Source organism: Eumetopias jubatus, unplaced genomic scaffold (assembly GCF_037043125.1).
Source record: "Eumetopias jubatus isolate StellerSeaLion01/CBP00866 unplaced genomic scaffold, mEumJub1_p1.0 scaffold_5, whole genome shotgun sequence".
Classification (NCBI taxonomy): Eukaryota; Metazoa; Chordata; class Mammalia; order Carnivora; family Otariidae; genus Eumetopias; species Eumetopias jubatus.
Window position 1 is genome coordinate 129,435,148 of NW_028274811.1, and position 144,179 is coordinate 129,579,326.

General features: G+C 38.8%; 1 protein-coding gene across 2 annotated transcripts; it reads right to left on the reverse strand.

Moving 5' to 3' along the window:
* Nucleotides 1–20,423: 20,423 nt before the first annotated feature.
* On the reverse strand, nt 20,424–69,384 carry LOC114204810 (cadherin-6). 2 transcript variants are annotated; one of them, XM_028098013.1, is made up of 11 exons: nt 69,157–69,384; nt 46,020–46,314; nt 42,867–42,986; nt 40,689–40,856; nt 37,979–38,166; nt 35,686–35,939; nt 30,527–30,663; nt 27,654–27,775; nt 26,257–26,374; nt 25,870–26,121; nt 20,424–20,914 (listed from the first exon to the last, which is right to left on the reverse strand). In XM_028098013.1, exons 1-11 carry the CDS (start codon nt 69,382–69,384, stop codon nt 20,424–20,426), a joined length of 2,373 nt encoding a protein of 790 aa, XP_027953814.1. The 2 variants fall into 2 exon arrangements, with proteins under 2 accessions (XP_027953814.1, XP_027953815.1); XM_028098014.1 differs by lacking the exon at nt 42,867–42,986 and having other exon boundaries at nt 69,157–69,225.
* Between the last annotated feature and the right edge of the window lie 74,795 nt (nt 69,385–144,179).

Below are 144,179 nucleotides of genomic sequence, written 5' to 3' on the forward strand. Positions count from 1 at the left end.
TCCTGGAGGCATATAATGGGAATGATAATACCACAGATAACAATATCAATGATAACAATGGCCGGTATTTATTGAGTGCTTACTACATGCTGGGCACTGCTTTAAATGGTTTTCATATACCAACTCAGGTAATCCTCAGGAACCTTATGAAGGTACTTCTACTATCTCAATTTTACTCTTCAGTTATAGAGCCTGTACTTTTAACCTCCATGCCCTGCTGCATTTCTGCGGTGTGTATGGAATCAGCTCCCATCAGTGGCTCAACATCAGTTGAGAATAAAAAGAAATGTCAAGTCCCCAGACAGGAACTGGATTCTGCCAGTAACCTGAATGAACTTGGAAGCACATTCTTCCCCAGAGCTTCCATATAAGAGCCCAGCCCGGCTGACACCTGATTTCAGCCTTGTGAGACCCTGAGCTGAGAACCTAGACATGCCATGCTAGACTTACATATATATATATATAAATATATATATATATAAATATATATATATTTAAGATTTGATTTATTTGAGAGAGAGCAAGAGAGAGAGAGAGCACAAGTTGGGGGGAGAGGTAGAGGGAGAAGCAGACTCCCCACTGAGCAGGGAGCCCAACGACGCTGCCCTATCCCAGGACCCAGGGAACATGACCTGAGCTGAAGGAAGATAGCTAACTGACTGAGCCACCCAGGTGCCCTCGCCATGCCAGACTTCTGACCTTACAAAACTCTGAGGTACAGTTGGTTAAGCGACTGCCTTCGGCTCAGGTCATGATCCTGGAGTCCTGGGATCGAGTCCCGCATCGGGGGGGGGGGGTCCCTGCTCAGCGGGGAGTCTGCTTCTCCCTCTAACCCTCCCCCCTCTCATGCTCTCTCTCTCTCTCTCTCATTCTCTCTCTCAAATAAATAAATAAATAAATAAAATCTTTTAAAAGAATATTTATAAAAAAAACAAAACTCAGAGCTAATAAGCAGGTGTTTCAAGTCACCAAGCCTGTAATAATTTTTACGTAACAATGGAAAAGTAATACATAAATATCATTCACTAGCTTGATATGTTTCAGAGAAAAATACGATGATAAATTCTGGATGGGAAGAGGTAGGGAATACTGCAGTGCTTTTGCAAAGAGTGACTAAGCCAAGATATAACTCTTTTCCTCCCTGCCTGGCCATTGTCCTCATGTCACCAGACCAGGAAAAGCTGGTAGTCATCTGAGCCCGGACTTCTTCCTGTTCCTCACTCTTAGGCAACACGTTCTCTTACATGTACATCCAAAATATTACCTAGTTTTCATTCTCACTGAGTGGTCTAATTTAGAAAACTTCTTTACTTTTTAAATTTTATTTTTTTATTGAGATATAATTGACATATTATGTTATAGTAGTTTCAGGCATGCAACATAGTGATTTGGTATTATGTATATTGGGAAATGATCACAAGTCTGATTAACATCCATCCCCATACACAGTTACACTTCTTTTTTTCTTGTAATGAGAACTTTTATGATCTATTCTCTTAGCCTTCATTACGGCTTGATTAAATTAGTATAGTAACCTCCTAACTCAGGGCTATACTCAATTCTCTACTTGCTCTTGTTTTGAAGTTTCCGAATGCCTAATTTGACTACGTAACTTTTCTACTTCAGCTCCTTTAAGGACCTCTTATACTTTCAGATGAAAATTCAAACTCCTTGGCATAGTATTGCCTGCTTGAATTTCTCCCACACTTATCATTGGCTGTAGTCATACTAAATTACTCGCCTTTGCTACAGGGAAGCATATTTTTGCACCACTCTATGCTTGGAAGACTACTGCCAAGTCTTTCGGGAAAATTGGTATTCATCCCTAAAACTCAATTTGAACATCATCCCTTCTAGAAAGTGTTTTATGAGTTAGATATGGACACTTTTTTCACAGAGTCTTCTTCATTAGATAGTTGGGTGCCTTCATGGGGGCTTTCTTCCCTTCCTCACTCACAGATTCTGACAACCACTTTCACAACAGTCAGAGAGACCCTGGATTCAGACCAGGGTCAAGCAGATGTGCATCCAACAGGGTCTAGTCCTGGTCCGAGGGTATAACTCGATGTTTCTTGTCGTCTTAGGGGATGACCAGCTTTGGAGCAGAGATGGCGGAATTTGTGTAGGCAATACAGAGGTGTTGGGAAAGATGGTCTAATCACTCCTCTGCCCCTTCTCACTGAAATTTGATTTTGTAGAGACATTGGGGTTTACAGGCTTTACCTGATGCACGTCTAATGATAGGGAAGAACAAGGCCTTTCGCATAGTGTTAGTTTGAGTCTAGAGAGAGTTGTGAAAGGTTAACACAGAGGGATGGTGGTTCTGGTCTATTAGGTGCTGCTGAAATGGCCTTGAATGGGTTCGGGTGGGTTATGAGGGAATGGAGAGGACTGGTCATCAGGCCCAGCAAGGCATGGCCCTCTGTGGCAGACAAAACGAGTCACCTTCCCTTGAAGAATGTCCTCACAAGCACCATGGAGCAGGGTACTTAGCATAAGACAGGATGGTCAGCTGTGGATGGCAGCCTTACACCTGTGTGAGTGGCTGAAGGACAGAACGAAAAGGGTGTGATGTCAAGGTCTTGGCTGGTTTCCTTCATGAGGGAACACTGGGAAGTAGGCAGGTTATTGCTTTGGTGGTTGGTAGCTTGGAGTCTTTGTTCCACCTGTGGTGCTTTGGACATGATATGCCCTAGCCAGCTTCTACTCCTCAGCCATGTTGCAGGAAGACAGGATGGACTTCCATCTGCTGTCAATAGATTGGTGTTTGAGCAAAGTGCTCTGCGATCTGACCATTGCCTACTGTTTGCTCCCCAAACTACCACTTTTATCGGTTTTCTTAGTAACATTTTGTTTGGTTAACAGAAACAAAAGTAACCCTTTTACTTTCCTCACTCTATGCAAAATAATACAAACAAAACTATGTAAGTAAGTCTGTAAGTAACAGAAACAAAGCTGGAGCTAGCAAAAGCAAATGTCTAACCAGCTATGGCCAGGAGACCCCAGTCGTGCTGGGGTGGGATTGTCAGTCCTCAGCCAGTCAAGGCTGGGCACACATCTCAACAGTCTACAAGAACACTGCCCTCTCTTCATTGGTTTGCCTGTTTGTTTATCCAGCCAGCTTATTAGCATTTTAAAGTCATTTTTTTTTTTCCTATTTCTAGTGAGTATCTAATTCACGATTGACAATTCAAAAAAAATGTCAGGCCAATTTTAAAAGTGCAGGGTTTTATATCATGTATTTTTGTTCATATGTTTTGTTATACCTGGTTTTACAGATATAACATGCATTCTCAAAGGATGATGAACTCTGATAATTAAGTATGCTCCTTAATTACAAGTTATTTTGATACTTGAGAAAAATATTTGATGCAGATTTGTTGGTAACATAATTTTGTTTAATCAAATGAACACTATGAAAGTTATAATAAAAACACTGCTCTATTAACACATTTAAGGTGTACTATTTTCCTCCCAAATTTGAAAATTATCTAAAAAAAAATTACAAAGCTTTCCTCCACAGAAGATACAGAAACAGGTAGCAACAAAAAATATATATCAAATGATTCTACTCCCCAATGACATGTAGTTACATCAAATGCTATTTTACACCAATAAGAAATGCTTAAATATTTATTTTTTGTTATAATTTTTCCTCTAATTCTATGAAAGGAATTAGTAATTCAAATGATAAAGGAGGGATACTAGTAGTTTGGATTATTAGTCTCTTAAAAATTTTACTACAGATGGGAAAAGTGTCAACCTTTTTTTGTTTCCTCACTCTAAGCAAAACAATGCAAAGTAAAAGACTTTGAAATACTTAGAAGCATGATTCAATGTATCCAATTCTACAAATGGAAAGATAGCCTATTAATTTCTCCTTGGGGGTTTATTAACTCAAGCCACCTAACAGACTAGTTAGAAAAGCATCCATCATAGGTAAAATAGGTAGAGGTATCAAGTGATTTTTTCTTCTAACTGGTGAGAGTATGTACAACCATTTTTAATGAACGATGCTGAGCCATTCCCAGCCTGAAAATATTTAACAACTTTTTCAGGATAAACAAGAATCCTCCTCTCTTTTGTATTTCTGACATGGCTTTCTAAAGAACTTTGCATGGAGCAGGTGCATGACAAATGCTTTATAGAAACAATTGAATAAATGGATGTAGAAACAAAAAGAAGTTAGTACAAGAGTTTGCTGAAAGCAAATCCCCCATTAAATTTCTTGGATGTTTGGGATGTTGAGAGTAAACTTAGAACAAAATATTTTTGCATGTAAAAAGTTATCCATTTCATTAACGCTCTTTTGGAAAACCATTATTTTTATCTAAACCAGTGATTTAAAACATCTTTTTTCCTGGCCTGAACTTTCTGGTGTTGTGCCTCAATTGTTTATCCTTGTCACACTCTCCAACAAGAGACCAATAGACAGAAGTAGCAAAATTCAGAAAACAATGTTTTCTTTTCACAAAGGGCCTCAAATTCAGAAACAATATTCATCCCAAATCTTTTTAAAAAAATAACCTATTTTTGAAATTTTAAAGAAGTATTTTCAAAGCTGTTAGATGAGACGTTTTTTCCGCCAGCATTGATTGTGCAGCATTTTTCCAGGATCCACACTAATATCCTGAACATTCTGCTTGCTCAGCACCGTTCTCCTCTCCATTATCATGTATTCAGAAGAGATGAGCGTTGCCTTTCAGTGTATGTATAATACTTGTCCCCCAGGTATTCAACCTCTTTTCTCTTTATTAAGTGAACCAGCTGCAATATTCAACATTTTAAAAAATCTAATGTCTTTCCCTGAGTCACCAACCAACATTGTACCCAGGGATTTCAAGGTCAATGTGTGTGCTAGCCCAACACTGAGAATCTTGATGATGTGGGATCATTGCAAACATGAAAAAGATGCTTTATGCACTTGCTATCTGAAAGTGAATGTGAAAGCATGTAAAATTTAAGGTACAAAAAAGTAGCTTAGGAAAATATTACAGTTGTCATACTTGATTACTTTTAGCACAGCTTGATATTCCTGAAGAATAGATATTAAAGAGTAACTCTTCTTGAAAGATATAAAAATTCACTCATTCAGGTATTCAATAAATATTCATTGGGAGCCTACTGTGTACATAACGCGGCAGGTACATTGATGGGTAACAAAGACATATAACATAGCGTATTGACCGTGCATATCATTTCCTAGAGGGCTTTACCAATGAGGCAGAAGCAAAGAGGACTGATGACGTATTGTAAATGGTGTTGAAAATTATTCTTTACGTACGGTAATAACATGACCAGACATACCTTTAATAACCTTGTTCCCCCCAAAGATACATTACATATTACTCACCAATAACAAAGGAGAATCTTAAAAAGACTCTTTTATGATGGAAGTAGACCTAAACCAAATTTGATTGAGGATAGATAATCTGAGCACCAATGCTTTAAAAAAATTTCCAAGTGAAATGAGATAAGCCTGACTTGATTATAGAGGTCATCTGTTTTCTGAAATAATCATACAGATTTAAAACAAAAACTGTCAGCGTGGTCAAGATTAGAAGGGGGGATTTTGCCATTTATAGGAAGCTGCTCATTCTTTAAGGACCTAATAAATAGCCTTTGAAACTAAGGGAGCAAGAATAATCAAATAGGTTGTTTAAGAGAATGATTTAAAAGGCTTTTTCTCTGAAGAAACATGATCTTCCAAACTGAAGTAGATTGTCAAGAGACTGAAATTTTAACACTGTTGAATATGTCACTGAATTGTTCTGTAAAATACAGTATTACTATTTCCCTAAATTTTCTGTGTGGCTTAGAAGTTTGATGGAAAAGTGAATGGCTTTATATCACATTACATCTTTTAGGCTTTTGGAAAAAAGGAAATGGTTCAAATTTTAATCACATCAAGCTAGAGACTGGAGCGACTACAAATTCATGGTCTTGAACAACTTGGACCTTAATGCTACCTGGAAAGCTTTCTCTTTTTATTCATCTCTTTCCCCTATTCTCTGCAGAAACTCTAGAAGCTTCTGACCCCAAATCTGTCATCTTATCGGTCCCCCACATCCCCGCCATTATACGCTCTCACTACTTCTTAATTTCTGGAGCGAGTCAGCAAAGTTCAGGACTTTGCATCCTTACCCAACAACCTGGCTAATGGTTGTATCCAAGGTCATTTACTCCCTCTTTTTCTCTATGTCCATCGGAAACTTGTCAGTTCTTACCGAGTTAACCCCTGGGTAACATTTTACACTGTTGACCTGTCTTTATTATAACCCTTTCCCTAAGTTGGAAACACCGACACCTCTGATTCCATCCTACTTCTTGAGAAAATATTTCTCAGCCTACATAGCGGGTTCTTTTGTTTTTGTTTATCCCTTAATTGCTGGTGTTCTGATAGGTTTTGTCTTGTCTGTCTTCCCTTCATAGTCTGCAGACTTTCCCTGCACAATCTCATCCATTCATACCTTGAAATTGTTACCTCTCTACAGCTGGCTCTCAAAGCAAACATCTGTATCCCAAATTGCCTTTCTTAAACTTCAGATCTATATATTCAACTGCTGCTCGACTTCTCCTCTTGAATGTCACACGAATACCTTAAACTTAGCATGCTTGCATTGAGCAGATTGTCTTCCTTCGAATCCTTTCTTTTATGGGACCTTGTCTCTGATGGTGTCACAAGCCACACACCTGCACGGTCCGGAAACAGGTAGGGATGGCCCACAAGCCAGTCGGACAGCAAAACCCTTCTAAGTCTCTCAGGAGTCCATGGATGTAAACATAAAAGCACTCTTAGCCCCGTGCCAGCACCCACTGTTTCCACCCCCTGTCTGAAGAACCACGCTAGCCTTCTATTGTGTCTGCTTGCTTGTAGTTCCATCGGCCTTTCAAGGCTTTCTCCACACTAGAGCCAGAGGTAGCTTTCCAAAGAAAAGTTTATCGCTCCCCTTTTCTAAGTCTTATCATGGCTTCCTTTATAGAATAAATCCAAACTCTTTACAATGTCTTGTTCTGCTCCTTATGACCTGGCCTCCACTCTCCTTGACTTTCCTGTCTCCGTGTGCTTCTCCCTCACACAGTCCTCCAATCATACCAACCTTTAAAAGTTACCTAAATGTACCGTGACCTCTGTCCATTTTGAGTTCTCTCACGGGCTGTTCATTTCATGTGGCTCTTCTTTGTCTCATCTCATAACTGACTCTTGTTCCCTATTTAGCATCCTCATTATTCCTCTCAGAAGCCACGGTTTATGGTATTCATACCCCCATACTTGTATCATAGCATTTTATTACAACTGCTTATTTATCCCTTTTCTGCTATACTTATAAACCCCAAATTGTTCATGTTCAAAGTGGTAGTTGCAAATATTTATCACAATAAATATGTATTCATATTCACTGATGGAATTAGTAGAGGAAAAACACATTAAAAAATTTAAAAAGATGAAAGGAAGATAAATGGGTGGCAACTTACCTAGCAGAATGGAGAAATGGAAGCCTAATTTCTAGCACGTGGTGGGAATCCAGTAAGAAGCAAGCTGATTCATAATGATCTCAGGCAAGGTCAAGAATTAGAGGTGCTGGGGACCCATGATTGCCGGGGTGTGGGGCGTGGCTGAAAACAGACTGATTGTAAATCTGGACCAGGAGCAGGTGGATCCCAGACCCTCTTCCTACCCTGCATGTCCAAGTGACTTTTCTTCACTTTTGTTTCCCCATCCCAGAGGAAGGCAGGAAATTTACTCTCTAGAACAGATGAGTCAAAGAGACCCTGCACTCAGGAACAGCAGGTACAGTTGAGAGCTGGGGGAAGAGCTGTCCTTCAGGATAGATCAAGTGAAAAATCTGGATTAGAAACATTGGTATCCTCCCAATTCCTTCCCCATGCAAAACTCTCTGAATATTGGCAGCCAGGGTTGGGTCCAGGGAAGAGGTCGAGTATTGTCTCAGTGGAAACTGATCCAAGACTAAAGATTTACAAATGCTGACATCTAGGAGCTCCAGTGAAACCACAGTGTCCTTCAGTGACCCTATGGTGAGGCCCACCAGCTGACACACAGAGCTTCTAATTCGCTTTTCAGAACCTCACTATTAAGTATGAACAGACAGCTAATAATCACTAGACATTTGAGGAAGACTTTTAGTGTGGATGAAAAAGACCAAAGCAAACATTGAAATGAAATTCAGAAAAAATAGAGGTGAGCAGCCGAAAGTAGAAGAAAATGTTTTAAGAAATTATTCATGACATCAGATAGATGGAGAATTTCTGGAGTGCTATTGCAAGCAACAGAAAGCTACTGGAGATTACCTTACATGGTTGAGATGAATTTTAGAATCACGTCGGGAAGTTTGTGACGGAGTTATGACAAGACTGTAGAACATTAAGCAAGTTTAAAAAAAAAGAGGGAATTACGAATTTCAGGAAAAAATTAAGTTGAATGAGAAAGTTCAGTTACAGTATATGATAGGCTCATCTGTAAGCAATATATACATAGGGTAAATGTGAACTCTTAAGTACTAATTGTACTATAACTGTATTGGAAGGATGGGGGAGAAGTGAGCATATGTGTGTGAGTGCACGTGTATACACTGAGGGTGTTGTTGTAAATCTAAATTTTTATTCTCCATAGCAGGAAGTCAGTAGATGATGTTCAAAACTGTAAACCCAACAAATAGTAGCATCAGTTTTAACCATCTGAGGTTTTTATTAACCACTTTTTACCCACAGAAATAACCGTTGCTTATGATTTAAACTAATGTGAGCATTATTTAGCAATGAGGAAGTAAATACTAGAAGAACTATCTGGGAAGGTGGAAAGGGATTACCTCTGGGTAAGGGAATGGGATCGAGTGGTAAGTTTTTGCTCTAAGCTTTCTAGAATTATTTGGCATTTTAGACAGCATACCTATATTAATTTAGTAATAATTAAAATTAATAAAAGAGTGAACAGGTGGTTTACTTCCAAATTACTTAAGTGAAAAGACCCAACTCTACTTCCAGGAATGATTAGCAGTGGTAATTGATCTGATTATGCTCACCTTTTCTCCTTTAAGGATTTTTACCTTTTAAAAAATGACTATTAGGAGAGCTTGCTCTGAAAAGACAAAAATAGCTGTTCTAATAGCTCCTTTAGAACTTTAATTGGAAATTTGGTTGTGTCTTCTTCCAATTAAGCTAATTGAAGTGGAACTCTGATTGAGCCCTGGGAGAGGAGGCGCTCCCCAGCTGAGGCTCATAGAATAACAGCTGACTTTAAGAAGAGAGAAATAGAAGCAAATGCTTGGGAAGACTGGTGAATCAACTCTACAGGGATTTCAGTTATTTACTTATTGACTGACACATGCAGGGAAAGTAGCCAGAAAAGTTCTGGAAAAAAGGTGGGGGGAGTGGAGAGCTTCACCTGAGGTTTTAAATAGATGAACTACTCCTGGTATTTTAACTGGAAACTTGCAAACTTTTCTAGGGAGGGCACCTGTGTTAATCCCTTTATCATTTGTTTAGATAAGTACACACTTTGAATCCAGTAGGTAAAGGAAAATTGGAAGGCATGTGCAAGAATATTAGAACTTACATCTCTCTTCATCCTTTCCAGAGCCTTCTGTGCTAAGTCAGACTGATATACCTCCAGTTCCTCGAGCATGCCTTTGCCTTTGTTACTAAAGTAGCTTCACGTCTGTCTCGAATTCTGGTCTGTATAAAAATTGCTGGGGAACTTGCTGTAAATGCAGATTCCCAAATCCCATCTTCACTTTAGGATGTCTTTGATACATTAGGCACAATACCCACAGTACCTGTTTGCTCTCAGACGAGCTATAGCCCCCCAAAGTCCACATTTTAAAAAGGGAGACTTCAAAATACAGAAGAAAATTGCAAAAAAAAAAAAACCCATAAAACAAAAAACAAAAAAAACAAACAATAAAAGTCTAATGGTGTATATAACAATATTTTGTAAACTAGTAAACTGCAACTTGATTCATTTTACCCCATAAAGTGTGGGTACATTTTAATATGTTTCATTTAAAGATGGAGCCTCCAGAGTTTGGAATGGCCTGAGGCCAATGCAGTACATAAAATAGCCCTCCTTGTTTCTGGAGTGGGACCGGGGAATTTGCATTTTAGAGAAGCATCCCTGTGACTTTGCTGTATGTTCCAGTGCTCGTTTGAAGCCCCAGCTTAAGTCTTAATGCCAAAATCAATCAGCCTCTCAGCCTTTCTCACCCGAGAGCTATCATTTGAATTTTGGTGTCGTTTTGTCAAATTCTTTTAAGGTAGATATATTTCTTTGGATCCAAAGGGAACCAAACAGTTTGGATTTAACATGTTTATTGTTTTCAATATAAATTATTTGTTAAATATATATTCAATGGTGGTTTAATTTTTGTAACTTTGCGAGATTTTTCATGTAAATGTATTCACAAATCAAAGAACGCTTTGTCATGATCTTCTTGATTTATGATAAAGAAAAAAACGTATTTTATGTATCAAGTAGGTAGGCAAGTTCTCATCATGTGGATGTTCAGAAATCACTGAAGACTGGCTCAGGCTTAACATATTATTTAATATATTTTAATAGTATCAATGAATACTTTCTGTAATGCTTGAGACAGTAAAGCAAAAGAAAACAGCGTTATAAATTTGCATTAAATTTGAAATAGTGACATTCTGAGGCAACTTTCAGCTCTTTCTGAATCTCTGCTGCAGCCGTAAGTCAGGAGAGAATCAGGTGTCTTTCTTAAGCTTTTGATTCTGACCTGAGAATGAAAAATAATGACAATAACAAAGAAATGTTTCTGATCAATAAACTTCAGCCTCCCCATTTTGTGATGGGTAGGGGGACCAATGGGGAGGGCTAAGAGAATTCCCCTGTTTTTTTCTGCATTCCATCCACTCTTCCCAGCTCCCTGAGCAGGTTGGCTTTAAGCTCTGACTGCCCCCTCTTCCTGTTACCCCAACTCTTTATGTCCCCTCAGCCTCTTAGAATTCGCTGTAATCTCAGGAGGGTTTGTGGAAAGAAACCCCAAATGACTAAAGTTGACTTTCTGTTGCTCACAGGAATCAAGGTTCAAAACAGAAATTAAGCTCAGTTATAGAAAAATATGGAACATACATTACTTGTAGTTTACAAGCAAAGATTTGTAGCTACTGAGTGCTCCGCCACACAGACACCACTTCACTGGGCAGTTGGATTTTTCTGGGGATATCACAGAGGACACCATGTTACTGAGGAGGGTACCAGGATTTAATGGGTGCTCGCGGCCCGAGCAGGTCCCCCTCCTTCCTCCTCAGCTCCTGCCTCAGTTATGGAATCTGAATTGCTTAAGGAGCGACAGAAAGTCCTCATTCCTTGCCTTCTCCCTGTCCTGTTATAGGGCATTGCTACCCTACAGAGGGTTTACCACAATTTGATGTCCGAAATACTGATATTGTCAAGATTATTATCACATAGACAACTTACAGCCCTTGCTGTCTTGAGTGGAATTTTCTATTTCTTGGGAATACTTTTCTTTGGGAACACTGTTCTAATTTTACAATTGAAATCAGTTGGATAAATTAGGGTCGATAGGCGCAGTTTTTGCTCTCTCAGGCTTTTTTTTTTTTCTTCACAGAGCATTTGGACTGATCTTATAGATAGGAAGGCCTTGGAGGCTATAGCCATCAGCAGAATCCAACCTCATCTGAATTTGTATAAAGGAAGAAAGAATCCTTTTTCCCTCCCAATAAATATTTCTCTCAAACGGATGAGATTGGACTATGTATGCAAAGAGGAAAATGTAGGGTTCAGTGGCAGGCTTGCAGCGCCCAGGTTAAAAAAGTGATTCTAATTCCTGTGATGGGACTTCAGGACAAATGACCCCACTTTGTTTGTTTGTGTAATGGGAATGATATAGCCTATTGTGCAGGCCTTTTGTGAGAGTTATATTAAGTCACATATATAACAGTTATTTCTGAAGGGCTATATAAAAGTAAGGCATTATTATCAGGCAGCTAAGCAAAGTTAAAAGCTTTAATAAAACCTATCCTTTACTGACTATAAGGAGACATTTTCTTACCAATGTGCAAACAAGGCATATTTGCCATTAAAAGTTTAGTTTTTGAGACTAAATGGCTCAGGAAGCAATACAGATGATCTAATATGTCAAGAGAGACATTTAAAAAAAGGAATAAGTATATTATAGACAGAAGTAGGAGACAGTCTACTTCTTTTAAAGAGCCATATCTATTCATAGCATATTTAGAAAAGTATTGAATTCAAGAATATGAATCCTAGGAAAGCGATCTAAAGAATCAGGGTGTCATTCAGTACAAAATGTTTAGTCAGGCAAACTAAGATTAATAATGGGAGATTAAATCATGGCAGTCCTTGAGGGAAGGGTATGTATGGAGCAGAGAGTGTAACTGTCTTTTTACCCCTATATCCCTATCACCTTGATTCGTGCCTGGCCCATCATAGGTTCTCAAATGATTTTTGCAGAATAAATGCAGAAGTTCAGGGGTATCACTGAGGGAAGATGCATCCCTCAAGCTGAAACTAATATCCGAACTGTTCAAAGAAAGAGACACATGCTTGTTGATTCAGATTTATGAAATAAAGATGTGGGCTAATTATAATGGCAGCTGAGCCTTTTAGCTTCCTTAATTATTCCAAATTTTTTTACAATCTCAGGATTGGAATGCTCTTGACAAATGTCAGTGGTGGGTAGTCAACAAAACTTAGAATGAAAGAAAACTAGTCTTTCACTGGAAAACTTAATCTCTTAGGTTTGGGATAGCAAATGGCTCAATATTATTCTATTATTGATGGCTGGTGGGGCATCCCTGTTAGGAGTTCTAAGGTTATATCTGGGAGATCTGTGAGTCAGTTGATTAGAAATATCTACCATGGGCATTGAGATCAGGGATGGTAGACAAACTGCTTTTAAAGGGGTTTTCAGGTTGAAGGTTGAATTTGTGGATGATTTCCTACTTGCTCTTTTGATAACAACCTCATGATGATTATGAGATGTGGCTTATTATGAAGACTAAAACTCTAAGGATTTGGGAACGATTTTGCCAGATTGACAGAGACTGAACCTATAAGTGGCAGATACATATTACGTCTATCTTACATGTAAGTGACACTCACCAGAGTGTATCACCAGATACACATGTATTTGTCTGTCTACATCTCCCAGCCTCTGTCCAGTTAGTGTGGGGCCATACGACTGAGTTCTGGCCAATGAGATGTGAGCAGAAGTGGTATAGCAATGAGTGGGCCCTGCCCCCTTAGAAACATCTCCTATGATCACCTAGCAAACTTTCCTCCCTTGTGACATTAAACCTTGGAGGCAGTGTGCTCCAAATGGCATGGCGACAAGGAGAAAGGCTCGCAACCACCCTGAGCACCATAAGAGTGAGGCAAACTTTATGGAGATTTTGGGTTTTGTCTGTTGCATCAGCTAGAGTGAATTACCCTAATACCCACTAATAACTGTTACAGAAGTGGTGTGTTTTGGTGATGGGAAATGGCTTAGCCTGTCTAAACGTTTGCAGGAAACTGCTTCCTGAGCTGGGTCCTTGAGACAGCACATTGCTCTTCCTGCCTATTCTACCATTAGGTCAGGGAAGTCTCCTAGATCCTGCTGACTCTGCTTGCCTTGGGGTCACGAAGAGCTGGGGACACAGGAGAGGGGTTTAGCTCTAGCACACCGTGCATACTACCGTGCAATGGACATATCTTTCAAAAACATGTTTCTAATACCATCATTCCTTCCCATGGGTTTCTGGTTTCCACTAAGTTAACTTTAAACCCAATGGCAGAAACCCCACAAAAAACAACAAAAATCAGCTGCTATGGTATTAGTGACCCTCTGTGTTCTGGTACTGTGTGTCTTTTCCAAGCATAGTCCTCTTCAGGGAACCTCTGCTGAGATGAGGGGCATTGCTTAAACATCCCTCTCTCTTCTTTCTTTCCCCTGCTATTCTTTTTGATTTCTTATCTCCCTTTATCTCAATCCTACCAATTCCTAAACCTCCCACACCCTCCTCCACCTGGCAGAAACCGTTTCCCCTTCCTATGAACACTTGAATCTCTATCTCTTTGAAGGCATCTTCCCCCCCCCCCCCCCCCCCCCCCGCCAACCTTCTGGTGGACACTATAGCTAGGAGTTTATGGCAGCCCTTCCTCCTGGACCATGAGCTTCTGGAGAGAAGGGAAGATGTGTCTATTTGGCTTACTCTCGGATATTTCATGGCACACATTGGATTGCCCACTACTTGAACAAATGAGTGAATAAATGAAAAATCTCCTTTGCAAAGCTATGAATTCTCTCAGTTAAAAAATTATGATATAGCCTCTGTAGAAATAGGCAGCTTAAAAGAGAACAAGCATATGAAATATTATAGCTCTGAATATGCTAAAAACATTTTATTTACTCATAGTATCAGAATGCTGGAAGGATTTTATCCTTATTTCCCTCTGGTCTGGCTCTTTTTCTTTTTCTTTTTTGAATCAGAGATCCATAGACACTTTTTTTCTATGGGAGTGAAATAAAGGATGGAGATTTGGGATGGACAAAAATATAGAACTGTCTTTTTTTATCTAAAGCAATTACCATGAGGAAAAACAGCTTTCTTCTTAATACAGCAATTCCATAAATAACAGTAAAATTCTTGATGCCCCAGCAGTAAGAAGTCTTCAGGGCAGCACCAATGATGTATAATGCTGGCTGGGAGAAACTATTGTTTACAAGCTAATTATTGTATAACAAGTTGGCTTTAGTTAGCTGTTTGAGAGGTTCAAACAGCAGATTTGGAAAGATAAAGTGTATATCAGCATGTACTTTTTTTTAAAATCTCTGATTAAAAACAATAGTTTGAGAGAATTGAAAAAACGAGTTAGAAAAAAACAGTTTATTAAGTAATATCATATAAATAACTTGTTACAAAAATTGATTTGCAAAAGGCATATTTAACTCTTTGTGAGAAATCACTTTTTAAATTGCATTCTTTTCAAATGTATACGTCTAAGAAAACAAAGGAAAATAAAAGAAGCCGTTTCAAGGAGCGTGGCTTTGCCATTTGACTACCACAAAAGGCCCGGCCACACTGAGCTGTAAGGTAATCCTTACCTCTCCTTCGAATACAGGAAACTGTCTCATGTAAACTGTGAAGTTATGAAAATCTACCCAACTAGAAATATTGATGAAAGCTGAGCAGTGGTTGTTTCTATCAGGTGTTCTCATTGCCAGAGATAACAGGCGATAACTGAGAAAAACCATATGACTGAGCATTACAGCCAGCAAATCTTCAAGGGTGGCGTCAGCTTCAATTTATACTTGGGAGTATTTTTAATTAAAAACAATCGATACCAAAAAGCTTTTATTTTCTGGGTTTAAAATCACAAATCACAGTAGGAGAATGCCAAATTGTCTTAGCTTGGTACTACTGAAGACGCACGTAGCATTTATTATAAGGCCTATTCTTAGGCAGTTTACTTTCAAAGCAATGAAAAGAATCACAAACAAAACAATACGGTGGTTTTGAAGCGTTCCTACGTTTCTTCTGAGCAGATCGGTTGGTTTGCTACACAGCATTCTCCCTGAATGCCTTAGCAATTCTATACATTTGATTCCTTAATAAACACTAAACTAATAGATCATAGAAAACTAAAAACTTATAGAAGGTGCCTCTAGACATATTTACATAAATAACATAGTCTCGCAAGAAAGACCAAGATCTCATTATAGCGGAATGCTTTTTCCACAACACTAGATCCATGCCTCATTTGTCAAATTAACCCCATTTGAAGAGAAATTTGAATTTGTGGTCCATGGGTTTAAAAAAAAAACTGGAATTAAGCAACTTGTAAAAGCTCTTTTGAAATTAATCTAATAACCCAGTGGCTCTCAGGCTAAGTGCCTTGGTCCTGTCTGATATACAGTGGGTAATAGGCTTTGTTTCCATTTGACCTCCTTTTGGCACTTTCATCTGCTGGCTCTGTTGGGCTAACATTCCCCCCAAATTAAAAAATGAAAATGCATCATAAATAAGGTATTACAAAATGGGGAGTAGATTAAAGATTGTCTCAGCATTGCTGAGATTAAATTGATGATGCAGAGACCATAAACTTCTGGCTTTAAAAATGAGCTATCTCTTTATTAACTTATAACAAGTGTGTGAGTCAATGTATTTCCTTTCTAAGAGGGTATTCCTCTGCACACTGAACATGATCAGGGTCTGATGTTTTTTAGTAGAAAATTGCCCCTTTAGAAAACTATTCCATAAAGATGCCAAAGGGAGATTAAAAATGCTGCAAACATAATAGCCACTGAACTTTTAAGGAGGCCATACTGTAATTCTGTATTCTCTGGAAAAGAAAGTTGCTTGTCAGACTTTGGACAATAGTTCGTCTTCCTGAAGATCCATACACTAAGTCTTAATCTTTCCACTCTTACAATCTGATAGAGGGGGCTGGGTTTTAGTGTTAAACATAAATGCTTGACTATTTAATTCCCTGTCACAATTCAAAAAAGATTTCATCTAGACGAAATCATAAAAATGAAATTACACTAAAAACGATCCTTTTTAGAGGACACCTTTCAAAATAGTATGGGGATCATGACTTTCTAGAGTGTTCTTCCCAAGTAATTACGTTGCTTTAAAACTAGTGACTAGGGTAAGATAATTGATTTGGTGGTTTGGTTCCTGGGGAAAATGAATTTATGTGTGTCTGATTTAAGTACTTAGTTTGGGCCAAGAACCAACTCTGTTCTTCCTTTTCAGCTGCATACTTTTATGGTCCTCAAGTATGTAGCATTGAGGAATTCTTAATTCATAGTTTATACATTTATCTCCAATGAAATACCCATTGCAAGGCAAAGCATTTGATGGAAGGTATTGCTCAGCAAATTAGGGTATCTAATATTTATGCACTTAGAAATGAAAGTAATGGAAACTTTCTAAAGTTAATTTGGATTTGTAAATTTTGGATGCTTCTAAAATAGAGATTCAACTTTTAAGAAATTTTTGTACAACTTTTTTGGAGCTCAAAATGAACACTAAGCCAGAATTTTTTTTTTAATGAGTTAAAATTGAATTGCCAGGTTTTGTTTTATTTGAAAATGGAGTCAATTTGTATCTGAAACTCCCTTCACACAACTAAACTGTAAAGCTAAGAAAGCTCTGTAAAAAGCATTTATTTACTGTGCCCAGAGCCCCTGTCTTATGGTTCCATGGAACCATCTATTCTTCTCTCCCATTTGATTTCATTTTTTATTTGGGGACAAATGTTTATTCGTTTTAGCAGAAAGTGGCTATGAAGTGAAGGGGTTGTAAACTTATGTACAATAGTTTAACATTTTAAAAATCCCAGCTTACTTAGGGAGCATCTTGGTGGTTTGAAGAAACTCTCCCCTTTGAATGGAGGGGGAAAAAATTTCAGAAGGGCCTCAAAGTCCTTGAAGCAATTCACAAAAGTGATCTGGTTATAATTAAGGAATTTTAGTTTCATAGTGACTAAAGCAAATATTAAATTTTACCTCTTCCCATTTTCCTTCCATCCTTCTTGTCACTAACATCTAATATCATGACAGAGACTTGGTGAAAACTGAGCTGAAAACTAGTTTTTTTCTCCAGTAATCATTCATGTTGACTGGGGTCCTTGACGCGATATCTTGGTGGGAAGGAAATGAGACCCACATGGAATCATGGAAGTATGGCTCTCATTATTTCCATGACATCAGGGAGTATTAATTATAGTAAAATACTTACAGGACCCTAGTACTAAATATTCAGCTCTAGTCTTAAATTATCCAATTTCTTAGAGATTCACTTTATCATCAGGTTTTGTGGTAAGAGATTAAGCAGTAATTTCAATATTTAGTCATATTAACTTGTTCTTGGCTCACTGTACCACCTTCAAGGTGGGATTAATATACCCTGCCAATTATATCTCAAATGTTCCACTACAGAACTACTTACTTTCACTTATGAGGAGAGAATAAACCTTACCCTTAAACATAGGAAGTTGCTAGTGTCGACCCTCAGACATTCCAATTAACCCAAAAGTTCAAAAGGAAGACTTCTCATGATATCTTTCTTTTTACAGGACTATCTTTCTTGATACAATTTATTACATGATGTGAAACATAAGGACAGAGAGCTCTTTGATTTTACAGTAAGTCATGTGATTAAGGTGGTGTTCTATTGCTATAAATAACTAGTTCTTTCTAATTAACTTTACTAAGCTATCTTTTTTTCAACATTTAACTGTGACTATGATATTCATTTTAAGTGAAACTCTCCTGTAGTATTTTGTTTGCATTCCTGTGTGTGTGTGTGTATGTGTGTGTATGTATGAAGAACTAACAAAAGAAAACCCTGAAAACATGAAACACTTGTTAGTACACAGGGAAGTCCATTACAAAATAGGAAACCATTCGGAAACACAAGGAAGAATATGGATATAAAACTTTTTCACTCTAATTGGGTAACCCAAAAGACTACATTTCTCTTATTTTAAACGTGCCATCTTTACTTCCTGGGTAATACACCTATTTAAAACTTAACAACTGTATGTTTCCAAATAGAAAGTATGTACTAATATGACAGTAGCCCCAAATGGAAATAACATTATCTGTAGAAAATTAACATTAATTGAAAATAAATCCCTAAGACTAATAATTGAAGTCAGAATATTCTTAAGTACATAATATATATTTATATATATATGTATATGTATATACACAGAGCCTGGGTTTGCTTTTTTTTTTTAAGTTTTCAAAACAACGATGTTTTCATTACAGTACTTTGGAAATTTCTGATGACTGCACAATGTAAGATTCTAATGATACAAATCATTAGAACAGCCATATGAAATAAATGATTTGAACCTACCAAAAGGATTAGTTCTGTTCAGTTGGGTCCTCTGGAAAATAACTATGATGCTAATTGCATAATTAGAGAAATAATAGATTGGATGGCTTGTACATTACTTTTCCGTTGTAGTTTGAGACCATCACTTTATCATTAGTTCAAAGACAAAGATGGCAAGGTTGCCATAGCAACAGAGTTAAAAACAATGAAAAACTATTAATGCTTTTGAAAGTCAACTATCATTTTAATACAATCTTAAACACTCTTATTGAAGGGAATCACATTTCTCCCTTCGTAAGCGTCTTCCAAACATGTACTATGTAGTTTTTCACTATGATCTCAACAATATATCTATATCTATCATGTCATATAAATATATAGATGTTTCCAGATGTGAAGGACAGGGTTTCAAGTTCAAGTGTGGCTGGCTGTCATTTCCCTATTAAACTCTGAGGGCGGGATTTGAGTTTTATTTAATCTATCTTTACTAATGCAACTTAATTGTGTACGAAGTCTCTGAAGAGTATGAGTTATTGTACTTCACGCTGCTACTTTCAAGTATATTAGAATAATACTGACAACAACTACAGACAAGGAGTTAAAATTTGTCTCAGAAAAGTTCCTTCAAGAATTTTAAACAATTAGACTTTTTTATAATTAGCTTACTGATGGTTGAAATAATTTTAAGTGATCTGTGGTACATTTGGTGGCCCGAACTTTAAAATAGGCTAAATATTTCCTTTTTCAACATCATTAGCTATTTTCCCTTTCTCTTTATATGGTACAAGGGCAAACTTTCACAGGTTTAATATATAACAAATTATGAGTTAGTGGCAAGGAATGAGGTATTACATTTTGTTTGTTGTTTTCCAACGTTACCATTTAATTTGCTTCTAGTCCAAAAGAGGAACAAGAATCTTAAAACGTTGGTGGATTTGATGATTTGAATAGTCATTGGTGCCGGATAAAGTTCTTGAAGAACAAAAAGGATGGGCAAATGCCATTTTAAATTCTTTGCGACACACCCCTAATACACACCCATCTATATAGTTCATTATCTCCTTGTGAGCTGATATACCAGGACCAACTTCACAGGTGTTCCTCCCTCACTTCTCTTACTAAAACTATATATATTTTTTTATCATTAAAGCACAGTCCCTCCCTCATCCCATTAGCATGTGAAATGTACAGCCAGAGCGACCAGCTGACCTGAGTCAATGGAGTGTAGCAGGGAGACCAGGCCAGGGAAACTGAGCCCATTCAGAACTTGCCCTAAGAGAACGAGGGAAAATACCACTCCTGGCGCTCTCCTCCAGCACGGGGCCTGTTGGGCTGGCTGACATGGTTAACTGGATGCGCTAAAAAATAAACATTTGCCTCTTGGAAGCTCATAAAAGTGTACTAGAAAAAAGTCTCTAACATTGGATCCACACCGGCTGCAGCCACTGACGTTTGGAACGGGTAGAACAGAGAACCCTTCACGGAGCGGCGGATAAAGTAGAAAGAAAGAGCCACTTCACCTATTTTCGGTGTCGTACTGGAAAAGGCAAAAGGCAAAAGGCAAGGCATTAGGAGTCTTTGTCACTGTCCACGCCTCCGTACATGTCTGCGAGCTTTTTGAACCGGGGGCCCCAGTCACTAAGGTAGTCGTAGTCTTGGTCTCCATCCGTGGTCACCGACTCCAGCGAGCTCAGCGAATCGGCCACCGAGCCGGTGCCCTCGTAGGCGTAGGTGGCCAAGGAGTCGTAGGGCGGGGCGGTGGGGTCCGTGTCATTCTCCTTTAACCTTTGGTTAATGAAATCCCGGACGTCGGTGTTGTCGCGAGTTGCGGGAGTCCGTCGGGGTAGAAAAAGGGCCTCGGGCACGATGTCCCTGCGTAATTTGCTGTCCTCTATGGCTTCGGGGTTCCTCAGGGTGCCGATATCGAAGGCCTGGGTGTCCTCCTCGCCACCACCTTCGTCGTTATAACTGACAATGTTGTCTCTGATGTCCTCTTTGGAGATGATCAAAGGTTCTTTTTTCCGCTGCCGCCTCAAAGCTGCAAACAACACCACTGTCACTGGAAGCAGAAACAAAGCAGAATGGGGAAGGGAAAGTTAATTCGCTGCCCAATTAATGTCAGCAAGACACACTGTGCTCCAATGTGAAGTTTTAAAACTTTTCTAGGAAACTGCAGACTCAACTTTTATTGCTTTGAGGTTGCGCTTGCCTCCCTGCATGATCAAACCAGGACCCCCCCCCCACCAAAAAAAACCGGAGTAAATATTTGAAAGAGAGTTACGATTTAAGTAGAGGATAAAACACCTTCATATTTTGTCAGTAGTTCCCTTTTGCTTTGAAACGGCAAACTTGTTTTCAAGGTAAGGAAAAAATAAAATAATAATAAAAAAAGCTCAAACAGCGAGAGTGCAGCAATAAGAGTGCAAATTATGCTGAACACCTAAAATGCTCTGAAACTGCTTATAAGCACAAGGCTGGCACCTTCGGGATGTGTTGAAGGTTTGCATAACTCCACAGCTAAAATAACTTTTGCACTATGCCTTCTTCTTTTCTTTTTTCTTCCCTGGGAGAAGTGTAAAATTCGTTTGAAACCCAAAGTAGAGATGTGAATGTCTGCATACCTTTCTACATAGAAGAAATACGATTACAGATAATACCTGGAGAGGCCCAGATACAATTCAGAAAGCCATTCTGGACTTAAAGATCAGCCCATTTAAAAGGGGGCAGGCTATAAGACACGCACCGGCTTATTTCTGTTTGAGCTAAACAAAATAAACGCATTTAAGAGGGAACTTGAAAAAATTATTTCAAAGGTTCATATTCTGTAAGTTTGTTGCCTGGAATGTTCGTTCTTTGGATTTTTCCTCCTTAACTCAAATTAGAGGCAAAGCAAGAATTGTGTTTAACGAGCTCCTGATGCTTCTTCACAGCTGACTGGGTCGAACACAGCTGGCTACTTCTAGAGAGACACATCTCTGAATGGACATATGGGTGGGAAAATAAAAACACAGTGACAGATTAGAGAGGAAACGCTATCCGGGGCAGAAAATGCATTGTTGAACCGGGTTGGTCCAGGGGTGTTTACTACAGGAAGTACTAGTAACGTGTTTTTATTTTCTCATCTGTAACATGGTCCAGACTTTATGAGCCATAAAGATTGAAATATTGTGGTAAGGATTACAGAATAACGGCTTTTGGTGACTCTGTATATCTACCTATATAATGATGGATATATGCATACCCAGATATCTATATATTGAATTTTCAGGTGTTAACAGTGTTATTAATAATTGGTTATCTATTGAAAGAGTTCTATATGCCAAGCACTGTGGCAAGTGCTTTACATACTGAATTTCATTTAATTATCACAGCAGCCCTACAAAGTAGGGACCTTCATTTTATGATGTATATATATTATATGTATTATATAATATAGTAACCATTTTTCATAGAGGAAATTGAGGTTTAGAGATGTCACATATGCAAACAATTGAAATCCAGGTCAGACTGAAAAGCCAACACTTTTAATCACCAAGCATGTTTGGGTTATAGACTACTTCTAAAGGCTGTCCACTGTTGCCATTTCAAGTGTGTGGTTGTGTAATTGTACACATTCTCTCTTGCTGCCAAAGAGCATCCTCATACCTCATTAGTCTCAGCCATTCGGGGCGTTGATGTATTTATTCATTTACGAAATATTTATGTAGTGCCTACTCTGTCTGTGCCAGGTCCTGTTCTAGGCACTATCGGTGCAAAACATTAATCAGGAGGTGGGCAGGAGTGGTGGTGGTGGTGGATGGAGCCTGAAAATAAACAGTGTGTAGCATAAATAAGGAAATTATTAGAAGGTGATATGTACAGTGTGAACAAAGAGTAGAGCAGAGGGAGGAGGGTGACGAGCACTTCCATGTGTGATTGAGAGGCTGTGTATGCTTTGTAGGAGGAGAGTGCCTCATTGAGGAAGTGACAGTTGAGCAAAGGTGTGGGGAGTCAGCCAAGGAGCTGTCGGGGGAAGAGGACAGAGCTAGAAGAAAGGCCCTGGGATGGGAGGGTGCCTAGAGTGTGTGACAAACAGCCAGGAGATCCTACGGCTGGACCTGAGGGAGCCCCGCCAGGACGGGAAGGGAGTAGGGAAAGGCCATGTCATGTGGGGCCTGGAGGCTTCTTTATGTCCTCACTTTACCCTGAGGTGCTGGTGGGTGGAAAATTGCAGGGCTCTGGGCAGAGGGATGTTCATAATCTACCGTTTATGCTGGATTCCAGTGTGACCAATGGCAAGGATTTGCGAAACAGAGGATTGTAACTAAGGATGGCCTCTGGGGATAATGAATAGAATCAAGACGAATGTCTCCCAAATCATTCAACCTTTATGTACCACGGTTCGTGCCATCATTTAAGGCAAGAGAGCAGGCATTTATCACTACCTAATTCTGCCCCAGTTTAAGTGATCTGTATCTTTTGTTTTGGTCCTTTGCACACCCGAAAGTGCAATACCTAGAAGAGAGGGCACATTGGGTAATTCAAAGGCATTTCTTCACTGCCTCATTCTCCTACAGCTACAACTGCCTGTATCTTTTCTTTTTAGCTCAATGTACATCTGAACAGAAATTCTAGAAGGGAAATCTTTCTCAAAGCTAACTTTTATCGACTGAAGATGTGAGTTCTGAGCACGTGGAACAAAAAAACACATTCTGAGAAAGTAATAGCTTTCTTCCCAGTAACTGACCTCTTCCCTTTTCTCTACCCCCTGAGGCCAAAGGACAGCAGAGAGATTTTGGTGGGGGGGGCGGGGGGAAGGGGGATGCTTGGACCAATTTGCTCTCAAATCCCATCATAAAGCTAGACGGTAGCAAAACATTTGAAATCAGCCTGCCCAGGCTCACTTAAAGGATTTGACCCTTTTAAGTCTGTTTCTTTCCGTGAAAGAGAAGCAATAACACAGTGCCCAGTGTTGTCATCAGGAATGAGTTCATAAATGTGGAAGATTCGTAGACTCTAAAGCACCATAGAGACACGAGATGTCGTGGTTGTTTTCACTGTGGTTTTATTTTTGTAAATAAAACAAAGATGCCACAGGATCCACTTTATTGACTGCAGATTTCCTCCCACATTGGTGTGGCTTTTCTCTTATAAATCTCAGGTTTGCTTCCACCTTCTTCGATGGTCTCATTTGCAGTTCAAGCTCTCTTTCAGCCTGGACATTGCCCTGCCTTCTATGAGCTCACAAAGAAGGTAGAGTGCAGTGTGGAAGCACCAAGGCTCAGGGGGTGGAAGACCTGGGTTTGGAACTTTGTTCTACCACCTGTTAGCTGTGCGACGTGTCTACAGGACTGCACTTCTTGGAGCCTTGGTTTTCTTATTTGAGATGCAGACAAATATATACCAGATGGTTCTGAGGGTTAAAGGAGAAGAACAGTTGTGAGGCATCCTGGCCAGTGTGTAGCCTACGGTGTTAGCCTAGTAAAGGATCAGTCCCATTGAGCTCCTTTTTTAATTAGGTACAGAATTCCAAAGACACTAGACCAGATGTAAGGAGCAAGGAGACAAGTTAAGAGTCCCGAGGAAACAGCAAATTTATTGGAGGAAGGAAATGATGAAGAGAGGATAAAGGGAGTTGGTGAGTAGGAAAAAAGCTGTGGTGGGGGGAGGGAGAGAAAATGGGTAGATAATGAAGGAAAGGAAGAATCACCTCTTTGAGATGAGAGCTCTCCTTCTATAGACCATGGAAGAGTCCGTGGAATTCTCCCTGACTACAGCCTTGCCAATTCAGCCCTTCTAAAAATAACCTTTTTCCCCCTAATCAAAAAGAATATTTGTATCCTTCTCTTCCAAAACAATTTTTACAGACTCACACCATTAGAAACACTGATTTGTCTTTGCATACTGTCGGCTTTTATTTATCTTCATATCTTAAAATACTTTCCCCAAATCTTCGTTGACAAAGAGAATCACAGTTCTGTAGTTAAAAGACTTCTGTTATAATTAGCAAAATTGATATGGAATGTGAAACTCTTAAGCAGGGATCCCTAGGCATTCTCTTCTTGGAAAAATGTAGGTGTTTTACTCTATATTCTTCTCAATGCTATATTGTAATTTTTAAAAAGATTCCCCTCCCCGCCCCCCCGGGCAATCCAGGTTGACGCTTAACTTCTTCATTTTCTTCCCCCTTGTGTAGCAAGCTTACTTTGACTTTTGGAAGAACTGAATTAACTAACATTTGATTTCTTAGTTCACAACAGTCAACGGTCTGTTGAGCATTTTGAGCTTAACCTGTGTGCTTAATTCATGGGTTGGGGACAAAAATTTCATTTGAATCATTGCTAGACCTCAATTTTCACCTTGATTGCATTCATTTCTTTTCGGTTCCAGATTTATTTCCTCAGTCACAGAAGTTGATAATTATTGAGAGTCTGAGAAATAATAGACATTGTGTACGTGGCAGTTGGGGCGCAAGGCTAAGAAGTTAGTGATTCAAAGGGGTAGCCCAAAGCAAGTTGGCTGGGTGGAAGAAAATTTCATCACTTTTCATTTCCCCGTATGAGAGGGAAAAAGTCATCACATTTCTCTTTCCACTTTCCCATTGATCTTTAAACTTTACCTTCATAGAAAGGGCCCTCAGCACACCCTCCGTGCCGGATGACTTTCTCTCTTTAAAATTTAACAATGTTTGCCAGGTTAAACGGGAAACAACAAATGAAATGGAAAGGGCACACTGAGAGTGCCCTCCAGTCCCCCTGGGATTCATTCCCTGTCTGATAGATGAGAGATGCTTTGGGTGGACTGATTCCCGGAGTAGATGAAGACATGGGCCAGTTTCACATCCGTTCATTCTCCAAAGCTGTTTTCAAGCCAAAACTAGTTCATGGTTGAACAACACAGATCCTCAGCATATAACTCTGCTCACCTAGATCGGGCTGTATGCCTTACCGGGAGAGGCGGATAAATCTAGGGTGTCACAGTAACAGTGTGTGCCCCTCAGCATGGGGAGATAGGAGGCAGGGAGAAGCAGTTTACCTAGTAGGGTCACGATGCACAGAAGGATGGCGATCAGGGCCCCTGTGCTCAGGCCCGTGGGGTGCACGAGGGCCTCCGCGTGGCAGGACTGCATGTTGCCGTGGTGGTCACATGCACAGACCCGGACAGTCACTGTCCCTGTGCTGCTCTGGACTGGGTAGTCGTTGTCTGAAATCACCACGGGCAGGAGGTAGGTGCTCATCTCGTGTCTGTTGTAGCCATTTTTCCGAGTTAAGATTCCTGCCGTGTTATCTGCAACCGGAAAACAAAGTGGTGAATGTCATGTGCATACCACACCGTGGATTGGAAAAACTGTGATGCTAACAGAGAGAGAGCGAGAGAGAAAGCTATCAATATATAGACAGAAGATAACTTGGGCTCATTTACCTTTGTTGTCTTGAATGGTAAAGTTTGAACCACTGGCTGCTTCCGGGGCCAAAGAGAAGGAGAATTGGTGCCCGCTGTAAGGGTCATCTTTGTCAATGGCTCGTAGGGTCTGAATCAACTAAAATCAAAACCGTAAAGCTGCTATGAAGTTCAGCTAACTCAAAAGTGTTCCTTACAGTTTTGTAGTAAATTGCTTGACTACATGATTTCTAATTTTCTTTATTTTTTTATGTTTATTTTTTAACGCATCTTTTTTTTTTTAAATTTTATTTATTTATTTATTTGACAGAGAGAGATGGAACACAAGCAGGGGGAGTGGGAGAAGCAGGCCTCCTGCTGAGCAGGGAGCCCGATGTGGGGCTCAATCCCAGGACCCTGGGATTATGACCTGAGCTGAAGGCAGACGCTTAATGACTGAGCCACCCAGGTGCCCCTGATTTCTAATTTTAATTTAAAAACAATAGCCTCTAGAAAATTTACGGTGAATCTACTTTATGCAATGAACTAATGGGTTGGAAATAGAGCCAAGAATGATACTTTGTTATAGGGCTAACCCCACTGGGCACTGTAGGATATTTAGCAGCAAGCCTGGCCTCCTCCCCCCTATACACCCATAGCACACTACTCTTTGTGACAATCAAAAATGTCCCCAAACATTGCCAAATGTCCCCTGGGGGCAAAATCACATGGGTTGGGAAACACTGCCCTAGATACAAAGCTATAAAATACCACAATGATCTACGAAAACATTTCAACTAAAAAAATCAGGCACTCTTTGGACACAGCCTGTTTAGAAACGCAGTCTTGACATGTACATAAGCCATCGACTTGCCTAAAAGCTAACAAGAAAGTTTGTACATAAAATACAACTTCAGCTTCCTGCTTTAACATGTATTTTAACAGTGCACTTCTATTTTGACAAACTGTAACATAATTTTTATATCACTGGCAGAAAAGACCTATTTCAGGTAGGGACAAATGTGTAAAACAGGAAAACATTCACGAATTTGTATTACTTGTACAGATGGGCAATATAAATAAGTGAAACTATGAATTATAGACAGTTGTAAAATATGTTCTGGTTATTGCTTTCCAGTATATACGGTAATTAAAAGTAAGCTCACCAATTAAGATTTTTTCCAATAAAGCTGTGACTAATCTATTTTAATGAAAACTTAAGACTGATTTGAATCAGCATCAGTCTCTGAGAATGATGAACTTCCAGTTCTTAAAAACTGTTTGTTCTCTTATGCAAGTTAAACATTCATTCTGGTTCTTATTTATAGTATTAATTTTGTTAGCATATACTTCATAGATAATTCAAAAACTCGCCCTCAGCTCTCTGTATTAGAAGATCTAAATTAATCTGAATTAATTTGCTTTCTTACGAAACTCACCTGATCTGCTTTTGCTTTTTCGCAGACAAAGGTTTCATAGAATTCAGCAAATTCTGGGGCATTGTCATTGACATCTAGAACTTTAATATATAGAGGGACTCGGCTGCTTTGCTTTGGATTATCTGCAACATGCCAAAAAGAAAGAAATAGGCATTTATGTATTGATCGCCAATCCCCTTTAGACAATTGTCACTCACTCCTTTCTCATTCATACACAGATTCCCCAAGTCTGCTCTAAGTACCACAGGGCATTATGTACAACTTAGTCACCAAAAAGAATTAGATTGGTACTTCTGGAGTTGGATACATCTGTTGGAGATACCTATGAGACAAAGCTACTTGTGTGGGTAGAGTACAACTGGATAGCGAACCCCAGAGTCACACAAAATAAAGAAAAGCTATCCAAGAAAGGCAGTCTAGAGGCAGGTTTTAAGAGAAGCCAAAGAAGCAAGGAGATAGGGAAAATTGTACAAAAGAAAGATCGAAGGAAATGTGAAGGAAATCAATGGTTGTTTTGGTCTTAGCTCTTTAGTTTTTGTGCTGAATACAAGCCAGATGTAGTGCTCAGCACTTTGCTATATTATCTTATTTAATCCTTACAAACTTTTGAGGTAAATACAGCTATCGCCCCTACTATAGAGATGAGGAAACCGAGGCACAGATAAGTTAGGTAATTTGTCCACCTTCACAGAGATGATAAGTAAGAAGTAGAGCCTAGATTTCAACTTGGGTCTGTCTGATTCCAAAGCCCAGGCTGTTCATCCAGGATAATGACAGAGCAGCATCCGTGTTGGAAGACTGGAGGTGAATGAGTATTTTGGGAAGTGTGGAAGACAGATTCTCGGTCTAAGAATCAGGAATTGGAATCTCTGAGCTCTGCGCTCCTCATTCACTTCACTTATATATCTGTTCACATCATAAATATTTAGTGAGCATCTCATTTCTAATACGTGCTAGCCACTCTTTGGGGTGCTGGGACACATGGGGGATATAACACAGATCCGGCATCCTGGAGCTTTATTCTACTGGGGGCAGATAAACTGTAAACACATAAATAGATAATGCATCAGATGGTAAATGCTCTGGAGAAGTTAAAGAGGGAAAGGGATGGGAGAGAGGTGGAGGTGCTACTTTGAGTGGGATGACCGCTCATTCTCATCTGATGAGATGCCATTTGGACAGAGACATGAATAAAGAGAAGAATTAAGCCATGTGAATATTTCCGGCTCTCCAGATAAAGGGAACAGCAAGTGCCAAGGCCCCGGAATGGGAGTGGGCTGGTTTTATGTAAGCTCTGGGCTTCTGTTGCATCAAAGATAGTTAAGAAGTTTAGACAATAAGATTCTTAAGCTCCTTTGCATCTAAAATGTTGCTCACATTATTCCAAAGTTGGAGTTGCTGAAGATGAAGTTTTTTTTAAATTTTTTAATTAACATATAATGTATTATTTGTTTCAGAGGTACAGGTCAGTAATTCATCAGTCTACACAATTCACAGCGCTCACCATAGCACATACCCTCCCCAATGTCCATCACCCAGCCACCCTGTCCCCCCCTCCACTCCAGCAACCCTCAGTTTGTTTCTTGAGATTAAGAGTCTCTTATGGTTTGTCTCCCTCTCTAGTTTCATCTTGTTTCGAAGATGAAGTTTTAAAAGGTCTTTATCACTAGTACTTTCAAATATATCACAGAAACATTAAGTCTTAAAAAAAATTTTTAGGCACAAAGCTTAAAAAACACATGAAATGACTACTTCAGTAAAACATAAAATTTCATGATGTTATAAAAAATGGTCCTTTTCAGTGGGAAAAATAATTTTGTAATTTTAAAGCTTTAAGTATGCTCTGTCATTGGTATCTGCATTAGTCCCTGCGCATAAATTCTGGAGAGCAAATTCCTACCTAACAGATTTGTAATTAGGAGTTCCTAATGCTCGCACAAAGCAATGCTTCATTTTGCCCATATTGGTTATTTATTATTCTACTCAATATTCTTCAGCCATTTCAAATCTCATGAGTTAGGTTGACAAAGAATACTACTGTAATATACCATTAGATATGGAATATTTCACATTAGATACCCAACAGAGCTAAAAATATCTGAACTTTTAAAATCAAAAACAAAAACTAAAAAATGAGCTATAATTTGGAGGCCTATTTTTAAGCATTTAAATGTTATTTTAAAAATACTTTTTCTTTCATGTACTTAGGCCTGCACATTGTGTTTACATTACACAATTTTCACTGTGTATAATCATTTTATTTGAAGCATTCATTTGGCACTATTTTTCTTTGCCTTCAATTTCATGGGGACTTCCATAAAATCTGCTCTAAACATCTTATTGATTACTTGGTGGTTTGGATTGCTCACTTTGGTGTACAGTGGAAAAGCTAAAATTTATGTCTCTTACTTCTGTAATGATTTTGAACTAGAAATTCTATAGAAAGCTGGAGGATAGATATCTGAAAGATTTCTAAGTAATGCCTACATTTTTTAATATACTTGATTCCCCTCCCCTCCCAATTCCAACCATGAGCCCATGTTTTTCAGCTGCTTCTGTTATGTTCTGATTGCTAAAGCTTTTTGGAATCAAATCCAATATGTACCAATTCAACCTCATTTGAGAGATGCATTCTCATTTTATTATTTCTGAACTACAGATCATCCACAGGTGCCTCTGCATTTGTGAATGCATTAACACATGCCCAGAAGAAACATTACTGCAAATCATTACAGGGCTCTTTCCCTCAATATGTATCGAGTAGGATATCAGTACATGGTGATGAATTTCAGCCTCGCTTCACCAGCCCTTGCCGGGGCACTCACTCCATACTCCGTCAACTGGGGACAGCTGTGGTGTGAGGTTAGACTTACTGATCTCTGTTGCGATCACTGTAATGTTGTGCCACAGCAGTGTTTCTCGGTCAAGAAGTTTCGACGTAAAAATTGAACCATTTCCAGAATCAATGTTGAATATTCTGTCCATATCTGTGTGTCGATCAACAGAATACCTAAAAATGCAGAGTAGAATTTAGAATGGTTTTCTTTTCTTTTTAAAATGAAATATAGTTGACACACAGTTACCTTAGTTTCAGGCGTCCAGCATAATGATTTGACAAGTCTACATGTATGCTATGCTCACAAGTGTAGCTACCATCTGTCCCCATACAATGCTAGAAAGGTTTTCCTTGTATTTGTTATTCTCACATCCTAAAACTAGTCCCAGAATTTCTGTTACATGAATTTTTTCTACTTGTAACACATATTTGCATATCTATAACTCAGTATTAAGCAAAATATTCTGGGAAATTAATTCTTTACAATTGAGGTCCTAACGGTAAACCCATTAGACAAGTTGCATGAGTTTGAGAATCACCAATAAAGTTTCTCTTATATGTAATTTGTATCAAGTTTGTATAGTAATTGTCACATTTTAACTCAAATTTTTAGAACCTTAGAACTTTAATGTGTACGCAGGTGTTCCTGTGCATGAGTAGGGTTTTTGTCTAGTTTTCTGTTATCTACTTTGTTTTAAAAATCAATACCCAGAATCAAAAACTGGGTAGTGTGGCTGCAGTTAGGTGGGAAAAGAGAGAGAGAAAATGAGGTTGGGGAGAGATTCAGAGTCTGGACTGTGGAAGGATGGGCTGACCATGGCGAGGATTTGGGATTTGTTCTAAGAGCAGTGAGAATCTACCACTGGATTTTAAGCAGGGAAATGTTCCAACCTAAATCATGTTTAACAAAGATCACTGGTTGAATTGAGGAGAATGGTTAGCTGGTGCAGTCACAAACTGGTAGAAGAAGAGAAGAACAGGATTTGGGGAAGATCCCAAGTTCCTGATATATTAAAGCTGAGGGTGATCAAGGAAAGCCTGGGAAGGGAAAGATCTGGATTGACAACTTAGATTTCCGGTTCAATTGTCTAGGAAGAGAAGGTCCAGGGAAGGGAGAAAAACATTAAGGAGAGAATCACTTAAATGGAGAAAATGGGGACCCACAGTACCTAGAGCTGTGCCCAGAGCAGAGTAGGAACTGGAGAACTATTTAAGGAGTTCAGAGAATTCAAAGAAAACCGAGAGTTGTCTTAGAAACCAAAGGAGGACAGAGTTTTCAACACTGAAATTGATGGAAGACTAGCAGATTTTGAGAAATAGTATCTTCTTTATCAATTTATTACCAGTTTTTGGAATAGCTATATATGGGGAAAATATGTATGCACTGTTTTATGTAGGGGATATTAAAGAGAAAACTCAGGAGACAGTTGATATGTTAAGGTCATTAGGGGGAAAAATTGTCCATTTCAGCTAGAGTCTCAAAATTTATGTCATGATGGGAAATTTAAAAATATTGGCTTGGTAGAAATACAACTAAGTAGATAACCAACTAGTCATACACATGTAGACTTATTATGAATGCTCTAAGAAAAATAACCTCTTGTTACTAACTTGTAATAGTGTACCATGTTCAAGATTCTATTTCAGTTGATTATTTTGCTTTAAAATGTAACTGGTGAATTATGATAAGTATATTTTGTTTAAATAAAATATATTTTTGTCATCTATCAAGGGTCTAAATAAAATAGAAATTTGATTATTGGAGTCTATTTAAACCTGATATTAAAGAGAATTAAGAAGTTCAAAAAGAATATCTATATATCTCAAGTCAGGTTAGAATTTTAATTTTAGTTTATATAAACCTTTTATTTTATTATTAAGGGTTCATCTCTTACAGATGAAATAGCCATTATTTTTGCCATTTATGTCATGAATCAATGTTTATTAAGAATTTAGGCAACAGCATTGAACTTGATCACCTGCCTTCACTTTTAATTTGAGAATGATAAATATTTATAGCACATAACTACCCAAAAAGGAAATCTCAATATTCATAGACTTCGTAAGAAATTTAATGACAGCCTACAAATATTTTTTCCCCCTCATGAAAAATTTCAAGCTTAAGATATGCTGCTTATTTAAGCCTTTATAAGCTGTTATAATTATATACAGCAGTAATCTTTTCTTGTTTTGTTTTCTTCCTGCTATAGTTTTAAGTTTTACAAGTAATCATATTTTCCTGTCAAGCCTTTGAAATAAAGAATATGGGATGAGGAATTTTGAGTTGAAGGTGGCTATTGATTTTAAAGAGAAACTACTTAGGAAATACCGAAATTGTACGTGAGTTTTTCCCTTAATTGGGAGATTTAAAAATTAATAGGAAATTTCAGATGTCTGCATTGTTTAGGAAAGATGTTTGCACATGAAGCCTTATCTGTTTGTTGTTTTTCTTTCCAAAGTAATTTCAATTCATATCTAGTATATTTACTGCCCAGTCACATTAATTGTAGTCACAACAGATAAGGAACAAGGTAATCAATCTTAACATGATTATAGCAGATTATTTTGCTAGGTAGTTCTTCCCCCCCCCCCAGAAATTTATTATATCCTGTGATTCAATAATTTGTCTTCTAATACATCCTCTCAAGTCAGGGAGATTTGTGGGTCAGGAAAGGAAGTATGTTTGCATGTAAATTTTTCATAATATCTCTTCAGAGTGACATTTTATAAGGCTCGTCCATGGAATTGTCAAAGGGCATTTACGATAAAGTTACTGGAAGAAAATTATTTTATGTAATTAAAGAATTAAAGATTTGTGCCTGCATAATGATAGATCAATGTTTGGGGGGAGAATTCTCTAATATTAATTGTGTACCTAACATATTGTCTAGCACCTTAGTTGTTCAATACTTAAATCTTGGATAACCAAAAACTATGTGTGGATGTACTTTCCCAATATGAGAATCACTTTTGTCCTATAAAAGGACTCCCTGGAATATACATTTATATAACAATATATCCTTATTTGTATTTTTACCCTTCAGTCTATATCTATATATGAAATCCATATGTACCAAGAAAAGGCTGGTATAAAAAAATTCAAAATTAGCTGACAGCCAACCCAGTCTGACAAGCTAACTACTTCCTTTAATAAAACATAAAATAATGCAGTGGGTTAAAATGGTATTCATTATAAAAAGTAAAATAGACATAAAAATGCAGCCTAAATTCCCAGGATACATTATCTCTTTCAATTAAACGCATGTTGACTGATCAAAGAGGTAACAAAGCTCATATTTATATGAACTTACAGCATTAACCCTTTTAAATTGGTCTTAACATTGACTTGCTAAGATTTCCTTACACACTTAGGACAAACTCCGAGTGAGAGAATCGGTTGTGAAAGTACTTAAAATTATTTGTGTTGTACAAACAAAGGCTGTCGTTCATTTTCCTTATTAATAATATTAAATGTATATGGAAGGACAGTTGATCTGTGGAGCTTACATGTGTCTGCTTTGGGTTGACCATAGTCCAGTTCACAGAGTCTGCAGATATTCTTGTAGAATGATAAAACAACAAGAGTCTATTTTCTGGTTGATTTAAAACTATTCCCTGAGAGTAAGCCAGGCATTTTTGTGTTTTAGATGTGGGACTTGCCATAAGGTTTCATTTGAACAAGAGCTCATGGCTGAAAAGTTAGAAAATGATTGCCTTAGAACCTCAAACTCTTTCATCTGCAATAATATTCTTCATGGGGCCACCAGTGTGATCCTCTTAAACAGTAGTTTTAGATTAGGTTAATACTCCTATTCAAAACTTTGCAGTGGCTTCCTACCTCAATCAGAATAGAATCCAGTTTTTACCAAGGCCTGCAAATGCCCTGTAGGACCTGCCACACTCATCACTTACCATACCTCCCTGTTGCCTCCTGCTTTACAAACTACTCTCCGCCTTGCTCGCTCTCTTCTAGCTCATAAACCTCCTTGCTACTCCTTCTTCATGCCAAGCAAGCTCTGGTATCAGTCCTTACCCTCATTTTTCCCTCTCCTTGGAATGTTCTTCTCCCAGATATCAACATAGTACATCCCTTCATTTCAATCAAATCTTTACTCAAATGATTTCTTACCAAGGGCAGACCTGACTACCCTATGTAAAATGGTACCCTAGATACCCTCTGTTTCCATACTCTGTCTTATTTTACTGCTTACACTATATTTTACCTGAAATACTGCATATTTGTTGTTTGCCTATTTCTGTCTGCCCCAATTAGAATGTAAGCTTCATGAGATCAGGACTTGATATTATTCTCTATTGTATCTCTAAAGCCTAGAACATACCTGGCATATGGCAGGTGCCCTGATCAGAATTTATCTGTGGGCTCACTGGCAAGAGGTCCTCTAGCTTGTCAGTCTGCTTACTTTTTTTTTTTTATGGGGGCTAATTGATAGAATGATATTCTGATTTAGCAGTTTTCTCATCTAGTCAACTAAGCTACTGACTCAAGGCTGGAAGTTGTTGACTCCAGTGCTCTCATGATAAAATTCTAGAATACTAAAGCATCTGTGGTTTCAAAGAGCAATGAGACTTTCTTACAGCGTGATTTACAGCTAAGGTATATGGAATGTATAGGGAAAATAGAGCTTGCTTACATAGTATAAATTAGAATTCAGCTCTATTAATTTCCCCAGGATTTCTCAGACATATATCATGAAATGACTCTTATTTTTATCCATGTCTGAAAAAGAAAAACATTATGCATCCAAATGGAGCATAATTCTGCTTCTAAGTGTTATATGATAGGTTCTTACACACTTGAGAAACAGACTCAGCCCAGTGTCTTGTTTATTAAAAGTCACAGAGTTCTCTCCATGCCACTCTTTGACAAATCTAAGACCTTAAAGAAAAATTCCAGGCCATTCTGTAGTTATTTCCTTATACTATTTTCATGTAAGTAGTCAACTCCTATAGATCATTTTGTGTGTCCCCCCCCAATTTTGTGTTTTTTAGATTTACACTGTTGCTAAAATAATGTTTATGTTGAGCAAGGAGAGTAAAGATGCTGTGTAGAGTATTTTTTCAGGAAGACACAATTGTCTCATTGGAAAAAAGGATTAATTTTCTAACTTGTAGGTGATACTTGAATAGCAATTGGCTAAAGCTTCTGAAAGAGACAGGTCACAGGAGTGTGCTTACTTGACAGGATTCCTGGCAGCATCTGGATCTTGGGCTGTGACTGAGCCTATTGTCGTGTTTATCTGAGCATCTTCTCTTATCTGTAGGATGTAGGCCAGTTTGCTGAAGACAGGGGGCTCATCCACATCTTCCACCATAATTCTGACTGTAGCTGCATCTTTGAATGGACCCAGGTAGAGAAAGCGGGGTTCAACATGAGGATTGGAGGCTTCCACCTTGAGGGTATACACTTTCTTCTTTTCAAAGTCCAAGAGCTTGGGGAGGGCAGGGGGAAGGGACATATTGGAAGCAACCAAGACACACAGAAAGACATGAGCTATTTTTAGTGCAAATCTAGGGTAAATGAATATGACCGTATTGCTTAGGAACATCACCACACAGTGTGAAATTGGGCAAAGGCATAGGAGTTCAGATGCTACACTGTCCTGATGAAAAGTGTGGGCTGAAACCACAGGGCAGTACAGAGAAGTGTGGAAAAATTTAAAACCGATAAACCGTGTGCTTCAAAGCTAATAATTAATTTTGGTTATTTTTTTTAATGATTGCATTTTCATCATGTACGGTGTAATATTTTCTCTCTCCTTTAGCACACTGTTATATGTGTATATCTGTAATGCTGTTGCCTTGCAAGTGGGTGCAAGGGTGCGAGGTATAATGGACAGGGAAGGGAACCTGGAAGCAGGAGTCTTGTAAGACCTGCTTTAAAAAAAAATTCTTGTATTTGACTAGAGGGAGCCCTGTCAGGGGCAAGTTGGCAAATACGCAGTAGATTATTCTGTGTCAGATGTTGTCACATCTGGCTGTACTTGAACACTTAATGAGTGTTTTAAAATTTGCCAGTATCTGGACCCCACCCTGGATCATTAAACCAAAATATCTGTGGTGGGGGTGGGAATCTATATGTTTAAATGCCTCCCCCAGTGATGCTGATGTGCAACCAGAATTGAGAACCACATGTTTGCATCATGACTCCCTTTTCCTCATTCAGATAAAATAGATTTAATATGGTTTTGTGGGGTTTTTTGTGTTTTTTTGTGTGCACGTGCATGAGTTGATAAAATATTCCAAGTGATATCCTGATAAGGGCATTGGGCTAATTATTTGCCAACGAAAGTAATGATCATTGCTATCAGAGGTCTTTAGGAAAAGTATCTCTACTTCTTGAGACATAGTGAACCCAAATGCTTATTGCTGACTTTTAGTTTTAGATGATGATATGACAAGGCTCACTAGAAACACAATTAATCAAGATATTAGTGAATGTGATTTAGTTGGCTAGGCAAAATTTCAGTTTGAATCTGATAATGCACTAAGAAAATTAAAAAGGTTAATGCACACTAATGGGCTTCCTAATTGGTCTCAGTGTCGCTTAAACATGTTTTATTGTGTTTCCAGGTATGAAGACATGTAATCGAAAGCTTAAGAGGAAAGAATTTTCTCGTTATTTACATCCACCTATACTTATATTTACCAGCGAATATAACAGTGTGCTAAAGGAGAGAGAAAATATTACACTGTATGTGATGAAAGTGCAATCATTAAAAAAGGTAATCAAAATTAATGTGTTGTTAGCTTTGAAGCACATGGTTCATTGGTTTTAAATTTTTCCACACTTCTGTGTACTGCCCTGTGGTCCTAGACAATTTTGGGGGGTAAATAGTGAGTATATAGGGCAAAAGTTGGAATTCAGAAATATAAAAAAATTATTATCGTGTTCCAAAGAGTAGCTAAAGAGCTCATAGGAAATTTGTGTTAATTTATTTCTGTGGTCTTTTTATACCCTCTTTCTCTCTCTCTCTAATTCAGGCCATCTTTATCACTGCTTGTGTTACTCTCTTCCTTCAAAGCGTGTATCAGAATTTATAACTATACACTTGTTTGTTTGCTTATTGGCTTCCTTGTCTCTTCTGCCTTAGATTGGCAGTTCTGTGGAAGCAGAGACCATTCTGTTGAATGTACTATTGCACCTCCTGCATCTAGAATAGTGTCTGGCACTGTTTGTTTAGTATTCATTGACAATATTTATTTTATGTACTTTAATGTATATTATTTATTTTTGTCATTTATTTACTTATTAGGAGGTTCTTAATAAGAATTTATTAAAAGTATGAAGTTAATGAATGCATCAGATTATCGAGGACTTCTAAAAGCCAACCATTAGATTTGGTGTTTAAAAAAAAAATTAGTAAAATAACCCAGAGGAACGTTCATGTGAGACATAATTACCCTGGTTACTCGGGGACTGGAGAAAAGTGAATGTCTCATTTGCATGGTAGTTAACAAATGGCATTACCTTTTTGACAGTAATGACCCCTTCCTGGGTTTCCTGGTCGGTGACAACATCAAACATGTCCAGCCCCTCTCCCTCTGTAATGCTGTACTCAATTTCAGCATTTTCTCCCGTGTCAGCGTCGCTGGCTTTGATCCTGCCAATTGGTGTACCAGGCGGAGAAGATTCGGGGGTCTTAAACTGGTATGTACCTATTAATCACCAGACAGATATAAGTCAAGCACAGATGAAGGATGCTCTATCATAATAAAGACAAAACCTATTTTCTAACAGTTCTTTCAGACATTACTACGGATGCAGGCAGATTGTACTTTCCTCACGATAATTAATGGTGCTCAATCCTCCTTACATCCTTACTTTCATGGTTGTTAAGAATATTTCTTCTGTCATGACCTGTCTCTTTGCAGATGGAGAACACTTTTCTTGTCCTGTAAATAGGCCTCCAGGTTCATGGGTATGATGGCAAGAAAGACAAAGCTGCTCAGGGTGGGGGTGGTGCACAAGGTTTCGAAGCCCCCGTTGAATAATCTTAGCAGAAAGAATGGGAAAGAATTTAACCTGACCTGTGACTTCAAGCCAATTATGAGGTAGTTCTTAAAAGGGTTCTTTGTGTCATTGCTTATAACAACTGAAGGTGAAAATAAATGACAGCGATCTGGAGGATGTACCCAAGCAGACACTCACTCACCCAGGGAGCTGGTCTGGCTGCAGTTAGGGATACACATTAGATGCATTGAGAGAGAAAGCACCTAACTGTTTCTTCGACTAATCTTTTCTTTTAAATTTCATGACAGTATTTTTTCTATGCATAGGTTTCTCCTATTCTTATATCTGTATGGCTGAATTAAAACCTGTATTTCAGGGCGTCTGGGTGGCTCAGATGGTTAAGCGTCTGCCTTCGGCTCAGGTCATGATCCCAGGGCCCTGGGATCGAGTCCCGCATCGGGCTCCCTGCTAGGCGGGGAGCCTGCTTCTCCCTCTGCCTCTGTCTCTGTCTCTCTCTCTCTCTCTGACTCTCATGAATAAATAAATAAAACATTAAAAAATATAAATAAAACCTGTATTTCATAGATGTACACTTTTTTTATGTCCTCATGTTGCAAAATTAGTTTAAGCAGACTGCATATGAGTTTCAAACTTAGATCCACCGACCAGCATGTACTTCGGACAAAAAAAAAAAAAGAATAAGAACAGAATTTATTTTACTCTCACCCATTACATTTTGCCAACCATCCATGCAAATTATTTTGGAAAAGACATAGACTATGACACCACTAGAATATAGTCATGTAATAATATTCATCCATTCAGTAAATGTTGGGCTCATCCTTGGCAAAATGATAACACAAGCCAAGGTTTTCCTCTAGAGTTTTTCTCCCCTCCTGTGCTGTAGTACATTATTCAGTAATGATCACAGGTCAGAGAGCAAAGTGAGGTAACGTCCCTGTGGTATTCCAGGTGCTGGTGAATCCTTTTGTTATCCTTCCCCGGGGCATTCCCCTATTGAAAAGGAGGTTTTGGGGCACAGTATTGCTGATTCTGATATTGTCATTTCAGGCCTCTGTGGGGGAAAGTTTTAGGGCCTATAAAACTTTTCTTCTACCCATTAAATCAGAAATTAGTTTGATGCTCTGTTTTTTTGCATTTAGCTGTGATTAAATACTTGAAAAAACTAAAAAATAGTTTAATGATTTCCTGTTGATCCATGTGTATCTCCATTATAAAAGAAGCCCCTATTAGCTGACCAACTTTAAAGAAATGCCATGATTGGGTAAGTGGGCTTTCTTTTTAATAGTGGGCAGCTATTTTCTCCTGGAAGACAGGATTCAGGTAGTTTACTTAGATCATGGTCAGAAATGAATTTTGTTCCTGGAAGAAAAATTACATTAAAACCAGTACCCACTTGAGGTGCTCTACGTGAAGGGCTCTAGTGTACTGCTTGATACAAAGTGGGCATTTATTTTTTTATTTTTTTATTATTTTTTAAAGATTTTTATTTATTTATTGAGAGAGAGAGAGAATGGTAGAGAGAGAGCATGAGAGGGAAGAAGGTCAGAGGGAGAGGCAGACTCCCTGCTGAGCAGGGAGCCCGATGCGGGACTCGATCCGGGGACTCCAGGATCATGACCTGAGCTGAAGGCAGTCGCTTAACCAACTGAGCTACCCAGGTGCCCACAAAGTGGGCATTTAAAAATGTTGTTTTTCCTTCTTTTTTTCCTATCTAGTCATGAGAGTTAATGATTATAGAGAAGACTCTCCGTATCTCAATTAGCCATAATATAGAAAACTATTTATGATTATAAATGGATTAAGTACATGGTTATTTCCCCAATTGTATTTTTAGAGACAGTAAAATGATAAATCCTCCCCTTATAAAGCTTTGTGAGGATTTAAAAGAGATTACATGACTGGTTAAATTCACAAAACATAAAGTCAGTTTTGTTTTTTTTTAACAAATAGCAGCATGCTTGTGTACATATGTTCTGCACAAGCAAATTTAGGCCTGTGGTAGTCTTTTTAATAAAGAAAAGTAAAACAATGGTGTTAGCTTTACAACAATAACCGTATCAGAAATTGCTCAGCTAATAAAAGTATGGTTCTTACTGAGGTTACTAATATTGATGATTAATAATAATGGAAAATAAACATCATTCTTAAAGTTAGAGTTTTACAGAAGTGCACAGAAGAAATTCATTCAATCAAATGTTCCTACTCTGGGGAAACCGGGGAGGATTGTCGTTGACATCAGTCAGCGTAATGTTCACTGTGGTGGTCCCAGATAATCCCCCCATCTGGCCACCCATATCCTTGGCTTGAATCACCACTTGGTACTGCTCTCTGTTTTCTCGATCCATGTTGAGCAAAGCTGTCTTGATGATACCTATGGATGTGAAATTCAGAAGTGAAAAGGGATGTATTAAAAATACTTTATCAAATCATTTATTTATACAAACATGGATTGTTATCCACAATATGCAAAACACTATACAGATGTCATGGGTGACTTAAAGATGATTGTAGGTAGCCCTTATGCTGAAGGAAATTAAAACCACAAAGGGGAGATAGATCCATTAAAACAAACAAACAAACACCTACCATACAAGGAGAGTAAGAACAAGCCAATACTGCAATAGTATAGATTGTAGGTAGTGTAAATATCATGTGTTATAAGATTACATAGCAAAATATAACTTGACATGTGGTACAGTGTTATCCTACTTTAGCTGCTTGATAAAAGACATTTAAGTGTACTATGAGTAAATTGTTAAGCCATTTTCTTGAACTGACTCTTGAGTTTCACTTTACTGAATCGGCTAATTGCTCATCAAATATACCTATCATAATGAATGTTCGGAGCATTTTCTAAACCACAAAACTATGGTCTTAAGAAAACACAGCATCAGTTCTCCCATAATTATCATCTGTATGATCCTAGAAAATTGAGGTTTTCCTAAAGCTGATGTGAGCATGAGTTCAACCGGCCCCAGCAGTGACCAATATTCTTATGTTAGGTTAAATTTATCTCTATTGTCAGGTAGTTATAAAATAAGTAGTTGAAAGAACTAAAAGTTTGCCTAATCTCTATGTAGGCTTTATGCTTAAATTAACAACATTCTTTCAAAAATCTTTATAGGCTTTGAAGGCTTTGAAAGCTTTAAAGACTTTATAACCTTCTTTGGTAGCACATTCCAATGCTTAACAACTAACGAAGCTGAAAATATCTTTTTTTTTTTTAATTTTTAACACGAATACCTCAGACAACAGGTCAGTTTTATTCCTAGAGTCCTGGCTTCAGTGAAATTGCAGCTGCATCCTGTTCTCCAATCACAGTACTTCTCCATTTAAATACAGGAGATCCCCTTAGCCTTTTGTTCTTTACGTTAGATATTTCTAATTTTTCATCCTTATTGTTTTTCAACTCAGCATTTTCTTTCTCCTTGGGATTCTTGCCAAGTTCGTTGCACCTCTTAACACATCAATTTCCAACTGGATCTAGTAATCTAGAAAAGTTTTGATTTCTACTAACAATAATGGATGCTTGAAAAATGTACGAAAGAAACTCAACTCCTATCATGATAGCAAAAATATGTGTAGAATTTAATGTACAGCACAGACGATGTTTCCTAAGAAATAATTCGTCATAAGATAATATGCTACTCTATGGAGAAAATGCAGAAAAATGAGATGTTAAAACAAGGATTCCATTAAGGAATCCACTTTGTTGATTAGGATGGTCTCAGTTAGGATGGGCTAGACAATGTCATAACAAACAAGGCAAAATCTTACTTGCTTAACACAGCTAACATTAATTTTTTTTCATGCTCTGAGTAGGCCAGCAAGAAGCTCTGCTCAGGATAACAGACATGCAGGCTGGAGACCATTGTCAACATTGGTTTCCATCTGTGATCTCTGTGGCGGGAGGAGAGGAATGTGGATTGTGCACCAAGTCTAAAAGTTCTGCGTGGAAGTGACCTGGATCACAGCCACATTTATTGGCCCAGACAAATCTCCTGGCTACCTCTATCTTCAGAGCAGTGCAAAGAGATACCAAATAACTAGAAAAAGAAGAATTGGAATATTTGTAAATAGCCCTAATGGCTTTCAGAAGGGACTGGTCTTTAACTTTACTCCAAACTGGAAGAAAAAATAACATTGTAGAAGTTTTTCTGAATCTACCCTATATAAACACAATGGATGAAACATCCATTGTCAGCTTTCTTGATTGAAATGGTGTGGATTTCATGTTTACAAGTATATTGCTGGTACTTGGCAGATGAATCTAAGAAAATTCAATTACACTGATTGTTTTTATGAAAAAATATGCCAGCTCAGCTGAACATGTCAATTAAAATTACAGATTGTAAAAAGAAGATCAAAAAGGAATTCTAACCTGTTTCTGATTCAACTGAAAAATAGGGTTGCCCCTGTAGGATACTATACACAACTTTAGCACTGTTCCCATAAGTTGGATCATCAGCATCAGTTGCAGTAACTTGGACAACAAATGTGCCTGTAATGACAGAAACATGAATTGAAAATAAATTAAGGGTCCATATGGATCCTTGATCCACACACAGAAAGAGAAAGCATGATCTTACTTTTGTACAGAACTATCATGGCAAGGGAGTGGAGAACTTCAGGATAGTACTAGGTTAAATAGCCTTGGATTTCTCACTCTGAAGGAGTGTGATCAACATTCTAAATGTTGTTAAGGGTTAGGTTAAAGAGAAGCATGGGGATGGTCATGACCTTGGGTGGAACCAATTCCAATCAATCTCCAAAGGTTGAGATTTGATTGGATTCTTGGTATGGTCGTCCTTGGAAGTTATCCAGACCTGTCAGTCAGCATCTTGCATTACTTTGTTTATGGGGATTAGTTTCGGGGTTCTCCAATCAGGAAGCTGCTTGTGATTTTGTTGGGAATTCTGTGTCATAGGTGCTCTCTCTCCTGGACTGTAACGTGCTTATCGAGGGCCTGTCAATGCAGCAGCTGCTTTGTGACCTCAGAGATGTCAGCCTGAGGACAAAGCTGAATAGGACAGAAAATTTCAGAGAAATAATTGAACCCAAATCAAACCATGTCCAAAGCCCACTTAACTTTTGACTTAAGTCTAACTTAAGTCAATAAATGCTTTTATCTGTTTAAACTAGTTTGAGTTAGGTTTTCTGTTACTTGCAAATAAAAGCACCCTAAATAATAAATCTACCTAATAATTCTAAGAGGTTGAAAGCCTTGACCCTTGAAAGAGGTAGTGTTGGGTTAAATAATTAATTAAAACACCAGAGTATTCACATCTGGAGCCTGTAATTCCAAAAAAATTATTATAATTAAATGCACAAAGAAGGCTGTGATATTTTAGATCAGCATTCTTGTTTTAAGGACCGCAGTCGCCTAATAACCTTCAAAGTATTCCTAACCCCCATGAAATTCCACACAGATTTTTGTATTTATGCTTACATGTCTATTTCATTGAAGAGACTATCCATAGATTTTTATCTGATTCTCAAAGGGATCTGTGATTTCCAAAAAGGGTAAGACCCTCTGATGAAGATCATCTCACGGCTGACTTTTGATATTCATATCAGATAAATGGTAAGCATACTGTTAGAGGTCTCCAGTCCATGGAAAGGACAGGGAAGTTACATTCAGGGAATATTAGAAGTTTTATATTGCTTTTGTAATATCTGACCAATCCCGTTTTTTGAACAAATATATTGAACTGTGTTAGGGTTCGGTGCTCTGGATGTAGTATGTTGACACATGAGATAGAGCTCCCATCCTTGTAATGTGGGAAGGAAGGTGGGGGGAATGAGAACATTATATAATTTTAGACCGAGAGCTAATAGTAGAAGTCAACAAACACCCACATTCTTATTTGACATCAATATAAAATTTGAATGCTTTTAGAATATGATTATCTGGATGTTTGGGCACCTGTTACTTGCCAGATATTATCCCGGGGGCTCTGCACTTGTTTTCTCATTTCATCCTTACGATAATCCTTAGGAGTTGACTTTATTATTTTTGTAGATATGGAACTGAAGGATCAGAGACGTCAAGTTACTGCTTATTAGTAGCATTTCAAACTCAGGTCTGTCTGACACCAAAGCCCATTTATACTACCCTGCTGCTGTCCCACAATCATGATGTAATTTCTTTAAGATGCTTTTTTATATCATCATAATGATATGCTAATTTATGATAATGGTTAATATGAACATAACTGTGCCTGTGTGCAAATGAGAAAGCCTTCCCTTCCTCAAGACATGTTACTTCTAGCTACCCCCCAAATATTTGTAATACATATTAATTCTATAATGGCTTCGAAGGTGAATGGCACCCCCTATACTTGTGCAGTGACACCTTGCACATCAAGTTTTGTTTTCTGGAAACTGTTTTACTGTGTGGTGCTGACGATGAGAGGTGCTTTGTTAATTCTTCCTGCCTTTTACCCCATCGAGGAAAAATACTTTTTTCCTAACAAATCTTCCTTTTAAAAGAATTCTAATCCCTCTCTTTTGCTTTGCTGATGGTTTGTGGTTTCTCTAACAAAACAGAGTGGCTTTAAGTAATGAGATGAGCAACTTCTTGATGAGAAAGATTTAGAGAGTTTACAATCATTTCCATGGATTAGGTTTTTCCAAGTCCTGATACTGTGACCTAAAATGCCTCTGATATCTGACTCACAGGATTATGGAAAGTTATTATTATGTATCTTAGCCCTTCTGAAGTTGACACTGAATGAAAATGAAAATAACCCTTTATACAAGTAGCTTAAAATTTGTCACTGTCTCCCATGAAGTATTTTAATGTGGCTAAGAGTGATGTCAGTAGCATTTTTTTAAAATTTGAATTCTGTTAACCTTCTCCCAACTTAAATAAATTAAAGCCATACTTATTAACTTTAGAATTAATTGGTAGTAGAGTTGTGCACAAAATATTAATTTACCATATTAATGTCATGAGAATCTTTTAATTTCCATCACTTAGTAAAGCATATATCCCCTAGACATTATCATCTGCACAGTTTATGGATTTTTTTTTTTAAGTTTTCTTTGAGTCTCTTTCCCAAAAACATAGTTAATTAAAGCAAATGTCATTACTCTTCAGCCTGGATTGCAGATTCAGGCTTTTGTTTTACACTGGGGAAATCCTCACCTCAGGCCCAGTACCAATATGTGCTGAGAGAGGTGGAGAGGGCCACTATCTCTCAGCCTGAGGAACAGAGTGGGCACCTGGGGGGCAGAAAGTAGATGAGGTGATGTCTCTTTCTTCCTCCTGTTCTTGCCTGCCATTTTTCATCCCTTCATCATTAGAGGAAATGCTGTTTTCTTAAAGATAATGATAAAATGAGACTAGAGTAATATTAGGAAACGCAGGTGCACTTACAAAATAGGCCATAAAGGGAGTGTTTGAAATAGCATAGTTTTGGGATTTAGCATCTACATTCACTCAACTCAGTAAATTTCACTCATAGGATCCTTTATTCAGTTGATGTACTAGAGGAGAAACATTGTATGGTTGAAATCGCATCTCACTCACCAACATCAGACATTTCAGGAACAGTGGCTGTGTAAACATCCTTGGTAAATATTGGTTCGTTGTCATTGATGTCATGGATCTTGATGATGAATTCGGATTCGGGCTCCACAGGCCTCCCTGTCCTTCTATTTACAGCTTGAGCTCGAAGGATGTAAACAGGTTTTTCTTCCCTGTCCAGCCTCTTGGTGGCTTGGATATCCCCTGTGTTTTCATTGATAATGAAGAGATCTCCTGCTCCATCTCCTGAAAGGATATATTTAAGTGATCCATCTCCTCTATCCTGGTCTGAATGTAACTAGTGTAGAAAAACAAAAAAATTAAAGAAAGTAAAAGTCAAGCATGTGATTCTAAACTGTTTGTCTTTATGATGCTTGCTATGTCAACTTTCATTCAGTCCTTTCTGAGGGATGCAGGTTTGGGTTTTGTTTTGTTTTTCTCACTGTTTACTTAAATCCTCAATAGTAATACCATTTATTAATGAATATGTTTCCTTACAATCATAGAAATTTCCAATATTGGAACAGAGCTTATAGAAAATGTAATAATCCTTCTTTTGGAGAAGGGAATTCTAAAGGCCAGAGTAATAGCAAGATGCCCAAAGACATATTAGCCTGGTTAGAATGAAACTATTTTCACTATTTTCCTGACAGCATTCAGATTTTACAAATACACTCTCCTCCTCACTTTTATGTATCTGGACATGCAAGAGAAGCGATATGCTATTGAGAAAAGGAGTTTGGTTTTTGAAACAGAGACCTGAGTACATTCTACCTCTATATATTCCTATTTTGGTGAATTTAGGGAACCACCCAGTCTCCTTGAGTCTTATATGATGGAGTTTATAATCACTTTTCTGGGAAGATGCGATATTTATTTAATTACTTACGAAATTCAGCTCAAAGCATCTGAGAAACATCATAAGTGTTGTCATGAACAGTGCCTTGAAAATCCCTTGACTAGGCAATTTACAAGGTCACTTAGAACAAGAATATTTACTACTCAGAATTTCATTTAATATAGGTGAGGATCTTCTAAAAAGTGGAGCCAGACTAAAATGGAATAGTCTGCATTATGGAGTAGTGGGTGCCCTGCTCCTGAAGGTAATCCAGCAGAGGCTCTGATAAGACTGTCAGTGAAAGGCGTCTGGGTTAAGGGTTGAAGTGAATGCTAATATACCATTAAAATGGAAGATAATGATTCTAACTTGGTGACTTGCCCACGTTGCCTGTCTCAGCAATGATTTCTAGAGTGTTGAGTTCCTGTTGTGTCTTTGGTTCCCTTTTCCCATTAGAAAAAGTTTAGAAGGAATTTTCTTAGGTCTTCAGATAAGCTAACCCTCTTTACAAATTTGTAGAAGTGAAAATTGAGAACTATTTTAAAATCCTAGTTATTGGGTGCCTGGGTGGCTCAGTTGGTTAAGCGACTGCCTTTGGCTCAGGTCATGATCCTGGAGTCCCTGGATCGAGTCCCACATCGGGCTCCCTGCTCGGCAGGGAGTCTGCTTCTCCCTCTGACCCTCTTCCCTCTCGTGCTCTCTATCTCTCATTCTCTCTCTCTCAAATAAATAAATAAAATCTTAAAAAAAAAAAAAGGAAAAGGGGTTCTGTGCTGCCATAAGTTTGGGAAATACTTCAACTTCTTTTCTTGGGCGTCACCCAGTTCACCCAGTGTACATTAACATATTAAAGGCTGTGAATGCCCACAGTTCAAAACTGTACTTGATTTTATTTAATCTAGCTTTCCTGAACATTCCTGGGTGAAGAATCCTTTTTGGATGTTGGCAGTCCCGAGGACAGTTTTCCAAGAAACACACTTTGGGGACCATGAGCTAACTGAATCCATTATCGTAGAGTCAAGAAAACAAAGGCTCCAGTTTATGTAGGGTTTTCAAAATCATACACCTTTTGTGAAAGTCAGAAGACTAGAACTTGAGCACAAGAAGAGGCCCTATAGATTCTTTGGTGCAACCTCCCTGTTTTTATAGAGATTGGGAAACTGTGTCCAAAGCCACACAGCTAGTGCTAGTTAATAGCAGAGTTTGAAGAAGAGAATGTTATTCATACAATTAGTAGCCTTGAAAGCAATTTGGCAGAAATAATGGAAGATAAATGGGAATGGGGAGGGAATTGCTTAGAAGTGAGACAAACGCCATAAGAAATGTAAAACAAAAGAGGACTCCATGATTTGTGTAATGTGATATGCTAAGGAAATGTTGAAACCGTGATTACACAGAAAGAGCCACTGGGGAAAGTTTAACTCTCCATCGTCAAATTCTAATGACTGAAGAGAGCTCTTAAAAAGCTATTTCATTAACTCATGACTAATGAAACCAACATCACTGCCCATTGGCTCTGGCTTCCGGGCAGCCCTGGTCAGCAAACCTGGCAGTGTGGGGGGCACCGCACCAGAGTCCCAAATAGGAGCTGTGTTCATTCTCTCTCACTCACCACGTGTAAGATCATAGCAGAGTCAGTTAACCTCCCTGAGCCAAGATCCTTATCAATGAAATGAGGATACTGAACCACAGGACAAGGCTTTCAGGAAGATCTAATTAGAGACTGTACATATTCTATATTAACTCCTCTGTAAACATGCCGTAAAAGCACATTTTAAGATACCATTCCTGTTAGCTCCTCTCTCCTAATAAGCATGTTTTGACTCTTATTTTGACTTTGAGAACTTTGTTGTAAGGACTTTGAAAACCCAATTTTACAAACACATGGCATCTCCAAGGCAAAATCTGTCATCGAAAGCTAGTATTCTTCTACTGGGTGGCAGTTGCTGTCTTTCCATGTGATGTATGATACTCTGCCTTCCACTAGATTGTAGACTTCCCTTGCTGGTTCTTTCATCACCCTCAATATGTAATTGTTGCACACTTAGTAGGTGAATACCACATCTGGTCACAAGATTTATTCAGGTAAAAGTAATCAGAAACTTATTTTTAGCTGTCAAGAGAGACCATTTTGGTGACTTATAGAACAAACACCCGAGACGCTATGAAAGGGCAGTGGAGACACCGACTAAGAGTGTGAACAGGATTGCTCTCCAGATCCCAACTCTGATTTATCAATATTTGAAAACTAGTGGGAAAATGCATCTCTTTACACAGGCGTTGTCTGATAATAAAACAATTTAACCTCATCCCCCTCAAAGTGCAGTGCCTGTTTCTGAGAGAGTGCAGAGAGCAGAAACCTCCAGAAGCCTTGGTGTGTTCTTTCTCCTTCGGCTGAACTCCCCTGGGGCCAATTCTTTTCTCTCTTCTTGGGGAAAAGAGGAAACATAAGACATCAGTGCTAGAGAAAGTGGCGGTGGCAACCAGACATTAGGGGTTTATTGAGCACTTAGATTTTAATTGGATTTTTTCTTTTGTGATGTCATTCATCATGGCCACTGTAAAAGGCAGAAGTAAAACAACAACAAATAAAAGGTTGTAGGCTGCCCGAGGCATGTTTTGACTAATTTCAGTTTAATGTGGCTGTTCCATTAAGTTTAATCATCTGGCTCACTTTTAACGACTCACCATCAAGTAAAAATTATCCGCTTTCCTCAGAAAGTCACATCTCATCGGGGGCTGGCAGGACTTTTTGCTACTGTATTTGCAGCATTTTGTTCCAGAAGGGGCTTGTGGTCTTTGTTTTTCTGTTGATTTATTGTTATTTTCAAGTGCAACACATTGACAAATAAAGACGGGGATTTGGGGTTGTAGACACGGCCTCACGGAGGGTCACGCCAGAGCAGTGCCGGGCTGTTTTTACTGGCTCTGTGTCCCAGCTCTCAACTGGACTTGGACTCCAGTTCAAGGGTATAACACTAATTGTGCTGATTTTTAGTGGTTTATGAAACGAGCTAATGCCGCCCTCTGCCTCCCATGACCTGTGTGTCACTGAGTCACTATCTGAGTCAGTAATCAAACTGAGTCTTCTAAGCATATGCATCCCTGTGACAGAAAACAGAGTCTAAACCTGAAAGCGGTTATAGGATTTTTTGCTGAGGTAAAAAAAAAATTAGATTATGGTGAATATGCTTGTAGAGTATAGTGCAAATGTTATGTGGCCATTTGTGAAAGGTAAAGGTTGGCAATCGGATATGTCACAGGGAAGTCAGAGAACAGTTGTGAAAAGGTGTCTGAATAGTACTGATGTGGAAAAACTGGAGTGATAGCAGAGAGAGAACACCTTTTGCTAACTAGACTATTATTTTAAATTAAGAAGATAAGTCTACAGTCAAGTTAGGACAAACTGAGGCTTCACTGAATTCAATATATATATAAGGATATATGTATATATACATACATCTCTCTACATAATGCATGATACATAGTGCTAGTGTGAAGGCTTGTTGGGTAGAGTTTATACCAGGAAGACATTCAACCTTGCTTGAAGTACGTGGAAGGAATTAGAAATAGATTCTGTTTTAGAGATTATAGGGCCAGTAAATAAAAGTATCTTTCAATAAAATTTTGTTACATGTTTTAATATGCTGTATTTGAATGCTAATGATTTAGTATAAGTTAACTAATTTATATCTGATGATTGCTTTACAAATGAAAACGCTGATGGTAGCACGTTATTGTGGCAGGTTGTTGGAACTGGTTAGAAATGGGGCAGATTCTCAGGCCCCACCCACCTCCAAAATCAAAACCTCAAGGGGTGTCGTCCAGCAATCTGTGTGTGTGTGTGTGTGTGTGTGTGTATTTAAAGATTTTATTTATTTATTTGAAAGAGAGAGAGAGAGAGAATGAGCAGGGAGAGTGGGAGAGGGAGAAGCCAACTCCCCACTGAGCAGGGAGCCCAGTGTGGGCTCAATTCCAGGACATTGGGATCAGGACCTGAGCCGAAGGCAGACACTTAACCAACTGAGCCACCCAGGAGCCCCTAGCAATGTGTGTTTTGAGAAGGTAATTCTAATGAGTGTTCAAGTTTGGGAACCACTGCCTTAACTAGTACAATCATAATAGTTAAAAGCATAGCCTTGGGTAGAGGAAAGAAATGGGCACAGGGGTGCCTGGCTGGCTCAAGTCAGTGGAGCATGCAACTCTTGATCTCGGAGTTGTAAGTTCTAGCCTCCTATTGGGTGTGGAGATCACTTAAAAAATGAAAGATCTTAAAAAAAGAGAGAGAGACAGAGAGAAATGGGTGGAAATGCATGCTAGGTACTAGCTGTGTAACTTTGGGGAACTTAGTTAATCTCTCCACGTCTCAGTTTTCTCATCTCTATGAGAGCAATAATAACGATACTGAGTTTATAAGTACGTTGCTCTGAAAATTAATAAAATAACATGTGTAAAACGCCTCACAGGAGGCCTAACTCAGAGAAATGCTTCCATAAATCATTCTCGCATCATAAACATGAAGTATTCAGAAGGTGGAAAGATTTGGGTCTGAATTCTGACTTTCCTGCTAATTAACTAAATTAGTTAGATTAACTTAGTTTCATTCTGTCATCTCTAAGATAGAACGCAGAATAATGAATTTTTCCGGCAATTCCTCCTCTACTTGTCCCTTAAAAGTTGGTCACCCTTAGGCCCATGTCTTAGGTCCTTGTCTTTCCTCATTTCACATATACTCCCCTGATGAGAGCGTCTCTCTATTTTCCTGTATTCAAATATTATCTGTGTGCCCTTGATGCTCAAATCTATAGATGACCCCAGGGCAGACCATTTTCTCAAGATCCAGAGTCAAAGATGCATTTGATTTCCAGGCGAGTCTCTTGGACAACTTACACTCAGGACTTCTCAGTTGACTTCATCACCTTCTCTCCAAACCTGCTCCTCCTCTGTATGTCCTGTCTCTGTGAAGGCCACCAGAGTCATCCTAGACCCTCCCCTCTACCTCCATCATCCACTTCATTAAGCCACCAAACTCCTGTCAATTCTGCCTCTTATATCTATCTCGACTCACCTACTTGTCTTCCTTTCCACCACCCTGGTCCAAGTCACCACCATTTCTCCCTGCTTTGTTGCAGTGAGGACCTCCTAACACACACTCTGTCTTGCTTCCTCTCAGTCTATTTTCCTTTCTGTAACTAGCCCGACTTAAACAGTAACAACACCAACTCTAAGGATGCCATTCTCTTCTAATTAAATCCTCCAGGGTTTTCTCTTTACTCTCAGGATAAAAGTGCCCATCCTCACTCCTTAACACAGCCTCCAAAGTCCTCCATGGTCTCTGCCCCTTCGCTAGCCTCCTCAGCCACCATTCTCTCCCTGACACTCCTTATTTCAGCATACTCTGCTTATTGTAGTATCGAAAGAATGTGTTAGTCTCTTTCATATCTAGGTCTCCCTGCATATGGTCCCCTTGGCATAAAGTCCTTTTGAACAATTTTACCTGGGTGATCCCACGCATATATCAGGTCTGCGTAATCTCTATCTCCTCAGGAAAGCCTTCCCTAAGCTACTAGTCTAAGTTAGATTCCTCTGTTATACATTCTCAATTTATTCCCCACTTAGCCATTAGCGGATTCTGTCTTTTTGATGACTTGTTTTCATGTTACAATCAGCAAATAGCTAGATTGGAAGTTTCATGAAGGAAGGCCCCCAAACTGTCTGGTTCATTTCTATATTCTCAGCACCTGACATACTAGCCCATTATAGGTCCTCAATAATGAATGATTTCAAAGAATGAGTGAATGAATGTTGTAAAGATAAAATTGGACAAAATATCAATAATTAGTGAAGGTTTCTGACACATAAAAAGCCATCAATAAATCTTAGTGTCCTCCATCTCCTGTCTTGCTTGATTTTAGTAATAACTCTATGTACCAAGGTTCTACATTCCTGAAGTTGCCAGATCATTTAACAATCACTACCAAACACTAGGCACATGATCTAATATGAGCAATCTGAGGGAGAAATCCAAGTTATTGCCTCAGATCTAAAAATACTTCTTTAATAACCAATGAAATCTTAATACAATAATAAAGCCAACTTGTATTGGCTTTGTTGAAGAGAGTAGACAAGTTATAAGTATAGCAAGTACACTAACCATTATAAGTCCACTGAGTCTTGGGGCAGAAGTCACCTGTTAAGGGTGAAGAAGCTTCAAGATTTATTGTGCTATATTTCAAATATCCTCCTATTGCAGAAACGAATGGATAACAAATGGAAAATGCTCCATTTCGCAGAAACATTGTTCTATAATAAAACTAATTTAACTTTACGAACCAAGACCATTTAAAAAACATGTATGGGCCTGCAGAGCTGCATGAGACAGTGAATAAAAAAGCATCACACTTGCCTTCTGCAAACTTGCAGTTTAGGCTTGGAAGTACTGACTCAGAATAAAAGCAGAAATTAGACACTTGAGCACTTTTATTAAGTATTAGGAATAATAAGGTAAGTAAAAAGCTGGAGAATGGCAAACAAGGAACTTGTAAATTGGACAAGGGGGAGTCAGGGAACATGTCAGCCCTTGGAGGGTTTATGAAGACTTCTTGGAGAAGGTAACATTACTGATAGGAGAAAAATGACTGAGCATCCAGCATGAGCATGTGGCAAGGTTTCCAGGCTCAGTGTGGGAGAAAATCAGAGGAGGCTTTGAGAATGTGCCTGGGGTAATAAAAGCAATAAAGTCAGCTAAAATAGAAACATGCCTTCCCTTGAGTTGCTGGCCACATATTTGCGCACACTGCACTCAGATGTGCAAGGAAAGATGCAGCTTCCTTATTTTTTTAATAGTTTATCCCTTAAGCTCTAACCCATTGAGTATTTGGAACTCAATATTAGGCTGCACATCGAGTCAATAATTTAGTGCAATCCAATAATGTCTACCTGATTCAATAATAGAGTCTCTTTAGATAACTCTTTTAGATAAATCTTAGTCTTTCTGGCTTCTGCTTTTTCCCTTTGCCCTGATCCAGTCCAAGATACCATCTGGGTGTATAAAGAAAAGAGACTCACATGGCCTGTGTCAGAGAGAAATTTGGGGGCTTTTGGAGCCAAGGGCAGTCCTCATATTGCCCTCTGGCCCACTGGTTTCTAGACCATATCTCTCATCCATTACTTTCCTCAGTGGTATCTGTGCTTTTTGGCAGGTGGAAACATGACTCGATTCTCCAAGATCAAAGCTAGGTAGCTCCATCCTGCCTGCCTTATTGTCATCAGAAAAACCCTCTGATGTCTGACTCTGACTCTTCCATTGCCCTTGGCTCCTGTGGTCCTGGCTACAGGGTTGCTTTGTCTTTGATGGGTATCATCTATGATATCATCCATCCTTTTCTTGCCCTGGAGAAGCCCGGGAAAGTCTCCTGGGAGCTAAAAGGGGCTTCCCCTTCACCACATGATTGCCTCAAAAGGAAATGGACAAAAACCAGTGTGCTTTCACCTTTAACCCACAAACTTGCCACTGTCCCCCCGGGACTTCAGATGCATAACCTCAAGGCTGTAGAAAGGACTTCAGATACACATAGAACTGTGTGTTTCTGTGTTTAATAGCCAGGACTGCGAAATCCCTCCCTTGGTTTCAGGAATACCCCACCAAATAGGTTTCGGTGGGAGGAAGAGCCAATTCCTACTATAAAATCAAGAAGACAATGGGAGTGGAAGCATGACCTGCAGCCCTGAGCCTGGCACCAATAATTTTTGGTGACTGTATTTATAAATGGAATTCGTAAGTTTTGTTCTAGTTGGTTAGGCCCATCTCTTAATAACATTAAGTGGGCTTGAAAAGAATCTAGAAAATCTCTTTTTCTCTAACAAAACTTAGGATCAAGCAGCCTCAATATCCCATGTTCTTTCAAGTATACTATGTTGCCCTGTATAACGACCTAAAAAATTATATTCTTCTATACAATATAAATAATTTGACTGATTTTTATAACAGTGGAAATACTTTATCTTTAAACCATTCTCTTGTATGATTCATCAGTTTGACAACCGGTCTGGCTGGGATTTGGGAAAAAAATAATAGCAGACATCTATTAAGCCTGTTCTGTGGGCCAGGAAATGTGCTGAACTCATTACATAGATTATATAAATTGTTACTCATCATGACACTCTTCATATTTCCTTTTAACTGGTGAGGAAACTGAGGCAAATTAAGAGTTAAGTAATTTCTTAGCATTATACAACCAACAGAAGCAGAATTTGAATCCAGATGATCTGATACCACAGTGTATTCGGTTAACCATAACACAAATATTATCTCTGAATGTTTACATTCAGGTATATGAACATTCATTTAAGGATTACTTTGTACCAAACAATATTTTAATTAATTATTTTGGGGGGAGGGGCAGAGCGAGAGGGAGAGAGCGAGAGAAGCAAACTCCCCAGTGAGTGTGGAGCCCAACTCAAGGCTTGATCTTATGACCCTGAGATCATGACCTGAGCTGAAATCAACAGTCAGATGCTTAACAGACTGAGCCACCCAGGCACCTCCCAAACAATTTTTTAAGTGCTGAATTACAAAGATCTATCTAATTCAGGATTTTCAGCCTCTGCACTATTGTCATTTTGGGCTAACTCTTTGTAGTGGGACCTTTCTTATGCATTATAAGATGTTTCGCAGCATTCCTGGCCCCCACTCATTAGACACCTATAGGACTTTTCAAGTTATGAGAATCAAAAATGTCTCCAGATGTTGTCACATGTCCACTGGGGGACAAATTTCCTCCATTGAGAACCAGTCTGTCTGTCTTTCCATCTATCTGTCGTCTATCATCTTTCTATCCTTCCATTTTTTTTCTCATTTGTGTACCTTGTAACTTTTAAAATACATTCAAATAATACCATACAGATTCTGCATTTGCAGAGATTCCCCATGACCCAACTCAATTCAATCTTTTCTCTTTTGTTAGATTTAATAACCATTGAAACAGACCTTGGGTTATATGGAGGAGAATTTCTGACAAAGTGCTAAAAGCTAAAGAATTTTAAATCTAAACTCAGGAGAAATTTATTAATCCCCATGACATTTATCTTTTACGCTCAATACCTTGAATTTAATGTCAAAAGTACCAGAGTAACTATAAAATGAACAAAACTTCACTGCTATAATAGTTGTGGTAGGCAGAATAATAGCTCTCCCAAAGATATCTATGTCCTAATTTCTGGAACTAGTGAGTAAGTTACCTTCCCTGGCAAAAAGGATTTTACAGATGTGATGAAGATAAAGGTTTTTAGACAGGGAGATGACCCTAGATTAACCAGATGAGCCTAATGTAATCACCAGGGTCCTTATAAGGGAAAGAGGTAGGGGAGAGTTGGAGTCAGATGGAAATGTGATGATGGAGTAGAGGTCAGTGTGTGTGTGTGTGTGTGTGTGTGTGTGTGTGTGTGTGTGTGTGTGTGTGTGAGAGAGAGAGAGAGAGAGAGACAGAGACAGAGACAGAGACAGAGACAGAGACAAAGATTTGAAAATGGTAGGCTGCTGACTCTGAAGATGGAGGAGGAGCCTATGAACCAAGGTACATAGGCAGCCTCTAGAAGCCCAAAAAGTCAAGGAAACAGATCCTTTCCTAGAGCCCGCAGAAGGGCATCTTGCAGACACCTTGATTTTAGCCCAATGAAACCCATTTCAGACTTCTGAACTCCAGAATTGTAAGGTAAGGTTGTACTGTTTCAAGCCATTAAGTGCACGGTAATTTGTTTCAACAGCCGTAGGAAACTAAGGTGGTAGTTCCTTATCTTTGGAATTCAGGGTGGACTGAGACTGAATGTGGTCCTTCAAAAATCCCAGGAAAGAGTGGAGAACACTCACGTTTGATGAGCACTTACTATGTGTCATGTACTACAAGAAAGTGTTGTGTGTTACATCAGTTAATTCTTATGACTCCAAGAGCTAACCTTTATTTTCCCCATTTTTTTTTTTTTTCTGGAGAAACTGAGGTCAGGGAGGTTAGGTAATTTACCCAAAATTCAGGGCAAGGCCAGGAAGGATACCAAGATCTGCCTGACTCCAAAGTCTATGCTCATTCACACCAGAGCATATTGCCAAACAGCACTCCCCAGGATGATTACAAACATTTCTGGATTTGTTGTATTTATTATATTAGACCCCAGGCTAAATTATTTGTAAATTCTTTTGGCACAAATGATACAAACTGTAATAGATGTTATTGTTCACTTGGGATTTATCAATTAAACGATTGCCTTTTGGTTTATTCACTGCATGAAGTTATTTCCCCAAAAAGGCATTGTTTACTGCCTTTAGCTTGACTCTGGAAGTCCAAGGTCTTTGGCAGACTACGACATTAGTCTCAGCTTCTGCTTAGTCTAACATTTTCATTTTCAAAAAGCCAGTGGTAAATCAAGCTGAGAACCAGATACCCAGTTAAAAGTTGATTTAGTAAGGCACTGTAACTCACTGGTAACAATCCTACCTTTTTGCCTTATGGTGTCATCTCTTTAGTAATTGCTAAATCTAAGGACACGTGCCCACACACACCTACACACATGCTCCTTGTGCCCCCCCCCTTATTTCCCCTCTCACTCTGACACATACACTTTGGAAGAAAATATTAACAGATAAATGCAGACATTTGAGACATGATGACTCAAATGGCAGAAATTTTTTAAAAAAATGTTTCTCACTAGCTAATGGACTTTTCCCAAAATGGGTTTTTCTTCAGAAGTAAAAAATATATTGGATATAATATTCTTATATTGACTCTTAGGATCTAAAAAGTTAAAGTTATATCTTTATAAAACAAGTAGTTTGCTTGAGAGAGGGACTGTTTCTTGTTCAAATTCTTAAATCTCAAGCATCGTGTATGTACTCAATAAATGATGACTAAAGGGAATTCTGTAACCTACTCAAAAAGTTCTTGTGAATGATCCTAGGAGAGAAAATTATGAGCTCATTCATTTATTAGTTTTTCTTGCTTGGGAACCAGTTCATAAGTTTATGATTTGAACAGTTCCTTTTTCCTTCCTTCCTTCCTTCCTTCCTTCCTTCCTCCCTCCCTCCCTCCCTCCCTTCCTTCCTTCCTTCCTTCCTTCCTTCCTTCCTTCCTTCAAGAGACCAGTGAAACAATCTCAGTGAAGAGAAATGTGTACGATCTGGATGGCCAGGCTGGGGAAAGTGTTCTCATAGTGAGTTAGTGCCATGAATTTGAGGATTCTTCTCATAGAGCTCCAACTCCTACACATTTATGCTATTGTTTAATCTGCCCACCCTGTCTAAAATACTTTCTGCTACTCTAATAGCTTAATAATGTGGTGTAAGGCAGGAGTATTAAACTCAAACACATCAAAAAACCTGGAGCACTCTGCTGGTAGTGACACTGGTCTTTTACCCCCTCTGGGACCGTTTTCTCACACCCAAAAGGATTTAATCCTGCTCAACTGGAAGTGTGCTTGTGCGGTCATTCAAGGAACACTTGTATGCAAGAGTGCTTCATAAATTGTAGCACCTGATAAAAGTGTAAGAAAACATTATCATTGCTCTTTATCTCTTTACAAATTTTCTGGAATACTCTTTGCCTGCCAGGGAGTGATTTCTTTTGTGTTGTATTTTCTATTCTGTCTCTCCCCATCCTACACCCTCCCTTTCCTTAGAAATTACCTGATGGTTTGCCATTGCAGTAAAGTTCCAACGATGACATTATCATTTTAAAACTCTAGTAAGTGATGTTAGACTGTTGAAAGGGAGATAAAATGGAATAAAATACTGCCACTCAAGTTTGACCAAGTCACTTACTTTTCTTGATTTGGTTTTAAAAGCATTTTCCTGTAAGAGGCAGGTGAATCAGTGATCCACCAAGATCAGAGTTTTTGCACAGGTAAATAGCCCCTCCCTTTCTTACTCTTTTTACATAATACCTATAGTTGGGAAGATGGATAGAACACTCAAGATATAAATCGTCTCATTACAAAGAGAATTTTTTCTTTCTTTTTATTGTATCTATATGAGAAGATGGATGCTAGCCTAACCTAATGTAGCAATAATCATTTCACAGTATATGTAAATCAAACCATCATGCGTTGCACCTTAAACTTGCACAGTGTTGTATGTCAATTATTTCTCAAAGTAGAGAAAGAAGATACAATAGAATAAGAAGTAATTTTTTATAGTCCATTCTGCTTTGCTTGATTTCTAAAGGGGAAGTTTGCTTTTCAGGGGGTATTTACCTTCATTGGGGTTGGGGGGTGGGGGCGATGGGGGTGGGGGAAGAAGCTCTGGGCTATAGATTAAGTAAGGAAATGAGCCAGAGTCCTATGCTTTACAATTTGTGGAAAGAAAACAATAAAACATGCTAAAATTTTGCATGATTGTATGTTAAAGCAGAATTTTTTGGCATCTTCTCTTTCCTGTTTCTCTTCTAAATTGTACTGGTATATAAATGGTAGAAAGAGTTAAGATGAGATTGTTTTCCAGAAATGATTATTTTTCCTCTGAAAACTCAAAATATGTTGATTGGGAGAATATATAGTTGGTACAGAAAAGAATTAGTCATTATATAGAATTTTTCTCTCCCTGTATTATCACATTTTTCTCCATAGTTGATTTTTTGTGTGTGAATTATTGCAATCAGTGTTTTCTGGTCTTAAATGATTTCTTTTTTACCACACACTTGAATTGTCTACACAATGTAGCTTCCTAGGAATTTTAAGAAAAATGTGCTTTCTATTGGCCAACTCTCACTTTTTCCCATTTTGCTTCAAGCTTCCTTAAAGGGACCCTAAATGTTGTCTGGTTTTCATTTGTAAAATTCTTAAAGGAATGAACTTTTGTGATATGATATTATTTGCTGTATATTCTCTTTTTGCTTTCCTTGTTTATGCACATACAGCTGTGTTGTCTTCAGTTTCTCTGAAACTGCACTAAGGTAGCTTGAGCTTTTTCCTATTGTATCATAAAGTATTTCTGTCATTTTGATGTGAAATATCCAGAGGTAGCTTCCATGGAAAGACGTAATAAATTTGGTTTATATGTTTACTACCTAATATATCCTTGAACTTTAAAGACTTTAGATTTTCACTTGTCAACCCAATGACACGAAACACTATCAGTGATATCCGTATCAAACTATGCACACCAATAAACTGGGAAACACTTCTAGATGACATGGCAGGTTTTTATCTCTTCAGTCATTGCAGCTTAATTCAAGTAATATTTGGCTGTTTCCAAGGTGCAAATCTGTGCCAAGCACTTTTAAGACTACAAAGATGAATAAAACATGTAGTCTAGGGTCCTGCAGAGTTTACAAAGATATAAGTATGTGAAGATTCAAATTCAATATCTAAAGTACTGATTGAAAAAGGAGCCCTGGGACCCAATATAAAACACTACTCAATATATGGAAGGTCAAAGTTGAACTTTAAACAAAGAATTAATTATTTCACTCTTAAAAAGGTGAAACATTCAGGGTAAGAAATTAAGTCAAGAATGATTTTTCCCTCAGTAAAACTTTGCTTCAATAATATAAGGAGATTACAATATTAATTCCAACCTTACAACTTAATTATGATTATTCCAACTTAAAACATGAGTATACCCTGAGTGCAATCGTCATTTTTTTGCATTGTTGGATGCATCTAAAAATAATGAGACCTAATTAGACTCTTAACATTTCATGGCCATTTAAATAATATTAACTCCAAATTGTGGTGTAAAGTGATGATGTTTTAAAATGAGATAATAAATAGCCTTAATAGGAGGATCTACAGAAGTTACCAGGATCATCAAACGACGTGAAGTGTAGTGCACACTTTATTTTTAGTTTGATTGGGATAATAAGGAAGACTTCATATTTTTACATATGAGTAGTTCTCTGAATTGCCTTATGAGTCACATCTGCAGCTGCCTTAGCTGCTTGGCACCGTCTTCTGGCCCATCATACTTGACTTCATGGAAGGAGACTGAACATTAGGGGAATAATCCCCTGGGCACCTTTGGTTCTTCCTTCTCTTCACCGTTCCTGTCCTTTGAGGGCACACTTGATTGCAGGGTACCTTCCCTCCTTAGCTGGTCTTCCCGTTGTGAGCATGATATGCCAGACCCTGTTCTAAGCCCTTTCTGTGTATTAATTTATTAAAACCTCACCTGAGTAACTTTCTTACTCCCTCATGTAACAGTGGAAGAAATGAGGGGCAGGGAGGTTAAATAACTTGCCCAATGTTACCCAGGTGGTCAGAGTGTAGCTGGGGTGCAGACACAGGCAGCCTCCTTGGCTATTAACTTAAACACTCTCTAGTGCATAATGGTTGAATAAATGAAAAGCATTTTCTCTCCAGATCTATTCGAAAATGTCCTAACCGAGATAACTTCTTCAGTTGCCTTCTTAACTCCAATCTCAGTGTCCTCTAGTCACCACTAAATCCCACATCCAGAGTGATATTTCGAGCTTTTTGTTCTGTCTCATTACTCCCCTCAGGTCTTCTGAAACATACCAGTTCACCTCAAATATTTATTCATATATTTCACACATCTATACATTTTAATCTTTTAAAATGCCCTTCTTTTCTTATGTGTATGTATTCTCTGTGGATGGAAAACTGGAAGAAACCGTAACTATTTTCCTGGTAAAATACTTGGGCATGCTGCTTTTCTTTTTTATTCCAGATCACGTAATTTCAAATTTGATTCCTCGTGTTGACCTTTGAGAATATCTGTTCCTTCTACTTATTTATCAAAATAGCAATAAGAAAAAAAATCTCTTTGTCTGAGGGGAGTTCTGCACTTTCTTTCAACCTCTTCTTTAATTCCAGATGGAAAGGTAGGTTTGCAAAGAATGTTGATATATTTAACATGCTCATGAGGATTATATTACATGGTCATTTTTAGTAATTGACAACATAAAAACTTATAGAAAGCTGGAATTTGCTACTAGCAGCCTACATCTACACAACAAAATATGCCTTCTTCAGATTCCAATGACACATTAACATCTAAACACAATGTCTAAATTTGATGAAGGTTATCAAAGAAACTTATTTATTTTTGATAAAAGAGGGTGGAGCATAAGAAAGACAACTTTTCATTTTGACAGGAGATATAAGGCCTTCTAAAAGTTAAACTTATAATTCTGGTCAAATATATTCTTGGCTTCTCATATTTAAATTAATGTCATTTGTATCAGCGAAGATGAAAAAAATCAGTGGTTTAAGTATCTTTTCACTGTTGATTACCATTAAGTCAGGGATATTTATCTGATTTTTGGAATAAAGTTTAGTCGGAACAGTATTTTGATTTGAAAAGAAATGTCAACTAGGATGTTGGCATTTTGCATATTTATATTGCCATCTCCTATGGTGGACCCATAATACGACAAAACCCAAAAAATTCTGGTGCAAACCAAGTATTTGTATTGTTTAATAATAGTACAAACAAGTTAAGGTAATCAGTAGAGTTAAGGTAATACCAACATCTATAGTATAGATGGGAGGGGATTTGTTATAATGAGCCTGTAGAGTGTCTATAACTTTCCAACAACCTCTAGAATGGTTCAGTTTGTGGAGTATGGAGGTAATACAGCTCAGTATGAACAAAAAGGATCTGAATCCTTAACTTTCTTTTATTTTAATCTTGATCCCTCCATTTTGTTCAACAAATTGAATTACAAGCAGGAGGATATAGGATTCCACAGACATAATGACATGGAAGCTGGAGGATTTGGGATTGGGTCCTTTTTTGCCTTTCTATATTTTACTCTGCTGGTGTGACTGCGCAATCAAACAATTGCCTTTGGGTTTATGACCAAGGTCAGACATTCTAACCGTTCTGCTCTTCACATGAGCAACTGTGCAGAGAGGGAACGTTTAAGACTCAGGGAACTGCTGTCCACACAGGACATCTTAGCATCAATTAGCAAACTGAAGCCTTTGTCATTAAGAAAGGGAAATCGGTTGGGGACAGTGGAAACACAATGAGCATTACTGCCAATATTGGCAGTCGGGAAGTTACTTTTTGAAACATTTTTTAAGAGTACATTGAACCAGCCAGTGCATGGTCTCTTACATACACTAACCAATTGAGATATAAAAATGTTAAATGGCTGAGCATTAAATTTAAATGATGAAGAAGAAAGATGTGCCCAAGGCACTTGTCCTGACTCAGGGAGAAAAGATTATTGCAGGTCACTGAACCAGAATAGAAGTTTAGAGGTTATCAAGGGAAATAAAAAGAAAAGACATTTTCATCACGATGACCAAAAAGACTGCTAATTGCATATCTAATTTTAAAATGTGCACATGTAACTATTTTGAATATCACTGATGTATTCCAGAAAAAGTAAAAGGAACATGCATAATAATAATGCAAACATATTTGAGTAGCTCTTTAACACTAGTCTAAACATTTTTTTTTTCTATCTATCCTTGGGTTTCATACAGCAGGTTCCCAGCAGATATTTGTGGCATTGAGCCGCATGCAATCTCTGAATGCCAGAGCATGTTCTGGGAATGTTTTTTCATTTGTGCCTTGCAATGGCTCTGTGAAGGAGTGGATATACTGGGGAAGGAATATAACTGAGCAGTTGCGAGGTCAGACAGAAGCTGGCTCCAAGTCTAGCAGGCTGAGCACTTGGGATGAAATACTTGCGTGCTCTGAGCCTTGGTTTACTCATCTGTAAAACGGGGCTATAAGTCATATCTCACAGCATTGAGATAAGATACCTGAAGCACTGAGCAGAGTGTTTGGAAGGGAGTAGGGCTCAGGACATTGTAGCTGTGATGATGTTTAATACGTTGCCGCTGTCTAAAGTGACCGTGGCTAAATGAGGCTCTGAATCACCCTTCAGATTAGCACCAGGAGGCTTCTACTCTTAAACTTACGCTCTTTTCAGAAAAAAAAAAAAAAAATTGGAACGCAAGAAAGCAATATTTTAATGATAGCGTCTTTTAAATGGTCTTTCAGAATGAATATAATATTGCTTCATGTGTACTGAATTCGGATCATGTGATTATAGGAACAAATAATTGTTCATTCCTAATTTTAGAGGTGTGTGTGGCTGACAACTTTCATTTCTATGGGCCGTTAAAACATTACTGGCTAATTATCCTGAGACGAGTGGCTTTGTTGAATTGGGTAGACATTAATTTTAAAGACTCAAGAGAAAGGCATGTTAGGGAGGCCTGTACATTAGAGCCCTAAATAGAACCCAAATTTTCATTATGTTTAAAAAAGCACAGCATATCTGGGTTTTTTTGGGAAAGCTCCACAAGAGAAAACCATCATCAACTTTCAAAAAGGTAACATCAGAAAATATGAAAATACACAGTTTATCAAATTTCACAAAAACAGATCTCCTGGTATGCTACTAAAAATAGAAGTATCTCAAAGACTTCTAATGGAGACTCATCTTATGTATACATTGTGTGGCGGGAGAGCATAGAGAACACTGTAAAGGGTAAAATGCAGGAGACAAGGGAATTCAACATTGCTATGGGCTGTTTAATGATCAAATGCAAATCTTCTGCCTGGAACTGTGCAAAAGGTTTGAGGTTTTAAGTATATTCATCTTTGTATTAATGAGTGCCCACATCTTCAAAATCTAATCTATATCTACTTACGTTCTTCTTTTCTTATTGAACTTAATCTTAGACTATATATGAATCATCCTCAAGGAATTGCTACATTATGTAAAGCTGGTAGGGTTTTTCTGCAAATGGGAGATGATGATGCTTTCCCCTTACTTTTCTATTAAGTTTACATAAGCCAAAGATAACCTGGGTGGATTTTGTTTAAAATCAAGTACTCTTCCTGTCCCCCCTTGACAAGAACACATGTATCTTTTCGTTTTCTGTGCCAACATTAGTGACGCTTTCACTCTGCTGACTGTCCAGTCTTGAAATCCCTGACTCTTTGAACTTCTGCCTTTCTCTCCTTCAGCTTCTGCATCTAATTAACTGGGAAGTCCTGCTAGTTCTCCCTCTGCACTGTGAGCTCACACCTGCTGCTTCTTTAAGAGTGCTTCCAACATTATCACCTCCCCTAGGAAGCTCTGCTGAGTCCCAAGCCCAGCTGGCTCCTCTCCATGTTTCCAACAGTACTTCCTGGACACCCATTTTATCACGGAACTTGCCATGTTCTGTTATAATTACTGCCAGTTATATGCTGCCAAGGCTGTGGTTCTCAAATTCCACCACATATTAGAATCATCAACAATCAAAAACCAACTGAGGCAGAATCTCTGGGGAGGTGAGACCAGGGCCAGGGCATTTTTAAAAGCCACGCTCTTCAGATGTTAATATGCATACAATTCACTGGGGCATCTTGTTGAAATGTAGAGTATGATTCAGTAGACCTCAGGTGGGGCCCAAGATTCTGCATTTCTAACAAGCTCCCAGGTGACACAGATGCTGCTTATGCTAAATCAGCTAAAAGTTGCCCCAGATGGTCAGGTATTTTAGAAAAACAATTAGATTCCTTATCTGTATCTGTATGTATATCTGTTTCTTAAGCCTACAAACTCTTACCCGATACAGGACAATGCCTTCCTTCTGTTACCTGCTCCTGTCGCCGCCATTTTTAGGTGAGTAGAGGTGAGAATTTTCTCATAAATCAGAATCTGGATTGTCAATATTTCAATAGAATCGGCCTTCCCCCCTCGTATTCACAGTAAGCGTGCGCCTCCACTCTTCCCTCGCCCTGCCACGTCACGTTTCCGTGTTCATCTTCCTGCTGCAGGACACAGCGAAATGCTGGGGAGCGTTCAGAAGGCTAGAGGAGAGAGGTCTCGTCGCCCTGGCTTGTGTTCCAAGTTTGAAGTGTGATCTCGTCTCTTCGCTTCACTGTTAGCCCAGCCTCAGGAGTCTGTCTTCCGCTTCTTCTCAGGTGCACTTGTGACCCTCCCTCTTTTCTCCTCCGACTCCTGACAGCCCTCCGCTCCCACCTGTTCTCACATTTTCCTCACTCCACCACCATCACCGTCATCCCTAGACTTACCACAAATCATGGAAACCAATGAACACAAACACAAACAGATGCTTATATTGTAAAAACTTCTTTCTTCCACTTTAAGTGCTACTTGCTCAGACACATTACTTTTCTTCTGTTAATGCTTCTGTCCTTTACAAGTACAGATCAATTTTTTCGTTTCAGGCCCCAAGGACAGACTCTAAGTAATTGTTATTTAATTAGGCCAAGCACGATTTAAGGTTCTATTGGCCTTTGCACACCTTTAAGTGCTGACCTAGCTGCAGTCCAGTGCTTTCCAGAGTACATACTGAGGCATCCTGGGGAACCCACCCTAGTGCCAGGAAGTATTTTTTTAAATTTCGAGGGAAACACAGCAACACTTGGGCTCAGTCAGACGCCTTGTGAATTACTAGCTCAGGGTAGTTCACAGTTTCAACAGTAGGTGGTGCTACACTCCTTTTGATGATGTCATATGTCTGTTAAGCTGGACTCCCCATAGTACTTGTGATAAGTGAGTACAGAGCAAAATCAATGCGGAAAGGAAATGAGGGGCAGTGTCTAATCTTAGAAGTTGCGCAGAGCCCAGTAGATGCCCACATTCTGTAAGTAAGAAACTGTGGTTTATTTAAGAATAAAATTAAAATATTATTTTTTCTATTGCTGTGTATTTTTTTCAAAGAGCTACTTACTAGTCAGAACATAAATAGCTATTAAGGTTTTTGGATCTGTTTCTTGGGTCCTAAGCATACTGTGAAAACAATTCTTGAGATAATAAGGGCACTGTGAACCAAGAATGTTTTGGAACCTCTGCTATAGTCTAATCTTATTTTTTCTCTCTTTTTTTTTTTTCCCAAAAGTTTCTTAATCTCGGGGATCCAGATCCCAGCATAAGGTGTATGTTTTGTTCCAGATCTATTTAAAAGTGGACCAACTTGTTGATCAACAAGAGGAACAAACTTTTTTTTTTCTTAAACGCTTTTTTTTTTTTGGTCTATTTTTAACTGTGGTAAAAACACATTATACTCAAATCCTTTCGCATGTTGATAAAATATAACACCAAAGATATATTTGGGGAAATGCCCTATTAACTGAGGAAGAACATCTCTTAAACACATCCATCGTAGGAATGTGGGGTTCACGACAACTTCAGTGATTACCCTTGCCTTTTTTTTTTTTTCAACAGATAATCTCTTATGTGTCACACCTTCAAGGAGGTGGGGATGAGGTAGGGAAATATGTCTAGCTACCAATAAAATATCCACCTCCAACTGGTTAAATTGAAGCTCTGATTGGGAAGGGATTTTGCCACCATCCTTTGCATTTTCCACCCACTGAGAGATCCTGTAATTACTTCATTTTACTTTTGCAATGATACAGAAATCAATACTCCGCTTCAATGCATTACAGATAGATTATTATTAATAGAGCATATACAATGGATTTTCTCACCAATAATAAGAACATCTTTATGCACCTACTATGTGCCAGTCCCTGGTTCTTGTCTCACTTTAACTCCATGAGGTAGGCACTGCTGCCTGAATTTTCTAGATGAAGAAACTAAAGCCTGGGATGGTTAACAACCTGCCTTGGGCCACACAAATGGCAGGGCAGCAAAGCGGCTTCAGATCTGCTTGAGTCCACAGCTCAAAACTTTACCCCATGGCAATATTACCTCTCACAATTATCATGGTAAAACTGATTCCTATGCGGTTTTATCCATTTCTGCTGCTAGCATCCTGATATATCCTAGCCTTTCTTTAAGAACACGTGGTAGTTTTGATATAAAATGGCATCACAATTTTAGAAGAAAAAGCAGAAAGGACAAAAAGGGAATCAATTGTTTAGTCAAAGCATTTAAAACAATTTAATCTTCTATGACAATAATGTTATTTGTATTGTAGAAAGTGCTTTGAAGATTGTAAGATGATTATTATTATTTACAACCATTACTCTATTAATGTAGTGCCTGCTCATCAAATTTCACAAGGAAATGGAGTAAAGTACAAGTAAGTGGACTGTCTTTCTTCAGCAGTCACATAGCGTGTGATTTTCACATCAAATATGAGGCTAAACCCTTGGGGATCTGTGTGGATGTTCACCCCTTCACTGAATACTTCCTCTCCTACTTTTTTCCACATTAATAATTCATTCATTGGAACAATGCCTGGTTACCTCAGCCCAAGCCATGGATGGCTTTCCTTCATTTATAGTGGTAAATACTTAAAGAGAATATTTGCACCTTCTTATTTAGGGATATTTGATAACAGATTGAAATGTGAACATGCAGCCCTTGGAATCTGCAAAATTTTTCTATTCGCATGATATCCTGATATAGTCATTTCAAAATCATAGCTGTAATCGTAAACAAAGGCATTTTATCTTTTCTATTATGTTCATTCCCTATATAAAGGGTATGTGACAACTACTTTTCTTATCAATACCATATTATGAAACACAGAACCTACAAAGTACAAATCCATGTCTCTATTTTTTTCCCCATCGTTGCAGTATGCAGATATTCTGCCACAAGAATGTAGCTGATGATAAAATTTCAGTGAAACGCACGATGACAGTATAACTGAGCTGTTTCCCTGACTCAGCTCCAGTAATCTCTAAGGGCTATCATAAGTGATGCCACCTCATTCAACTTTCTAGAGTCAATAAAATGGTCAGATGATATTTGGAAATAGCACCTCTACATAACCATTTTTCTCTCTTGTGAACCTTGCCACAATTAAATCACAAGCTTTTGAAATGCCTGGCTCTTGCCAATTATTTGAGACAAGACAAACTCGACAGCAGCCGCAACCAAATCTGAGGCATTGGTAGGTTTTGAGGACCAAGGGCTCCATTTGGGCACGGAAAGGACGACACAGTCGGGGAGCCGTGTTAAGAGGTAGTTAATTTGAACCTGGCCAAAGGACTGATGCTCCGAATGTTTGCTTTCAGAATGAGAAAAAGGAACCTTCCTTCCCTTTACAGCTTAATCGCTCTATTCCTATTTTTAATACATCCTGGTTTATAGAATAGCTGGACCACATTTTTCAAGCTAAAGTAAAAATTAAAGGATTTATGATAATCCTAGGTGGGTGGTTGTGGGCGTTTCTTTTTCAACGGAAGCGTTTCTTTCTTTGTTGCATTGCTAACATTTCTCAGCTTCTTGCTACAGTCTTCTTCCCAAAACTACTCAAGTGAAAAAAAAAAAGTCTTACCAGATAAGCAACAATTCTTACTGTATTGGGGGAATAGTTCACATCCTCCCCGTCTATTTATTAGAAGTAATTTCTTCAGGCTTTACAACCAGAACGTCAAAGCGCCCAATGGAATCCTACCTTGCCCACGTACTGATAATCGGATCCTGTATATTCCTCCAGGAGAAAGAACTGATTCCACATCCAGCTCCTTTTCGAACGGGTCAGCTCATTTTTGCTGTTTCCAGAGAGCTCCAGGGCCCTTTTCTTTGCCGGGAAACCGCTAGTCCTCTTAGATAACGGGGTTGAGAAAGTTGGGTAGGGCTGACCAACCCAAAAGAGTAGCAAGAAGTACCGGTAAGTTCTCATTCTGATAACACAGTCCAGTCTCTGGGTAGTGGGTACCCTGCTCCTTGAAGTGGCTTTTTTCACTGCACTGTTTCCAGCATCATTTCTCCTTTCTTCCTTAATGTTCTTTGCTTGGCTCTCAGAGGATATCTGGAAAGAATAATAACATATCAAACATTTTTAGAGATGTTTAAAATTCAGTGTTAGAGCAAATAAGCTCTGGAGAAAGAGGACAGAAATTTGGATAGCAAAACAACAAAAATAAGTTGGCTATCAATTTTGAAATGAGGAAAACGTTCTTTCAGATATGCTAAATGGAAGGCATGTGCCGAGTCGGAAGCTGCTGTTTTCCCTTCTCCTTTTCTATCACTTAACAATCCTATTTTAAGCCATTGCGTTGCTGTAGGTCAACATGCCAGAGTGGATTATTTCACTACTCTTTTTTACTCTCGAGTATGTGGGCTGAGATCTGGTTAGAAGGAACGAGTCTGTGTTTCGGATTCCATTTGCATATTTATCCTCATGAACAAGTCAGAGGCAAAGAATATCGCCCACAATTGCAGTTCGATTGAAAGCGGATAATGTTGATGTTTCACTAGAATGTACTGAGGACCTGGGATCATCAGCCTAAGTCAGGGCAGAGCCTGTTCAGACTCTTGGCTTCACAGATGTGTTGGGGTAGACGGGTCTGGGTCAAGCACGGTTGGAAAAGACCACACTTTGTCTTCTCTTCCGAATGCATGCTAGCATATTGGAGTTTCCAAAGTGAAATTTTGTAACGGTGATGCAAGCCTACATTTAATAAAGGGTTTCTCAAACTTGCCTGGGAAGCTTTTTTCCCCTTATACGACCCAGTAACACTATAGGATGGGTGAATGAGCAACCTACAGAATTTATATATAACAGAATATAGGAATTAAATGAGCAATTTTATTTAAATTTCTGTAGGAAATCTTGGGCTTTCATCTCTAAATTTTACTTGTATCATAAGCAAGCAAGCATATGTATAAAAATTGGTCAATTTCTATATAATTTTCACAGGTGCATCAAATATATCTCAGTATCAGAGTGAACGCAGTTGACTACAGGATCTCCAGAAAAGTCAGCTCTTATACTTGTGTCTAATAATTTTCCAGGACAAATATTAATTTTCTTTTTTTTTAAAGATTTTATTTATTTATTTGTCAGAGAGAGAGACAGAGCACAAGCAGGGGGAGTGGCGGGCAGAGGGAGAAGCAGACTCCCCGCTAAGCAAGGAGCCCGATGCAGGACTCGATCCCAGGACCCTGGGATCATGACCCGAGCTGAAGGCAGACGCTTAACCGACAGAGCCACCCAGGCGTCCCAAATATTAATTTTCAAGAACATAACCTCGCATTAAAAAATTCCTTGGGCCAGATTGTCTAGCAGAGATGTTACGATGTGGTTTACTATTTCACATAATTAGTCATACATACCTATATCTCCATCCCAGACTTTTCCACATTTCTTGAAAAAAAAATCCAACAAATAACTCCTTCACTGTACCATTCGATATGGGAAAAATATTTTCTTAAATAATACTAACAAAAATGAAGTGCTTTGTGATGTAGAACATAATAGTAATTAACTTTGGTATGTTCACTAAATACATGCAGGACAAAAGAAACATGTTTTAGGTAATCTGATCAGAATTTTTTTTTTCTTTATGTCAGAAAAGTGTGTTTACTTGTTTCCTATCATTCTAGCAGGGAAATGTATATATGACCAGTGTTCTGATTTTTTTTTTCTACCCCAGCAACGAGTAATCATTGCCACCGAGCACATGATTTAGTAAAAGCTTTCTATTGGAATATCAGTGAAATATTTCATAGTGTTCAGCATTTTTAAATCTTTATTCCATTACTATGCATCTTCTTGACAGCAGGCTGGGGAAGTTGAAAATTCCACAGGTGAGTAAATTAGTACTGTGCCAATTAGTCATGCTGGAAAAACGCCAGGCAACCGTAACTTGTCATTAGGTGGCCTTGGTACAGGTGTGGAATAACTGATGATCAGTTAGGCCATGACGAGTCTTCTCTTCTCAGGGATAGTATATAAAGGGGATTGAGGGAGCATATGGAGAAAAGCCCTCTAAAGACATCTATTCATTTTTAGTAGAAGAGATTACATTGAGGTTGAGTCAGTAGAAATTACATTTTTCTTAATTTCTCATATTCTCTGTTATTTGCATAGACAAATCCTGCAGTGAAGAATTATATGTCTGCTGCCGCACTCAGTGTGTGCCCCATGGTGCTGGCAGGAAAGAGGGATTCAGAGAATGGATGTGTCACCTGTTTAAAAGGCAGACTCCTAAAGTCCATTTTTAAAGAAAAATCGATCCCTGTGGGCGTTGTGTGGAAACTCTACAAGCTGTTGCCACTTGAATATTAAATATTAGTTCTTTTTAATATCACAGATACCAAAATGTCAAGTATTTCCTTTCTTTTTCTTTCTTTCTTTCTTTCTTTCTTTCTTTCTTTCTTTCTTTTTCTTTCTTTCTTTCTTTCTTTCTTTCTTTCTTTCCTTCCTTCCTTCCTTCCTTCCTTCCTTCCTTCCTTCCTTCCTTCTTTTCTTTTCTTTTCTTTTTTCCGCTTAGTTGGTAATGAGCTTTTAAAGTGATGCAAATTTAAGCAGTGTTTCCAAGTATGCTAGAACATCTAGATTTGCTATAACCCAGCTCATTTTCTATCAACTTGGCAGGGTGTGTCCTTGTTAAAAACTCAATATGCAAAATTACTAAAATTACTACGATCCACTCATATTTAGTGTTAGCTTTTTAGAGGAATAGACTTCTGTGTGAAATTCATAGTTTAAAAACTCCAATGAACTCTGAACTGTTGAATGTCTAACTTAGCAATTCTCATTTAATACTTCATAATAGGCAAGATTGCATAGTGGTGAAGATTATCAGTGCTGGGACCAGACTGCCTGTGTTTAAATCCAGGCTCTGTCTGTTAGTTTCTGTGAATTTGGGAAAATGCTTAATCTCACCGTGCCTTAGTTTCTTTCTCTGTAAATGGGGATAATGACAGTAAGTACCTCACCGGGTGTTGTGAAGATTAAGCCATTACATGCAAAGCACTTACAGTAGCGCCTGGCACCTTAGTAAGGTATTAATAAGTATCAGCTGCTATTATTATTATAATTGTTGTTACTACTGTTATTGTTACTACGATGTATTGCATATGAAGAATCCTTCTATAGCACACTGCAGAAGTCTGCAAAGGATAGCGTAGCTTTCCCTCTTACGCTTGAATACTTTTTTTATCTTTCTAGAAGCATTTCTGAGCGAGTCAAATTCTTTTAAAATTAAAAAACAGAAGTACTTTAAAAATCAGAATTACGCCATTTGCTAGTTGTTTTCCTCTGTGTAGACTTCAGTTCAGGATTTCCCAGTAATAGTGTAAAAACAGAGAAGGCAGAAGCTTTATGCCCACTGACTGCATGAAGAATGTGGGCAAAAAGGAAAGTTCACTGGAGGGTGGACTCATTCATAAAATCTGTGTTTTTTCCCCTTTCCCTTTTGTTATGTTAAGGTTTTAAAAGTCATCTTTACTTTATTCACACAAAAAAAATCAGAACTACCTTCAACATAGTAATTTTGACCTTGTAAAAATGGTACTGGACAAACATGTCATCTTGTAATTAACATGCTGTTATTATTCTATTGTTATATGGGATAAGAATTTGATGAAGTTTAAATGAGTGATGTATATATATTTTAGATTTTACTTAATCTAAAAAATATGAAATGAAAAAAAAATTCCAAACATAACCTTAGATGCAAAAAAATAGGATTCTTAGGATGCGGCATGGCCACCGGTCAAGGAGGGAAAGGGCCCACTGTAGCACCACTTTGACAAATATGGGAAGGCTGCTGACTTCTGAGCAGTCAACATGCAGGGGAACCACATGGCAGGTAGTAATCAGGTATGCTGGCTCATGTTGTAGATGTCAAGAAGTGAACCAAAAAGACAAAGAAGTATGTCATGCTTAGCCACCGAATTTTAAAATAGCAGGCATGGTATTCAATCAGGAAAGAACCAGAAGATTAGAGAGTGGGAGGGGAGAGAATGCAAAACAAACTAGATATTGCACCTTTTCACGCCCGTCCCCTCATGGCACTAAGAGTAAATCGGTTAGAAATATCAGAAACTATAAACATAAAACTTGAGCTGCCTAATTGCAGCCTAATGACAGTTTAGCAACGGACTTAAAAGATTACTTAATAGATCACGTCTCTCTTTTTTATTTTCTTTTTTGCTGGCATTTGGCTTTTTGGAGGGAATTTCCGTTTCTTATAGGCAATCATTTGTATGCTCTGAAATTTGATATGCAAAAGTGGTTGATCCAGAAAAATAGTTTGAATCTTTACAGAAGCCCCTTTTTAGTAATGTGTAGAAGGTAATTAAGATGTTTGTGGATAGTGGGGCAAGGCCCACATAGCATTGATCATTGCATTACTTCGTAACTTTATTTCCCTGGCAGCCAGTATGCATATATACTCCCATCCTCACAAGAGTACATAGTCAAGTCCAGCTCTTATTTTTAATGCATGCCATTTAGGAGGAACCTAGGCCTCATTAATTCATAATCTACCAGTTTAGAATATGTGATAATTAATGCAGAAGCTGGGCTAAAGTTTTCCTTTGATTAGCAAAACCTTTTCCTTTAGATTATTGGAAATTACCAGTGTAAAAATATTTCATAGGGATATATAGAATGAGAAGACAAACTACAATGTCTTCGAGTTCCCTAGAGTACTTTGGAATCACCTTTCATTTGCAAATAATTAATATGCTAATTAGAAAACCTCTCTATTGATTGAATTGCTTCTCTAGTGACTTATGTTTGATAACAGTCTGAATGACTTAACTGTGTTATCTGGTTTTGAGATACTGATTTTATTATACTATTTACAGACTAACAAATAAGTAAATATTAGGCAGATTTAAAAGCAATATAATTACTTTAAAGTTTTAGAATTCAGACTTAGCATACATTTGTTCTGGTATTCTTGATTAATTCTAATCAGTGCAACGATACGATAATGCTATCTAGGCTTACAAATTAAACCAAGCACACTCATTTTTTGGTATGCAGAGCCTTAACTTGGGCATTGAAAGCACAGTAAGTATTCAATAAAGCAACATTATTAATATACTTTAACCATTTATCATAGTAAGAGAATGTTTTAAAATCTGGTAGGAAATTGTTTCTTCAAATAAATGGTGTTACATATAAATGCTGTAGCATGGTATTTTGCATGCTGCTGCTCACAAAAAACATTTCTGAAAATATCATCTACATATAAGTCATCCTAACCCATTGGCATACCCCATTAGCAATGCTTTAGAATATGTATTATATAAATCCCTTAATTAAGTTTTGGTACATTTTCTCATATTATATTATTAATGAAGTAGAAAACAGCTGGTTATTTACAACTATTTAACATTTCTCTTGACTCTATTGTATCCCAACTCTAAGCCTGCATTCGCTCCAGTCCCACAGTCCTTGGGTGCAACGGTGATGAGGATGGTATTTACTCCATTAAAACCTCACAAATTCAAGAAGCAGAGCTGTGAAATCAGGATGAACTAAACGGAGTGAAGCCAACGGCATACATGCCTTTCTACAAGTAAATATTTAAAAATATAGATGTTCTTTATTCTGAGAGAAGAGTTTTACAACCAATTAAGTTTGTTCAAGATCAATTACCCGATCTCCCAAGAAACCCTGTTTTGAATAAGTTGCCACCTGCTGTGAATAAAAAGTCTATAGAACATGGCTGATCTAGAAGTGGTGGCATAAGGACAGAACCAATTTAAAACTTTTGGTAGAGATTTCACATGAAGTCTTCATTTCTAAACCTCCATTTCATTTTTCTGTAAATGTCAAAGTCACTGTTGAGTAAAATTGGTTCTGTTTCATGTGTGTAATGAACTCCATTGAAATGTGTCAAACAGCTTTGGCATCTCTCATCACGTAGCTTTTCTCTTGTGCCAATGAATCATTATGGCAACAGCCATCAAATGATGCCTGATTTTTTTGTAAATGTTTATATTTGTGGATAATATGCCAATCTGTTTGCAAACCGATGTATTTCCAGATGAAGCTATTTTAACAGTATTACCCTCGTTCTAAAATTATATTCCACACATTGCATTAATGAAGATAAAATCAAATGTGTTACAGCACATAAAATGGTGTTATATGTGTAGTTGAGGCTCAAGGAATATTTGTTGATTTGAAATATCCATTTGGGACAAAAAAAAGCCAAACAAACCCAAAACTTGAATCAGAGGATAAAGACAAAGGTCTTTTTCCACATGGGGAAAAAATTCCAACCTGTTTTATCATGAGCGAAAGTATCAGAGTATGGTCAAAAACAGACTCTGGCACGCCGTGCATCTGGATTAGCTCAAGCCCTAGTCAACACTGGCTGGGGATCTCAATTTGTTTGTCTATAAAATGGAATGATATTAACAGTGCCTATTCCATAGGATGGCTGTGAGGATAAAATGAATGAATTCATGTGAGGTCTTAACACTGAGATGGCCACGATGACCTAAACTGTAAAAAAAAAAAAAACAAACAAACTCTTAGGAAAGGACACACATTGGCCATCCTAGGGGCAGAGTTTGTGTCTTATGCATGTCTTGTTTTGCCTTTTACAAATTCAACCGAAATCAGCTGCCCATCTTTAAAGATCAGGGCTTGCTCATTTCTGGATTAACTTGAAAGAGCAGAAGTTCTGGTGACTTTTTTTTTTGTTTCTGGAGTGGAGGGAGCTCCCTACCAAAGCGCTCTAGGTGCTTCCCCACCAATCCTTAATGATGCCATTCAAGTGCTTGCTTCATTCCTTTGTGCATATTGCCTGGCTTCTGAGGGTGTCTGAGCTTGTGGATGCCGTCTTTTCCCAAAAGATTTACTCAGGGAAACAAAAGAAAAGAGAATGCACTTTACACCTTTAATTAGATATTCATAGCATGAATTTTAAACAATTTCTGTAGCAAACTATATGTCTAGGTTGCAGAAATGTATGAAAGACTTGGTTTCATATTACATCCTGCTTGTAAATTAGGCTGTTTGGCAGCTCCATTAATTCTTTTGGATGTATAGCCATTTAAAACAATGAAGCTTCCATAAGACTGCAAGATGTCAAAACCCACTTGCCCATTAGTGTGAGCAATTTCAGTGAGTTTGCTCTTCTTTCAATAGCTTGGATGAACGGGCAGCCTGAGCGTATTGGCTGGGAACTACAGGCCGGCGGGAGGCAAGGGTTCCTTAGTGGGTGTGAGGAGTTCAAAACAGATTTAACTTTATTAAATTGTAAAAGGAATCACGTGGTTGGGTTTATCAGTAAATTACTGTGAAACTCGGCACATCGCAGGTGATTTTTAAAGGCTCATACTGGTGCAAAGTGTTATGAGGAGTGGAGATGTTGTATTTATTTTTCCTGATGTAATGTCCAAACCTTTTATCAATGACATGAAGTCTAACTCATAAATAAGAACACCGGTGAATTTGCCGTGTTCCATCCCTGACCTTACTTGTGTTAAGGACACCACAAACATTTTGTAATCTAATTCTCATGCCCATTCTGTGAGGTGGATAATCTTCTCATAATTTTGGCAGATGAGAAACTGAAGCTTGGAGAGGTGGAGTAACTCGTTCAAGGTCACACCACGAGCGTGTAATAAAACCAGATCGTCTCCTCGGCACACGCTCCGGGGTCCTTGCTCTGACCATACCCTGAGGAGTCACAGCTCATGATCAGTGCTCAGTACAGCTGTGACCTTAGACTTGAGTCTTCGCGACTTCCCTAAAATTCTAACAGCAATACAGGTTTCTAGAGGTAAAATGGTTGTGATGGAGTGTATAAGCTAAATAAGAACAGCAAGCAAAGGTTTGCTCTGTGTCAGGTAATGGAATAAATGATCTCTAAACTTTTAAGTCTTAAACAACAATCCTCTGAGATGGAGACTGTCATCCTTACCCTCTGCTTTAGAGATGAGAAACACAGGTTTAGAGGGACTGAATCCCTTGCCCAAGGGTGCACAGCTAGTGGTTGGCAGAAGCTGGATAAAGCCCCACTAATCTAGAGGCTCCTTCTTAACTATAATTCACTATCTCATTTGTATTTTGTTCATGGAAACAGCATCTAGGTTTTATTTACTCTCACTTCAGACAAAATTTGAACAAATTTATCACCAGGTTTCTAAATCCCCAGCAAATTAAAGGGATGGTGTAAGGAGTGCTGGAGGATGGAGTACCCATTTTAGTAGGAGGGGGTGGCGGAAAGGGGCAGAGAGAGTGGCTACAAACGGCCAGCAGAAGAACCTAAGACAGAAAGGATGGAGTCAGGGGCTGGCTTGGGGGAGTAGTGATGCTCTGTGAGAGCAGTGCCTGTGCAGAGTGACAGTAGGTAAGCATCTGTAATAGAAGTGCACGTATGGATGAGTGCACAGGCGGCTGAGTGTAAGAATGACTAAGTACCCGAATTAATGACAGTAAGACTCATGACTGTCAGGGTGAACATATGAATTCTTGGCAGCACTTGAGGGTATTACTGTGTGGCAAATCCAGCAATGGATATTCATAATGATGACCCGGAATCAATAAGAAAATGTGCAGATTCTCTTGAATGTTTGAGAAGCCATGGCTCTGTAGAATAAATCTGAGCACCATGGCTGTGAAGAGTTGTTATGGTGTTCTTTAGAAGGGCTGGGTTTGGGGTCCCATTGTGTGTTTCTCTTCCCATTTTATCTCGGGCAAGCTTCTCTGTCTCTCTGAGCTTATGTATGAAATTAAGGCCCATGTGCTAATACCAGGGATAGAACGGCATTGTGGCTGGAAGCACACTGGGGCCAGTTCACCCATTTGGATCCCAGCGTCAATACTCATTAGTCTTGAGGGGTTGTCAAGTGACTTGATATGATGTGCTTCAATTTTCTCATCTTCAAATTGGGAATAGTAAACTTCGGGGTCTCAGTGGAGGCAACTGATAAATAGCACCTGGTTTCTCTTTCATATTCCAAAGAAATTAAGAAATAACACAAAGCAGTGTTAGATGGAGACTCAACTATCACATTTATGACTAAAATAATAAAAAGCAGATTGGAAAGGTAGCTTAGTGTGAGAGCCCAGCAGACTTGCTCAGTAAACCCCTTTCCCCCCGCCCCCGCATTCATCAGACACCCCCTGGAGTCAGGGTTATGTTTTATTTCGTTTTTTCTTTCACAGAGGCTACAGAGCGGCCAGGTTCTAAGGTGCAGAGTCAGAGGGGATGACTATCTGCTCCCCCCTCTGGACAGCTAAGGTGCAGAACCCAGAAGTCTGAAGAAATGATCCCGAGGAATCTGTTTTAATCCTTGCTAATTAAAAAAGATCATTAGAGACATCCGTGATCTTGGGAGCCAGAAAGTCACTTATTAATTACTAACAATTCTTGTATATATAGCTTTGCTTTTTCGAGTTGTTTACAGCATCACTAAAAGGAAAATGTATGAATAATTTACGGATGGGGAGTTTGAAGCTTCCCTTAAAATATCTTTCACTTAGGTCAATCAATGCATTCCAGGCAAAATGAATTCTTTTTCCATCTCTCTTCACCTTTCCCACTACACACACACACACATATACACACACAGACACACACAGGGTGGGGAGGGGAGAGCGGGAGAGAAAGAAAGAGAGCGAGAGGGCGCCTGGGTGGCTCAGATGGTTGAGCATCTGCCTTCGGCTCGGGTCATGATCCCAGGGTCCTGGGATCGAGTCCCGCATCAGGCTCCCTGCTCCTTGGGAGCCTGCTTCTCCCTCTGCTTCTCTCTCTCTCTCCCTCTGTCTCTCATGAATAAAAAAAAAAAAAAAAAAAAAAAACTTAAAAAAAAAAAAAGAAAGAGAGCGAGAGCGCGGGCAAGCAAAAAGGGATAATGATTTAGGTGTTTTTATGTGCTTTGGACATTTGCCTGTTAGCACTAAAAACTACATGCTATTCTCACCCCAAAGGGTAGCACTGTTTACAGAGGTGTAACCCTTTACATCAAGTTATAATGGGAAAAATAATCGAACCCTGACTTGATGTTTGGATAGCTTCATTCATTCAATGTGTTTTATGTAACATTTTATTTGCAGAGGATTCATAACCTAAATGAGATGCTTCTCATAATATCCTGGTGTAATAACTTAGAAGACATTTAATTGAATAAATACTGTATAACAACTTAAAGGGCACTGTAACGTTTAAAGATTTATTCCCTGAGACTGACTGAAGTCGAAGGAGACTTGTGCGTATAATGGCATCTTCACTAATCCAGGCTAATGTTAACTGACCTTCAAATTAAACTCGCATAGACAGGAAGACAATGTGCTTGAATGGGTTGCTGGATGTTTTATCAATTTTGATTGCCTTCATTTAAAAACTTTAATTAGAACCTCTGTTTACTTGAGTCAAATTGCACATAAAATATCATGCAAAACATTTTAAAAGGGAATTTTAATTATACCACTAAAGAAATACCCTTGTTCAATGTTTACTAAACACTTGCCAGAACAAGTTAATTAATACATGTTTAAATAAGTGAAAGAAGAAGGGAAACAAAAAAAAATCACATTCATCTTTTGTTAAGTTTTACTGCAGTTGTCAAAGAAGTTCAATTTCTAATTTAGGGACTGCACTGTTACAGTGTGCATGTGTAACTATAAACAGTGGGGCACAGGAACACAATGAAGGCCAGTGGAAAACTAATTCCCCCCGGAAGTTGTTCAAAATAATCGTGCATTGTTATTTGATGTCCTGCAGTCATCAAATCAAGCACTTTTCAGTTTCGTGCATCTATTTATTTATTCCGTGGTAGGTGATCAGAATATTCAGGTGGTACTTATGGCCTTTTAATTGTTTTAAGCTACAGAAAAATACTTTTTAATAGGAAAAGTGTAACATGGAGACAAAAAAAATTTCATGATATTGAGTTTTTAGTTCCAATTTTAATATACCACCAACTTTTTGACCTCATTTATTTTTTTGAATCCCAATTTTTCCTGTCTATTAATGTAAACCATGACTACCCTGTTGGTTAAGATGGATATTGGAAAGCATTTGATAATTCACTAGAAAAACAAAATGAAATCAGTCTTTCTGGGATATGCCCTATCCCAGGAGCTTTATGAAAAATCAGAAGGAGAGGTACCCGAAGTAATTTTGAAATCTTTTGGAGAAAGGAAATGCATATATCCCATTAACGATCACTGCCATAATTAAGAAAATTAATCTCTTAAATAGCATAACCCACACTATTATCGTTTACTCCCATATTGCTGAAACCGATCACCAAATTTCTCCAATCCTGTAAGAAGCCACAACCTGTGCTGGTGTGGGAAGTGACAGTGACTGAGGATCAGGTCTCCCCTGGGTCTCTCACTTGAAGTTCCAGGCCCGTCGAGACAGTTGAATTAATAAGCCTCGACTGGTTTGTTATAAAAATTAAATATGATACAGTACGTAAAATACTCACCATGTTGCCATGTAACCAGCATTGAATATGAGCTAGTCTCCTTTTTGGTAAGTGCCTTCATTGCTTACAGAGAGCTGATCTTAGGCAGTGCAAGAATAGCACTATAATGATCTGCCGTCTTTGGGCCATTTAATATCAGTAAAAAGCATGAAGTCAAAATACCATAAAAGTCAGCCTACATAAAAAGCAAAACAAAAACCTTTTTCTTCTATGTATTATTTTTCTTTTAAAGAAGAAAACTTTATATCTAGAAACAGGCGTGTTTGATACTTAAGCCTGCCACTGACTTGCTCTGCAATTTCAGCTGGCAGGGGAAATAGAATTTTCTAATGAATTTTTCCTAATAAAATAAGAATGTGAAGTGCCAGCATGTTTGCACACCTACCAATTATGAAATGAGTTTCTCTGGATATTAAAACTAAGCCAAAATATAATTTAGTCCTATAAACTACTGTCAAACTCAGCTATAGTTCCATTTGAAGGATTAGGAATTATTTGATTAGCAACTGATTAATGGACTTTAATGGGACTGATTATTTTTTTCCAAAACAGTAGAAGTTTTTTGTAAAATGGGCTTTTTTTTTCCTTAGGAAGAAAAAAAATAGGTACATAATATGTATGTATAGATACATATTTAAATGCTTTAAAGGCATCTTTGAGAGTCAAGTGCTTCTGACATTCTCTCCTTAGAAGATGTTGCAACTCTGTCACGGATGTCTAATTTATTTCAGATGACTGTAAATAAAAATAAGGTATCCATCATTATAAATACTCTGTTTCACATTTTCTTTAGCAACAGCAAGAAATTTCAATTAATTGAATCTCAGCCAACTACAAATAATGCCAGAGGTGCAATATTTGGTACACCAGGTCATGGGCAACCATTAATTAAGATGCAAAGGATCAGCATTAAAGGTCCCCAATACAGGATTTTTTTCCTGGAATTTTTGATGGATATGGACTGAAATATCTATAAAATGCAGTTTTAGCTATATGGGAAAAGAGGGAATTGGGTACAATCTCTATTTTGCTTGCTCTGGAATTTTTGATAAAGTTCTGAAGTGTCATTTTTGAAAATGAAGATGAAAATAATCTTACTTAAGGATTTTTATCTATAGAAAAGAAAAGCCCTTTGCATTCCATGTTACCTTTATTTTAAAGGAACACCAATCAATGATTTCCCATTGGAGAGATGGAAGGGAAGATGAAGATCATTTCAAAATGGTTAAAGCCACCAAATGTGCAATCTGTAAACTATGACATGTCTTATTTAGAATTTTTTCCCCAAATCACCTGCCAAGAGCCAGTTGAAATGATTTATTTTCAAGAGACAATCTACCATCTTTTATAATATGTAGATTGGGGGGCAGTATAATTGTGTGTGTGTGTGTGTGTGTGTGTGTGTGTGTGTGTGTGTTGCTTTCCAGAATGTAGATGTTTCTTCATGTTGCTTTATGGTGGTTGAGTTCAAACAAGAAGAATTCTCAGAAAAAGATCAGTACAACTTGTTAGCCTACAATTTATCATCTACCTTTCCAAGATTTAATGGTTGTGTTAACCTGGAGTCTCAAGAATAATTATAGTCTAAAACAAGTCCTTAAAGTAAGGAGATGAAAAGAACTGTATAAAGTGAAGGCTGTCATGAAATAGAAATCGCACAAGCAAGGGGAACTTTCATCGTGTTGAGTAAGTACTTTACTATGGGATTCTTTTTTAAATTAAGGTGCCTAGTAAGTTGGATGAAAATAAAATATGTATGATTAGCAAGGACTGCCTTGGCCCAAAGGAGTTGGATAAGAGTGGAAAAAGGACAGAGAAGTGTTTTCTCCCCCCAAGTCATGACCAGCTTAGTTCACAGAAAAGTTATTTCAAATACTTTCTTTGAAAGACTGCTTTGAGGTCTGCTTTTAATTTGAACAGTTAAATATCGTATTCATGCCAATGAATCTTTTTCCTCATTTTAATATCATTAGGAAGAAAGCCTCCCAGGCCAGAGTGAATAGCGTAATTGCTTAAAAGAAGAAATATATAGCATGCATATTTAATTCAAACCTTTAAAACAATTTCCTCATGTTGGCTAGGCACCTTTGTTTATGTAAGACAGCCTTTTAGTTTTTTAAAAAAACTAACCTACGTCGAACCGTATGGAAAAATCCCTAAAATAAGATTTTAGCAAAATAAATAATCTCTCACAACTCTTTCTCTAGTTGTATCTGTCTTCCCTGGTTATATCTGTTTAGGTTGCTGGTCAGTTTTATAGGATCTTTGATTTTTCTAATACAATTAGAGTAAGCCACATTCTATAAACTTGAAAAACTCCTAAGAACAAGATAGGAGGCATCGTGAAACTTAGGTCATAAATTCTATAAGCAAGTGCTTTGAAATTTTCCATGTCTTGAAATGCTCCCACCAACTGAAGAATATTTGTTTTTGTGAATATTTTCTAAAAAATAGAACGAACCGCCACTTTTCATAGCTCAACAGATTGCTGTCTGCACGCACGATGTTTCCCACTGCTTATAACTAAAGAGAAATGACTTTGGCACTTTATCTGTTTGATGAAAGACTGTTATTGCAATTGCCCTGTGAGACACCAAGCCACCTGCCACAGCATCCCTGGCTGTCTGAGGCAGCCCTCTCCAGTTGGTGTGGGAATAGCAAACCAATATGCCACCAGATAGAAGTAGCCAGAGCATTCCAGCTAAGAGATTGGGCTTTGCAATCAGCCAGGTATAGGTTGAAATTTTTATTTACTCATATGACTTTCGACCTGTCAGATAACCTTTTAAAGTTTTAGCCTTTTCATTTTTTTTTTAAGATTTTATTCGTTAGACAGAGGGAGCACAAGCAGGGGGAGTGGCAGGCAGAGGGAGAGGGAGAAGCAGGCTCCCCAATGAGCAGGGAGCCGGACATGGGACTCAATCCCAGGACCCTGGGATCATGACCTGAGCCGAAGGCAGACACTTAACTGACTGAGCTACCCAGGTGCCCCTAGCCTTTTCACTTTTTAAACTGAGGATGATCATGTTCAGGTCCCAGGGTATTAATGTGGAGATGGAATACCTGGGTGTACAGAGGGAGTACATACATGGTAGCTATTATGAGATCATATTTTGGTGAAGGTCTGAGGGACTGATAGCTTTTGAGATGCTTTTCTTTTCCATCATAACCTTTCAGATATGGTAGCAACTTGCCCCTCAAACTTTTCTGCAGAAATGTACTGAATAAAGATCCCTTGGAGGTATGAAGGCAGGACCCAATGTGTGAAATTTATCTAAGTCTTCAATTTTATTTCAAATACTCAAGTGTAATTTGCCTTCTACTTAATAATAGATCTAAATTGTTTTGTTACCAAAGTCATTTTTTGCCTGTCAAATCTTATAAACCTGATACTCAGGTGTTACCTTCACACGGTGGCTTTGCCCGACCTCTGGGACCTTGTGGGGCACGAGAATGGCCGGCCTGGGGCACACAGGACAAACATCAGACTACTTGGACATCCATAAACTCTGCTTTCTAGTGCCCTTGTACTGATGGTAGGCAGAGTTCCCTCTCTCTGACCACTCCATCTCATTCTAAAGTGAAATATAGGCAGGGTAGGTTCTTTCTTATGGAATCTCCTTGCCATTTTAATTTAAAATTTTGGCTGATTTGGCTGAGAAATAGGGTGCAATGGGGGTGGGGGAAGGGGATGGAGAGAACAACTTTTCATTCGTTAGTGAAAAAAATTAAGTCAAAGATATTAAATGGCAAAATATATGCCACTCTGCGTTGGCCCCTACCCATCCCTATTTTGGTGTCCTTTAAGGAAAATATTAAGATAGTCTTAGAGTCAGGAGGGTTGCTCTAGAAATTATGGCATATGCTAAATCTCATCCTCTAAGTCTCGGAAAAACTTGCGGGTAATTTTGCAGATTAAGTGGGAAGGAAGATAAAAACATGCTGTGGGTGCCTGGGTACGTGGACAACAGGATCTTTGCTGAGGCTAAATAACAATTCTTATAAGTAAAAAATCTAAGATGATAATAAATCATTGTTTCACAAATAAATAATTTCATGATATAAATAATAAAATCATTGTAGTAGTTCTCAACCTTCTGTCACTCTGATAGGTTAAACAGCTATCCAACTTTTTTTTTCTTTTTCAAGTTTTTATTTAAATTCCAGTTAGTTAACATATAGTGTAAAATTAGTTTCAGGTGTAGAATTTAGTGATTCATCACTTACATATAACACCCAAAGCTCATCACAAGTGCCCTCCTTAATATCCATTACCCATTTAACACATCACCCCGCCCACCTCCCCTCCAGTAACCCTCAGTTTGTTCTCTTTAGTTAAGAGTCAGTTTCCTGGTTTGCCTCTCTGTTTACCCCCCTGTTTTGTTTCTTAAATTCCACATATGAGTGAAATCAGATGGTATTTGTCTTTCTCTGACTGGCTGATTTCGCTTGGCATAATACTCTCTAGCTACATCCATGTCATTGCAAATGGCAAGATTTCATTCTTTTTTATGGTCGTGTAATATTCCATTATATATATATATATATACACCACATTTTCTTCATCCATTCATGAGTTGATGGACATTTGGGCTCTTCCCATAAATTGGCTATTGTCAACAAAACTGAAAGGCAACCTGTGGAATGGGAGAAGATATTTGCAAATGATATATCAGATAAAGGGTTAGTATCCAAAATATGTAAAGAACTTATAAAACAATATCCAAAAAACAATCCAGTTAAAAAATTGGTAGAAGACATGAATGGACATTTCTCCAAAGAAAACCTACAGATGATCAACAGATACATGAAAAGATGCTCAATATCACTCATCATCAGGGAAATACAAATCAAAACTACAGTGAGATATCACCTTATACCAGTCAGAATGGCTAATATTAACAACAGAGCAAACAATAAATATTGGCAAGGATGCAGAAAAAGGGGAACCCTCCTGCGCCATTGGTGGGAGTGCCAACTGGTGCAGCCCCTGGGGAGGACAGTGTGGAATTTCCTCAAAAAGTTAAAAATAGAAGTTCCCTATTATCCAGGAATTGCACTACTGGGTATTTACCCAAAGGATACAAGAATACAGATTTGAAGGGGTACATGTACCCTGCTGTTTAAAACAACTATCCAACTTAAAAATAAAATTCCACAGTGTTCTCTGTTCACCATTAGCCTTTTTAACCCCGTGCGCTGGGCCACACAAGTTGAAGAAATTACAGAGATAATGATGGTACTTACTAACATTTCATCCTGGGTAAAGGCCCATAAGGTAGATAGAGGGAAGAAGAGAGAGCGTGGGAAAGAGAGAGAGGGCAACCTCTGTGATGACTAAACTTACCTCCCGCTGTTTGTTTACATTTTATGCAGTGAAAGTATTATTTACTTGTTTTGGGGGCCCATGACATATTTGGCCTTTCTTATTTCATAGATGGGCTCTTGTCTCAATTCAGTGATGAGACTGTCATACACATGTGATGATCAAACCAAACTTATCTTAGTGTAAATCTTCCCTTCTCTGCTCGGGCTTGCTTCCTGTTGGAAGTATGTGGTGGAGGAAGGGACATGGCTCTTCTCCCAGTCTCCCAGCCCCGAGCCCCCAGTTCATTAGCTTCAGTGTCAGGCTCCTGTCAAAGTCGACGTTGTTCGTGGGGAGGAAAGGTAAGGTAATGAGACAGTACTTTATGCTTTCTGGGCTGTCAAGTTGTTGAAGCTGATGTTTCTGGGTGGCTCAGGTATATGATTAAAATGGACTTTCCTCTCTTGGGGGACTTTGATGGGCTCCTCAGAGGTCCCTTACTTCTGGCCCCTCCTCTATAGCTCCCTTGCTCCAGGCATATATGGTCTATTCAGGATGGCCTAAGAGGACCGTTCACAGCCTCTGAACACTCTTACACTCTTCCTGGCTCCTCCAGGCGTCTCTATTGTATGAAGCCTGATGACTCCCCCACCCCCTACTGGTATGTTTCCCCTTTGGCCCTTATGTATCCCCAGGAAACACTCACATCCATGTCCTGACAAACTCCTTGGAATGCCCCAGCTCTGTCACCTAAATAGTGAGGCATCCCCTGTCTCAGACCTCAGTCGAGGTCTGCTTTCCCTCCCTCCAGCGTGAGTCAGGAACCAGGCCCTCTTGTGTGTCCTAGCTGCAGGGGCACCTCTCACAACAATCTGGGTGGTTGGGTGCATGTCTCTTTTAAGACTGAAGTTCACTCTCTTGATTAGGTTTAGGATTGGAAGGTGGCAGCCTCTCTTACAAAGGAGGGTTCGGATTTGGCAACAAAAGAGCCTGCTGGTAATCGCCTCTCCAAATCCTCGCTCTGATCCCCTTTTATCTTCCCCACCTGGTGAGGCGGGCCTTCGGGCCATTTATGAGTTCAGCACCTGATGGGAGTTGAACCCACATCCTTGTTGCCCGTGTTATCTTGGTAACTGAGTTTGAACTGGGTTAGACACAAACCTGGCTTAATTCAGTTGGGAAAAATAAGCAAACTTTCCATGATAACTAAAATTAAAAAATATATAAATATGTCATCAAAATTAAGTCACTGCAACACGTTTATCTTCTCTGGCAGGTAATCCAGCACTTCGAGTTTGATTTGGCCATAAAAACAAGTCTGTACAAAATCAGTCTGAAACTGTCATAAAAAGAAATGAACTTTAAAACTGTATCAAATTCACATTGTGAACTTTTCCTTTAAAAGTGCTATTTATAGGCTTGGTGCCAACCCTGTAAGTGCAGTCTGAAGCAAACATTTCCTTTGCACATTTTCACGAGGTGCCTTTGATTATGTGGACCAGAGAGTAGATAAGATTCTGGTTTGTTTTAAAGTTGTGTAGCAGAGGTCCAGGTTTGAGCATGAGCTGTGATTACCTCCGGGATTCTAATTGGTCTAGATGTGCCTGGCAGATTCTTAGGGGTCAGCCTGCCCGCAGTCTGCGGGCATGAGACACCATGATGCCTCCCAGGAAAGAAATTGTCTTCAGGGAGGGAAGTGTCAGGCAGACAAGCTTGAACCTGTAATGAAGCCTCAGCCATCACATGAGAAGGAAGATTCGGAGTGCAGCATGATGCTGCCATTTGGATTTGTCCCCTTAGGGACTCAGGTCTGAATCCTTGGGAGGAGGGGGCTGCAAAGAAACTGAAGGAGCTATTTTCACTAAAATCTTCTGAGACACTGAAGATTTAGATGACCTGAATATCCCCAAACCTCAGTTGCTCCCTGTGTCTCCCTGGCTGGAAAAAGCGGCACCTCCTCTGTCTCTTGAGTCTGAAACAATCTTGCTTGAAGACAGCCTCGTTACCCCAAATTGGGATAGTTACCCTGCAAGGGGATGACAGTTCTCCTCATGTCCCCCCCCCCCCCCCGCCTTACCAAGCATCATTGCCTCTAGACCTGTATCCAGCAGTGGACCTCAGTGGCCTCCGTGGGGCCAATTACAAAATCAGATCCAACATAAGAAGTCTCTCACAGAAAAGAACTGCACGATTTTGAGGAATATGTGCCTGAATGGATCCTAAGGGTGTTATAGCAGGTAAGGAGGAACACACGTGTAGCCTGGGCCTGTGTGCACTTACCAGATATTCTGGGTTCTGTTTGCTTGGTTGGTTGACTCAAAACTGGCTTCAGTGTCCCCAGTGTTGAAGAAGTTGAGAGGCTGGAGAGTCATTGGTATAACACAGTAGAAGGAACCCAAAGATTTAGGGAGAGAGGAAATTGAAGTTGGAGTTATATTTTGTTCCTGTTCATCCACCTTAACTAGACAGCTTCCCAGCCACCTCTAGGTGTCCCAGAGAATATTCCTTTCCTTAATATATTGAGAAAGTATATCAGAATTTTTGCTAAGTGCCAAGGAGTTGTTCTCTGTAGGCTGGTGATGAATATGGTAATGCTACTCTTGAAATGGACTTCTTAGTTGCCACAGTGACCATATGCTGCCAGGATGGCAGAGGCAATGTGCAATATATGACTTCAAGAGACAAGGTGGGCATGGCATCATGACAGATACCTCAGCCAGAGTGGTGATCCAAGAGGGGTGACCCGCAGAAAGCTTTGGTGGTGGCTAATGGATCACGGAAATCTTAGGACTGAAATAGGTAGTTTACTAATTCTTCCTTGATCTGTAGAGCTGAAAAACTTCACAGATTTGGCAGGAGACTCACCCCATGTAGAGACTAAGCCACTAACAAAATTCTTAGACTTGAGGCAATTCCTAGACCTAGTAACTCTGAAAGAAGAAGAGGTTTGAAATCTTTGAGATCACACCTTCTATAGACCCTAGCCTTCCCCAAGGATCTTGTAGCCATTACCAGAATTACTTTGCTCAAAGAGAGAGATCCCAAATTCTTCACACTTTGGATGGTGGCCTATCTCTGAAACTCCACTGGTGTGGTATTACTTTTGGTTTACTTTGTTAGAGAGAGGGATCTCTATTGACTTCCACTTGATGCCTTCTATTACAATGCTCCCATTCCAGGAATCAGGGAGCTAACATAGAGATTCAGTTCTTGAGTTTATCTCTTCCAACTATATACTCAGTAACTGAGCTGTGGTAGACATGTGGACACTGGCTCTGAGCTGAAGTTAATCCTGGGGCTCAGACACCACTGTGGTGCACGGGTCATGATGGAGGTTTAATGGAAGTCAATGGGAAAGTGGAATTTGGGATTGAGCCCACTTTCAGTGGGCCCAATGAGTCCACAGGTCTGATAATACACACTGTGGTTATTTTCTCTGTGGGGCTGGTAAAATTGAATCGTCCTGCAAACTGATAGGAGTAGAGAGATTTTGCTTGCCTGGGACTTCTTCAAAGCTTTATAGCTTCAGCAAAGAATGGATTGGAGCATCATGTTGAAATATGGTATATATTGTCAACAAAATCCAAAAAGTTCTTCCCATTCTGTAAGGAGGACCAGGAAGTAACTTGATTGTAGTTCAGTTCTATCAGATCTCTGCCCTCCTGGAATAGACATTTATCCTGGGTATAGATTTGCTTTCCATGCACACCATGATCCTGCCACTATTACCATCCATGGACTTACATTGCCATATTTGCTGCCATCATAGTAAGCCACCCAATATTGCTTTGAATAAGAAACTTCTTTTACAGGAAAAAATAAGTCAAGCACTGGGTGAATGCCCATGGGATTTTCTGATGTTACCATGTACCTCATTATAGGGTGGGTCGGCCAATTGAAAACTCAGTTACAGATGCAATTGGGAGACATCATCGTGAGATTGGGTTACTGTCCTACAGGATGCTCTGATCTAGTGAATAACAGATGTGGTGGTTTCTCCATAAAGAGAATTCCTGGAGTAGAATGGCAGCTCTCATTATTATGTCTAAATCTCACTTAGAAATATTTTATTTTCCAATCTCACAGATTTGAGCTTTGCTCATTCAAAGATCTCAGGATGAAAAAAAAAATGGCCTCCACTCAGGGACATAACAATAGGTCCACTTAATTGAATGTGGAGACTGCCACTTGGTTTTGGGGCTCCATATGCCACGGGGCCGACAGGGAAAAAAGGTGTCACTGCGTGGTGGGATTCTGTCCGATTATCTAGGGGGTCACTGCGTGGTGGGATTCTGTCCGATTATCTAGGGGGTCACTGCGTGGTGGGATTCTGTCCGATTATCTAGGGGGTCACTGCGTGGTGGGATTCTGTCCGATTATCTAGGGGGTCACTGCGTGGTGGGATTCTGTCTGATTATCTAGGGGGTCACTGCGTGGTGGGATTCTGTCTGATTATCTAGGGGGAGAAAGTTGGTGGCCTATAGTGGGGCTAAGACAATCACCGGGATTCTCTTCAATGACACCCAGTCCTACCGTGGAAGGTGGTAAGAGAAGTGAAAGGAGAGGAGAACAACCCTATAGCAGAGACGGTGGTATCACCAAAGCGTCTCCTGTCTCCTCCTAGGCACAGAGCTAGGTTGTAGTGTCCAGCCTGCCCCACAGCTAGATGCGAGCATGGGACCGGGATCCTTCAGTGGAGCGTGAGGGAAGCGTTATAAGCTGTTTGCAGGCCTAGCCTATGAAAACGTCCCGTGTAATCGCCCGTGCCCTCTTTCCTCTAAAGCTGAGTGCTGAGAATCCCAGGGCGTTGGAGGAGTGCAGAGCTGTAAGACAGAAGGGGCCAGGATATCAGAGGACATCATCAGTCCAAGGACATTCTCTTTGGGCTTTATCTTAAAAAGGAATAAATGTCTTCTGGGTTAAGCCACTGAAAATTTCAGATTTATCTCATAGCAGCTGACATTACCCCCAATAATTACAAACCCCTGAAAAGCACGATTCTCCCATGAGTTAATGGCACACTTCAGAAGAAAGCCTGACCACAAGCCTTTATGCCTGTATTCTATCCAAGAGGAATGCTCTCCGGTTGAGGGGATCCAAACAGCAAGAGACCGCAAGGAGATCCAAACGCAAAGGTTGGAAGAGGTTGAGCCGGAGTGGACCTCTCACCCTAAGAAACTGCAATTGAGGGACCCTTGTTGGATGCCTGGAACACTCCCACTTGGTTCCCATGGCAGAGCTTTATTTGCATGTCTGCCCCACAGATGGTGCTGATGGTCAAGAGACACCGTGGCCAGTAAGACAAGAGACACATGCTTCGTCCATCTCTCTCTTCGCTGCACTTGGCAGTGAAGGTCGAGAACAAGAAGACTGGTGGCAACGGGGCAGAGGGAAATAACTTGGGTCCAACCCACGTTCCTGGCACTGCAGCCTGACTGAGGCCAAGGCAGTGAGAGAGGTTGCGGTCAGATCTGACGTTGGAACTTCCAACTGGACAGGACTCGCCTGGACTCTAAGATAGCAAGGTGACCAGAAACTTATGGAAGTTGCCCAAGATAAATGGGGTGGGAAAGAAAGACTCAAGAGAGCATGAAAGAATGTAGCAATCGAAGAAAAAGAAAACCATTTCATACCGTTTGACTCCATTAAACACAAGTTAGAGTGACACTATAGTCACACACTCTCTACTTTTCACTGTGTGTTGCCAGATGAGCATGGAGAATAATCAGAATGAATCCTAACATTATGCTTTTTTAAAATTTTTCTTTTACTTTATTTTTTTATTATGTTCAGTTAGCCAACATCTAGTACATCATTACTTTGTGATGTAGTGGTCAACGATTCATTAGTTGTGCATATCACCCAGTAGCATTATGCTTTCTAATTGTGGGAGAAACTAGTTCATATTAGTAGACAAAAATTGCTGTGTTTTTTTCTTGGCAGTTGGTCGGCTGAGAAGATTGAGGTTTTCATAAGGGAAAGAGGGAGGGAGGAGTTCTTGATGGAGCTTCATGGGATATAAGGTGAAGGTGTCATTCACTCAGCATCATATTTTCTACTCTTGGAATGACCTCAATGATCTGGCTGTGTCCTACCACACTTTGTCTCTAAGTGAAGGTCAAGATGCCTCAGGCGCTGATGTTGGTGAAAATATTCCCTCGCTGCTCTCCATGAACCAATGTTTCTGTCTGCAACGCTGTTTGCTTCTCCCTTTTTCCCCAGATTGAAGAAAGAATATACAAAGCTGGTATTTCCTAAAAGTGTGTTCCACAGGAATCAAGTTCCATGGGATCTTTATCGATGCTATGGAGGAAAAAAATTCTGATCAAATCACTTGGGTAGTTCTGGATTAAACAAAGGGGAAGAGTTTTTTTCTTTCTTTTTAACCACAGAACTTCTCTTAGCCTTGATGATGCTAAAGTGTGTGGTGGAGCCTAGGACAGAGATCCCAAGAGCACCATTTCACAGACTGCTACATCTGTGGACCCCTTTTTTACCCCCAGAGGACTGAGTGTTCATTAGCCTATACTTTGAGACCTGCTGCTCCAATTCATTTCCCCTTTTGCAGAAAAATTCACAAGTGACAAATTGATGTGAATAAAAAGAGAAAGACAGTAAAATTCTATTCATTTATCTAAAAGACTATTTGAAGAATTGTCTGTGTTAAAATCACGTGCTTTTTTCCCCTGGACTAGAGAGAGGGCAGACTGTCCCTTGATAAAGTGAATTTCCAGTGAAACAGGAATGTATGTTTCATCCCAATGCCAAAGAACTATGGATTCCCCTGTGACTCTTCTAATATATATCTTTTGTGCACGTGAGTTTTAAAATGAATACTGTGCATTTGCCTTGTCAGATTTTTCGCTTTTCATCACATGCACCACCTTTAAACTGCCCACGTGGATAAGAGAAACAGCACCTGCAAGTCACACATTTTGTTATAATCAGAGCAGACCCTAAATTCACCTTACTTTTTTATTTTTTAAAGATTTATTTATTAGAGAGAGAGGAGGGGAGGGGCAGAGGGAGAGGGAGAGAGAGTCTCCAGCAGACTCTGCATTGAGCACAGGGTCAGTCCAACACGGGGCTCCATCTCAAGACCCTGAGATCATGACCTCAGCTGAAACCTAGAGTTGGACGCTTAAGCGAGTGTACCACCCAGGTGCCCCTCACGTTGCTTTTAAAGGTGGCTTAATTAACCATTCATTTATAAATATTGGTTTCCATATACTTCAAGGGGTGCTCTTCTATACTATTTCACATCTTTATATCAATGATTTCTGATGAGCTAAATTTTTTAAAAATTCTGAGTATAAATGGAGAAATAATCCTCTTCTGAAATAGTATGGGGATTAGAAATGTGGATTTGGTAATCACCTGAAGTATGGGAGCAATAACTAAATCAATTCTCATTCAAAAAATAAAATAACTTTAAACTTTGGAGTCAGGAAATCTAGTGTCTGTTTCTTCTGTGCTTCTAATAAGTTCTGTGGCCGTTGGCATGTTTCTTTACTTTTCTAGGCCTCAGTTTCTTCGACTGTAAAATATGAGGGATGGAGATGATATCCTCTAGGGATCTTTCAAACTATAAAATTCTATGATTCTGATACTATTTTTTCTCCAAGTTTCCACATTTAGCAGATTTCAATATGTATCTGTCATTGTGATGCCCTGCAGAGGAACAGTTATGATCTCTAGAACCACACATCCATGGTATGTTGAAATAGATGACCTAACTGGAAATATCATACCCCATTATTTTACAAAGGATGGAACCAGCATGGTTCTTCTAACCATCAATCAAAAGTGTGTTTGTGTGTTCAGCTACTGCAGTGTATCATTTTTTTTCCCTAAACATCGAGAAATTAAATGATGACTCAAAATTCAGACTAACCTTTAACTTTTGAATATGCAATTAAGAACAAAATTAGGGAAAAACTGATATATTCATAGCACAGAGAAGAGGCAAACCTTTCTAGAGCTGTGCTGTCCAGTATAATAGCCACAGTCATGTGTAGCCGCTGAGCACTCGAGACGCCGCTAGTCTAAACTGAGATGTGGATAAAATACATACCAGATTTTGAAGACTTGGTTAAAAAAAAAAAGTAAAATACATCACAAGTAATTTTAAAAGTATTGATTTCATGTTGAAATGATAATACTTTGGATTAAATAAGTAATCCAGTTAAATAAAATATATTGTTAAAATTAATCTTAATTGTTTCCTTTTACTTTTTAAAATATGGCTATTAGAAAATGTAAAATTACACATGTGGCTCTTGGTATATTTCTAGTGGATATCACTGTTCTAAGGGATTCTGTCATGCTAATGAAGGGAAAGATGTTTAGGATACCAACAATGAATTCTACTTTATCCCCATAGAAACATAACTCAATATAAGTAGCTCCAAACTTTTAAGTAGGCTCTGTTTCAAATTTTTATGTCACTTTTCTCTCAATTAGAAGGATTTTTTTTTTTTTTTTACATTGAAACAGTATTATGAAAGACTGGTTAGTTTGCCAGCTCAGTTCTATAGCTTATTTTACCTTTAATGCAACTAAAATATTACATATAAGCGATGACACTATTAGGATAGTAATTAAATAAATGAATAAAACAAGAAATCTTGTTTGTTTGTTTGTTTTGATTATTAATGCTGGAGTCAATTCTGTTCAGCCGAGAGAGAAATACAAGGAGATGGAAAACTTCATCGTGGTCCTTCAGAGGCCTGTGGGGCATTTTCAAAGATTTAAATCTTTTGTGTCTCTCGTTACTTCAGAAGTCACTGTTTTCATTCCCTTTAAGACCTATGTAATTTGTTCACTTCCTTCTTACTTCTTGCCAATAAACAATTACAGTAATTGTTCTGATATGCAACAGTAAAAACAAAGGAGAGATAGAGGCAGAATTTAGAAAGACTTCTTTCCACTTTCGAAAAGACAACCGAACCACGGGAGCTTGCTCTCATGAGGTTGGATGTAAGTAGTACAGCTTTGGGGTGGTGTGGGGACAGACGGGGATTGAAGGTCACTCCTCTATATGGCCTTTCTTTCTTTCTTTTTTTTTTTTCCTTTTTCAAATTTTTATTACAGTCCAGTTAGTTAACACACAGTGTAATATTGGTTTCAGGAGTAGAATTTAGTGATCCATCACTTACGTACAAGACCCAGTGCTCATCACAAGTGTGTATGGCCTTTCTTTAAAATGGTACTTTGCAATGAGTTCATTTCAGTTCTCAGCCTGAAAGCACAGTGTTCTATGATAGCAAGATAATTTCCCCCTTTTAAAAAAGATTTATTTATTTATTTGAAAGAGAGAGAGCGTGCGCCAGCGGGGGCCGCGGGGGGCGGGGGGCGGGCAGAGGCAGGAGAGAGAGAGAATCCACAAGCAGATGCCCTGCTGAGCACGGAGCCCGACATGACAGGGGGCTCCATCCCAAGGACCCTGAGATCATGACCTGAGCCGAAAACAACCTGCTGGGCCAAGTGGCGTCCCGAAAATGTTCCCTGTTGATCTTTTCTTTTTTTTAATTCTTAAAATGCACAACAGAGCTTGACTACCTTGGAGCCAGCTACCACTACCTGGCAGTTATATCCCAGACTAAAACATCTCCAAATTTAAAGTTTAAGATAATTTTAAAAAATCTCCAATGGCCAGTGACTTAAATCAATTATGCCTATGTAATGAAGCCTCTATTAAAAAAATCGATGTGTTACTTACTTAAAAAATCAAACAGAGGAATATTTGAATAAAGATTTAGGTGGCCTTAAGTTCAGAGCATATCTTTCTCTCCCTTTCAAGTTTTCAGGGAGGGGAAGAGCCTAGAGAAAAGGAAAGAATTAGCACCTATTGAGCATCTTCTCTCTATCAGGCATTGTGAGAACAGATTGAAAATCTTTGGAAGTTTTAACTATTGCAATAATCCTGCGGGGCAGACGTTCTCATCTCCCTTGACTGCTGAGGAAACTAAGACTCGGGGATTTCTTAGAAGTTGTATAAGTTGCTCATATTTGCACAATGAGCAATCTGAGGGTCGGAAATGGTTTTTGGTATCTTATGACTTAAGGGCCCATTTAACTTTGTTGCTTCTTCTGCAGAAGAGAAAAATGGCAGAGGAAGAACACTGTATGGAAGAGAAGAATTGCAGGTGTGGAACATATTTCACATGCAAAGAAATATCGGGAAAGAAAGGTTGAATCCATTCTTTTACCTCTGTCTCGGGAATGGAAAGTCAATTTTTAATTATATGGGTAAGGTTGACCAGGGGCCAACTTATCAAAAATGCTGAGTTCAGGGTTGGAGATTAAATATAAAAAGCGGTTCAATGTATTACTATTTGGAAGAAAGAAACATCCGTATGTAAGAAAGAGACTGGAACCTGTCTGCCTCCAGCCTGCCCTTGACCCTGAGGGGAGCAGTGTGACATATGATCTCTTGGGAAAATAAATGAATAGTGAGTGGAGAGCATGATCCAAGGTTTATGCCATATATTCTGAGGGTGATGATCGAGTGTGGGAAATCATGGGGCTATCACCATCTGCTGACATCATCCTTTTTGGGGGCACAGATTTGCTCAGGTCACATAACATCCTTGGGAGTTGGGACCCTGAGGGGTCCTTTTTGCCTTGTGATAACATAGACCCAAAACCTGTGCCTGATTCATTTCTTTCCAACATGTTTCTGATTGCTAACCATTTATTAAACGTTATTCAATATGCTTACCTACCTTGTTCAGCTGCCTTAAATCCTCTCTGGAACAAGACAAGATTTAAATAAACAAACTGGGTTCATTTATTCTTATACATGCTACCTTGCCAAGCAGCTATTTTTCTGCGTGTTTAAGAATATAAGATGGCTAAATGACAATGTATTCTTAAATATACAAATCTAAGTGGATTTCCTTAGAAAAATGAGATAAATTTTGCTCTTTATCATCTTATCAGCATGATTCCACAGTACTCCCCATGCATCTGAAATCACATTAAATAAGGTACTAACTATGATGAAAGACAGGGGAGGGAACGGTGCCCTGGGACCTTTTCTCCATTCAGATGCTGGGCACAAATATTGATGTGAAATCTCAGCCCGAGAGGCCAGTTTTGCAAATTCTGCTTATCAAAACAGGTTTATTGCCACCACATTCGAGTGGAGCTAGAGGACAAAATGACACTAGGAGACCGGGAGAGAGGGGGAGGGGATTCCTTCCAAGCAGAGTCTTCCTCTTTAACCGCAAGGTGTCCCAGGAGATTAAAAGCAACAAGATTGGCCGAAGAAGTTGGGAGGGGATCTAATGGTGTTTTGCGGTCGGACAGAGCATGTGGCAATGAGTTCACCACACGGCTGAGCCCGGGAAGGGTTGTATGCCCCTGAATACTAAGTAGATCAGCTAGAAATTCTCTTTCCCCCCTGCTTCACATCAGCCTCATTCACACTGTGTTCACATCACTTCTTAATTAGGGGAGTATATTATCCTTCAATGGGTCATTACAAACTATAACCGAAATAAAATTGAGTGATTTGTTTCAGTGAAAGACACCTTGATTGAGGTGGTTATTAGTAAACTATAAAGTACAGTGAGGATCATTGGTGTGAGCATGATCATTATTTAGCGGTGTCTCAAATTTCCCCATTAATTTTCCTGCGATTAAAGAAATTACTTACATTTAGCCAACTGAGTATAGAAAAGAAAAATCATTTGCCAAAATATAAACTTGCTATTTATACTTAAGCCATTAATAAAATTTATACTTCATATATAAATCGTTACACATTTTTAGACACATGCTTCTTATGCAAAACCCTGGCAAATATTTTCTATTGTTCAAAACACGAGTGGCAAAAAAAAAAAAAATTCTTAGCATTTAGAAACAAAGCTGCAAATATCAATCCTGTTAGTACAAACAACAGGCATAAATTAATACAAAAAGGCAGACTAATGTCCCCAAATGTCCACAGATCCGTTCTTCTGATCAAAGGAATACAAAAAACTATAAAACAGGTGTTAAAATAAATTTAACATGTAATATTCTTAATTTTTTAGAATGTCACTAAAGTATAATTTCTTGCATGTGTTACAGTATCTTCTTGGCCTTTCATTTTGGATTTAAAAAAATATGTTTGGATGTGAGATTGTCTTTCATTCGTTCCTTGAAAACAAGAAATTATTTGGTTTTCATTTCTATAAATAAATTACTCATTTGAGGCTTGTTTCTCTAAAATGAAGGGTTTATGCAATCAGTCATGCATAAAATGTGTTATTTTCCCACACTCAGTCTAGTAGCTGCTTGCAGAGAAATTGTGTGAGTAGTTAGTTCTCACTGTCATTACAGCAAACCAGAGACAGAAGAAGAAGGGAGAATAGTAGAAATCAAATACAGGAAAACTCTAAATGTACCATGGTGGCAGACAGCAATAAAACTGTCGACTTTGAAATGAAATCACAGAACAATATTTCCTTATAAATATATGGGCACGGAGAAGCCACGCAAATCACAAAATTATTCTTTTGTTGTTGTTGTCTCTGATATAATGTATTGGCTGAAAAGGTGGAATTTTTCTAACTTTCCAATAGAGCCAGAATATAATTGTCATGTAACTTCAAAACTATAAAGAATGTATATAACTGTCACTATATATGTAGTTATACATAAAGAGAATGTATGTGTGTATGCAGGCCTATTTCTATATGCATTATGTATGTGTCTGCATATATGTAAGTATTACAGATTGTGTGTGTGTGTGTGTGTGTGTGTGTGTGTATAAAATGTGGGTTAATCATCATTATAATAATAGAGGCTTAAGAAAGATGGCCTGGAGTCTAGAAAAGAAGACATGTTTGTATCTAGAAACTCTGACTAAATACATGGGTGGTGTTGAGGGGAGGGTTGTCACAGAAGAAGTGAAGCAAAGAAGCAGAAACGAAGGAATGCCAATGTTCAGGGATTTACGGTTAGATTCCCCAAGTAGACAGGGAACACAGTGTGGGACTGGAATGTGATTCCCAATCCACTTTCCCTTTCAGATAAGATTCTGAATGGAAACATTAGGAAAATAGCATCTTGGTTCCTATTATTTGGTGTCATTAGTCTGTGGACACTTTCCCATTTTCAACCTGTAATAATTTTGCTAAGTTTAAAGATATGACTTAATTAGCAGACACATATACATTCAATATATGCGATAAGACTCTGAAGTTATTACACAATCCACTAAGAAATACAGACATAGCCCTTGAATTTTATCCCATTGTATAGAGACATACAAATTCTCGTATTTCCTTTTCTGGAATTGTTTTAGTATAATCTTTGTGTGTATTTAGGAACCTAATGTGTCATAAGTTTTTGTTACAGCATCAGGCAAGGTAACGTATTAACAAAGAATAAAAATATACTCTTAAATACAATTATTGTTAGGTTGGAGGTTTATACATTTCTAGACTTTAAAATACAGTATCCTGTCAAAATATTTATGAAGAACACACTGTAAAAAGAATAGCATTACGAAAAATAAATTTTGAGATATTGACTATCACCATAATTTTCCATTTATGTAAGAGCCATCAGAATTGAAAATTTAATAATCCAGTCATTTGTTGAGAATTATTTTTGAGTTTCTCTTATGCCCTAGACAGAAAGTCCTGCCTTGTGGGGTTTACATTCTGGTGGAGGACACAGACTATGAATAAGTGGATGGATAGGTAAGTAATACATTTTGGATCATGGACAAGACCCATAGAGACAAAATGGACAGAACAAAGGGATACTGAGTTATAGACAGTGAGGGGCGGCTCTTTCATATAAGGTCAAGGATGTGAAGAGACTGGAATCATGATGAGCCACTCATGGGAAAAACTGGTGGAAGTTTCTTATAGAGGAAACAGCAAGTACCATGGCCAGAGGAGGAAGCAAACTTCCAACATCTTAATAAAGCAAGGCCACTAGATGGTGAGATGACCAGAAACTGTAATGAGTAACAATAAGTAATAAGGAAATAGGATAAGCAAAGTTTGATAATTTTACAACACATTTCTCCTCTCTTAGCTTTTATACTTTAAAAGATTACTATTTTGGTATAAACTATACTCCTTAAAATATACAGTCTCTCGGGGCACGTGGGTGGCTTAGGTCATGGTCCTGGGGTCCTAGAATGGAGCCCCACTTTGGGCTCCTTGCTCAGCAGGGAATCTGCTTCTCCCTCTCCCTCTGACCTCCCCCCTGCTTGTGCTCCCACTTGCCCTCTCTCTCTCTCAAATGAATAAATAAAAAAAATCTTAAAAAGTCTCTATGTTTGTGTATATGTATTTATATGTGTGTGTACATGTATATGTATAAACACGTCTATGTATGCATGTATATGTATATTCATCTGTTTGTTTCATGGTAAGAGCATGGCATAGTGGACTTTGGATTGCCTGGGTTTGCATCTTCTCTCTTCTGTGTTCTGGCTCTGTGACCTTTGGAAGGTTATTTAGCCTCTTTGTGCCTCTGTTTCCACATCTGTACCATGGAGATTATTAAAGTACCGACTTCAGAGGGATGCTGTGAGAACGAAACGAATACATGTAAAGCTCTTAGAACAATGCCTGGTACAGAGTGTGTGTGGCAGAAGTTCTATATAAGTGTTACTTAGATAATTTCCTCGACAGCTGACATTTTATCCAAATGAGTAGAATAGAGTGTAATTATTAATTCCAATTTACATTCCCACAGGCAAAATCAACAGTCAAAAACCTTGACTTGACATTTCTTCATTGGCCTATCATATAGTTGGCAAACTAGTTCAAAGTTTCATTTATTTTTGGAATATTTCAAGCTTAAAGAGGAAACCTCTTCTGCTTCTAAATTGGGGCAGTCAAAAGTTTCTGTCCCGGATAGAAGGTGCAGCCAAAAATGTTTTCTAGAGGATAAGGGTGCATTAAATGTGTGTCCACGTGAGGGAGCTCCGAGATCTCTCCGAAGCCCTGGTCTTGTTTCTTCAGCCCTGGGACCTGGTGCCCATGATACTGGGCTTGGGTTTACATTCATGGTGGAAGGAAAAATTTATACGTCCAGAGTTAAAGTTTGGGGGGAAAAAGTGCCAGGTAATAAAACTGATAATTATTTTACTGTTTTCCAGTTATGTATTTAATTGAGGGGAACAGAAATACTTTTTTTTGAGAACTACAAACAGCTCAGCTGGAAGCCTAGGAATTAGCATAAAGTGAAATATTTATGGGAGCTTAATACTGTTTAAGACTCATTTTCTCCTTGCCTTAAGACACGAAGTCAAATTAACCATTTCTAATTAAAGAGTTGGAAACAAAGTAGAGGGAGACCAGAAGTAGAAGCTAAATGGTAATGTCTAAGTTGTGAAGTGTGAAAAAGTCATTTGACATAGATGTCAAGAATGGGAAGATAGAAAAGAGTTTCTGTAGAACAAGAGAAACAAATCAGAGTGATTTAAAAGAATATATAATTATGGCAGGCTTAGTACAACTCCTTCCTGCATGACTATCTTTCCTTTTAGGACAGAGTTCTAAAACTGGACATGATAATGCCCCTTTGTCTCTCTATGTTCGTAGTTCGGCTACAAAGGAAGCACACACGCGGTATTCCAAATGAACTGGGGATTGCTTTGAATATGATTCATGGGAATTCTGGCCCGAAGGAACAGCCAACTAGTAAGGATATTGAAAAGGAAAGAAATTCCCCAAACCCAATGAAGAGGTGGTCTGGCAGCCTCCAGGCCACTCTCTTTCTCCCTATTTCTAAACCACTGTATAGATTACACAGTGATTTGCTTAAAATATCAATTCTTTGCATGCATTTTAATTTTAATTGCATCATGAGTAAACTATTAAAATTTTTTGAACATTTGGCCCTTAAATCACTATAGGCTGAGTCATCTAGAGATGAAAATAAGGCAATAGAGACTATTACCCAGAAGAAAAGGAAAATATTCATTAGAATATACTTTCAACAGATGAAAACTACGATTAAAATATAATCATGTGATTAGAAGTAAATTACAAAGAGCATATCATGCTTCCAGCATATTCTCTATATGCTTAGATCTTAAATTTTGAAGTTTGTTTGTCTTAAGTTGGTTTTAAGCATTTTGTTCAAAGATTCACATCAATCTTTTCATTCACAGTTCCTGAAATCTCCTACGGTTGTTTCCTTGTTAATTAACATATAACATTTTTACCTGAATGCTATGTTAACTGTATTGTTAAGCTACTTTTGTATGTGTCTCAAGTATCCTTGATTTTGACTAAACTGAATGGATTTGTTGTGCTACTTGGGAACAGAATCAGGATTATCCTGCAGATGGTTTTTCAAATCTTTTTTTAAAAAATAATTTCCATTTCTCATGGAGCATTTGTTTCTCCTTGCTTTGCCTATAAGTTTCTTCTCTTGCTTCCATCAGTATATTACCTCAGGGTCTTAACCACCTTGTGTTGCCTGCTTGAAAATGAAACAACATGTCTGTCGAGGAAGCCTAATGCTTCTGAAGACTTACTTAAAAAATAAATTGGAAGTGCTTTTAACGGTGTTTCACATAAAGAGTTTAATACGTACTCACAGAGAACGTTTTTCTGGCAAGTGAATGGAAATGAGCCAGGCTTTTTGGGGATTTTCTCTGTCTGTGATGGCTACACAGCCAAGCCTGTGCACAATCTATTTACACACTATCCGTCATCCCTTAGCGCAATCTCTAAGTCTTCTTGGAGAAGTATCAAATGGTCAGACAGGACTTTCTCCCCACGTATGTTGAGCTGATCTTTTAATTTGCAATGTAGATTCTAAATGTTAGCCTGAATAAAGACTTGGAGGAATACAGAGGCCCCAGGCTTCTTAACTACTGCTTCTGAATTGGGACTTCAACGCTTTCTGAGTACAAGAGAAAGCAAATTCTTTTCAACTGGGGTATTCTGCAATGAGTGAGATCATTGTTATCTTGACTTTGTTGTGGAGACAAGCCACAGTGGCAGCGGAGATAGCTCAGTCAATTAAACTCCAATACAGTGTTCAAAGGATATGGAAGATAGAATTTAATTGTGAAACAGATGACACCACTCAATCCTAATTGTCATACCAGGATCCAAATCAAGGGCCTGTTAATCACCAGTCAGAAGAATGGATAGCAAAGCATCTTACGTCACCAAGGGCAAAAAGCATCAGGCCATAGTTACATTGCACCTTAATAATTCCAAGTAGGAATAAAAACAACAAAAGCAAATAAAAACTTCTCTTTACCTTCTGTAACATCAAGTCCTGGGAAATAATTATTCAGTTACTAAGATGGGAGGCAATTAAGTTTCTTTCTCATGGTTAATTCTTTCACTAAGAAATCCTTAGGTGAAACTCTGGAGTTTCTTTAATTCTCACAAGTATTTTCAGAGTTATGATTCCTTTTACATCAAAAATTAACCACATTTATTGGTTTAGCCAATAATATCAGGGGAACTAGAGACCTATAAAAGCTTCCAAATTGGCACCAGCCATACACGCATAACAGCGAAGCTGCTTTAACAACTTGTTACAAATGCCTAACAGCTCCAGAGAGAAAATATTTTCCCGAGCCTCCAGTTTCTCATCTGTTTTGCTTTTCCACAAACTTCACGAGGATAGTGGGCAATGTGCCTCACTTCCCATACACCAATCTATTTTGGCCAAATACCTAATTTCTAATCAGTATGGTAACCAGAAGTAGAGAACAAGAGGTATGCTATACAGAAGAGAAAAACACAGGACCTGGAGTCAAATGGTTGGTTTGCTGTCCCTGCTTTGCCACTTCTTCTTTTTCACTGAGTAAGTCCCTGAATCTTCCTTAGGTTCCAGTTTTGGAGATGGGGTAGAGCTCATGGGTTGTTGTGTAGGTTAAGGAGGATGATTTGGAAATGCCATACAATTGCTAGTTAGTATTACGTGAGATTGGAGCTGTAGCACCAGAATGGGTAAACTAACCTTAACTGAACACCTACTAAAGGTCTATCATTAGGTACTTTTGCATTTTTATGCCCTATTTGAGGTATGATTTTCTCCAGATACAGGCAAAGAAGTAATTATGAGGAGATTAAATAACATGCCTAAGATCATACAGCTTTGTTACTGGCAAAGCTGGGATGGGAATCTAGGTTTCTCTAACTCTGGGATTATACTTTTTTCCATTCCTCCCAGTTTGGAATCAAGGTGAATGCAGCTTCCTTCTTCAGCTGATTTAACTCATGAGTCCTGGCAGAGAGAGTATCTGTGATGGCAGAATGATGGCCCCAAAAGATTTCACTTTCTAATCCTAAGCACCTGTGAATATGTTACTTCCATGGCAAAGAGACTTTGCAGATGTGATTAAGTTAAGGATCCTGAGATAGGGAGATTATCTGGGTGGGTCTGACATAATCACAAGGATCCTCATAAGAGGGTGACAGGAGGGCAGGGGAGATGTGACGGGAAGACGAAAGTCAGAGAGAAAGAGTTTTGAAGGTGCTACACTGAAGGCTTTCGAGCTGGAGGAAAGGGGCTATGAGCCAAGGATTGCAGGTAACTTCTAAAAGTTGGACAAGGCAAGGAAACGAATCCTCTCCTAGGGTCTCCAAAGAAACCCAGCCTTACTGACATGATTTCAGTCCAGTGAGACTTCTGACCTGTGAAACTGTAATATAATAAACTTGTCCGATAATAAGCCACTGAGTTGTGATAATAATTAGCAGCAATAGGCAACTAATTCAGGCTTCTTCTCTTTTCTGGGGCTCTCAAGCTTCGTTTATTCAGATGGAGGGTGGCTCAGCTCGAGTCCCTTAACTCAGGAGGTGGATGGATCATGGAGTCAGGGCAGTTGATAGGCAGGGAGTGTCTGAGAAGTACAACCACATCTTGTGGCTGGGATGGAATCTATACTTGCTTTTTTAGAAGAATAAAGTTGGGGTTGGAGGCCACAGAGATGTAAATTCTGGAGGAAACATTGGCCTTTGAGGGTTAGTAGGAGGTGAAGGATCTAAGGTGTTGGCTTCTGATGTTCTGCCAGGGAGAGAGGTGGTCTACATTCTAGAACCTTTGGAAAGAGTCAGAAAATGCTCCTGTCCCACAACATATAGAAGGAAGACGAACCATGAGAGACTATGGACTCTGAGAAACAAACTGAGGGTTCTAGAGGGGAGGAGGGTGGGGGGATGGGTTACCCTGGTGATGGGTATTAAGGAGGGCACGTTCTGCATGGAGCACTGGGTGTTATGCACAAACAATGAATCATGGAACACTACATCAAAAACTAATGATGTAATGTATGGTGATTAACATAACATAATAAAAATAAATAAATAAATTAATTAATTAAAAAAAAAGAAGAGCAACTTCCAAAAATTGTAAAGCATATAATCTACACACACACACACACACACACACACACACACACACACACACAATCCATGTACTTATGTACTAACATAGAGTATATGGTATTGAGCAAACAAAAAATGTAAATTGAAAGTATATGGGACAAAAATAGTTAATACAGAAGTTCAAATATCTTCTTCCCAAACCCTGACAGATTATCTTCCACAGTGAGCATGGAGTGATGTAGAGCATGAGGGGGGTTTGGGAAATGTGGTTTGATGGGTGGTGGGTGCCCCCCTTCATAGTTCTCTTTCTTCTTCTCTTGCTCAATTTAGTTCAAGAAAGGGGCCGAGGATGGAAAGGGCTAGAAGAAACCTCTGCTCTTCCGTGATTTAGTGCACCACCTATATAGAGAGATTGTGAACTCTGAAGTCTGGGGAGTCCTGCTTTAAGGGCAATGTGTCTGCAGGTAACATGCTCTGGTGGGAGAAGGGGCGCAGTTTCCAGGGAGGAGGACTTCTCAGGCTTTGAGATTATGTAGTTTGAACAGACTCACCATTTTCTTATGAAAGTCATGAGATCGTATTTCTTTACATTTGATTCTGAGGAGCATAAAACACTGCAAAATCCTTAATTAGTTTTACGGAGTTATTTGACTGCATAATAATGAGGATTGTGGGATTTTTACCTTTCTCGTCCTTCTTCAAAGGACCAATTTTCCACAATATATTTGCAGTCCTAAACAATTTATGAAAATAATGAAGATAATGAGTTTGTGTCCCTAGTTTGTAAAAGCAGTTCAAGAGATGGACAGCTTTTCTACCATCAGTCCCGCTGCAGGGGGAAGCAGGTCAAGGAGGTGGGCATACTGCAGGAAAAACCAAAAAGGGACTAGAAGTAGGTGAACTGGGCTCCGGTCACAAACTTCCCGTAACTTGCTGTGTGAGCACAATCAAGTTGCACAACCTCTCTGTTGCCTTGGGTTTCTTTTCCCAGGAAGGGAAGCATCTGATTAGAAGAAATGATCACTCGTACTCCATTCTAAATAAATACTCTATTTTTAGATGCTGTTTTTGAGATAGCAGAGTGTATTTTGTGTGTGTGTGTGTGAAATGAGAATATTTCTTCTCAAACTCTCGTATCCAGTGGGCTACTCAAATATCTCTAAGCTGAAAAGTGTTCAACTTTATTTGAGGAAAAACCCCACCTTAGTATGGTAAAGGATTAGGGCAGAACTCGGAGCTCGGCATTTCTCTTGCTAATAATATATCAGGGGTATGGTGAACAGAGTTAGTATCTGAGATGTGAATCTTGGTCCATCTACTTACGAGCTATATAAATGTAGGAAAGTTACTTAACCTCTGAACAGGTTCCTTATGCACAATGTGGAGAAAATCATACCTACCATGCAATATAGTCATGAGCATCTGAATACATATCATAGTTGGAACAGTATGTGTCTAGAATGGGCTCTCATGGGTGTCTATAGCAATAACAGTATCATTAAGCCCAAAGGATACATTACTCCTACTCTCCATGACTCTAAGGGATGATGTAAGCCTTCTACATTTGTTGTCAGTCTCTCCTATAAATACAAGGTCCAGAGTCATTGATGCATTAAGATAGAGCAGTTAGAACAGAAATCAAGCCATATAAAGACATGATTACCAGAAGGCTCTTCACTGGGCAGCTCCTTAAAACAGGATTTCACAACCTCAGCACTGCTGACTCCTGGGGCCAACAATTCTTTGCTGTGGGGGCTGCTCCGTGAAAGGCAGGATGTTTAACAGAATCGCTGACTTCTCCTCACCAGGTGCCAGCAGTACCTCCCAGCTGTCACAGCCCAAATGCCTCCAGACATTGCCAAATGGTCCCTGGAGGGCAGAACCCATCCCTCCGCCTCCCCTTGAGAACCACTGCCTGAAAATAACGAGCTAAACAATACAGAGAGCTACACCGATATATAAATATCGTGAGATTACTTTTTATATTCATAAAGACTGAAAATACTAGTGAAATTGGTTAAAAGGTTGTCTCTGGAAACTTTCACTCTGCCTCTAGCTAGCTAGCTATGGGGCTTCAGAGAATTTACTAAGCCTCCCGAAGTTTAAGTTCTCTCGTTTGTGAAATAGAGACAATGATCACACATGTCTACCGGGTCATCGTGAGGATTAAATGAGATAATGTGGTGATGTCCAGCCCACAGAAGCAATTAGTAAATGTTGGCATGCGTTCTTTCATTAGTATTCACCACCACTGCTATCACACCATTACCTTATGGGTAGCTCCCTCTCTACCCTGCACTTAAGTATTTCTCAGCAATAGACTATATTTAGCTTTAAAAATAATTATTTCAGAAAGTACATTTTTAACTCCTTTATGGGATTTCAGATGTCAGCCTCTTTAAATGAAAGGCTCATCAAAATATCTACCCTTTTTCCTTTGGACTCATTCATTCATTAGTAATCATTATATTGGACACAATTAAATATGCATTTCATCCAGTGATACCCACAGGGAACCCAATGCAACATACATCACCAAAACCAAAATGTAATGTTAATGGAAATTAACGAAAGACAAATCATTTCCATAGCATACTAATTAGTTTTTTAAGAATTAAATCACCGAGAGTTGTACATTCTACAAATAACTAAAAAAAAAGAATAAAATAAGAATCTCATTAAACTATTTTAAACAAAGTACTGGATTTATAAAACTCCTAAGTTCCACATTAGAGAGCACAAGTATGTTTCCCAGAAGGAGGGATAATGTTACAAAGCTTCCATTTTTCTGAAATCCTAATTTTATTAGCAGCAAAGTAATTAATTTTTGTGACAACAAATTCTTCAAGGAGAAATAAATACCAAGTCAGAGCAATGTGAGCAAAGCAGTTAAAGAAAGGGAGATGAAAATACATCAAGGAAGCCTTAAGAGCAACTTTTATCCCCTACTATGAAACTATGTCCTTAAAATCTGGTTCATTTTCAAAAGGGCTTCTAAATAAATCTCCACTACTCAAAAGATAAAGATGGTATCAATGAGCTTGCAGAAAAATCAACTGGGAAAGAAAATGGGAGATATTTTTTCTCAGGTACTGAAAGACACTGTATAGATTGAAAGAGTGAAGGGACTGGTAAAAAGAAAGCTGTGTGTGTGTGTGTGTGTGTGTGTGTGTGTGTGTGTGTGTGTGTGTGAGACAGGGTGAGAAAGAGTGAGAGTGAGTTGGAGGTGTTGCAGGACAAAGGATCTCATCTCAAAAAATGAGGACTCTGTAGGGTGCCTGGGTGGCATAGTCAGTTAGGCTTCCGACTCTTGATTTCGGCTCAGGTCACAACCTCAGGGTTGTGGGATCGAGCCTCGCATCAGGCTCTGTGCTGGGCATGGAGCCTGCTTGGGATTCTCTCTGCCCCTGCCCCCACTTGCTCACACACTCTCTCTCTCTAAAAAAAATAAGGACTTTGCAAGACAATGTAGTCTCTCAAATATGTAATGATCATGACATTAATCAGGATAATGCACAAAACACTAAAAACAGAAGATGATGTCAATTTATATTAGATTGGCTTAATTTTATTTTTGCCTCGTGCAATTGATGATTAGAGGTTATGTGGAATTAAGTAGACTTTGATTTAAGTTATAACAGCGTCATTAACTAATTGTTCCTCCTTAATAAGTTTCTTAACTTCTTTGCATCTCAATTTTCTCATCTGTACAATGAATCTAAATATTTATATATTTATACCTTATAAATAGTTAGAGGATTAAGTGATACTAATCTAGTATCTAGTGATACTAAGAGGATAAAGTGTACTAAAGTCTTAGCGTTGAACTTGGCACCCAAGAGGTGATTCTTATTGTATTGATGTCTGAGTCATCAGAAGAAAACACTTTCATGTTAAGCTCAGCCTAATGTATTCTTTTGGAAATTTTTTTTAATTAAAAGACTTTCTGTAGTATTATCCCAGGCAAAATAATAATGCATAAAGTTTGACATGTATGACAAATAGAAAAATAAGGGACTTAACGTACTTACATCTAATTTGCTCTGTCTGATTTATGTGCAGGGCTAACTTTTATATCTGTATCAATCACTTTTACAAGATGGTGGGATTACATTGTCAGAGTAAGGAAAATTGGTTTTAAAGAATGTTCACGTGGTATCAGAGTTTGGTCATTGTATATCATATATCAGAAGCTATATATTTCAAATATTAAAATAACCCTAAAAGCAGTGGATATTTCTCTCCAAAAAAAGTTATATGGGTCATTTTAAAATTTATTTATCTTATAAGGAGTTTTATAGAAAATCTGGTTTGGGATGTTTTTCCTATTCCTAAAAATACAATGAGAAAGGTGTTTCATAGTTTAACTGAAAATGTTAATGGTAAAAGAAAGGTCAAGTAACATATACTGAGAGCTTACTTGTTGAGAGCAAGCATCCCTGATGGTCTTGCATATGTTTTCTCATGTAATCCATACAAGTAAAGCAGTTTTGGTCCCTATTTTTATACATGGAAAAAAAAAAGGAAGTTTAAAGAACTTGAGGAGCTATTTGTCTCAAAAGACTCAAACTAGTCATGGCCAAGTTGGAGGTTTAACTGTTTGTTGTATAATCCTCTACAACCCAAGTTTTTCCTACTACACCATTCTGCCTTTCCTTAACAACCCTCCCCAAAACACCTCAGACAACATTCATATTGATTAACATGCTGAATCTGTTAACTCATACTTTTCATAAGAGATATGGCACTTATTCTATTTTACAGATGAACAAATGAGGAATAACAGAAATTGAGTGCAAGATGGCACACAGTCATCAAATTTTGTTCCTATTCTAGATTGGGTCTTCTGATTTCTTCCAGTTGCTTCCATGCGTCATCAGTCTTTGATGATAGCCTTCTCTCAAGTGTGTTTAATAAAATGTTTAATAAAGGTCAATGAAAATAAATTCAAAAAGGTAAAGTATTAATCAGTGAAATGAATTTTCTTAAAAATCTGGAGAGCTGTTCTCAGTGAATTCTAAGATCCTATGACTTGGAGATATGATACATTAATTCTTTCAGAATAGAATTAACGGAGGGGGCGGAGCAAGATGGCGGAGGAGTAGGAGACCTGGATTTCGTCTGGTCTCGGGAATTCAGCTGAATAGGGATCAAACCATTCTGAACACCTACGAACGCAACAGGAGATGGAAGATAAGAATAGCAACAACACTCTGAACAGAAAAGCGACCACTTTCTGGAAGGTAGGACGGGCGGAGAAGTGAATCTGAGGCGATATTCGGGAGGATAGATGGCGGGGGAGGGGGCCTCCGTCTCCCGCTTCTGGTAAGTGCTAGAGCCGCGGAGCACAAAATCGGAACTAATAGTCGTTTCCGCTGAGGGACGTCGCTCTAGTGGCTAAGCGGGGGGTGGAACCCTTGTGGGACAGTGTGGTCTCAGGACCCTCGGGGTCACAGAAAGACCGGGGGTGCCTGAGTGTGGCAGAGCTCCCAGGTATCGGAGCAGGGAAGCCGGCTGCAGAGACGGAGCCGAGGCGCGGGCTTGCAGTTCGGGGTTGCCATAGACTGTGATCCGCGGCCCAGTCGGGCCACTGCTCCTCCAGCAGGGACCCAACAAGCGGCAGAGCCGGGGAGACTCCCCTTCCTCCCCGGGGAGGAGTGGCGCAGGAGCGCACCGCAGGGATCTGCTGGGTTTGGAGACTCCACAGGGGGTCGGGTGCCAGAGATAGAAACGCTCGGTCACAGGCCAGGTGAGCACGGAGTGCGGCCGGACACCGGGGACACGGGAGTGACTGCTTTTCTCTGGGAGCGCACTGAGGAGCGGGGCCCCGAGTTCTCAGCTCCTCTGGGCGGAGATTGGGAGGCCACCATTTTCACCCTGGTCCTCCAGGGCTTGCAGGGAAAAAAAGCTCCTGAGAGCAAACCGGAGCAGCTTGCTTAGCCTGGACTCACAAGGGTGGGGCAATTCCGCCTCCAGCAAAGACATTTGGGAACCACGGCAACAGGCCCCTCCCCCAGAAGATCAGCACGAACAGCCAGCAAGCCAAGACCAAGTTTACCGATCAAGGAGAACGGGAGAACTCCAGCGCTAGGGGAATACGGCACATAGAATTCATGGCTTTTTTACCATAATTCATTAGTTTTTCAAAGTTAATTTTTTAACTGTTTCTTTTTAATTTTTCTTTTTCCCTTTTTCAAACAACATCTTATCAATCACTTTTTTTAAAAAAACATTTTTTATTTTTCATTTTTAGAGTCATATTTTTATCCCTTCATAGTGGTTACCCTTATTTTTGGCATATATATATATATAAGTTGTTCTCTCTTTAAAATTTTGAGATACAATTTCTTCTAACAGATCAAAATATACCTTAAATGACTAGTGGATGGCTTTGTTCTATTCTCCTGCCTGATCACATTCTCTTCCTTTGTTTTTCTTTTTTTTCTTTTTAAAAACAACTTCTTATCAATTCCTTTTATAAAATCTTTTATAATTTTCATCTTTACAGTCATCTTCCATCCCTTCATTGTATCAACCCTTATTTTGTACATATATAAGTCTTTCTTCCTTTAAAATTTTAGCAGGCACTTTCTTCTAACAGACCAAAATAGGCCCAAAAGCTAGTGTGTGGCACTGATCTATGCACTAGCCTGATCATATTTGATCATATTCTGTTTTTTTTTGTTTTGTTCTGTTTTTGTTTGTTTTTATCTTTTCCTTTTTCCTTTTTTTTCCTCTTCTTTCTTTCCCTTTCTTGTCCCCTGGTTTCAGGTCTTTTCTGATTTGTATAGAGTATATTTGCTGGAGACGTTGTTAACCTCTTAGCATTCTGTTCTCTCATTCATCTGTTCTCCTCTGGACAAAATGACAAGACGAAAAAATCACCTCAGCAAAAAGAACAAGAGGTAGTACCGTCTGCCAGGGACCTACTCATACTGACATTAGTACGATGTCGGACCTAGAGTTCAGAATCATGACTTTAAAGATACTAGCTGGGCTTGGAAAAAGTGTGGAAGTTATTAGAGAAACCCTTTCTGGAGAAATAAAAGAACTAAAATCTAACCAAGTCAAAATCAAAAAGGCTATTAATGAGGTGCAATCAAAAATGGGGGCACTAACTGCTAGGATAAATGAGGCAGAAGAAAGAATCAGCGATATAGAAGACCAAATGATGGAAAATAAAGAGGCTGAGAAAAAGAGAGATAAACAACTACAGGATCACGAGGGCAGAATTCGAGAGATAGCGATACGATAAGATGAAACAACATTAGAACAATTGGGATCCCAGAAGAAGAAGAAAGAGAGAGAGGGGCAGAAGGTATATTGGAGCAAATAATAGCAGAGAACTTCCCTAATGTGGAGAAGGAAACAGGCATCAAAATCCAGGAGGCACAGAGAACCCCTCTCAAAATCAATAAAAATAGGTCAACACCCCGACATCTAATAGTAAAACTTATGAGTCTCAGAGACAAAGAGAAAATCCTGAAAGCAGCTCGGGAGAAGAGATATGTAACCTACAATGGTAGAAACATTAGATTGGCAACAGACCTATCCACAGAGACCTGGCAGGCCAGAAAGGACTGGCATGATATCTTCAGAGCACTAAACGAGAAAAATATGCAGCCAAGAATACTATATCCAGCTAGGCTATCATTGAAAATAGGAGGAGAGATAAAAAGCTTCCAGGACAAACAAAAACTAAAGGAATTTGCAAACACAAAACCAGCCCTACAAGAAATATTGAAAGAGGTCGTCTAAGCAAAAAGAGAACCTAAAAGCAGCATAGATCAGAAAGGAACACAGACAATATACAGTAAAAGTCACCTTACAGGCAATACAATGGCACTAAATTCATACCTTTCAATAGTTACCCTGAATGTAAATGGGCTCAATGCCCCAATCAAAAGACACAGGCTATCAGATTGGATTAAAAAACAAGACCCATCAATATGCTGTCTGCAAGAGACTCATTTTAGACCCAAAGACACCCCCAGATTGAAAGTGAGGGGGTGGAAAACCATTTACCATGCTAACGGACTCCAAAAGAAAGCTGGGGTGCCAATCCTTATATCAGACAAATTAGATTTTAAAACAAAGACTGAAGAAATGGGTGCATTCCTAGAGATGTATCAACTACCAAAACTGAACCAGGAAGAAATAGAAAACCTGAACAGACCTATAACCACTAAGGAAATTGAAACAGTCATCAAAAATCTCCCAACAAACAAAAAGCCCAGGGCCAGATGGCTTCCCAGGGGAATTCTACCAAACATTTAAAGAAGAATTAATACCTCTTCTCTTGAAACTGTTCTAAACAATAGAATTGGAAGGAGAACTTCCAAACTCATTTTATGAGTCCAGCATTACCTTGATCCCAAAACCAAAGACCACATCAAAAAGGAGAATTACAGACCAATATCCTTGATGAACATGGATGCAAAAGTTCTCACCAAAATACTAGCCAATAGGATCCAACAGTACATTAAAAGGATTATTCACCATGACCAAGTGGGATTTATCCCTGGGCTGCAAGGCTGGTTCAACATCCACAAATCAATCAACGTGATACAGTACATTAACAAAAGAAAGAACAAGAATCATATGATCCTCTCAATAGATGCAGAAAAAGCATTTGACAAAGTACAGCATCCTTTCTTGATCAAAACTCTTCAGAGTATAGGGATAGAGGGTACATACTTCAATATCATAAAAGCCATCTATGAAAAACGTACAGCGAATATCATTCTCAATGGGGAAAAGCTGAGAGCTTTTCCCCTAAGGTCAGGAACGCGGCAGGGATGTCCACTCTCACCACTGCTATTCAACATAGTATTAGAAGTCCTAGCCACAGCAATCAGACAACAAAAAGAAATCAAAGGCATCCAAATCGGCAAATAGGAAGTCAAACTCTCACTCTTTGCAGATGATATGATACTGTATGTGGAAAACCCAAAAGACTCCACTCCAAAACTGCTAGAACTCATACAGGAATTCAGTCAAGTGGCAAGGTATAAAATCAATGCACAGAAATCAGTGGCATTCCTATACACCAACAACAAGACAGAAGAGAGACAAATCAAGGAGTCGATCCCATTTACAATTGCACCCAAAACCATAAGATACCTAGGAATAAATCTAACCAAAGAGGCAAAGGATCTGTACTCAGAAAACTATAAAATACTCATGAAAGAAATTGAAGAAGACACAAAGAAATGGAAAAACGTTCCATGCTCATGGACTGGAAGAACAAACATTGTGAAGATGTCAGTGCTACCTAGAGCAATCTACACATTCAATGCAATCCCCATCAAAATATCATCCACCTTTTTCAAAGAAATGGAACAAATAATCCTAAAATTTGTATGGAACCAGAAGAGACCCCGAATAGCCAGAGGAATCTTGAAAAGAAAAGCAAAGCTGGCGGCATCACAATTCCGGACTTCCAGCTCTAATACAAAGCTGTCGTCATCAAGACAGTATGGTACTGGCACAAAAACAGACACATAGATCAATGGAACAGAATCGAGAGACCAGAAATGGACCCTCAACTCTATGGTCAACTCATCTTTGACAAAGCAGGAAAGAATGTCCAGTGGAAAAAAGACAGTCTCTTCAACAAATGGTGTTGGGAAAATTGGACAGCCACATGCAGAAGAATGAAACTGGACCATTTCCTTACACCACACACAAAAATAGACGCCAAATGGTTGAAAGACCTAAACGTGAGACAGGAGTCCATCAAAATCCTAAAGGAGAACAGAGGCAGCAACCTTTTCGACCTCAGCCACGGCAACTTCTTCCTAGAAACATTGCCAAAGGCAAGGGAAGCCAGGGCAAAAATGAACTATTGGGATTTCATGAAGATAAAAAGCTTTTGCACAGCAAAAGAAACAGTCCACAAAACCAAAAGACAACCGACAGAATGGGAGAAAATATTTGCAAATGACATATCAGATAAAGGGCTAGTATCTAAAATCTATAAAGTACTTATCAAACTCAACACCCAAAGAACAAATAATCCAATCAAGAAATGGGCAGAAGACATGAACAGACATTTTTCCAAAGAAGACATCCAAATGGCCAACAGACACATGAAAAAGTGCTCAACATCACTCGGCATAAGGGAAATCCAAATCAAAACCTCAATGAGATACCACCTCACACCCTTCAGAATGGCTAAAATTAACAAGTCAGGAAATGACAGATGTTGGCGGGGATGTGGAAAAAGGGGAACCCTCCTACGCTGTTGGTGGGAATGCAAGCTGGTGCAGCCACTCTGGAAAACAGTATGGAGGTTCCTCAAACAGTTGAAAATAGAGCTACCATATGATACAGCAATTGCACTACTGGGTATTTACCCCAAAGATACAAATGTAGGGATCCGAAGGGGTACGTGCACCCCAATGTTTATAGCAGCAATGTCCACAATAGCCAAACTGTGGAAAGAGCCAAGATGTCCATCAACAGATGAATGGATAAAGAAGATGTGGTATATATACACAATGGAATATTATGCAGCCATCAAAGGGAATGAGATCTTGCCATTTGCAACGATGTGGATGGAACTGGAGGGTGTTATGCTGAGTGAAATAAGTCAATCAGAGAAAGACATGTATCCTATGACCTCACTGATATGAGGAAGTCTTAATCTCAGGAAACAAACTGAGGGTTGCTGGAGTGGTGGGGGGTGGGAGGGATTGGGGGCTGGGTGATAGACATTGGGGAGGGTATGTGCTATGGTGAGCGCTGTGAATTGTACAAGACTGATGAATCACAGATCTGTACTTCTGAAACAAATAATGCAATATATGTTAAGAAAAAAAAGAAGAAGATAGCAGGAGGGGAAGAATGAAGGGGAGTAAGTCGGAGGGGGAGACGAACCATGAGAGATGATGGACTCTGAGAAACAAACTGAGGGTTCTAGAGGGGAGGTGGGTGGGGGGATGGGTTAGCCTCGTGATGGGTATTAAAGAGGGCACATTCTGCGTGGAGCACTGGGTGTTACGCACAAACAATGAATCATGGAACACTACATCAAAAACTAATGATGTATGGTGATTAACATAACAATAAAAATTATTAAAAAAAACCAATAAGCACTCCAAAAAAAAATAAATAGCATGTCAAAAAAAATAAAGTCACGTTTAAAAAAAAAAAGAATAGAATTAACGTTGATTTCAGATAATCTGCAATGTAAGTGGGCTGAGTGCAAGACCAATAATAGGTTTCTGACTTTGGCTTCCACAGTCAACACTATTGCTATGTAAGGGAGAGAATTATTGATTCAACCCATAAAACTGGAAGTGTTTACTTTCTAAAGGATTCTGGCAGTGAGCTGGAGGGCCTGATGAGTGAGTGAAGAGTGGCTGGGACAAACTGAATTGTTGCCTTTGACAAAGGGCTGTGTCAAAGCACAGCCAGGCTGTGCTTGTGGAAGGAAAAACCAAGACATCTAGTAAATGGAATTTTGTTGAAGAGATTCAATTTGCATGACAAACTGCATGGTTTTCATTTCAATGTCCCCCATACCAGCCCTGCACACCCTGTGTCCAGGGTAGGGTGCGATAGGCAAAGATCTTAGCCGAAGACTAAAGGAAAGAAAAGAATCTTGACGATTTTAAGGATGATGTCCCTTGGAAAAAGATCCCTTCGGTTCTTAAACTGGATCAAATCTGTTTCTCCCCTTAGTCCTTACCCACACTGCCCCCTCTTCCTGGTAACTTCTCTCCATCTCCATCTGCCCACCCTGTTTTCTCTTGGCTTCCTTCTCTTCACTCTCCTGGTTGGGGAATAAACTTTCAAAGGGACTTTCAGAGAAGACTTTCATGACTTTCCCAGCAGAGGGTATGTTCCCCAGTTATTCTCTATTATCCCATCCAAATCTGTCTCCTTCATAGCACATATTATATGTGCTTAATAACATGTCTATTAATTGAATTATTTATTCACTTTTACTTTCTTCTTTCCTCTATCACAGTGTAAGTTTCTCAAGGTCAGGGACTATGTCCGTTTTATTCACCAAGGTATACTTATCACCTAGCTCAGGACCTGGTACTTAGCAGTGCTTTAGAATGAAATGAATGAACAGATGAATGAATAAATGAATGACTAGATAATTTGGCCACACCCACATTAGTCAACTACATTAACTCTATAAGATACGAGATCCAAGGAGTGTGGTGGAATATATTTATAAAGTAAAAATATTCTAAACACTTGTAAAATGATTTTGCATATCTGCTGGAGTTGGTCCTGCTTCCTGAGTTCTCATGTTAAAAAAAAATCAGTTATTTGCTTTCATTTTGGCAATATAAGAAACACCATCTCATTAATTCAAAAAAGAAGAAAAGAAACTAGTTAGTAGTTTCAACTTTTGGTACTAGGTCCACACTCTGACAAGACCCTTTGGTGCTCTCCAATAGGGATGATTTGCCTTGGGAAATATAAAGAACTGCTCTTAGTTGTGGAAGTTTACAAAGGAAGAATAATATTATTGCCTTGATTTAATCAGATTTATTAGACTAAACCATGCCAAAAAAGAAAGATAGATTTAGGACAATTTTGGCATATGTTTGAGTTTTCCCATTTAAGACTTAAGTACTCCAATTATGTGTGGAAATTAAGAGAGGAACTACAACTTTTTCATGAGATATTTAACTAGCTTTCTATTTCATTATGTGGACTCTAGATGCAAAATGACCTCCTGGACTAAGCAGAACCTGATGCTTGATAAACAGTGCCAAGAAAGCAATTTGAACTTTAACAAAAATGCTTTCTTTATTAATTGTTCACACATTTACTCAATAAATACTGCAGGCTTACTATGTCCCAGGCATTGTTCTAGGTGCTGGGGACCCAACAGGGAACTAGATATAATAGGTGTTCTCCTTGATGGAACTTAGACTCAGTCAGGGAGAAATAGACGATATACAAGCAAACAAATGAGCAAGGATCATTTCAGGTTGAGTACCATAAAGGAAATGAAATGAGATGATATAATGGAGTATCTCGGAGAGCTACTTGAAGCTGAGATATGAATGATATGAAGGAGGCAGTTATGTGTTGAGCCTGGGAAGGGAGTTCCAGAGACCGAGAATAGCAAGAGCAAATGTGTTCTAGTGAGAAAAGGTGTTCTAGTTATTATAGGGGTTGAAGGTGTTCTAGTGAGAAAAGGTTTGGTGAGAAAAGGAATTCTCCAGAAGAAAAGAGCCAGCAGGATATCTATCTATCTGTCTGTCTGTCTATCATCATCATCTCTAGATTTATTTTAAGGAATTGGTTCATGCAATTGTGGGGACCTAGTGAATCCAAAATCTGATGGGGTAGGCTGGCAGGCTGGAGACTCAGAGAAGAGCTTCCATGCATGTCCAAAGGCCTTCTGCTGGCAGGTTAATGTTTGCTGGGAGCAGGTGTGTGTTCGTTTTTGTCCTCTTAAGGCCTTCAACTGATTGGATGAGGCCTACCCACCTGGTAGAGTATAATCTGCTTTACTCAAAGTCCACCACCTTAAAAGTTAATCTCATCTAAAAATCACTTTCACAGAGCATCCAGAGTAATATTTGGCCAACCATCTGGGCATTGTGGCCCAGCTAAGTTGACACATAAAATTAACCATCCTATTTGGGAAAGAAGAAGTTAAATGTGATAGAAGGGAGAAGGGTGGTAGAAAATGAGAGCAGGTGAGGGCAGTGAGAACCGCTGGAGCTTTTGAAGCAGCATGTTTACGTGTTCTTTTTTTCTTTTTTAAAGATTTTATTTATTTATTTGACAGATAGAGACACAGCGAAACAGGGAACACAAGCAGGGGGAGTGGGAGAGGGAGAAGCAGGCTTCCCGCCGAGCAGGGAGCCCGATGTGGGGCGCGATCCCAGGACCCTGGGATCATGACCTGAGCCGAAGGCAGACGCTGAACGACTGAGCCACTCAGGCGCCCCTACAAAAGCCTTTTTTTTTTTTTTTAAGATTTCATTTATTTATTTGACGGATAGGGACACAGCGAACAGGGAACACAAGCAGGGGGAGTGGGAGAGGGAGAAGCAGGCTTCCCGCCGAGCAGGGAGCCCAGATGCGGGGCTCAATCCCAGGACCCTGGGATCACGACTGACCCACACAGGCGCCCCTGTTTAACATGTTCTGATTTAAATTTTACAGATGACTCTGTGTGGAGAGCCTGATTTCACAGAAGCAGGAGAGAGAAATTAGGGGGACAAGTTTGGTGGTTTCTGTGGTAGTTTGGGCAAGAGGAAGGGGTGGTTTGGGTTGGGTTCTGGTAATGGAGAGAGAGGGAAGGAGAAGTGTTCTGGGCCTATCTGGGAAGCAGATACGACTGGACTCTGACAGCCTGGATGTGGGGCTGGGACCTGAGTAAGATGGGGAAGGGGGAGAAAGCACATATTCAGGAATTTTCTGTCAAATAAATGGGAGTGGGTGTAGTGTCTTTAAAACAAAACAAAAATCCTGTGTTTTCTCATATCTACAATTTATATCAGTAAAATAGTTTCTTTGTTAAATGGATGAAGCTGCAGTGCATTTGGAATTACCTACCCATGTTTTTCTTTAATTAACTATAAATCTTTAAGACATGTGAGATAAACCTCTTTCAGGTATAGTTTTCTTTTAGCTAGAATTTCAAATACAACAATTGGGTATTGTGTAGCTTTTGTGTGTGTGTGTGAATTTTTCTGCTTATAAAACGTCTAATTGCATCATTGGATAATATGTTATAATTAAACTTAAAATAACGTTACAGAAAGATAGTAATAGTTACAGAAAGACACTGCAGGTATATTTCAAGTTAGTATGTCCACAATTACAAATGCTCTGCAATTTCACATGTATTATAATAATATTATTTTTCATAATTTGGTTTTAAAAAATGAACTTGAAAGACTTTAATGACAACGGGAAAAACAAATGTTTTCTCTACTGATGCAAACAAACTTCTAAGTACCTATTCCAGGATCATCTATACTTACACTCAAATTATGTCTATATTGAAGCTAAATATACCTTAAAGTTTTTTTCTGCTCTCAGAAGCTGGTTTAAATTTTGGGGGAGTGATTAGATCTATCTAAGTAGCAGAACAGGAAGCCATGTCCTAAATCCAGTTAATTAAAATATTAGCGAAATAGACGCAAAGCTGGGCCTGGGAGTTGATTTCTTTATTTGCTGCTGGGAACTCGATGCTGTAATCTGGATATATCCTCGTTCAGCTGAGCAGTGTTTCACCTCCAAATTATTTACCCTTTTACTTTCCTAACCGTTCAGCCCTTTGAGATGAGGAAGGAGGTCTTGTTGATCACAACATCCCAGTGTCTGGCATGTGTCTGGGCCAGGCACTCTCGGTGCTCAGTTAACAGTCCTGAAAGAACTGACTCATCCACTTGTGAGTTTTCAGCTATTTATTTTGAAATACTGTAGAGTCAGCTTTTCAAACTGTGGATTCTGACCCACTAGTTAGTCATGAAACCCCAATTTAGTAAGTCTGATGAGAATTTAAAAATAATTAAATGGAGTAGAATATAACAGAACAGACCACTTTGCATGCCGAAAGCTTTTCTTTCACTTATATATATGAATATGTGCATTAGGTTGTGATATAAAGGTATCTTTCTTACTGTGGCTTGAAATAAAAAACATTGAAAAGTTGCTTTAAAGTTAAAGTTAAATGACCGTGCTTTCAAAAAAAAATCCAAATTTATGAAAATTGTGCCTAATAATAAGAGACAGAGAGGGGACCAAATGGGAAAATTGAGGTCAGACTAACATACATTAACATAGAATTAATGGATCTCATCTCATTTAACAAGTATATAGTATGCACTTACAAATGCTCTTGGCTAAATACTGTGAGGAATATAAAAATACCTATCATGTCCCTCTGCTCAAAGAGTGTGAGAGCACCCAGCGAGAAGGGCTACATGTGTCTAGCTACAGCCTTTCAATCAGGAAAAGATCCTCTTCTTCTTTGCAACTTATAGCCACCTATTTCCAAACTTCATAACTCAGGATCTTAAATAAAATTAAAATAAATTTTAAGTTAATTAACATTTGTGGGCTAGCCCAGGAATCCAATTGCCATTTATTATTTAATTCTCATGGACAAGCGACTTCCAAATGAATTTATGGTCTAAAACCTGTTCCTGGGGCTCCTGGGTGGCTCAGTCGGTGGGGTGTCAGACTCTTGCTTTCGGCTCAGGTCAAGGTCTCAGGGTCGTGGGATGGAGCCTTGCACTGGGCTCCTTACTTAATGGGGAGTCTGCTTCCCCTCTCCCCTCCCTTTGCCCCTCCCTCTGCTCACGCACACTCTCTCTCTCAGGTAAGTACATCTTGAAAAAAAATAATAAAGCCTGTTCCTAAGTTGGATATTGCTTGAACAAAAAAAAAAATTTTTTTTTTAAGCAGGGCTTACTATATTAGAGTAAGACAGTATAATAATCTTGGTAGTATAACAATGGCAGACTTTTTCTTTAAACGTCCAGATAGTGAGGATTTTAGGCTTTGTGGGCCATCCATGGTCTCTGCTGTAACTACTCAACTCTGCTATGGTAGTGTGAAAGCAGCCATAGATAATAAGCAAATGATTTGTTCCATTAAAATTTTACTTATGGGCACTGAAATTTGAATTTTATATATTTGTCATGAAATACTATTCCATAGATTTTTTTTCAACCATTTAAAAATGTGAAAAACATTCTTAGCTTGCAGGTCATACACAAACTGGCGGTGGCTGGATTTGAACCGAGCTACAGATTGCGAACCCTGTATTAGAGCAACAACATATTTTTTTTTCCTCAAGAGATTTACTGTAATGGCTTTGTGTAACAGAATCAACAAAATAAGGCATTAGAAACTGTCTTAAGCCCAGAAACTGTCTCATTTATTTTTTAAAAAACCTTAAGTTTAAAAAAAAGTTAGATGATATATTTTAAGTTCTAAAATTGTACTGAATGTTTGCATAAATAAGTGATTTAAATAATATAGTAGGCTATCTGGTAGAATTTGCAACTGTGTAAAATTCCTACACTCCTGGTGTAGGAAGGCAGAGATTTTGAAAAAGCAAAAGCCTACCTCCTGTTTTACAACAGTAACTGTGTTTTATACTATAGTCATTGTTGGGAAAAACAGGTTTTAGATGGTCTGTCTCCTGGTTCTCATGTGGAGCTTCTTCCTCCACTTTCAAACTGGAGGACCCCGATTTGATGGCTTGATTGTATGTAGGGAGCAGACTGGTTTCTTTCTTTATGCACACGCGTGTGTGTGTGTGTGTGTGTGAGAGAGAGAGAGAGAGAGAGAGACTTGAAGGATTCAGAAATCACAATTTTACTTGCATAGAATAATATTCAATAATAATAAAAATTATAATCAAATAGTAATATTAATCAAAATGGCCAAGATTTATTGAATACCTACTGTGAGCCAAGAATTGTGTGATGGCTTTATAATACATCTCATTTAATCCTCACAATAATATAAAGAGGATATAGACAGAAAATGATCTTGATTGATTTATTCAAGGGCACATGGCTGGTGAGAATACAGATAAGATTCTGACTTGATCACCACCCTGTATCTGCTTATACATGGTAATGCTCTTCAGTTTAGACACGAAACATTAAAATCTCTGTTTTGGAATGAGTAACGTGTCTTCTACACACCATACATAGAATTCTCAATTTACCTAACTTCATTAGAGTTATACTATATTAGACTAAGTCTTCAAAGCATTGATTTGCTCCAATCAGCATTATTTTACATGGTAGAACTGAATTGGCCCCAAGCTATTTGGTTTTACATTTTCTATTACCTAAATATTGATGGTTTTCCCCCAAATCTATCACTTTCACTACCTTCTTAAAAGCATGTTTTTTGGGGCACCTGGGTGACTCAGTCGGTTAAGTGTCTGCCTTTAGCTCAGGTCATAATCCCAAGGTCCTGGGATCGAGCCCCACATCCAGCTCCCTGCTCAGCAGGGAGCCTGCTTCTCCCTCTCCCTCTGCCATCTGCTCCCCCTGCTGTGCTCTCTCTCTCTGTCAAATAAATAAATAAAATGTTAAAAAAAAGCATGTTTTTACTAACAGAAAATGTTTTACATTATTTCAGGGATCCAGTGTAGGCAATATACTGAAGCATGGGCTGAATAATATTCACATCCACAATAGTTTATTATAATCCAATAACTGTAGTATCTAATTCTGTGTGATATTTTATTTAAAGGATTTAAAAATTCAGGGGCACCTGGGTGGCACAGTCGGTTAAGCATCCGACTCTTGGTTTGGCTCAGGTCGTCTCAGGGTCGTGAGATTGAGCCCTGAGTTGGGCTCTGCGCTCAGTTCAGAGTCTGCTTATGATTCTCTCTCCCTCCACCCCTCCCCCCAACTCTTTCTCTCTCTCTCTCAAATAAATAAATCTTTAAAAAAATAAAAAAAATTCATTAAATATTTTCAGTTAAAAAGCAAAGTATTACATAAAGAATGCATCACTAAGTAGTTGATTTGTGCTTACTGAGGAACTTTTCTTGTAATTATAGTTAAAATATATTAAAGTTAATAATAGACATCGTTCAAAAGAGTATTCTGAGAGAACTGTAGTAGAAAGGAGTTTACAGTTCTCCTTTTTTCTGATTTGTCCCAAATTGGGTAAGATATCTCTTCAGCAGTGAGACTATAATTTCAATTGTAGCAACTAGATTAAAAACAATTAAATCTAATAATTCATATGTGTGACTTGGTTCATTTCTATTAGATTTCATGAATGAGTTAATATGAATTATAATGCTTTTTACATTAAAATTTCAAACTTTTTATTTTTTTGTAAGTAGGCTCCATGCCCAATGTGAAGCCCAATGCGGGGCACGAACTCACAACCCTGAGATCACGACCTGAGTTGAGATCAAGTGTAAGATGTTTAACTGACTTAGTCACATGGGTGTCCCCAAATTTCAAACTTTTTGAAGCTAGACATTCTGAAACTAGCAAGAGGAAAATCATAGTATAAAGTCACTTAAAGTTGGCAGTTCATAGGAGTTCCCAAAACTTTACTAGGCCATGCTCACATTTTTCATTGATTTCAGGTCAAGATTTATCTGCAGTCAGTAAATAAAGGCTACAGAAATGTAGTTCCATTGCCAAACGCTTTAGCTTCAAATGTGATTTTCTTCCAGTGTGATTTCTTTCAGATACAACAGAATTTCTTTCTGATCCTGAGCATATGGGCCTATGCTAATATGAAATGGTGTCTTAGAAAGGTTATTTTTGTTTTCCGCAGGGAGTAGTCATCCTTTGACCTATATTCAATATGTGACACAGATCTGATTGTGCAACAACCATTAGCCTCATCCGAAATCCCTAGTTGGAGGTCAGGGCTCAGGTCAGGGACCATTACTCTTGGGTGTCAGAGCTAAACTTAATTAATGCTTTTTAAAAATATATGGATGATATTTTGTTCCCCTTAGGATGTATGAAAATGGCCTGCAGAATTTAATCCTGAAAAATGTTAAAAACAAGAATGGTTTGGTTGTTTGACAGGCCCCCATGATATCTGTCTCAAATCATCAGCATTGCCCAGTGCATCTGGCTTTTTGCATGCCTCCTGTCCACCTGTCCAGTTCTTTTTTTTTTTTTTCAAGACATAGATTCCTTCTGTGCACCTTTTTGGTCCTCAAGGTAAGCCATGGCCCATTCAAGACGAGCTCCCCCCCCGCCCCCCCGCCATGCTGTCCGGAACCCAGAAATGTTTAGCAATCATTTTCCAATGAGAACTGGCAGTTGTTGGCCAGGACGGGATGTTGTGTCAGCACAAGCAAGAGAACCAGAGAGGTGTCGGAGGGAGTAACGGGCACGTTGGAGAGGGCTGGGGAAGATGAGGGTGCTGGGGCAGACAAGAGGAAGTGGAAGAGGGCAAGGTGCTCTCCAGCAGATAGCTTTAACAGCAATTTTTTACCAACATTCTTTAAGAGCCTTTTGGAAAGCAGATCCCCCTTTCCCAGAGGCATCTGCCAACTGACAGTACAACAAGAAAAGAGGAATCTACTTCCGAAAAGGCTTTAAAAAGACTTTTAGAGGCTGTTAAAAAGACATACAATCACATTCTGCGTAAGTAGGCAGCAGCTTACTTCGCAGGCTGGGCTGCTTTCACTTCACAGCCTGCTGTTTTCCCTTTACCCCCCAATCCACCACCCACTCTCTGGGGCCCTTCATCCAAGAGCTAAGAGCTAAGCAGCACCTCCCTTTTCTGCCTAAACTCCACACAGGACGGGGACACCAATAGCTATTCCCTTGTGAGTGGCCTGGAGATGTCTCAAATTTTACTCTTTCATTCTGGCAGTAAAATGTATCTGTCCCACCTCTGGGTGGTGGGACATGTGCTGCCTGGGAGATTTTCCGATGGTATGTTGCAGCCTTCGTTCTGTGCTTTCACTGTTTGCATTCTAATGACATTTCCCACCATCCGTTGTCCAGCTAGCAAAGTAGCTTGCATCTGTGTTTTTAGACTTAAGTTAGATGCATTCAAAGTGCACCCTATCAGTCCTTTTTGAGACAAAGTTCTCAGTGAAGAACAGGAATTATGTTCATCATTGTATCTGCTGTAATTAGCATATAGTAAGCAAGCAGTCAATACTTGCTGAAAATAAGAATGAATACATGAATGAGTGAATGTGAATGAATATCAGAAGACTACAAGTTGGGAGTAGCAAAGGGAGGTGCTCAGGGGGCACATACTTGGGCTAGAAAAATAGCTCCTACCAACTGGTAGCACTGATTTTTAGAATTGTAACTCATCTCCCTCATTTATTTTTCATATGCAAATACCTTATTGGGGAGTGTTTTCCCGGAGAGAATTTTGAGGCAGCAAAGCAAGAAAGTAGGAGAACCAGTACAAGAAAGTGTTATCAAGTTAGCTACCACCTCATGAGATCATCCTAGAAACCCTATGAAATGCATCTCTAGACCATCTCCCCCAGGAAAGAAAGGGAGAAACACTTATCCATAGGCTCCCACCCTCCATGTGTTAAAGCTTCACCTCGAGGGACAAATTACCAGGACTTCCAGACTGTGTATGGTTTTAGCATGAAACAGGATCCTGTGTTGTCTGACTCTGTGCCATCAACAGAGAAGCCCCAGGGTGGAAGGTAAGATGTGCATGGCACAAGACTGACGCGAAACACCGTCAGGTTGTACCTGCAAGAAGTGGGTCAGAACCTGTGAAGAACTGGTCGTCGTGGCAGTGGCTGGAATGAGAGACAGGTGAAGCTGAGGAGATGTGAAATGGTGCCTGAGTGATATCTGATACAGTCCCCCAAATATGAATATGCTACATGGAGCCGCTCAGTTTTAGGGAAAAAATGTAAAATCACTTAAATTTGAATTCGTAAGTTGAAAACTAGAATTTTAAGTATTGTGTTTAGTAATGTAAATGTACTATTAGTAAACCATATCATTATAGAGATAGAGAAATAGAGAATTAGACTCATCTGGCTCTCTACGTGTCTATTCTTATTTTTGAGTGGTATTTTTTCAGGAGACCTTACAACTGGAAAGGTGCCAGGAGGGACGTGTGGTTCTGATATTTTCCCCACTCATGTTAGGGAAATGACTGCAAAGGAATTAGCCTGGGCTTGATGCAGAGTTACCTGGACTGTATTTCTGGGAAATCTAATGTTGGCTACTGAGGTGTCCCAACTGATGAATTTAGAGCAAAGCATGCCAGCTAAGCTGCTACCATGAGTGGTGGAATACTTACGCATTAGTCTTCGATGGTCTACCACGGGGTACCTCAGAGTTTTTGTTTGCATGTCAATGAAAATAATACTGAAAAATTTATGTATTTCTTCCATTAACAGCTAAAACATTGTACTCTAAGTTTAAGTTGTTAAAAATAATGCAATTTCTAGCCAATTGTAAATATTAACATTAAAACAAACTATCAAATTACTTAAAAAAGATTCCAGTGGAATTTTAATACAGTAGCAACTCAATAGCCACAATGTCTCATCAAAATATCGCTAGAATAAGGGCACCTGGGTGGCTCAGTCTTAAGCGTTTGCCTTCGGCTTGGGTCATGATCCCTGGGTCCTGGGATGGAGCCCCGCATAGGTCTCCCTGCTCTGCGGGAGGCCTGCTTCTCCCTCTCCCACTCCCCCTGCTTGTGTTCCCTCTCTCGCTCTGTCTCTCTGTCAAATAAATAAATAAAATCTTAAAAAAAAAACACGTGCATAAGATCATTTTAATAGTCAGAAATGTTATGCCATTCCTCTTCTTGAATTCATTTCCATTCAACTTCCCCCACATATTTTAACGTAATGTAGTTTTCTATGCTGGAACGTCTTATATTGATCACATATGCCCTGCAAAAATTATGTATATGAATTAAAATTTGAAATTAATATTTTTTCTGTAAGTCTAATAATTTTGTTCTGAACAGATTTAACTTTATCATGACTCAAAGCAACTTTGCAAACGTGTACCGTCCTAAGAGGCTGCAAGCCTAAGTCCCGCCAGGCACCATGGCCAGGTGCAAAAACCCGGGCTCCTTCTGAGGATGAGCTGACAAGCCCCGCTGGGGCCTAGCAGCGCGCCCAAGCCCTGCAGTGAGCTGTGCGAAGATGGCGGGGCCCGCCTACGCTCCCTGAGAGCACGTCCTAGGCCCCTAGCTCTGTGCCAAGCCTTAGCCTGCCCCCCAGGCCGAAGCTCCAGGCCATGCACACAGGGCTTTGTCACCGCAAGACCCGACTGGGCTTCACGCGGAGGTCTCTGCACCGCCCTGGGGATGGCGGCCCGCCAAGAACCCTCTCTCCCGAGTGTGGGACCCAGGAACGCAAGCCCCTCGGGCCATCAGAGCCAAGTAATCAAAGGTGGCGGCCACCAACACCAGGGCACCAGCTGTGTGTAAAAGCTTCCTTTCGGGAGCTCCGGGACCCCCGGAGCCCGGCAGAAGGAGGGCGTGAAGATGGCACCCGCCAGTCACCGTCTGTGGGGAACTCCAAGAGCCCCCGGGGTCCCTCTGAGCAGATACCTGCCCCTCCGCTGCAGCTCCAAGACAAGCAGAGAAGCCTGTCCACACCGCCAGAGACCCGACGCCCCTGCATCGGCTGCTTCCCGTCTGGGCCCTGGGGCTGGTGAGTCTGAGCGCGGGAGTCCTTTACGGAGCGGTGGTTCCTCACATCCTTTCGGCCTCGTGCCGCTCGGGGCCGGGGACCCGGCTGGTCGTCCAAGCTGGGCGGCTCGGGGCTCGTCTCTCAGATGCAGGTCTTAAGAGGTGGGGCTGACCAGCCGGAGGCTCAAACCTTTTGCTGCTCAGGGAGAGGCCCCTGGGTTTGAGTTCCCTCCTGACTGCCGCCTTGGCTGCGCCGGGGACGGGGCTTATGGGAGAGTGTGCCCGGCCTTCCATGTGGCCTGCTCTGGTAGGAGTCACTCAGCCAGTTTTAAGGTGTCTTTCAGAAGAAGCTGTTCCATATGCAGCTGTAGATTTGGTGTGTTTGTGGGAGGAGGCAAGTTTAGGACCCCCTTAGGCCGCCATCTTGAACTGGAACCTCCTTATCGCCATTGTATTTGTGGTGTTTTCGGTGGTGGAGCTGGATGTGTGTGTGTACGTACGCTTGTGCACGAGCTGGCATCCGTGTGTGTGTGTGTGTATGTACGCTTGTGCACGAGCCGGCGTCCGTGTGTGTGTGTACATGCGCGCTTGCACGAGGCGGCGTCCGTGTAAGTATGCACGTGCACGAGCCGGCGTCCGTGTGTGTGTGTACATGCGCGCTTGCACGAGGCGGCGTCCGTGTGTGTAAGTATGCACGTGCACGAGCCGGCGTCCGTGCATTCGCGTGGGCGCCGTGTGTTGCTGATGCCCTTGCACTACCACGTGGACAAGGGCAGGCTGGCCAACAGGTTAGAGGAATAGCCACAGGCCAGGGCCAGCAAAGTGCTCGAGAGAATTCGCATCTATCATTTTTTACTTCATTTTGGCCACAGTTAGTTCACACCTTTGCAAGCCCCAAATGAGGAGCCCAGCTCAGGTTGCAGATTTTCTGGGGAACAATGCTGAAGAGGCTCTGAGGAAATTCTGAATTTAAGCCACTTTTGGCACATTCACTGTGTCAGCCAAAACACGGTTCAGTGAGTAGGATTATGGGCATATTGCCCCCAGTGGCACATTACATTTGTGACATAAAAAATGTGCTTCATTCTAATCGGTGAAATTAAAAAAAATAGCTTGCAGCATGTTAAAAATACCCCCAAAACCTCGAATGGATTGAAAATTTGGAAGAAATGATAACAACAATAGTAACAGCAACAGAAACACCTAACATATGCGGGGTGCTTTCTACATGCTGGGCACTCTGCTAAAGTTCTTTTCAGCATTATCTTGGTAACTTCTCACAACACCCTTATGAAGTTGAAACTACCATTTTCCTGATTTTATTGGAGGAAACTGCACTAGGAGAAATGTCCAACAGGGTCATCTGCCAGTCAACCTGGGACTCCCTTTGTTATACAAAAGTAGGACAGTTTAGGAGTTCAATGATAAAGATGCCCCCTTTCCTCAATTTCCTACATTACTCATCTCCCAATTAAATACAAAGCTTTTATGGTCTTGGTTCCTTAATTCTGCCCCCAACTTGCTAGGGAAAAAAAAAAAAAAAGAGAGTGAGCATCTTTGTTATAGTTAAACATTTGCAGATAGGTGAACGCACACTGTGGCAAGGTCAGCTCTAAGGGAATACAAATAAGATTAGGAAAAAAAAATTAAGATTTTAGACTTTATTACAGGATGTCTTAGGAACATCCTGTTGTGTGGCATACATCACATCCACATTAATGCATTTGTAAAAAAAAAAAATCTCAAAACCTTACTTTTGCCTAAAATTACCCAGACAACAGGGGCAGGACTCTGTTGGGTTTTCATTTTATGTTTTATAATTATTTCTTACTGTTTTGAGTTGGATTTAGATAAACATCTGCATCTCAGCTTATTTGCCTTTCAAATAAAACCTAAAAAAAAGGTTCTTAAGGAAAGATTCAGGTTGTTTTTAGCAATAAAGAGAAAAAATTATTTTGTGATGCTATTTTTAAACAACACTTTTTAAAGTCTTCTTAAAGCTCCAGTGGTTAGGACAGTGCTAACGGCAAAAATATTGCTTTAGAAAACACTTCAGAACATGCTAGAAAAGTTAAAAGTCCAAGCCAAGCCCCCCGAGAGCAAGGAAAGTGCTCACATGGCATGGTGTCCTTTGAATCTCTTAAGGTTATTTTCTAAATGAGACTATGAGAACAAAATGAAATTATATTTTTCTTCCAGCTAGTTAAGCCTCAAATGGCTAGATGAAAAAAATACTTTCTTTTTGGACAGTGATGAATTTCTAGTCAGTCTATTCCCAAAACAAATACACCAAAAACCTGCTTCACGCGCAGAGTAAAATGAGATAGGAATAGAGGTCATCCAGATGGCTTAAGTATCGCTCTGATTGCCATTTTGCAGGTAACCCTCACTTGATGGAATAGGTGGGTTTTGGTCTTATTTATTAACAGTTCTTTTTTTTTTTAAAGATTTTATTTATTTATTTGAGAGAGAGAGAATGAGAGATAGAGAGCTCGAGAGGGAAGAGGGTCAGAGGGAGAAGCAGACTCCCTGCTGAGCAGGGAGCCCGATGTGGGACTCGATCCTGGGACTCCAGGATCATGACCTGAGCCGTAGGCAGTCGCTTAACCAACTGAGCCACCCAGGCGCCCTTGGTCTTATTTATTACCTATAAAGCTATAGTTTATGAAACTGAATCCCATTGAAGCCCTCACTTATATAATACAGTACATGAATCAAGGGAAGCTGATCCCAAGAATGGATCTTTAGTCTAAAAAGCCCATTTGCACATGGGATTTCCAAGCAATTAATAATGTATTAAGAGTGGTTGCATGACCTAAACTGGCTTAATCAGACTATCAGACTGAAGGGTATTGCCCTTAATTCTTGATTGTGAGAGAGGTTTCTCTGTCTTCTGCTACACAAGAATAAGGAAGTATGTGGCCCCACTTGTCACTGGTAACCATGTTAAAGTCTGAGAGAAATCTCTGGTTGAGTGATTTTGATGCCCAAGGTGGGGGGGTGGAGAGACAGAAAGATCCTGAGTTTTTGATCACATCATTTACATGTGTGAGTGACTTGAAGCCTGCTTTCCTATGGACAGTCATGTGAAATATAATTTTATTTATTTCTTAATGCAGTTTGAAATGGAACATACTCTTACCCATAACCCAAAGCATCCTAACACAGGCTGAAAACACTTAGTGAGAAAGAGTATGAAGTAATCAGATCTTTAGGATGCTGAACATGAATTACTATATCTTGCTTTTCTGATCACCTTTCCTCTGTTAATAGGCTTACTTATTGGCTTCTCCTTTACCCCCACTAGCTTAATCACTCCTGAAAATCCTTTAATTCTCTACTTAACCATTCTCAAGTTGGGGATGTGAGTGTGGGAGAGGACTGCCCCTAAGCAGTTTAGATTACGTGTGTTAATGAGTGATGTTACTGATTCAAAAGTATTAATCAAGAGAATAGTTGAGAGGCAGAGAAGAATCTTGGGAACCCTTAGTTTCTACTCCTTTTCCTCAGAAGTTACAATGTCCCGTAGTGGTGAGATGTAATAGAAAAATTTGATAGGATACCTATTCTATTCTATAGGATACCACCATACCTATTCTAGTCTAGAAAATCCACTTACAAAACAAACTATTGTATTGATTAGTAAGTTTAAAATTCTCTATGTACCTTTGACTTCAGGCTGATGGATATCACATTAAAAGGGGAAGTATAAAGAACATCAAACCTCTCCCACTTCATCTCACAACTTTACAAAACATTTGGCATGCTCAGATAGAGAGCTGGGCTGAGTGCATATTTCATTGCCAAGCAATATTCATGAAGATTCTATTGCATGCATTGACTGCCACTTAAGGAATGAAACAGGACTACATAATCAGTTGAATTTAATTCAATCTATTTTGTACAGCCATGTTCAAGGTTATAACAAGGTATGCAGAATCTTGTATTAAACTTCCTTATAGAACCTCAAGACACATTTCCAGGGTAGAAATTTAGGGGAAAAATTATTTTGCTCACAAAACATGTACACAAGAATGTTCCACAGATTGTTTTGTAGATTCAGTTTGATGTACTACTATGGGTGGATTATAAGCCAAAAGATAATCAGGGTTTATCAGACTAGCCTACACAAAAGAGAGAAAATATACAGCCACAGTTTTCAACTGGAACACATAAATAAAAACTGTAAATAATTCTATGCCTTGGTGTAGAGTGACCAAACAAATGTCAACTTTTAGATAAGAAAACATCCTAAATAAAAAACCTCAAGTGTTGTATTAGGAGACCCACCAGTTATAGGGTCTGTAACTGTTTCAGATATTTGGCTCAAGTCACCAAGGTTGTCCTAGGGATATCACCCTTCCATTGGGTGTACCCTTTTGGTCTGGACAGTCTGGAAGGCTAGCACAGACTTTCTTGCTTCTTAAGTGTATTCCCACAATGTGGCCAAAGGAAATCTGATTATAAGTAAAGAAAACGAACATCCAACATGAATAATATATAAACACGCAAGTGTAGTCCAGAATAATGTGTTCTTTCCATATGTCAAAAACGGCGCTAGGCCTTAGTGGTAAAAGTAAGACCCAGAAGCCTCATTCTCCAGATGCTCACAGGTGATGCTTATAGGTGAGACCTAGGTGATCATGCAGAGATTTTTGGAGAGATGTGTTTACAGTTGCATTGAGGTTAAGTAAGAGCTATTACAGAAGCGTGTGGTGAGAAATCTCAGCTGAAAGCAGGACAGGTGAGTGAAGGTCAAAGAAAGCTTCTTGGAGAAATAGACTCTTGCCCTTTTTCTTGAAGATCCAATAAGATTTGGCCAGGTGAAGAAGAGTGGGGCTGCCAGAGGTAAGCAATCAGAACAGCTATTCTGGTGCACACCGGCTGAAATATTAGTACAACCATTTAGCAAAGGGAGATCCTAATCTGTTTCACGACTAAAAGACTCAATCCTGACAGAACACCTATCTGTTCATTAAATAAGTTTCTAAAATGGCAGTTTTGAGCAGTCATATTTTATATTAAATACATACTGGAACCAACCTGACATCAAAGCATGGTGTTACCCATGGCACTTGACACAATGCCTTGCACAAAAAGTGTTCATTAAATGCTTATTGAGTTGAATTGAAATTCTATCGCCTGAACCTTAATTTCAGCTAGTCTTCTTGTGTAAAGTGATTTCTTGCCAAATGCATTTCTACTGGTCAATATATCTAAGGCTTTATGCTGTACAGCAAACTCACTGGTGAAATTGTAGGGATGGGTGGAAGAAACACCATGAATGTATTCTGAGGCATACTCTCAAGAATAAAACTCTGATAAGCTTTTGGTATGAGTGGTTTTGGATGTGTGGTTGTTTCTGAGCTGGGGTGGAAGGTCAAAAGCCAAACCTAAAAAATGAATAGAGACCCTACAAATCATAATGTAACCTGAAATTGAAGGCTAATTTCTATATTCATATAAGATGTAATTGGGGAGAAGACAATACGTAATCAACTCTGAAAGTCGTATTCCTTGTCTATCAAGCTGGATTGGTAGATACCAGCCTACCATTAATAGAGCGTGCATTCTAATGATGCTGTCTTCCTTCACTTTGTTTTTAAGTTCTGGCTTCATATTTCACAGCTCTATTACTCTCTCAACATTGTAAATAGAGATTTACCTAATTGTTGGTTAGTAAAGTTACAGTTTTACACTCCTAAATCTTTAGTCCATATAGGATTTATCTGGTATAGAGTATGAAGAAAGCATCTATTTCCTCCAAGTGGCTAGTGCATGTTTGTTTTGTTATCCACTGTCTCTCCTTCCTGCATTGGACACAGGAGGCCTTCAGTAAATATTACGGAGTGAATAAATTAATGAATGATGAATCTGAACCTCCCAAATACTCTTGCCGGGGTCCCTTTGGGACCCGCATTAAGTGATTGCAAGACTGACTCAAAGTGAATAGCCAGGCCTAAAATTAAAAGGCTTTCATGGGGCTGATGATATCTGCTGATTAATTGATCATTGTTATGTAAATATACTGATATATTCATTGAGGGATGAAAAGGAAAGAAGTGTTTTCTTGTTTTCTTTCTAGTTATATTTCTGAATCCTGGGAAATGGTGTACATGTTACATATATACATTGTATATCCCCACACTTCTGACATTATTTTTTGGATTTGTGATACATACATTTGAATCTGTCTACCTACCTGTCTATATGTATCTGTCTATCTATTTGAGTATGTATACGTGTATATACATATGTATATATTAAGCATAGAAGGCACAAGTGTTCAGTAGTTAAGAATATTGGCCATCACAACTGGGTTTAACTTTAGCTCTGACAGGCACAGCTGACCATTGAACAACATGGGTTTGAACTGGGTGGGTCCACTTAAGTGTGGATTTTTTTTTTTTTTGATAAATAGTGTACAGCACTGTGAATGTATTTTTTCTCATAATTTTCTTAGTAACATATTCTTTTCTCTAGCTTACTTTATTGTAAGAATACAGTATATAACACATACAAAATAGGTGCTAATCGACTCTTTATGTTATTAGTAGGTCAATAGTAGGCTATTAGTAGTTAAGTTTTGGGGGACTTGAAAGTTATACACAGATTTTCAACTCTGTGGGGGATGGTGCCCCTAACCCTTGTGTTATTCAAGGGTCAGCTATACCAGCTGTGTGACCTTGGGCAAGTTCCTTAACCGCTCTGTTTTCCAGTCTTTTAAAATCAGGAGGATGGACAGAATTCACATCAGAGCATTACTGTAAGACACTTAGAATGGTGCCCGGAATATTGTAAGTGCTCTCTAAGTGTTAGCTTTTATTGTTACCCTACTCAGTTTTCCCAGTCATCTTTCTTATTTTCTTATTTCACAATATTTTTAAAAGAACATACAGGATAGACTTGAATGAGAGGTGAAAAAAGTCACTCACTTAGCAAAAAAGCAATTGCTTTATTCATCATAGAAAACATACAGTAACACGCACAGATGCTAAAACTGTAAAAGAAAAAAATCTCAGAAGAACAATGTTTAGTTTATGCTTGAATTCCTCAAATATATTGAAAGTGTAAACTCAGAGGAACTTCCTGTTTCCAAACAGAAATTAAGAATTAAAAAACCAAAATGACAGACTTCTTGCTAATCTGCTTAGGAAGGCATAAATTGTTAATCAGGCTCCAGGCAACATTGTTTCATACTGAGTTTAATAAAAAGTCCGCCGGGGGGAAGAAGAGGTCTGGTGGCCCAGTTTGAAGCTGGGCAGCTCTGTTTACATGCTTAGTCCCTCTAGCTCTTGGGACATCATGGATAGGGTTTCCTTTGAAATCGGCTCCTTGTATAGGAGTCAGAATTATTAAAAATGATTAGCGTGGGATGGAAAAGTTATATTTTTTCACTGGTGTGAATGAACATGAAAAGGAAATAAATTGGGAAAATATTTATTTAAGAGAATCTTTGGCAGCTTGTCTGAGAATTTCACCCAGTAAGCATTTATTGAGCCCTCACTATGTGCTTATATTTGCTAGTGATGCTTTCATCTTAAAACCGTGATCTGGAGATGGAGAAGTGGTATTTTAAAACTATTTCTCCTTTCTCCCCAGCCTGGATTTATCTATTCCATACTGCATTTTATACGTGGATCAGGTGGGCTTTTGCTGTGCAGGGAATCAAGTAAGGAATTTTCTGAAAGTCTTGGCATTGTTTTTAGGAGCACTTGTCAATCAGGTAAAACCTAAATTGGCAAGTATTTGACAAGCACAGTATCTTTTGAGCAGTTGGAGTCTCACAGCTGCTGCTTTGGATTGTTGAGTTTAACAGACAGCCTAAATTTCACTCCTTGCTTTAAAGTCTTTCTTAATGCCATTATGGACATTAGTGTATATTTCTCAATTACAAAGCACGGCAAGTTTGGCTCTTGTTTTCTGTGATTAATTTCTCCAACCAGCCATGATGAGAAGATTGTCATGTAGAGAAAAAAAGAAAAAAGAAAAAAAATAAGCCTTTTGAAGCAAACATATGCTCTATAAATGTTCGGAACATTTAGGGTGCAAAGCAAACTTCTTGTTCTTCAGAGCCCAATTAATCCAGCATAGGGTTTCAATTATTTCTCCCCTCTCTGTCCACTATATAAAAATCTTTCATTACATCATTACATCACATTAAACTCTGTTGCTTGAGAGCATTTTACTTTTCTGTAGCTTTCACCTTCATATCTTAAGTAAAGTAACAGTTCTATTTAGTGTTCTCTTTGGTGAGAAAGCAGTTATTCACACGCTCACCAGACATCTTGCAGTGTCCTTCCCTCTACTGTGGTCATCTCTTTAATTTAATTCTATCGTTTTTTAGAACACAAAGTACACACACATTTAAATTCAGTGGGGAGAGTTTTTAAGAAAAACCACGGTGCTATTTGGAAAGATATTTTGGAATGTGGCATCTGAGAATTAAAAGCAAACTTGAGGAAGAAAAGCAGGTATCGTGAGACAAAATTTTTAAATATGAAATCCATATTTGGCATGCCTGTACTTATTTCAAAGGTAGTTGACCTGCAGGTAAATATACTTTCTCTGAATGCAAAACTTCCTGCAGAGTTAGTACCTTCTGGATCTGGAAGCGTGGGATCACCTCCTCTTGATGACACTAATCAGTAATTGACCCCTTGATTCTGCTGTTTTAATTAGGACCTGCCCAAATATTTTTTTGGTAAAAAGGCGGATATGAGTCAGAAAGAAAGTGAAACTGTGGCACTGAAATTTACCATAAGGCCTCCATCATAGAATTAATTCTTTATGAAACACTGACAAAATACCAACTAGATACTTTTTAAACAAGTAGTTTAATATGAGAATAATTGTTGGGAGATACAGTAGCTTGACTTCGTTCAAATTAGGATTCGGCAGTTATATTCCAGTCTTGGTAGATTTTATCATTTTGCATTGGTGATTACTTAGTCTGACCACACCATTTTGATCTGTGTTAAATTAGAACCTGTTGCTAAGGAGAGCTTAGAATATTTTAGTTGAATGTGAAATTGAGCAGTTTCAAACATTTTATAAAATGGATGGTAGTAGATTAATGAAACTCTCTCTTTTTTTTAATCCTGCAAAAGAGGTTTAAGCTTTGCAGCTAAAAATATGATAAGCTCATTTTCATGACTGAAATCTACACCATAAGCTAGAAGGCAATTGCTTTTTGAAGTAAAAATGCAAACCTTAAAATACAGTGTAGGACCTTACAAAATTTGTGTTTGTCCACAATTATGTAAAGTTCACTTTTATGGAAAAAAAAAAGATACCATTTTATAATGTGAACAGTTAAATTGAGCTGGGTTTGAAGTTATCATATTAGATATAAATTTAAAACTTTTTGTTTCCTACTGAATAATCCACTGTGTAATCCAGTAGGCAGATTCATTGCTGATGACACATTCTGGCCATGAGCTCTGCAAAGCACACTTTTGGAGGACTTGTTAATATAGTCAAAGACTGTATTAGTATTGCAAACATTAGTATTAATCTCTATAGGTTTTAATTAAGGGATCCAGGGATACCTTTTGATCGAATGACTTTTGTTTAGTTTGTCTTTTTGGCAGTCTATTTGTCTTTTAAATATCATTATAATTCTCCTTTGCTTTTTATTCATCCAAATAAGGAAGAGAAGTAGGTCAATCATTTTTCTTCTTCTTTTTTTTTAAGATTTTATTTATTTATTTGACAGAGAGAGACACAGCAAGAGAGGGAACACAAGCAGGGGGAGTGGGAGAGGGAGAAGCAGGCTCCCCGCTGAGCAGGGAGCCGGATGCCGGGCTCAATCCCAGGACCCTGGGATTATGACCTGAGCCGAAGGCAGATGCCCAATGACTGAGCCACTCAGGCGCCCCGGTCAATCATTTTTCAGCATGATGTTATTCATTATCTAACCCAGTGGTCCTCAGACTTTTGGATTTCATGGAACATCAACAGTTCCTTTCTTTTTTTTTTTTTAAGGGGGTAGAGTTGACATTGAGTTGTTCGCCAGATTTTAATTTTGCTAAGGGGAAAAAAAACCCCAACATAATCTATCCATACACTTTCATGAAAGAATTGACATTTTAACTCCAAAAAAATGGGAAGATCACTGGGTACTTAGATTAAATAAATTGAGAATTATAAAAAACAGTAGGTTGTCATAATTTTTCATATCCGATCACTGACCAATAAACTATTTTTTTCAAAGATGAACACTTGAATAGTCTGGAGAATCACTGACTTAGATAAAGCTCACTCAAAATAACGATCAAGCCATTAAAAATAAAATAAAAACCTAAATTTTATAATGTGCCCCCAAATAGTGGTCAGAATTTTGAAGGAAAATTTTAATTCTTTTTTACAATAGGAGCTTTACAAAACGGTACGAATACATGAAATTTCTAAAAAAGTCAAAATCCTTATTTTCTCCATAAGTTTGCATGTCAGCTCCTTCACAGCATACTCATAAATAATAATGTTATAGATTTAAAATTCCTCTTTAATTTTTTTAGGATTTTATTTATTTATTTGACAGAGAGAGACACAGCGAGAGAGGGAACACAAACAGAGGGAAAGGGAGAGGGAGAAGCAGGCTTCCCCTGAGCAGGGAGCCCGATGTGGGGCTTGATCCCAGGACCCTGGGATCATGACCTGAGCAGAAGGCAGACGCTTAACGACTGAGCCACCCAGGCACCCCTCCTCTTTAATTTTTAATACCATAATTAAGTGGAGATGATAAAAAGCAATATGGGCCCAACAACTAGAAGTTACAAAAGAGAGAGAGGGAGACACCTCATTAACCTCTCTGGTCATCAGGTATCTTAAATGTAAATGATGGGTGTTGGGTAAAGCAATTTCTGAGCTCCTGTCTATGTCTCACATTGTCTGATTTTATTTGTAATTATCACACTGTTCATGAAAGCTGGATTAACTACATGACTTTCTGAGTATTGGCAATAGAAAGAATAGAGAATGGCTCATCAGTGTCAACCATATATAATACTACTGTATTGTTAATAGGATGTCTTCTACCACCACCCCAACTTTTTTTTTTTAAGATTTATTTATTTATATTAGAGAGAGACGGGGAGAAAGAGCACACCCAGGAGGGGCAGAGGGAGAGGGAGAAAGAATCTGCAGCAGACTCCTTGCTGAGCATGGACCCGGACAGGGGGCTTGATCTCACAACCCTGAGATCACTACCTGAGCTGAAACCAAGAGTAGGGCACCCAACCACCTGTGGTCCCCAGACATCCACCCCCATTTTATGGTTGGAAATTTACTGGGTAAAGACTTCATTCAGATCAAATATTGAACTGTGATGGTAATGAAATAACAAAATTATGGTCATAAATAGAAGAAAATAATTATTTTTACTCATCAGATAAGGAGGGGAAATAAATATGACCTTACTCAACTCTACCCACAGTCCTAAATGCTATGTATAGAGTGAGCATATCAAATGCACTGAGAAAGAACTTGCACCTTCAGAGGGTACTGTGCAGGTGGGCTACCCCTGTCAATGAAATGAATAGTTGTCATTTTTAGTTACCTTCCTCAAATACTCCAACATGAGGCTATCTCTGAAGGTAGGAGAAGATCATTTATTCTCTTATAAAAAGTACCATTATGCTCAAATGGCTCACACATATACTCTTTACTACAATTATAAACTGTAATGGCATGTTTGCAAGTAGTTTTTCAAAAATGAATAACCTACAAACATTTTCCTCAGCCTTAAAATCTGCATTGCTTCGGTCAAAATAATCAAGTCATTCCCATGCCCTCTTCTGCTATGTATTTCTCAGAGTGTCACACTTTAAATTCTAAGATATCATAAGTGTTGGTAAAAAGCACATTCATTAAGTGCTTAGCTCAAGCAGGAATTCCCTGGAAATTCAAACCAAAAAAGGGCCAAATAAAAAGGATATAGGTATAGCATTTTCCTTTTGACTTAGTATATAATTATTACTATACAGAATACATGTAAAATACTTAGAACAGCATGTAAAATGTAGAATAGCTCATTAAAGGTTTATTATCATTTACTTTATAATTATCATTATTTTTTGAATGTATAAAAATTCTGAACCTAATGGTCAGAATTTTTTATCTTGGTTGTCATATACATATGTATATATATGAGATACTTGTTAACAGGCAGTATGGGCGGGGGGTGGACTGTCTTGCTAGTTAGTCTTTCATCATGCTATACCACATATAGAATCCAAATGGGTGACTTATATATGATGTGTATCACTATTATATACTTTGGTTTGCAGTTGTCAGAAGGTCACACAGTGATCTATTTAATCAGGTGATCCGATTAATAGAGGAAATAAGCACCCAACAGTGTTAGTATAAAATCTACTTAGCTTGCAAGACAATAAAGAGAAGGAAAAGAGTTAATATTCTTCAAAGCACTAAGAAAACCTCTTTCTTTGATTCTCCTGATATTTTAGATCACTTTTTTTTTTTAAAGATTTTATTTATTTATTTGAGAGAAAGAGTGAGAGAGAGAGAAAGCACATGAGAGGAGGGAGGGTCAGAGGGAGAAGCAGACTCCCCGCCAAGCAGGGAGCCTGATGCAGGACTCGATCCCGGGACTCCAGGATCATGACCTGAGCCGAAGGCAGTCGCTTAGCCAACTGAGCCACCCAGGCGCCCCTAGATCACTTTTTTAAAAAAACCTACTTCTTTGGTTATTTTATGATCCATGCAGGATCATTTCCTTTAGGTGGTGATTTTTTTTAAGGATAATTTTCAAATTTACATTCCATGATAGAAGTATAGTGTTTATTTTTTTATTTTTTATTTTTTTGAGAAGTATAGTGTTTATAAACATGTTAATGATGTGTTTATAAAGTTGTATTTAATAGTAGCAGTATTTATAAAGTGGAAAATGCACACTGTGTGAAATCAGGGATTTTGATTCTATTTCTATTCTTATGTTTCCTTTTTTATGTAAAAATTCACCTCCTCATCTCTTTTCATTTTACTTGTACACCTCCTCAGTTTATTTTTGCTTGCTGTTTTTTATTCCTATAACTTGTTAGGTCTCCTAAACATCTTTTGGGTAGATCTACCAATTTAGGAAATTATAGAAAGAAAAAAACACACTGTTCTTTCAAGTGGTGATCTGTGAAGTCAAATCATACCTGGTGGTGGCTAGCTTTATACTGCTTATCTTCATAAGATGCTCTCTTCTACAAGGTATCACTGAGTATGGTAGGAGAAGCTTGGTACCCATGCTGCCCATTTATACTGCACATCAAATTTAATAGTAACATTCTGGCTTTAATTACACTCTTCCTCTTATAAATCTCAGCAAGGTGATCTGATTAATAGAGGAAATAAGCACCCAACAGTGTTAGTATAAAGATATTGAAACGGATGAAACAATGTAAAATAATCTGGAATCTGCGGTGATGGGGGACACAGCGCCCTCTGTGTGTGTGTCTAGTTTACATTTATGCATGTGTCCTCAGAGCATTCTTTTTTTTAGTGGGTTTTCTGTGTTGGAAGAGTTAAAAATTTCCAGGATAGTACAGTCTTGAACAACTAGATCCTGGCTGTTTCTGGTCCCCTCTGACCCAATCATTTTGGCTTAAAGAGCTTTAGTCCATTTTACTTTTGTAGTAATGAAGATGCACCAGCTTTTTGAATGGTTATTTGTACGAATTTTCCCCTCTTATCTTCCTACTTTGTGAGTGATGGGGTTACGAAGACTGTATACACTTGGCTCTGCAGTTAATTAGGGAGAACCCGAAGATTCTCATATGACTGCTTTGAAAAAGGGAGCATTCCTTAGGAATAGGACTTTTAAAATGTAGGCCAGTTAATCTTCATAAGAGGAAAGCTCAAACAAAAATATTACTGTTGAGATCCAGGCAAGTGCCTCAACCTCTTCTATCTTCAAAGTAAAATAAAAATCCCATTGGAGAACAAAAAGAGAAATAAAGAAATAAAAAGAAAAAAAATCAAACAAAACCGAAGCCCTACATTTCTATATTTTTTCTCTACTTTTACTGGAACAGTGTCACAACTAGGTGCTTGTTCTCTCTCTCTCTGTGTGTGAGTTTTACTTTTTTCTTTCAGCAGTTTCCCTATTTCCCTATTAGCATGATGTTCTTGAGTTTTTGTATTCAGAAAAAAAATTTATACCAGAGAAGGTTTGATTATCAATATTTTCACCTTTTTGTGAAGCAAATAAGGTAAGTTCAGTAGACACTAGCTAGGCTGAAACACTATTAAAAAAATGCAATTCAGACTGAGTCACTGTTCGTTATTTTTAGAAGCAAGACCCTAATTCTGATCAACCCCAAAGAATGGGCTGCCATGACTAAGCAAGCAGCATAAGGCAACTGGCTTTTGCTGGATGTTATCTCATTTGGAACACATTTCAAACTTTAGAACAGATTTTTAAATTGGAAGTTGAAACCTGCAGACTGTCACCAGAAGAGGGTGATTCACCCCTAGAGAACTTACTTTAAGTCCCAGGCAGAGTTTTTTAAGGAGTAAGTTACCTAAAATCTGTTGTGATACATCAAAGAGAGAAATAAAAACACCTCACAGAATAAGGGTGATACATGCATCCAAACAAAACTTGGACTTTTAATATATGCTTATTTGAATGGGGGATTTCTTTAATTTAGAAGCCTTTAGTTCAATATGCTTGTGAATGCTTATGGATCTCTGAAAGGCTAATTAAATTTTTTTCCAGCAAGTATTTTTTTAGTGGGGAGGGGTTCTTTGCATGGAACTTTTTGAGTCATAACTATAATAATTGTTGGATAAATTTGAAGGAGGGAAGTAAAGTCTTGGCAAGGTCAGAAATAAGGAAAATCTTGTATTGATGGTGGTGAATTCTTTATTAATTGGCTAATGCTTTCATTTGGAATTGTAGGAAAGTTACCAAAAGTCTAGATAGCGAGAAAACTGTGCAAATGCTCCTGAGTTCCTTAAGTTAGAGGAACCGTACACATGATAGCGAAAATAATGATTTTAACCTGGCAGAAATGTCAAGCTAGTACTTGGAGGACATTAACTCATCTATGAAGAAAAAGCTGTTATGCATGTATTATCTTAGCTAACAAAATCCATGATGCAACTGAACTATAGGGAAAAATGCATGGAGTGACCCACTAGAGGTCCCTTCCAACTAAAAAAAAGTTTCTATAGTTCAAAGGATGCAGCCTTAGTAAGTTGGCATTCATGACTGCAAAGCAAGTAAGGGCCAGAAGGGGGGACCACACGTTTCACCTCCTTAGGAAGAGACATGGTTTTATTCAGAATATTTATCACATTTTATTTCTTTTTAACATCCCTATTAGGGACACTCACTCAGTTAGATTTAATTAGATGTTCAGAACTTGTTCCAACTTATTGATACACTTGCCATACAGAAGTGTGTGTGTTTTTTTTTTTTTTTTTTTGATGTCCTGGAACTGTAGCTTTCTAGAAATTTTTGCTGTTTCAAGTTTCTGAGAGCAGTATTTTGCGAGATAGACTTTTTTCTTAAAAAATGAAGAGTGCTTTAAAGTGAGTTTT

Bases quoted from the DNA above. Each gene is read 5' to 3' on its own strand.
- LOC114204810 (XM_028098013.1), bottom strand. From the start codon at position 69,384: ATGAGAACTTACCGGTACTTCTTGCTACTCTTTTGGGTTGGTCAGCCC. The intron at 35,940-37,978 runs GTAATGCCATTT...GCCCTCCCCAAG, and splicing joins GGGTCATTACTGTCAAAAAG to CTCTTGGACTTTGAAAAGAA. The intron at 20,915-25,869 runs GTAAACTGCTTC...TTCTGCTTCCAG, and splicing joins GTGCATCGTGACCCTACTAG to TGACAGTGGTGTTGTTTGCA.